We start from the raw sequence: 121,896 nt of genomic DNA on the forward strand, positions 1-121,896 counted from the left end.
CAAACCTCTCCAAACAACACCATGAACCGGAGACTAAATATGTGAGCCTATGGGGGACTTTTTCCACTCAGACCACTACATCAGTCATCTTCTGGTTGCCATCCTCCAGTTGCTCACCTCTGTTGTCTTTGGAATTCCGAGCATCCTTCCCCTCCTTCTTCTAACCCCTTTCCTTAATCATGTCTAACTCATTCCCTTTCTGCTTTGAGAGCAGACTATACCATATACCTGACAAACACAGATTGGAATCGCTACAAAGAACTACTTCTGAACAGGTCCACATCTCCCTTGTCCTCTTTACCATATTTTCTCCCCTACCTTTGGATGGTGGGTTGGAAGGGGAGTCAAAGCATTTGAGAGCCTTTATTAAAAGAAAGTTTAAAAAAAAAAACAAAACTGAGCTCAGTGTTCCAGAGGCTTTAAGGAGCTTAGCGAAACTATCCAAAGGGCTCATTTATACGATATGATTTCAGCTGGACACTGGGTACATGCTTGCAGTCTTAGCATTCAGTAAGCTGGTGCAGAGGATTTGAGTTCAAGCCCAGCCTGGGCTATGTCACCAGACTGTCTCTAAGTAAACAAACAGACTACAGAGTCCTAAACTCACTTTCCTAACGACAGTCCCCTTACTCAGATGTGTCCTATCAAGATTGGAAAGGGGCCAAGGTCTATGGGTTTTGCAATGTGCCCCCACACAGCCCTCCAGATTCTAGCACTGTGCAAGACATACAATAACTATAATTACTGTAAGATGTTGAGACCTTACAAAAAGGGAAAGTTCTTGGCTGCTGTGAGGCCCACCGCTCTGGGTGCATCACCCCTGTGCCTTATATCTCTTCCATTGCAGCTCTGCCAACAGCCAGACCTACCAGCCACTCTCATGCCACCCCTGGGCCTCACTTGTAGATGGATCCCTTTCTCATTAAAACTTTCTTAACCTTCAGTCTTTTTTTTTTCTTATACCTTCAATAATTAAACATAATGAAATATTCTATTTGAAGAGGAGCTAGAAAGGTAAAGTTACTTTTAACAAGAAATTTAAATTTTTTTTTATTAATCATCAGTGCAGACTGCTATTCACATCATGAACTTGAAAGCTGGACTTCCAGATGAAATGTTTGGCAAAAGCCATTTCACACCCAACTGAACAGAGTGTCCTCATCATTAGCTGCTCATAACATTCCCGAGACTCTTTACTCTTTCTCTCTGTTGCTGTCTGACCGAAAACAACTTGAGGAAAGGGTTTTATTTCAACTTACACTTCCTTCACCATTGCGCTGTGACTGTAGGCTGTGCCCCCCCCCCCCCATCAATTAACAACAACAACAAAAATACTCCCAGGCTAATCTAGTGGAGGCCACATCCTAGTCCACGCTCCCTGTTCCCAGGTGTGCCAAATTGACAAGCAACATATTCATCATCTTCTTCCTAGACAAGAAGGAAGGAAGATGCCATAGAGCTGGAGGTGAGGGGGACTGGGTTGATGTTTGGAGCTTTGTGTTCCTTTGCTTAAGTGTGACATTCCTCCAGGATCTCCTGCCTTGGAATAAATATTCTGGGCAGTTCTGAATGTCATTGTCCCCAAGAGTTCGGCCTGGCAACTCATCAGTGACTAAAGCTATGTCCTCTCCAGACTTAGTTAGGGTTGACATGACTAGATACACTTATGAGTGTTGTGAAAGTTAGAGTTTTAGTGGAAATTATTTCTGGAAAAGTAGCAGACTGTGATACTGTTTAACAATCATTTGTAGTGCTTCAGGATTAAAGCATACCGAATTATAATCACAAATAGGATGTGTGTGTGGGGTGGGGGGAAATCAAATGGATTTTGGATATTTCTCTAAAATACATGTTGACCCCTCCCCCACTAAACTACTTTCTATTAAGCAAAATTCATTTTGGGAAATCAATAGCTGTTGGTACCAGAGTGATATTAAAGGAAAAGATAAAGAGCAATCAAAGAGATCAAAGCAAAGGAAAAAAAAACCCACAATTTGGAATTGTATAATCAAATTCTATAATCTCTCTCGGCTTCTGTTTTGTACTCTGAAAAACGGGTAACTGAATCTCCTTGCAAGATTAATTAGATTAGGCATGCTAATCAAAACAATAAGCACGTGGCAGATGGCCATTGTCCATGAGACTGCTTCCTACCTGCGCTCCCCAGCTCCTCAAGAATCTACAAAGCTTTCCTTTCAATTCTGCTCCTCTGCCTGTGCCTCTTGAGTTTGGATTACAAAGCTCTTAGCAACTGCTCCTCTCCTAATGGTGCTGCTCAAAAGTCACTCTCACAGGCGGGTGATGGTGCACGCAGGTGATCTCAGCCTGCAGGAGGTGGAAGCAGGAACGGAGGGAATTCAAGGGCTGCTTCAAGCTACTTAGGGAGCTAAGAGCCAGCCTGTGCTACAGGAGACGTGTGTGTGTGTGTGTGTGTGTGTGTGTGTGTGTGTGTGTGTGTGTGTGTTACTTACTCTTAGGGGAGCACAGAGACGCGTGTTTAAAAGTTAAGAAATGTAACATTTCACTTTCTTTTCTATTTCTTGAGTTGATATTGCCCCACCACCACCACCACCAATTTCCCCTTGTTTATCTAAAAACTAATAATATTTAAGCAAATTTTCTTTTTCTTGGACAGAGAGTTTCTCAGGTATATTGGCTGTGAAAGTGAATTAGTCTCGTACTCTTCAAGCATGTGATGCAGTAACTCCCTTTCTTAGAATGAACAACCTCCAAAAAGAACATATTTTCCAATCAAGGGGCTGCCCAGAACTGGGATGTAGGTCTTTAGGGGCTTCCCAGAACTGGGATGTAGGCGGTCTTTTGGTAGAGAGTTTGTACTTGCCTAGCACACACAGAGCCCTGAGTTTGAGCCCCAGACCCATCCATGTAGGCTGACTCTGTTGGCACGTGGCTGTAACCCTAGGACAGACAGAGATGGGCAATTCAGAAGATGAAGGTAATCCTTAGCTACAGAACCGGCTTGAGACAAAACTGAGTCGCAGGACACCCTGTCTCAAAAAGAACAAAACAAAAGTTCAGGTTTTCCATCTTGTTTTAAGTGTGCCCACGGTTGGAAAGAATATGTTTATTGGCCCGTGGTGCTGAATTTCTCTTCAGAAGCCACACCCATAAAGACACTCAAGCTGTCAGGCCATTGCCGAGTAGCCTCATGATTGTGAAAGACTAAATACTACACACACAGTCAAAATTGTCTGGGGCTATCTTTAAGAAAAGTAGCCTCTTGTTTTCCTGATTGAATACTCATCACTAATTGCCTTCCGCTCTATGCAGAAGCTACAAGTCAGTGTGGAGTCCTTGGTAGGCCTCCAGCTTTGATCAACCCTAAAGCTAAGGCTGTTGGATAGCAGCTAAAATATACAACAGACTTCCTCCTCTTGCTGTTGCCTGCCTGCCTAAAGCTCCTACCAATGTACTTGCTGGATCTATTGATTTATGATTTTCTTTGTTCTGTGGATGGAAGAGTTTATATAACTTCTTTCCTTCCAGAGAATGTCACTGAAGGTAACTTGAATACATGCACCCAGAAGTTAACCACGTAGATTTGGCTCAGAATAAACCATTTGTTGGCTTTAAAGCAGGGTTCTTGTATAAAGATAGGACTTATTGGTTTACACACACACACACACACACACACACACACATTCAAACATAGGTTCCCTATACATTTGTTTGCTGAGTCTGACTTATTTCACTTAACATAATGATTTCCAGTTCCATCCACTTTTCTGAAGATATCACTTCACTTATCTTTATGGCTGCACACAATCCAATTGAGTGTCTGTTGCACAAATTCTTCATTCATTCTTTTGTTGCTGCACCTCTACGGTGATTCCATTCCCTGGCTTTTGTGAATAGTGCAGTAATGAACACATATGTGCAAGTGTCCCTGAACAAGGCTCACTGCTGAAAACCAAGGTCTGAATAAGTAACAGTGTGCTTGTTATCTCAAACCCAACCATCTCTACCCCTCCTCTCTCTCTCTCTCTCTCTGTCTCTGTCTCTGTCTCTCTCTCTCTCACACACACTGGGAAGAGAGAGAGAGAGAGAGAGAGAGAGAGAGAGAGAGAGAGAGGAGAGAGAGAGAGACTACCACCACACCTCTGTAGTTAGCACACAGTATGTATACTGAAGCTGGTGTAACACACTCCTAATTAATGATCAAAACTCCTTGGAGCTGAGGTGCTGCTCTCCCAATAGACAGCTATTTTTAAAATATTTCTCTTTCAAAACAACAGCATGATTAATCCTATTATTCCTATTTAAATTACTTATGTAGAAAGAGCCATGCACTGTGAGCAATTGTTAAAAATGCTTTATTATGTGTAATTTGTACATGCTTCAATTTGTGTGGCTTTAGGGCAATTTATTTTCCGGGTTGTGATGTCATCTACCCAAATTAACTAGATCTAATTCTCATTGTGACACACCACATACAAAAATACAGTTTTAAAACGAAGTTCCTCTTCTTCCCAGAAAGATTCACAAGAATGTGTCAGATGGATAAAACAAGAAAAGAAATCTTTGCACACACACCAACACCATTCGAGGCATTCTCCTTCACACAATGATGTCAAATCTTTTATTTTGAAGCAACAGGGAAAGAGCCCATCCGCTCTCTGAGGGGAACGCAAACTTTATTGTTGCTAAAGCCAGGCTCCAGGGATAATGGAGCGCTCCTTTGGGGGAAAGAGGGAATATGGGAACCGAAGGTGGCGGCTGTCGTCCCTTCACAAGCACTTCAAGAGGAAAGAATTGCAGGAAGTTCCTCGGGGACAGTCACACAGCTTCCCGATCCTGGCCCCTTTCCTCACTGCGCACTGCTCTCCAGCGTCACACTGTCAACAACACAACCGATGGTTACTGGGGTCCCAAGGGAGCTTCCTCATGGTACCATCAGCTCAGGTCGAAGCAGTCAGATCCGAAGCCCAGGGGGCCTCGGGCTTATAATTTCAGAAAGAGGATATTTAAAGGAAGAAATTTAAATGACTGATCCCCTCCTCCTACGTTCTTCTGCCTTTGGGGAGGGACCACAATTTCAGCTTCCTTTTCTCTTTATCTGAAAGGGGCGGGGGGGGGGGGAAATCACCCAGATTCTTGCATCTAAGAAATATACACGCCTTTAATCCCAGCACTCGGGAGGCAGAGGCAGGCGGATTTCTGAGTTCGAGGCCAGCCTGGTCTACAAAGTGAGTTCCAGGACAGCCAGGGCTACACAGAGAAACCCTGTCTCGAAAAACCAACATATATATTTTTTTCTCATAACCTTTGTTTTCTGCTTTCCCACTTCCTTGCTCAAAGAAGGAAAAAGTGTGTGTGTGTGTGTGTGTGTGTGTGTGTGTGTGCGCGCGCGCGTGTGATTTTTACCTAGAGCTGTACAACGAAGGTGACCAGTCCTGAAAACTTTTTATCACAGAATTTAAGAAAGAAAACAACAACGAAATGATACAAATAAAGAAAAAGAAAAAAAATGGTGGTGCTCTAGAAGGAATTAGAGAGAACTGAATAGATTCAAGGGCTCTCCCATTTGAGATGTTTCAGAAAGTACTCCCACTCAGATCATGAGACTGTTTTCTGGCCCTAAGTAGCCTGTTCCCTCTTGTTCTTAGAGACCAAGGAGCAAAGGGGCGAGGGCAGAAGCAAAGAGGACGTTCCAGATAAATTCTTCACCTAGCTGCTCAGCCACCTGCTAGAGTAAAGACCGTGTGTAAGATTCTAGGCAATCTTTTCTCGTGGAAAAGTAGGGAAAAGGGAACCCGGAGCCTTACCATGGGGACTTGGCCGTACTTCTTCTCGTAGATCGGAATGCGTTTACTCTTGAGCTTCTTCAGGACTTCTTGCAACGCTTCGATCTGCAACATAGCGCCGGGAGCCCGAAGTTGCCGCCTTGGCTGCGAGCCCAGCGCAGGTGCTCACTTTCAGCCCAGTTATAAGGAGCCCGGGACACACAACCGCGGGGCAGCAGGACTCGGGGGACAAAGGGGAGTAGATACTGGTGGAAAGGAAGCCAGGCGGGCAAAGTCCCTAGACCTGACCTCACCTTCCAGAGCCTCCAAGGAGCACACTGCCCAGACCGGCCACAACTAGGGATTCGCTCGACAGACAGCCCGCAGCCCGTGAACTCAAATATCTTTGTCTGGTAGAGGGTACCCAGGGTACTTTTTTTTTTTTAATCCAGCGTCAGGGGCTCTGCCTTCTGGGATGGGACTGGGATAGAGGGGGACGCACGCAAAGCAAGGACCCTGTGGTAGTCCAGTGGGGGAACCCGAGGCGAGGGAAATACTGACCAGCTCCTTCTCGTGGGACGCATCATCCACGGCAGAGTAGATGTCCAGGGCTCGGGGCTGCAGCTCGGCGTCCTCCTGGGCACGGGCACCCAGCAAAGGTAGCAGTAGCAGCAGGGCGGCGCCCAGGAGGGGTAGCAGCCGCAGGCGGGAGCTCTCCATGGTTCTGGACCTCCTCGCTGCTCGGGCACTGCGCTCTCCGGCTTCTTATAGCCGGTTGAAATCGGGTGCCGGGAAGAGGGAGGGGGAGAAGAAGGACGGGGGTGTGGAGGAGAGCCCGGGTCAGCCGTCTGTAGGCAGCGCTCCGCTGCCGTTTGACGTCAATGCCCGCCGGGCTCCGGGAGCCCGGGAACGAGGCTCTGCGCACAGATGGGCTAGAGCGCAGAAAACAAGACCCCGTGCCCCGAAACGCTGTCCGCCCCGCAGCCAGGGAAGCTTCCCTAGGGGCCAGAGCTGAAACTGAGGGGCAAAAGGTGAGGGAAATGGAAAATGCCTTCGGGGCAATGAACAAGCAGAAGAGTTGTTTTCCCTATCTTAGCCGTGGTAGATGCACCAGAGTTCTGCTCATAGGCTCTGCTTTGCCTCCCTAATCCCCAAGCCCCGGGTGTAGCAGCAAGAAGGATATGTGGACTCCAGCAGGCTCACTTGCTGAGCACAATTCTAGGAAAGCTAGGGAGTGAGGGAGATGATCAGCATACTAGACGAAGGGAAATTATGTCCTCTGCACCAAGGGCTCTGTAGAGGCTGTGTGATACTAATAACCCGAAGAGGAAAGTAGAGTAACTCAACTGAACGGGAGCGAGAGAACCGGACGTGGTACCAGTCCTGGGCCAATCACTTCCAGAGTCTGTACCTTAGCACAAAGTTAACCTTTCTGATGGGCTGACAGATGGCTCAATGATTAAGAGCACGTGCTGTTTTTACAAGGTCTGAGCTCGAGTTCCCAACACCGCAGGCACCTGCACTCGTGTACACATACTTACACATATATGGATAATTAAAACTAAAGTAATAGCACATTTTTAAAGAACCTCTCCGAACATCTATCTTTGTCTTATAAAACCGAAGTTGGAAGAATGTAACACTGGAAGGATGGAATTGACGGCTCTTGTGTACAACGTTCCTTAGTTACCCTCGCCACAATAAACACTAAGTTACCCTCGCCACAATAAACACTAAGTTACCCTCGCCACAATAAACACTGAGTTACCCTCGCCACAATAAACACTGAGTTACCCTCGCCACAATAAACACTGAGTTACCCTCGCCACAATAAACACTGAGTTACCCTCGCCACAATAAACACTGAGTTACCCTCGCCACAATAAACACTGAGTTACCCTCGCCACAATAAACACTGAGTTACCCTCGCCACAATAAACACTGAGTTACCCTCGCCACAATAAACACTGAGTTACCCTCGCCACAATAAACACTGAGTTACCCTCGCCACAATAAACACTGAGTTACCCTCGCCACAATAAACACTGAGTTACCCTCGCCACAATAAACACTGAGTTACCCTCGCCACAATAAACACTGAGTTACCCTCGCCACAATAAACACTGAGTTACCCTCGCCACAATAAACACTGAGTTACCCTCGCCACAATAAACACTGAGTTACCCTCGCCACAATAAACACTGAGTTACCCTCGCCACAATAAACACTGAGTTACCCTCGCCACAATAAACACTGAGTTACCCTCGCCACAATAAACACTGAGTTACCCTCGCCACAATAAACACTGAGTTACCCTCGCCACAATAAACACTGAGTTACCCTCGCCACAATAAACACTGAGTTACCCTCGCCACAATAAACACTGAGTTACCCTCGCCACAATAAACACTGAGTTACCCTCGCCACAATAAACACTGAGTTACCCTCGCCACAATAAACACTGAGTTACCCTCGCCACAATAAACACTGAGTTACCCTCGCCACAATAAACACTGAGTTACCCTCGCCACAATAAACACTGAGTTACCCTCGCCACAATAAACACTGAGTTACCCTCGCCACAATAAACACTGAGTTACCCTCGCCACAATAAACACTGAGTTACCCTCGCCACAATAAACACTGAGTTACCCTCGCCACAATAAACACTGAGTTACCCTCGCCACAATAAACACTGAGTTACCCTCGCCACAATAAACACTGAGTTACCCTCGCCACAATAAACACTGAGTTACCCTCGCCACAATAAACACTGAGTTACCCTCGCCACAATAAACACTGAGTTACCCTCGCCACAATAAACACTGAGTTACCCTCGCCACAATAAACACTGAGTTACCCTCGCCACAATAAACACTGAGTTACCCTCGCCACAATAAACACTGAGTTACCCTCGCCACAATAAACACTGAGTTACCCTCGCCACAATAAACACTGAGTTACCCTCGCCACAATAAACACTGAGTTACCCTCGCCACAATAAACACTGAGTTACCCTCGCCACAATAAACACTGAGTTGCCCTCGCCACAATAAACACTGAGTTACCCTCGCCACAATAAACACTGAGTTGCCCTCGCCACAATAAACACTGAGTTGCCCTCGCCACAATAAACACTGAGTTGCCCTCGCCACAATAAACACTGAGTTGCCCTCGCCACAATAAACACTGAGTTGCCCTCGCCACAATAAACACTGAGTTGCCCTCGCCACAATAAACACTGAGTTGCCCTCGCCACAATAAACACTGAGTTGCCCTCGCCACAATAAACACTGAGTTGCCCTCGCCACAATAAACACTGAGTTGCCCTCGCCACAATAAACACTGAGTTGCCCTCGCCACAATAAACACTGAGTTGCCCTCGCCACAATAAACAACACTGAGTTGCCCTCGCCACAATAAACACTGAGTTGCCCTCGCCACAATAAACACTAAGTTGCCCTCGCCACAATAAACACTAAGTTGCCCTCGCCACAATAAACACTAAGTTGCCCTCGCCACAATAAACACTAAGTTGCCCTCGCCACAATAAACACTAAGTTACCCTCGCCACAATAAACACTAAGCCTCCTGGTCCCTTCCCCTAGAACTGTGAAGTCGTCCAAAGACTGTGTGTCCCCTGTCTCAACTTTAACTCAGGGCAAATTGAACCACCCACCGCACTCATCCTTCCCACTTTCTCTGGTACTCCAAGAATTCCAGAAATTAAAGGAGTGAAAAACGCAGCTCCCTGATTCTGGAAAGATCTCGAGAGATCAGAAGCCAAGGTGAGCCAAGTCTTCTGGTTCAGGAAGACACACAATAGTGGCTTTGTAAAGTTAAGGGCCTCACCCTATGTGGAACATGGACCCAGAATAGATCCCATCTGTTTGTTGACCTGACTGCTTGCATCGCACCCTCCTCCCCTCGACAGATCCTGAAACACACCCTTTCTGCCCCAGTCCCATCATCACACCAGAATCCTGGCCAACAGCCGCAGTGTGCTGACTGTCTGGTTCTTCATCCCACCCTTTTCCCTCACCTTTCTCTAATCCACAGTCCACCACCAGCCGTATCCTAAAAATGGCTGCTCAGTGGGGAATCTGCATCCCCCACTCTGCATCATCTGCACCGCAGCCCTGGCCACAGACCCTGCCACTGCGCTCTGGCTGGCCTTCTTGATCCTCTCACGAGTCAATCTCTCCCTGCTTGGCCTTTGTATTTACCTTGCCTGGAAATGTCTTCCTATGTCTTTAAGTCTCTCACTGCTTCTTGTGACATAAATCTCGATTTGTAAATTTCCACGGCTACTCAGTCTAAGGCATACTTCAATTTTTTTCTTCTACAACCTTATTGATTTAACACGTGATGTGGATTACTGAAATAGTTAATACAGAATATGTATCTGTTTTCTTCAGTTACCAAGTTTTTAATCACCACTGAAATGTGTATTTGGGTGAAATTCGAGAAGTAGGTTCCCTTCTGATCAATAGTATGCATATAATATTTCTCCTTGGGGTTAAGCCCAACTTGAAACCATGTCTAACACTTCCCCTGTGATGCTTTGTATATGCCTGGCTCAGGGAGTGGCACTATAAGGAGGTGTGGCTTTGTTAGAGTAGGTGTGTCACTGTGGGCATGGGCGTTAAGACCCCTGTGCTAGCTGCCTGGAAGTCAGTCTTCTGATCAATGCCTTCAGATGAAGATGTAGAACTCTCAGCTCCTCTTGCATCATGCCTGCCCACATGCCTTGATGGTAATCGACTAAACCTCTGAGCCTCTGTAAGCAGCCCTAATTAAATGTTGTCCTTGGTCATGGTGTCTGTTCACAGCAGTAAACCCTAACTAAGACATCCCTCAAGTTCTGCTTCTCACAGATGGCCTTTTAATTTGCATGGACTTTCAACTGCAGCTCATTTTACTGTTTAAACCTTACACAGATTCAATGGCACTTGCTGCACAAAGTCCCCAATGATCTTAAAAATGATCTACATTTCAGAAGAAAAATGACTCCAAGTAACTACTTAACCCACCCCTCACAAGGATGTGAACACTCCCAGTGCAAGGTATCTCTCAAATTTTGTCCCCAAGTACAAGTGATATCTTTGCTTTGTGTCATTTATATTAGGAAAGCAACTCAAAAATTCAAGTCCTGATGTTACTTAGTCGATGTCCTCATTCTCACATAAGAAGGATCCTCACATGTAGTCGAATCGTCAGGAAAAGGAGTCTTGAATCGCCAAGGGAAGCAAGGCAGGCATACCTGGGTCATTTCCACACCATGGCATCTTCTACTTCTAGAGCAGTGGTAATCAGCCTTCCTGATGCAGTTTCTCGTGTTGTGGTGACCTCCAACCACAAAGTTATTTTGTTGCTACTTCATTACTGTAATTAATGCTAGCTATGAATTGCAATGTAAATGTCTGCTTCCCATGGTCTTAGGGGACCCCTGTGAAAGGGTCATTTGATCCCCAAGGGGTCATGACTCACTGGCTGAGAACCTTCATCCTAGAGTATATTGAGGAAGCTTTGTACAGTAAAGCTTGGCCAATTTTTGTTGGTTTGACTGAAGAAGGAACAAAGAACGAGGTGTGCTGCGGTTTTTACACCATGCCATCAGGACAGCTTATATATTTTGACTGCTATTTGATGACTTTGGTACCCAGAAGCTATACATTCCAGTAATAACCTCGCTGGTTCCATGCCTCAGCAGGTAAAGGCCCCTTACCAAGAAAGTCTGGCAACATGAGCTCAATCCCTGAAACCTACATAAAAATGGAAGAAGGAAAATGACTCTACAACATTGTCCTCTGACCTGTATATGTGCGTTATGGCGCGTTATGGCGCATGGACCCACACACACATCCGACATATGCAAACACATATAATAACAAATGATTCTCTTGCTTTTTATGATTCCATGGTAAGTATCAGAGTGAATTTATTGGATTTACTAAAAACACATCTTTATATTTAAAAGAGGTAAGTGAAATCATGCAATATCCACTTAGAAACCTTGAAGCAATGAAATCTTCTAAGAATAAAATGCAATTTTCTTACTAAGGCTCATAAGTCTGTTTATGACTTGGCCCCTAGCTTCTTCCTCAGCATCTGCACACAACACCCCTTTCCTCCCTCACCGAATTCAGGCCACACTGGCTCCTATAATAAGCCAATCCCTTTCTCAGCTCAAAGTGATCCAAAGAGGGAAAAGATAGTGTCTAAATTGTGCTGGAGCAAACTAAGATGTGTATGAAATAAATTAACCTCATTCATTCATCACATCATACATTAAAAACTAACTTGAAATAGACTGTGGACCTAAATTTAAGAACTATAACTATAACACTCCTAGAAAAATCATTTCTAGGAGGAAATCTTTGTGGACTAAGGTAAAAAGATTTCTTTCTTTTTTAATTAAAATATATCTAATATACCTTTATCTATATATAAAATAATTGAAATACATCTAAAATATATCATTTCTGCCTTCTCTCCCCCAACCCCCCTTTAGCTCCCTCTTGAAGTAATATCCTCTTTTCTTTTAGTTGTTATAGTTAACAGATGCCTAAATATAAATATATAAGCACAACTTGCTCAGTCCATATAGTGTTACTTGTCGGTATATGACTGTAGAGTCGACCATTTGGTATTGGATAATCAGTTTTAAGGGGCTCATCACTGGGGAAGATTCTTTTTCCCCCACTCTCATCCTTGGTTGCTTGTAGCTCTTTGTCTATTAAATAATTTTGAAGATGATCATTGAAATTAATCACCATTCCTCACCCCAAATATAGAAAAAGAAAGCAGGTCACCTTGCAAAAGAAAAGCATTAAGCCGCATATGTCTATAGAGATCTTCCAGGGGCCTCACTTAACTGCTCCTGAGATAGAGTAGGCTTGTAGGTCTGCTCACTGAAGTCTCAGGTACAAAATTCTCATCAGCAGAGAGCCAGGAACCTAGCACTGTTGAAAGGCTCTTAGGACACACTGCTTTCTGAGGAGAAAATTTCAAATGAGGAGACATTTCTTACACATCTCTATCTCTTACAGTTTTGAACCTTTTAAAATAAAAAATAAATAATAACCCACTGATTGATCTGTGCCTTAGTTTAGGCTATGCACACATCCCTTTTCTAATGTTCTTATGAAAACAGAGACCACCTTGGTTCTAATTTTTTAAAAAAGTGAAAATGTATAGACTAATTGCTATTGGTCTATATTAGTCTAAATAAGGGCCCCACAGTCCCCAGAGGTTGAAAGGTGAAATGAGAAGGTCATAGCAGAACAAAGCATGAGAATTGTGGCTCCCCACATCCCTCAACCTCATGTATTTCTCTTCTTTAAATTTTTAATATTTCCTCTACCCATACAGCTCAAGATAGCACCAATCTGTTAGGTTACCAAACTGTTCAACTGTCAGACCATCTTGTTATCCATTGACCCTCTCTCAACCTATCCTTCCAACCCCATTCATCCAACAGCAAAACTTTATCTCATTAACTTCTTAAATATCTTTAAATAGCAAGCCCCGTCTTCCCTTGAATCAGCTTCACTTCCTCCAAGTTAAGCACCACTTTGTTCCCCTTGTGTAAACTCTCAGGTAGCACCCAGCTCTATTTCTGCACCATCTACTTGGCACTTCCCCTGCTGCCAGAACAGATCCGTGGTCATTGACGTTCATCTTCTATTTACCAACCTTCAATTCATAGCTTTCCAATGGATCTGTTATTTTTCTATGTTCTATGTAAAGATCTGTATTCCTGTCTGGGAGAAAATAATCTGCATGCGAGGAAGACAAGCATATGGAATAGTTTAGTAGCTTAGGACTCCACTTGGTTTGGGCTTCTACTTGGTCTAGGATTCCATTTGGTTTTCTCGATAGTGTTTGTTGACCTGTTCTAGAGCTTTGATTTGAATAAAGTTACCTTGCTGCTTTTGAAAATCTGTATGAGCCCGTATTTCAAACCTTTACATAAGAGGCTAAGAAACTGGAAAAAACCAAACCCAGACAGTGACTACCAGTAGCACAAATAAAAGAATCTTGGAACTTTTGGAGGTATTGAAGATGTGGAGCAAATGTATGTTTTACAGACGTTTGGAAAGGCAAAGTAGGGAAAACTTGAGCTTTAATGCAAATGATTTTAAGCTTTCAATGCAAAGGGTTTCAATTTGAAGACTCTGTATCTGGGTATTTGCATATGAACAAAGGTCTGCTACATATTATAAAGACTGAAAAGATGTTCCAGGCCAACTTTTGCTCTTGAGGATCGCTGAGTCTGGTATATACATAAGTACCTATAATATGCCATCTTAGAGAGGAGGGTTCCTAATTAGGAAAGGGAAGCTCAGGGAAATCAGACTAAGTTATCTCTAGTGTGAAGTTTTTCATTAAAAAAAATTCTATGGACAAGTTTCTGGGTCTCGAAAGGAGAAAAAAAATCAACAAAAGCAGATTTCCCATTCTGGTAACCCGAGGGCAAAAAGGCAGGAAAGAGATGCTGTGGTGGTTTGAACAAGAATGGTCTCCATAGGCTCACATGTTTGAATGCTTGGTCCCCACTTGATGGAACTGTTTGGGAAGGATTAGGAGGTGTGGTCTTTTGGAAGAGGGATGGGCTTGAGGTTTCAAAATATTTGTGGCACTCATACTGTGCTCTCTGTTACTGCATATAGATCAAGATGTGAGCTCTCAGCTACTCTTCCAGTGTCATGTCTGCCTGCCTGCCTGCTGCCATGTTTCTTGTCATGATGGTCATGGACTCCCGTCCCTCTGGAGCTATAAGCCCCCTACTGACCCCTTCCTTCTATAAGTTGGTCACAATGTTTTAACACAGCAATAGAGAAGTAACTACTACAGATGTCATGAAGGCTGGACACATGAGGACACAATGAGTGTCCTAGATTGACACAGTGGGGTACACAAGGCACGTGAGAGACGGAGAAATGTAATGGGAAATAAGGCTTTCAAACAAACAGAACAAAGCAGAAGGTCCAGAGTAGCAAAAAGTCTGAACTAGGAACCAGTGAGCAGGAAGCAGGAGCATAGGCGAGCCACAGAACTCCGTTCGTCCAACAGGAACACTAGAAGCAAGTGATTTCACCTAAAAGTTTTGCCTCAGAAAGTAGGTCCTGTTGGATATAAGGATGGGCCATCAGCCAATTTTGCAATGAATTTGAGAAACAGATTATGTCATTCTGCTAAAAATAAAAATACAACTCAAAAAAAAAGAATATTTAAATCTCAGTGACTTGGAAAAATGAAAATACATTTTCACTTGGATGACTGACGTGTGTCCCGAGAGCTGATGGGCTATTCTCTTCATTGTGGCCGTGTAAGAACTCCCAGTGACAGAAATCCTACCATCTCTAAAATGGCTGGTTTGTTTGAGAGTCTCAGGAAAACTCTGGGCAGTCTTGGGTGGGCTAGAATGGGCTCAGAAGTGATTTCTTCACTTTAAAAATTATATATATATGATAGATAGATAGATAGATAGATAGATAGATAGATAGATAGATAGATAGATAGATAGGTAGGTAGGTAGGTAGGTAGATAGATAGATAGATAGATAGATAGATAGATAGATAGATAGATAGACAGTGTGTGTGTGTGTGTGTGTGTGTGTGTGTGTGTGTGTGTGTGTGTCCCAAAGCGAGCATTTTGGCTGTCAGAAGACAATGAGTAGGTTCTCGCTTTCCACCATGTGGGCCCTCAAATATGGTGGTAAAGGGGTGTTGCTTTCATTTACTGGATCATCTCACTGGCTCTGGGTTTTCATTTTTACCTCCCACTCATGTGCCCAAACTAGTCAGGTGATCTCATCAAAGAAAAGGGGCCTTAGAAGTTCAGTGTTGACATGTGCCCAGAATACAAATATTGTAATACAAATATAGCCACCACGGGTGTCAGCCTTAGTGTACATCCTGCCTGTGTCTCACATGTAACTGCTTTACTTTGAACACTTAAAAAATATATATATATATATATATATATATATATGTCAAGACACATCATTCCTGAGTTCTTCTTTATCTACTGCTCCATTATGCTACTGGGTCTGCCTTGCCAATAAGAGAGATGTCTGAGTATACATGTATTAACACAGTTCATGTATCACTTCATGCAGCTGTATGTATCACTCACTTGCTAGACAAGGAGATCCTTGAAGGCAGAGAGGGCATCTAACTGCTTCTGTATTCCCAGCACTCGTGACGGTGCCTGATAGACAGCAGTGTGAGGTGAAGTTAGCTGCTACGAGATGGAAGGTAGCCTGCAGCCAGGAACGAGACAACAGCTGGGTGAAGTGCACAGCCATCACAGGCAAGCCTCTCGGGCAGCAGTGCACAGCCCATCACAGGCAAGCCTCTCGGGCAGCAGTGCACAGCCGTCACAGGCAAGCCTCTCGGGCAGCAGTGCACAGCCCATCACAGGCAAGCCTCTCGGGCAGCAGTGCACAGCCCGTCACAGGCAAGCCTCTCGGGCAGCAGTGCACAGCCATCACAGGCAAGCCTCTCGGGCAGCAGTGCACAGCCATCACAGGCAAGCCTCTCGGGCAGCAGTGCACAGCCATCACAGGCAAGCCTCTCGGGCAGCAGTGCACAGCCCGTCACAGGCAAGCCTCTCGGGCAGCTCAGAAGCACTGCCAGGTTGCTATTTAGAAACGGCGTTACCGACCTTACATCGGGAAAAAGTGTGTAGAAGGAGAGCTAAAATGGTTTAGCAGCTAGCCAATTTCCAAAGCAAAGTTTCTGGAACACAGATAATGATAGCTTCGCTTAGTGGTTCCTGTGATAACTAAATGCGTTTCAGCTTTAAGACTGAAATATTTCCCCCAAAGGCCCAAATTGCTGTGTCGCTAAGAAGTAATTCCAGCCACATTCCAATCTTCTATTCCATTGCTCCTTCCACATATACTCTTCTTCTGTGGGGCAAGGGGCTTCACAGACACTGGGACTACATCTGAGCCCTGTCCTAGCCCCTCTCACATTCTCCATGGTACAATATGGGAAGAAATCTAGCACAAGATGACCCTGGACCAGCAAACCCCAGACTATTTTGATGGTCCCAACAGAAGCCACCCCTCTGCTGGGCAGGGGTTAGATTTCAGAGGCATCTGAGGTCAGTGTTAAAAGCCACAGTTCTGGGGCTCTCCCGTGCTTCCTTCAAAACTCATCTAAATGAAGTCTATTGCTTTTGACATAAACTATAACCTCAAGAGAAACCAAAAACCATCTGGCAGGATGCAAAGATCGCACAAGGCCTGCGGGCAAAAGTATGTTTTATAGGAAAGGGGGACATCAGCTTTCATTTAAGGGGATCCGTCTTTGACATATGTCTGCTGCGCACCAGCAGTTTAGTGCAACTTGGGTTGCAGCAATGGGTCCATCATGTTGCCTTGGCTTACCTGCTTAAGAAGGGTCCTGATGGCCACTCTGCATGCAAATGTGTAGGCTTCCCTATCTCATCAAGCTAGCCTCTCTGAAGCCAGGCTGATGAATGCTGAATAGCAACCAGTCCTTCAGTTCCGCTCCTGAGTCCTGGATGCCCTCCGGGGTCATGTTTATCCCTCAGGAAGGTGAGATTAGAGTGGACTCTGAGAAGATGGGTGCTGAGATAACTGCAGGCTTGCCCAAGGGCCTTAATATTTCTCTTTTACTAATTTATGGCTGTGTGACAGTTGGAAACCTCTGTCTAACTTTATGAACAGGATTATTCTTTCTATAGAGAAGAAGCTTAAAGGACTTAGGGGAAGCAAACCAATCAAACAGCAAGGGGTAACAGGGGAGGTGCCTTGAAGATGCTGGCTGACAGGAGAATGCAGTTTTCATCCCATTGTAGGGAGGTGACGGTGAATAACATAGAGATGATAAAACTTCTGTTTCTCTTATTGCCTTGGGCCCTCTGAATCTTCGACCCTTTTCTAGGAAAGCTAGCTCTTCGGGCACAGCTCCCCTCTTAGGTTCTGGGCTCTCTACATCTATCCTTATGAAATGAGCTGGTCCTTCTCTTCTCTGTACATCATGATAGTCAGTGACGACCATGCCTCTGACCCAGCGCACAAGTATACAGTACAACCGGCTTGATGTCTGGTAGCTTCCAAGGGGGAGATTAGATTTAAGTGGCCCCATTCAACTCCTCTGTACTAGCTTTGCCCATCAAGACACAGTCATACTGTAATGCCCATCGTATTGATAAACCGTCGCGTATTGTTTGAGCTTACTGGGAAGCTCTGTTCGGGAAGCTGGGTTGTCCCTCACCGCACCATTTTACAGCCAAGTATGTTTGTCTCAAAGTATCCTCTAAGAATCCCTGTCCAGGGATGGGCTGGTCCCCATAACTATCTGACACAGAGCAGGGCATGACCAGAGAAACAGCCGGAAAAGGAACGGCACGTGTCAAAGCTAGAAGGTGAACTGTTTCCAACAGAGGCCGTTGCTTAGCCCATGATGTAAAACTGTCTGCAGGGGGAACTAGAAGATAAACTTCAGCCACAAGACGCTTGCCCGTGGAGAGAAAGCTCAGCGGGAGACTCCGACTGTCGACTGCCCCAGTTTCCCCAGTGGATGTCTGCTGTATGTTTGAAACCTCCTGATTTGACGGTGTTGCTTTTCTTTGTTCTCTCAGTCGGGCTATCCCAAGTCCTTTCTACTGGGTGCTGGGTGCTGTGAGGGCCTGACTTGAGGCTTCTCTCTCTATTTGGTGTTTTTATCTCTGTTATTTACTATTTATTCTTTGTACCTTTGCTTGTCATATACTGTGGATGTACATCATTCACTGGACAGCTCTGAGGGCATGTGGAATGTCCTCCCATGGAGACATCTTCAAAGCTAAAGCATACAATGCTCTGGCCTTTTTCTTTACCTTCCAGGATATATCTGGAATATTCTGTATATAGGAAGCTTTGTCAGTCTTGGTTCTGGAATATGATACAGGAAAAATACTAAGCTGCAACCAATTATTGATGGATGTGTAGTATAAACAAGGGATAAGCTTTTGGGGAAATAAAGCATTGAGATTTGGGGGAGTCATTTGGTACTGCAGAATAATTTAATCTGAGCAACACAAGGAGACATGTGACTGTCAACCCATTTCATAGATAATATTAATTGTCTGTTGTTACAGGACGACTAGCTGCTTTACAACCTCAGTGGCTTAAACATCACACATTTTGTGTCTTTGCATTTCTGCAGACCTGAAATCCTGCCATGGCTTAACCAATCTTCTGCTGTAGGTTCTGTCATGAGGCCACTGTCATGGCACAGTCTAGGGGCACAGACTTCGATCACAAGGCATTGACTGGTTATGTCATGGCTCAGCTGGAGCAAGATCCACCCCTTGTTATCAGACTCTGATGACTTAAGCGTCAGTCACTTGGAGGCTCCTGACCTGGAGCCATTTTTAAGTCCACTCAAGGTAGCTTTCTGCACAGGAGCAGATGTGTAAGAAGAGATTGGAAAGAATACCAGCAAGGCAAACTCACACACTTCCAAATTAATCACACAAGTGACACCTCGTCACTTTCCCCATGTCCTATCCATGGGCCCACCCTATACTCAAGCGTCAGGGATACACAAGAGTGGGAAACAAGTGTCCTGAGGACCCATATAGGAAACTACCTACCTCAATGACTGTCCCCTGAAAACTACAGTAAGTCAATGAGAATCATGTAGAGAACTAAATGGCAAGAAAGTGAAAGGTGCGATTTTCTAAGTGAAGCTTTGAAATCCAAGAAGGTTAAACACTTTGGCTAGGGTGCAGAGTCAGAAATAATCCCCCAGAGCACTGCTATTTCTACTAGACAGAGAAGTGAAAAATTAAACAGCAATGCAAGACAGATTGTATTCATCTGCGGCAGAAGTGAGGGCAAGCGATCATTAATTGAATTAAATATATCATCAAGACAGTGAGTGAATTAAGAGTGCAGAGGAGGCAAGCTCTTCAAGCGGGTGCAATCAAAAAGGCAAGTCATCATTTAACAGGTCAGGTTACAGGACTTGATGGGTGGAATTCTTTGTTTGAGCAGAGGAGAACGGTGTCATTGGCAACACACAGGCCAAGTTGAGGCTTCTTTCTTTAGGGCTATCCCCAGTACCAAAAAGTAATGCTGATGTCACACTCATCTCCAATCTAGAGCTACCAGATGACACTGTCTAGGACTGTGGGTCCCCAGTATACAGTGCATCAAATGTGAGCCCAGGAAAAACAACGCTTAGATTCACCTGCAGAAAATAGCTCCTGGCTTGAAGTAGAAGCATCCGTGTCAACTGGGAATTTTATGGGACAGACTACAGTATGCTTATGCCCAGTCCCAAAGTGTGGGGCTCCAGGATCTCTGTGGAGGAGGGGGAGTCCTGCTTTTGTACAGGTTCAAATGCTGCCCCAAGTGAGTCTGCTATAAGCTGACTGCTGTAACACCCCAGATAAACACCACTGCTCAAGGAGATTGTCTGGTCATTTCATGAGGGGTATCGGGTAAGCACATGTCACCCTTCAAACGTCTTAAAGGCCAAGTTTGTCTGGGATTCTAATACACTTCTCTTGAAAAAGACAAAGACGCCCATGGCCAAGCCAGTGTAAATAGGTCAAGTCAAGTCACCCTTGGCTTGCCAGAAATTCCCATCATCCCCACATGTAAGTAAACGGTCAGGAATGGCTTTTCCAGGAGTGCCTATCATGTAGTGAAGCCATGCCTCCAAATAAAAGTAAGCCAGCAAATTCTGATGACTGGCTGTCTTCTACTTACTTGGAGCTACTCATTCTGTAGATGGTAAAACAGATCCTTTAAGCAACTGGATCCAGGTCTGAAGCAAACACAAAAAAATGGTTGGGTCTAGCTCATCTGAAAACCAAGTTGTTGTCTTTTCTGATTGTGTGTGGGGCAAGAGTATTGCATGTATGGGTATATATGTACTTGCTCGTGTGTGAGTAGGAGCACCTCTCTCTCTCTCTCTCCATATATGTGTGTGTGTGTGTGTGTGTGTGTGTGTGTCTGTGTCTGTGTCTGTGTCTGTGTCTGTGTCTGTCTGTGTCTGTGTCTGTGTCTGTGTCTGTGTCTGTGTCTGTGTCTGTGTCTGTGTCTGTGTCTGTGTCTGTGTCTGTGTCTGTGTCTGTGTCTGTGAGATCCTCAGGAGTCTCTTACTAGGAATTGGAGCTCAACAATCTGGCTAAACTAGTGAACACCACTAACCTTTCCCAGGGACAGGAACCAGGGAGAGGGGAGAAAGGGGGCAAGGAAGAAGGGGAGGGGGGTTTGTTCCAGAGTGAAACAAAGGACTGGCTCTACATAGAGAAGAGACAGACATGGCCCATAAGAAAATGGTGGTTTCTAGAAAGGTACAGGGGGAAACCTGGTGTTAGGATGAGGTGTTTAATCTTAATTGGGCATTAGGCATGTTAATTAGTTGAGCCAAGGGGGGCTTTTGATGGTTGGACTTTAATACTTCAATTGCCAGACCAGGGGAGTCAGCCTCAGGAGGAGGAATTGGCCAAATAAGGGAATAGACTTTGGCTAGCTTGGGAATGTGATCTAATGGTTTTTAGCAAGGTAGAGGGAATGGGCAGGAAAGGCACGGCTTGCCAGAGCCATACTCACCAAGCTCAGGACAGCTAGAGCCCCCTTCAAGTGCTGTAAAACAAAACAAAACAAAACTTCCTGGTGATCAAGAACCGCATTGATCCTTGGAATTCTAAGTTGTTCTCCAGGGTTTGGCAGGTTGCATTTCTCAGTGTGAACATCAACTTTCTGAGCATTCAACAGGTCTGGCTGTTTTAAGTGAAAGGTTTTCAGTTTTGGACTATGATCTGCCTGGTTGCCCATCAGAGATCAAGCTCCTGGATAGGCAGGAGAGCCCTTTCAAGGGCTACAGTTGGAGGAAGAAAAAAGATCACAGCCTGTGTGACATATACCCCGCCATGCCTGACTGAGGAGAGACGCCTGAGGAAACACAGCTGTGGACACCCACAGAGCTTTATGCTCAAATACAAATATCATTTTCTGCCATCTGCACCCTTGGCCATGGTGGCCCTGGTTGAAGGCATTGCTGGTAGACATGGCCTTTACCCGGTGCCCCGTCATGTGGGATAGACTGGTAAGTCTAGCTTTGCCCACGGCAGCCATCAGAGACCCACAATCTCTCCCAGCATGTGCTGATAAAATTTCTTAGCTGAGAATGAAAACAACAAGTAAACAAGGCTTCAAACGAAGCTGTCAAGTCGCTTCATTTCCTATTATGTGTTTTTATTTCTGAAGGAAGAATATGCACAGGACAGTACAGAGCTTCTAAACACCATTACTTGTTTCCTAAAAATTTTTCCAGTTTCTCACAGAAGAATTCTGACACTCTCAACGCATTTCAGAGGAAATCTGTTTTGTCCTCATCTACTCTCTCCCCACCTAGAACTCTGTAAACATACTTCTTAGCTCTGCAGGCCCAGATAGGAAAAGGGAGAAAGATTCATCGACATGTGAACATCAAGAGTGGGCTGGGAGGAAAACAGACAGTAGTGGCTCCTTGCAAAACCTCTGCAGCCCGCTGTCTGGTACCAAGGTCCGAAGCCAGGAGCACTATTTAGGGGGAACCCTAAAGTGGAAGATCCTAATTTGGCTGCAGAGTAAAGCTGCCTGGAACCTTTTTTAAAAAATAGCAATTTGGGCCTCATCCTTACAAATCCTGACCTACTTGGCGCAGGGTGGTAGCCAGGGAAGGGGTGGGGGTGCGGGGGGTAGTTGAAAGTTCCCTGGATGGAAGCTGGGAGGTTTGGATGGAAGCTGGGAGGTTTGTTTGTTTGTCTTGTTTGTGTTTTTGTTTGCTTTCTCGGTGAGCATGATCCTTCTGGGGCCTACCCAGGAAACGCTGGCTGGGCACTTGGGTCAGTTAGCTTCCTTTTAGCTTAGGGGTTACACACAAACTCAGATGCCTCCAAACACCAGCAAGGGCAGTGGAGGTGAGGGGGTCCAGAGCCAACAGAGAGAGCTAAGACTCAGACTATTCAAAAGATGACAGAAATTTGGATTTTCATACGAAGCTTTCCAGTTTTTAGAAGGTTGACATCAGATGTGATACCCTTTGAAAGTGCAGAGCAGAGCCTTGGTTCTCGGCGTTTCCATCACTGGGTCCCCGGGAGACCAAGGAAAACAGGCAAGAGCGAGGAATGAATGAACACATCTGCAAAGCTGGCCGTGGCATCTGGCAAACACTGTGCCCCACCAGCCCCAGAGCCACAGGGGAGGGGCCTTGGGACCAATTCTCAACTTCTCATCTGCATGGATCATTCATTGATCTTCCCCGAACTTTGGTTGCTGGGTGGGTGGAGTCACAGCCCCATGCCTGAGACAGGCAACTCGATTCTAGAAGTTTCACCACAACTACTTAGGGTCCTGGTACAAGGTCCAGAACTTTAGAGAATCCTCCTCCCCTCAAAACAGCAAAAGGAAGGGGATATCTAAACATCCCCCCAAAATGATCCCTGTTGGGCCATTGTGTTAACTTCCTAAACCAGAGCTGGCTGGGTGGCACCGTAAGAGCGAGGGCTCGCTATGCAAACATGAGGACTTGGGTTCAAGGCTCCAGCACCCATGTAAGAAAGCTGTGTATGTCTGCTCATGCCTCTACCCTCAGCATGGAGAACACAGGATGATCCCAGGAACTCTGGCCAACCAGCCTTGCCCAAGCAAGGAGACTCTTGTTCAGCAAGAGACCCTGTCCCAGAGAAATAAGACTGGAGCAATAGCGAAAGACATGACACCCAATTCTTCTTTCTCTGGCTTCTGCATGGGTATACACACACACACACACACACACACACACACACCCTAAACCAGACAGTGTGGGATCCATTATTGATCTCAGCCATTAAAGCCAGGACCTTACCTATTTCATGGTATTGGGTAACCCATCTGGAGCCTCAGATTCCAAATCCATAAAATGGGCTACCATGAGGAATGATGGACATAAGAAAGGTACACAGACTATGCTTCAGAAAACCCAAAGTCATCTTCACTTAAGGCCTCTCAGAATCCTTAAAGTTGGAGGGTTCCTACAAATATCTAATGTAATCACTAATCCCGGGTGCCTGCCTGCAACAGCCGACATACAGCTTCAGGGTATTTGTGACAAAGGTAGCAAATGCTGCCTCCAGTCCGGGCTCTTTCTCTGCCCTGCCTGTCTCTTTAGTGAGGCAAGTTGTGATCCCTGCTGCCCTCTATGTTCTCCCCACCAGTCCACAGACCTCAAGAAACCACCCACCACCACCTGCCACTCCGCACACTATGATGCAGAAACACTGTAACCAGCCTTCTTCCTGCAGCTGCCTGACGTCATTACTCCTAGGGAGGAAACACAATGGGAACAATGGGATCCATTTGACATGTCTCTGGGCACAGAGAACTTTTATGCCCAAATGCATCTCGGTAGACTTATCCTATAAACCTCAGGCCCCTTTCCTTGAAAATGTTGTATTATTTCTCTAATGAGCAACCCGTTATTAAGACACTGTACCTCAGGGCTGCTGATGGAGAATTGCAAACACTTTGCTTTAAGGAATGGATACACTTCTGAGTCACCTAAGGGGACAGGGCAGTGGGAAAAGCATCATAAACAGAACTATTAAAAGGAGCCAGTGAGGTGGCTTGGCAGGAAAAGGCACCCGACGTAAAGCTTGGTGACCTGAGCTTGATCCCTGAGTCCCCACAGCGAAAGGGGAGAACTGACTCCCTCCAGTTGTCTCCTAACCTCCTCATGTCATAACATCTTCATGCCCAACACACACACACACACACACACACACACACACACAATAAAGGTAACTTGATTTGAAAAATATGAAATACACCAAACTCTAGGCTCTCCACATCCCGTTTCCCACTACAGTTTCATATGAATTTGTGTTTGTGTGTGTGTGTGACAGACAGTGCCTTACTATGTAGCGTAGGGTAACCTGGAACTCTCTATGTGGCTCATGCTAGCCTCCCACCCCTGCCCAATCTCAATCTTCTGCCTTAGCCTCCTGTGTGCTGGCATAACAGGCATGTGCCACAACATAAGAGTCTTTTTGGAAACATGCACTGAGTTCTTCAGTGTCTCCTTGAACCTCCCTGGTGCCTCCCTTTGTGCCTGGGATATATTCCCTTAATGGCCTACAGGATCAGGGTGAGCTGGCCCTCACAGGCCCCTCCTCTTCGCTTCACGGATTTCCTGAGCATCTCCCAGGGTCTGTGCCTCTGTTCGTCTTATTCCTCAGCTCTTCTTGGGCTTCTAACCTAATGTCATCTCTAAGAAGCTGTAAGAGAAAGCACCAGCTGCCCTAAACCTTTGCCCTGTGTTAGTCCTTATCCCTTCAGAATTGATTCATTTTTATCATCTGTGCTTTTATTTTTAAACCCATATTTTATTTTCTACATCTTTATTCTTTTAGAATGAATTCATTTACTCACTTTAAATGTTGATATTCCTCCTTAGGCTGTAAACTTAATAAAGGCAAGGATCTGGCCAGACTAGGCTGCTACCAGAGGGCACGCAGAATAAGACGCAGCTCAGCCTTTGGGGAGGCAGACTCAAACCTCCTCCTCCTGTACTAGAGCTATGCTACCTGCAACCAGATGGAACCTGTCGTCACCCCTGCCCCATAAATCCCAGCCCAGTCAGCAGTGTCTCAAGGCTCCTCTGGAGCTGTGTGCCTGGCTCCTCTGCACTCCCAAGAGAAGCTACAAATGTGGTCTTGAGTGGAAGAAGTGGCCAAGTCTCTCCGTCCCTGCATGCATATCCTACCTGCCTGTAAGTGCACCCTTACAGGTCCAGATGCAGTGCCACACGCTTGCCCAAGATCACCTTCTGGGAGGGACAGGTTAGGCTTTATCCTAGTACCTCATTCCCACATTGTTTCCCAAGGGAGCTGATGTTAGGTCTCGTCCTAGGACACCTGCCTAAGCCCACAGCAAGTCAACCCCAATGATGGCATTGCCAGTGTCACCAGGATTCTGAGTGGAACCAGAGCTATGGACAGGGCCAGTGAGTGGCTGTGGATGGCTGGGTGACATCATAAGCACTGGACTTTCAATACATCACTGCAGCTTCATCCTAAGATCCGGGAAGCTCCGGTTTGATGTCCCAGGGTGAACTGGCTGAGACCTCTTTTTCTGGGGATCATCAGATGGAGCTGAACAGCCTTGCTAACATCCACTGATTGCATCTCAAGGACCATTTCCCTGAACTCAGCCCAGATATTGCTGTCAGACAGCTTATTCCTTTAGAGAGGCGTCCACTTGGGAAATCGGAGTTCTAAAATACATGGCATTAAAGAAATGGGAAAAAGCTTTTACGATTGTAGAGTGAAGAGGTGGGAGCCTAACAGCTCATCTCTAGAACAGTTCAGACTCAGTGCTTCTGAGTCACCATAGCATGTGTGCAGCCCTAGGAGCAACACACACACACACACACACACACACACACACACATTCACACTCATAATACACTCACATACACTCACACATGTACACTCACACATGTGTACACATACACACTCACACACCTAGATACACTCACACACATATACAGTTACACACATATACACACACTCACACACATACACATTCACACTCAATACACTCACACATACTCACACATGTGCACACATACACACTCACACACATAGATATACTCATGCACATACACTCACACACATACACAGTTACACACATAGACACACTCATACACATAGACACACACACACATGGACACATACACTCACACATATGCACAATCACATAGAGTCACACATATGCATGCATGTAGATACATATAGACATGCACACACACACATTCACATTCACAATATACTCACACACACACTCACACATGTGCACACATCCACACTCTCACACATAGATACACTCATGCACATACACTCACACACATATACACTCACACACACAGGTACACACATATACACACTCACACACATAGACACACACTCACACACACACTCATGGACACATTCATATACTCACACACATGCACAGTCACATATAGTCACACATATGCATGCATGTACATACATACAGACATGCACACACACACACACACACACACACATATGCAGAACCATGCTGTCCATACCCATAACAGTGAGTAAGTACCACTACAGTATTTACTTTTTGCCTGTGATTTTGTGAGATAGAGTTTTGTTATCTGTTCCAGGCTGATCTTGGATTCGTGGTTCCAATCCAGGTTGGCCTCAAATTTACTGTCCTCCTGCCTTTGCCTTCTATGGCCACCACCAGGCCCAGCTTAAGGCATTTATCAATTAAAGGGATTGTTCACATGTTTTCAGATGAAGAAACTAAGATTCAGAAAGGCAGCACAGTCAGACCACTCATGAATGGCAAGGCCTGAGCCTTTTGCCATGTGGCTCTGTCAGTTTTTCCTATGGCAGGTTATCAAGTAAACCAGGGGAAAGATAACGTCAAATGCTCCTCTCCATCACCTGAGAGCCCCGCCTCATCCAGGTGGCCTTACCACAGCAGCCACCGTGTCTTAAATCAGGACCTGGGAGAGCAGCAAGTTCTAACAGAAGGACGGACAATTAGAGCTCAGACCTTCAGACCACGATTAGAGCTCAGACCTTCAGACCACTCTCTGTACCTCCTCATACAGCACCAAATGCCCCCAGCCAGTGCCCCCGACCAAACGAGACACCTGATGACATGGCTTTGACTCATTCATAATGCTCACTCAGCATTAGTCACCCCATGGTTACCAAGTCCCAAAGAATTGCACTTAAAAAAATTCACTTCCTTTCAAAGCTCCAAAGACAGAATGGAGTCTAATGAATACTTTTAATATAAGCCAACACAGGCTTCTTCCCTGAGAGAATAGTAACAGCATATTTACTTACCAAATATCTAGTAGGTATCAGGCACTGTCCATAGGTACTTCTCCTAGATAGCTGTAACAGGAATATAATGTACAGATTGCCCTGATTTAATTTCTACTGCTGTGATAAACACTGTGGCCAAAAGCAACTTGGGGGTGGGGGCGGGGGTGGTAGTGGGGGTGGGGTGGGGACAAAGGGTTTATTTGGCTTACACATTTGGATCACAGTCCTTCATTGAAGGAAGTCAGGGCAGAAGCAGAGGCAGGAACCACAAAAGAGTGCCGCTTACTGGCTTGTTCCCTAAGCTTCATCAGTTTGCTTTTTATCTCACCCCAGGGTGTCCATCTCACATCAGTCTACATTCAAGAAAGTGCCCCGACAGACTTGCCAAGAGGCTGATCTGGTGGAGGCATCTTCGCCATCGAGGTTTCCTCTCCCCAGATGACTCCAGCTGTGCCAAGCTGACCAAAGACACCTAACCTGCACACACATGTTAACATTTCAATAGCTGCTAGCTTGGCAGTTTATTCTACTATCTTTTTGTGTGCACGTGCTTCTGTATGCGCATGGGAGAGGTGCACATGAACTATGTATGTGCGCACACCCGTCTCCTGCTGAACCCCCACTTCCCAACAAATCCTCCTCTTACTTCCATGTCTTTGTGTGTGCATCAACCAGTGACTTTAGTGCTGTGTGCAGAGTAAGGATCGAAAGCTATTTATTACAGTCTGGGCAACTTAACAGTGGCTACACCACAGAAGAAAACAACAGCCTCCACTGAGCCACCATTAACTGTCCATAGGCACTCATGAGCCCTTTCTATGGTGAAATGTTGACAGGACCACTTGTGTGTGTGTGTGCACGTGCACGTGTGCGTGTTTTGTGTGTGTGTGTGTGTGTGTGTGTGTGTGTGCTTTGAGATATAGTTTCACTATGTAGCCATGGCTAGCTTGGAACTCCTTATATAGATAGACCAACCTAGCCTCAACTCGACAGAGAACCATCTGATTCTACCTCTCGAGTTCTGGGATTAAAGTGTGCACCATCATTTCTGGCGGAGTGGGAAGCTAGAGAGACAGGTAGGTATTGACGGTTCAGACAAGAACTTGATTCTTGTGTTTCAGAACAGTGACCTATATGCCTGATCCCATCTTATTTTTGAGACAGGGTCTCTTACTGAGCCTGGAAGTCATAATTCAGGAACTCCCCATATCCAGCTTTCTAATGTGGGCTCTGGGGACTCTAACTCAGGTCCTCACATTTGTGGAGCAAACACCTTGCCAACAGAGCCTCCTCTCCAGTCTAGAATCATGAGTATCTTAGTAACTATGCATGCAATCATAAAGTATATTATTTATTACATTTAATAGAATATTTCATCCATTTTTTCAGATTGCTGCACGTCACAAGGTTTACAGGTAACAATGTTTTCTGAGGCCAAGTTCATGACATTTTTACTGATGCATCTAGTTCTGTGTGTGTGTGTGTGTGTGTGTGTGTGTGTGTGTGTGTTTGTAGTATGAGAAGACACACTTGTGCTACACTGGAAGACAGAGGATAACTGTGGACTTAGTCTTCTTTCACCTTAGTGTGGGACCTTGGGATTGAACTCAGTCTGCAGATGTGTGGCAAGCGCTTTTACCGCTGCCTGCTCACCAGCTGCACCAGGTTCTTAATGACCCCAGAGCTGAACTCAAGAGAGGAAAGGCAAGTATGTAGCAATTATTTAAATGTCAAACTGCAAAATGAATTTAGCAAATTTAGGCAAGAATCAGACCTTTGACAGTTGGAATTATGTATGATTCATGGAAGCCTTTTTATACAATGCTAAGATTACTAACAAAGTAAGTGTTAATGTCGGGTTAGAAATTCTATTAAGACTAAAGAAAGGCCAAAATACTCACAGTGCTTATGAGTAGCCAAAGATGTGACCATCCACATCCACAGCAACAGCTACAAGTGTGGCTATTGGATGCTCATGAAGTTAATAGGCAATCATTTTTTAACCTATGTAGTAGATAACCAAACAGATCTGTCAATCAGTCTATCTCTGTCTCTCTGTCTTTGTGTCTCTCTGTCTCTGTCTCTCTCTGTGTGAGTGTGTGCGAATGTGTATGTGAGTGCATGCATGTGTGACTGTTTGTATATGTATGTATGTGTGCATTGTGTTTGAGTGTGTGTGTGAGTTTGTATGTGCTCTCACATGTGCATCTGTGTGCATGCATGAGTGTTAATGCATGTGTGACTGTATATGTGAGTGTGAGTGCATGTGTGTGAGAGTGTGTGTATGTGCATCAGTGTGTATATGTGTGTGATATGTGTGTGTATGTGTGAGTACATTTGTGTGTGACTGTATGTGAGAGTGTGTGTGTGCTCACATGTGCAATATGTGTGCATGTATACACATGCATTTGTGTGAGTGTGTGGATGTATGTATGTGTGTGAGTATGTGTGAGTGAGAGTGTGTGTGACTGTGTATATGTGCACATACATTCTATGCTGACTCAGAAGCGCTGAGTCTGAGTTGTTCTAGAGATGAGCTGTTAGGCTCCTGCCTCTTCACTCTACAATCTTGTATTTGAAAGACATGGAGTTTTATAGTCCTCTTTGTCCTGTTTCCATTCATAGCTTACTGCACAGAATATGGAACTAGAACATGGTATTTGGGCAGACCTAACCCTCTGTTCCCAGGGTCACTCAAATATTTCCCCAGAGTAAACCATCTCTTTTACTCCTCATGGTGAGAACTGTGCCTTTCACCCATGACCTGGAATTTGCATTTAGAGTATTTCCAATGAGTCTGTCGCCATCTTGTTTCTTTCTTTCCTTTCTTTCCTAAATGAGGTATTTGAAACTAAAATATACAGCGGTTAAAACGGAAGTTCAATATATAGGAAATATGTCTGCAAATGCAGCAATCAGGTCCCTGCCTGTCGCTAGAAGTGAAACTGTCTCAGTCACAGTGGGGACTGCAAGAGGACTCTGGGTGCAGAATGGGCAAGAAAGTCATGAAAAGCAGAATAAAATCCTTAGACCTCATCATAATCGGGTCACAGAACAAAATGCCCGTCAGCGATGGCTTGCTTAAAATGCTTTATGAAAATTAAAAAGCACAATTCATTTTCCTTTGACTTTAACTGCGCCTTTGAGGCGTGTTTCTTTATCACTCCCGTTTGCTTCAACTGACTGGCTGGCTGGTCCTCAGGTCACTGACGATAACTTCCCAAATGTCACTGCACACACAGGAAAGAGCCTAGTCCTAAGGTTAAGGATCCAGGCGGTTTGGAGCAGCACTGAGCAGCCTGGAGTCAGAGTCTGACAACTTGCGAGTGAGGAATTAGGAATCGCACATCCTACTGTCCCTAGAAACCATACTTCCCAGGAGATGCCCTGGGGCAATGTGCTGTCCCTCTGACTTCCCTACTGTTGGGAATGCCTACGTATCTCTCAAATTAGTTTAAAGACTAGGGACTAAGGTTAAGGTTAGGGTTAAGGGCTGACTGAAGCAGGGTCAGAGGCAGGCCATTTTCCCTCCTCCCTTTGCAATCTGATCGAAATGCTCTTCAGTCCTACCGAGTCAGAATTCACCTCACCTCACTGCTGAGCCCTTCCCCACACCTCTTGCATCTTTTCTCAAAGGCAGAAAAGGGAGCTCAGGCTGGCACTTCAAAACCAGGCAAGCTGTTCCCAGAGCCCACCACCGAGGACACCCACAGGCAGTGGTCCCTCATCCCATGGCTGTGCGTCTGGAAGGATGGGGTGGGTAGAAAGAACGGTCAAGGAGAAGAGGATCTGTTTGCAGCCTCAGCCACAGCCTCAGCAGGTGAAGTAAAAGCACACAGGAGTTCAGATGATTTGGGAGTTGCCCTCTGGGTCCCCAGAGGCTGCCTGCAGAGGAATAGACTAAACCTGCCTTCCAGGTACCTTTCTTCTGACTGCAGAAAGCTGAGAAAGGCCTGGGTGAGGGAGGTGGTGTCCAGACCTGGATTTAGACTCTACATGAGGGAATGGATGGCCGTACTCTTGGGTACCGAGCCTGGATCTCTCGGCCAGGACTGTACCATCCCTACTGCCCCACCCCACCCTACCTCCAGTGAGTTTCCCTTCTTTCACTGACTGTCCCTCTCTTCTACAGTCCTTCTGGTGACTTGACACTTTTAAACACTCCACCATTTTTCTAAAACCCCATCCCACCATCCAATAACTCCTGATGCGCTCCGATACACAGACAATTAAATTGTTTTTGGCTCACTAATGAGACTTACTGTGTCAGATTCGAAAAGAAATAGTGTCTCAATCCATCTTACCCCCACAAATCACCACTCCCTGAGTCTGCCACAAATGTCTGTGATTAAATGTTCATTGAATACATTTTAAAAAATAACTTTAAAAGCCTTTTTCTGATGGAATAAAAATTCGTGTTGACAACATCCCTTTAAATCTTTTTTTTTTCTTTCCTGTTTTTATGTTCATCAAATGTGGCTAAATGTTCAATGTGGATTCATTTACAATGGGAAGAGTGGTTAATGCCTCCTTTACCAAGGGCCCCTCAGAATGACTGTTCTCTCTTGGGGACGGGGCACAGCTGAGGAATTTCTCCATTAGCCATGGATCATCACCCACCTCAGAATTGATTGTTTGTCCCTACAAATGACTCTGTAAGTGGGAGAATGACATAATGCTCTGGCATTCAGCAGGCCGGACTGAGCCTCAGCCCAGCAACTCCACACTCGTCATGTACACAGAGTCAGGAATATGAATGAAGGCCCAAGAATTGTTCTTAGTGAAAAAGTACGAAAGACGGCCTAAATTCCTACCCCTAAGGAAGTGTATATGACAGAATATTATACAAGGGTTAAAGATAGTGACTTCAGTAATGGCAGCAAACTCCACGTGCTCACAGCAAAGTAATTGAACACGTTTCTGTTTTAAAGCTAGGGTTCCAAGTCCAACCCCTAGAAATATACATCACTGATAAGTGTCAGCCTTTGGCACAGAGATGACCAGACTGGGGCATTTAATAACAACACGCAGCAGTTACTGAGTGTCAGATACTACCCTAGATGCTTTGTATACTTTAACACAATAAATCCTCCCATCAAAACAGACATATTACAATCCACCTTTCACGGGTGGAGAAGTCAAGCTATCAGGGTGAAGAGAGGAACTTTTCCCAAGGTCTCACAGCAAAAATGATGAGCAATGCCATGGCTGGGATTCAAACTCTACAGATCAGCCCAGAAGTGACCTCCGTCAACATGGATGGGCATCCTGCATCCGTAAGTACCTGGCTGGCCCTTGGAAATTAACCCTTGACTTGATCAAGGCAGGGCTCCAGTTCCTTCTATGGAAGCAAGAAAGCAAAGCACTTGGTTCTTGGGCCATAGGCAGGTGACAGAATGGGGATCCCTGCTCTAGACAAGAGTTGGAGAGAAGCGGAGCCACTCACAGCAGACTCTGTTGGCAGCAACCATGCCACCCAGTGTGTGAGCCAAGGCAGCAACCACACAAACTTGGCCCCCCAGGGCCTCCTGTCACCCGGCTAACCTTAGTTCCTCTGCATCTCTCAGGCTTGTTCCTCCTGGATCTTGACAATTCTGAGAATCAATCAACCAGCCAGGCTGACTCTCATCATTTGCAGCTAAGAATTTTAATGATATACTGTGTTTGCTGTATCCACTGAGGCTCTGGAAACTTGACTGGGACAACCAGAGAATGAAGGAAGGACAGACACTTGTACAGAAAAGTGGAGATAAGATAGGCTGCACTTGCTCTGCCGGAATGCTAGCAACTATGTAACAAACCTAGCAACTATGTAACAAACCGGAACTGTTCATTACTTACAACACACGAAGGAGTCAGTGGGTCTCAGTGGGCGATCTCCATAAGCAAGCTGGACTTGCCGGAGGGGAAGCAACACACACACTGTTCAGTCTTTTCCTTGGATCAGAGGATTGCCAGTTCCCAAGGGTCTAAGGCATTAGAGCCGTTGACAGGCTGTGCATGTCAACAATACACATCCACACATGACTTCATCTGTACATTCCACATTCACTGGGAACTTCCTCCGCTAGCCACAGGGGTGACCATATAGCTAATAATGACCTGTTGCTATATAGTTGAAAAATGCTAAGAGAGTATATTTAAGGCATTCACCCCACCCAGTTGCAGGCAAAAACTTTAAAGCAGTACTATAAATATAAATAAAAAGAAACTATTAACAACAGAAAAGAAATAAAAACTACTTTTAAAAACTAGCATATTATCAGCCAAAAATGTATATCCAAATGAAAAATTGACTGAGCTTAATTAAAGACCGACACTGGCAAAAAACTCAATGCACTTAAAATACAAGATGGTTTGAACTATTTAAACTCCCCAGCTGAAGCAAGGAAGACATGCTAAAGAGCCAGGCAGACACGTGTGGCCTCAGTGACTGCAGGCGCCATGTAATCTGGACTAGCATACAGACGGTTGGGACCTCAGGAAGCTGGTGTGTGTGTGGGGACTGAAGGATTCAAAGAGGTCCAGGGAGGTGACCCCATGGCTAATGGTGCTTTCCGTTCAAGCCCGGTGTCTATGGGGATCAGAAGAGGGCAGGGGATTCCCTGCAACTGGAATAGATGGTTGTGAGCCACCATGTAGGTGCAGAGAACCAAACTCTGCTCTTCTGCTCCCTCCCCCCAAAAGCCCAACAACAACAACAACAAACCCATTGCTTTTAATCACTGAAACATGCCTCTAGCCCCCAATTTATTCATTTTTAAGATAGGGTCTCTCTATGTAGCTTTGCATAGTATGAAACTCACTCAAAGTCACAGAGATCTGCCAGTTTTTCCATCCTGACTGCTGGGATTAAAGGCATATTCCACCACAGCTGGCTGAGGTGATGTTTATACTCTTAAATTAAGATATGCATAGCTCAATAATGTGAAATATTAGATGGAAAAGACAAACAAGTTATACTTTCTTACAAATGTTGACACAGGCTTATTTTAGAAACTTCAGAAAATTCCAATAAGCAAAAGCCACATCGTTGGCCTGGCATGGCTTCCCACCCCTGCCAGGATGTTCTAGAGGCTATTTTTTCAATATACTTAACTTTTCTAGAGTAATATCATCAATGTTTTGGCACTTAATGTTCAGCAGATGTCTTTACATTTCCTCTTGCATTATCTTCAACACTTGCACATATTTTATTATTCCATGGACACACACATTTACATGTTTCTGCCCTTTCTCCTGCAATAAAGTGAAATAAAGACATTTTCAGGGAAAACGGAAACTGGAAACTTGTTGCCAGCTGACTGACACTACGGAAGAGTGTTCAAGAAAGTTCTTCTGGAGATGGAGATGGCTCAGTCAGTAAGGGCACTTGGCACCAAACCTGACAACCTGACTTCAATCTCTGAGACCGCATTATAGGAGAAAAGCAATTCCCAAAGCTGTCCTCCAACCTCCACAATGCAGCACAGTCCCGTGCTTGTGTGCTTGCACACAAACGTATAAATAAATGTTTAAAAAAAAAAAAGCAAGTTCTTGAGCTGGAGAAGTGGTGTATGGGTTAAAAAGCCCTTGCTGCTCTTGAAGAGGTCCTTAGTGCAGCTCCCAGCAGCCACATTGGGAAGTTCATAACTACCTATGACTCCAGCTCCAGGGGATCTTCTGACCTCCAAGGCAAGGCACACACACATGGGCATAAAACCAAATAAATAAACCATACTAGACAAGTACTTCAGCCGACTCAGCAATGGATAATGAACGAATACATGTGTGTGTGTGCGTGTGCAAGTATATATGCAAGTTCTTCTGGCCAAAGGAAAGCTATTCCAGAGCACAGGTCTTCACAAAGGACTGAAGAACACCAGACTTCTCCAGTACCCGACCTGTTGCCATTCCAGGAATAAAATCATCTTCAAGCACCTTGACTCTGCTTCAGACCCTTGATCTCACCCTTCGTGTTGAAGACATGGAGGCTCCAAGCCCACTGGAAAGGAACTGACATAGGCAAGTAATCTCTTAGAGGCCAGAGAGACCCGGGGGTGTATGAACCCTGCCTCTCACCAGCCCTGGCCTGGGCAGAGCACCACAGATCCTGTGCTCTCATGCTGATTGTCACCTAGATGGTATCACCACTAAGGAGATATCTTTAGATCACTTTTTTATTACAGTGTGATATATTAGAAACCAAAGGAGGTATGCTGGCATTTCAATATTAAGGGATCGATTTGTCAGAGATTCCGTTCCTTTTTACGTCTATATACTACAGAATGAATGAATGAATGAATAAGAAACCACTGTATCTTGGGCTTTAGTGAGTCCTTCAGAGACTCACACTAGTGTGTCAGACATACATCAGAACTTCAGTGGTAGAAACCACATGGATTTTCTGAATCATCTGTCCTGTTGCTTCGATCCAGTCATTAAGCTGAGTCTGTGATGAGTCCCCGTGCTTAGTGAGGTGTAGCCAGCTGTTCCATCTCTGGAAGACAGAGCTCTGCAAACAGTCCCTGAATCTCAAAATGTGTAGCTTGTTCCTCTGGGCTCACTGCACGTCCTCTCAGTGACGCTGAGCAGGCCACCTAACCATCTCAAACTCCTGCACCAGTCTGCTAGTGCTGGTTCTACTGACCATAGGTAACACATAGAATTTATACGTGGCCTGCATGGCTCCAAAGTGATCATACAAAATGCATATCTAAAATATGTAATAATGCATTATACGTACAGATATGCAGACACACATGCACACACACACACACACTTTACAATAGGTGAAAGGGAATTTGAGGAACTCCAAAATGACAACAATAGGAAGAGATAGAGCTCAGAGTCCACATCCAAGACTCCAGCTTTTCACCTGCACACCATTCAGCCTTGGGCAAAGGAGAAACAAGATTTGTTTTAGAGCCACAGTTGTACAGGTCTCAGGTTGTGTTCCCTTGGCTCCACTGTGTCTGGTGGAGATGGAGAAAAGCTGTTACTCATGTCATAGTGAACAGGGGCAGGGAGTAACTCCCACATTATATACCCTGCTAGAACCTAAGGACCAAATGACCTTACCTTCAACTAAGTTCTATCTTCTCCATTTCTATTGAAAGGCCCACAATGTGAGGACTCCCCCACGTTCTGACTCAGGAGAGGCGACACCCCAAGTTACTCATGAGAACCGGTCTTGCTGCAAACTGCAAGAGGACTTTTATTTCAAGAGCGCTCTAGGGCCCACAGTCATACACCACGCAGGGGTAGAGGGCCATGGTGCCCCAAGTAGCTGTGTAAGGCGGTATTTAAAGAAGAAACCACAACTCAAGGAGGTGGGGAGGGCATTGTTGGAAAATACCAAAAATACCAGTTAAGAGTCACAAGGAAGTGGAAAGTCAAGACTGTGTTCTAGGAGCCTCTAACAATAGCACATTTGCATAGTGGGTTTGATCAGGGTGGGTCAGGGTGACTTTCTTTGAAGGAACACTCCCTGAACCCCTGGAAGCAGGTGGGTGGAGGAATGTTGCTATCGGTTGTATGATTAGCATGCCTTGGAGCATTGAGTTACAAAGGTCACATTCTCAAGCCTGGGCCTAAAGAATTTTGTTTTTACATTATACCTTTTCACTATCACCCTCCAACAGTCCAACAAATCATGAATCTATCGATGGATTAACCCACTATTTGTTCAGGGCCTTCATAATGTAATAACTTCCCAAAAGTTCTCTGAACCTCTCTGCTTTGAGGACCAAGCCCTCAATCCTTGGGCCTTTGGGAATTATTTCACATCCAAATCACAATAATGTGCATAGTCAAAACATTATAGCAAAATGCAAAACAACAACAATAACAGAACCCCTATCTTCATGTTCCTGTGACCACATTTGTCACCACGGCATCCTGCCCGTCCACTGTGGCAGATGTCCTCAGGGAACAGCACTTTCCCCAGTGTGTGGTTGGAGACAGGTGGCTGCCTGCAGTCACTCTTGGAGCTCAATCTGTGTACAGATCTGATCTAGGTGCCGACATGCCAACCTAAATCAAATTTCTCGCCCTTAAGGCATGTGCTCATTTGTTCATTTAACAATTGTTGAGTGTGCATCGTGCGTCAATGTATGGAAATTCAGTGATAAACAGATGTGAAGCCAGATTTCAGTCCTTGCTGCCTGCGATTTCAGAAGCCAATGAACAGAGAGAACTAAATCTTAAACCTGCTCTACTCAGAGAGCTACCGATCTGAGAAGTCAGCGGGTCAGCACCCTTAAAACCTGCTTTAAATCTCATCGTGAGCCAGCAGGCTGTGCAGAGAGGAGAAACAAAGGCAGTCAGTCATTCCAAAGTAAAGGCTTGTTCATCTGGTCAGGTGGCCAGTCTATCTCTGAGACTTACAGTGCAGGCAAGAGCAGGGATATATCCCGGAACCCCACTAGGCTTGAGCCTCACACACAACCGTTTCCTAATAAAGTTCCTAGCAACCTGGAACTCCCACCTGTGCCATGCGATCTGTTCATCCCCCTCCAAACAAAGCAATCAATCATCTGACCTACTGCTCCCTCGCAACCAACCCTTAGTAACTCCCCTTTTATGACAAACACATCGTGGACTGATTTTAGATGCATGTGCAGTAAGGCAAACCGTCCTCTCTGTAAATTGGGGGAATCCAGGTTCATCATCTTGTGCATTATGGGAAAGAACATGCACAGTGAACAGAGGTCTTGTGCATTATGGGAAAGAACATGCACAGTGAACAGAGGTTTACAGGTTTACATAACCCAAGCCTGTCAATCAAAACCACACACACTGCACCCCTACTAACCAACTCCTCTTCCTACACCCACAACAGGAAACCCACCCTTCCCCTCTTCCCAGACTAGTCAGACTCTTGTGAGCTGCGCACTTGCTGACTCTTGTGAGCTGCACACTTGCTCAGACCTGCTGCCTCTTGCAGTGTATCTGTGCTGGGCTTTCCCTTTGCTTCTGAGTGGAACCCCCCACCCCCAATGCTTTGCTATTTACTTGTGCTTCTTCAGTTCTTCTCAGCAAGGTGCCAGGAACCTGGAAACACCTGGCCCAGACCCAGACCGTTAGCCATGCTTCTCTGCTTCTATCCCCTTTCTCTTTATAGAGGGCTTTCACACACACCTGGGTCACTGAGCTTTGTGTCCTTCCAGGTTAACTCGGAACAAACAAACCATCAGCCGTGTGTATAGGCTACTCTTACAAATGAAGAGCATGAGCTCTTACACTACAGAATAGAAAGTGTCCCTCTCTGTCCCCTATTAAATAAGAGACCTTGTCTTTGCAGGGCAGTAAGGATGAGGGAGAAGTGCATTCGGAACTTACAATTGCTAACAGCTTGGAGAGAGAAGGAAATTGGGAGAAAACTCGACAGAAGAGCTAATGTTTGAGGCAGATTTTGAATCCTATTCACTACCCATCAATGAAATAACCCCCCAAAAGGTCAAAAAGAATAAATCAATAAAACATGGAGTGTGTGGAGGGAGGTTGTTCACAATGTACAAAATAAATCATCTGGGTAGAAAGCTCTGGGAAGGGTGTGAATGCAGAAAAGGAAGCTGGGTTAGTTACCGTTTTATTGCTATGAAAAAACGCCACAACCAAGACAGCTTTTAGAAGGAAGAGTGTATTTGGATTTTACAGTTCTAGAGGGATAGGAGTTTGTCACCATCATGATAGGGAGCATGGCAGTAGGCAGGCAAGCAGGTAGACATGGCACTGAAACAATAGCTGAGAGCTCTCAGCTTGATCCACAAACAGGAAGCAAAGAGGCCCACGGGGTACATGTCTTTTGAAAACTCAAAGCCTATATCCAGTGATGCATCTTTTTCGACAAGGCCATGCCAACTGGAACCAAACCAAATACTCAAACATAAGAGTTTGAGTTTGGAGTTGCCCAGGTGGCTTGTTTGGGAGGTGTTCCCCAGAAAGCATACACAAGGTATGGGCAAAGAGAGATGGAAGAAAGCAAGCAAAAGCTAGACTATGTTACTATAACAATGACTGGTGTTGTGGACAGCGAGTCTCGAGGGAATGCAGAACTCACCTCTAAATTGTCTCACATGGAGATCAGAAACTTCCATCCTTACCGGGCTAAGTTTTCCTTGAAGACATGAAATTCCCAGGACCCCCAAGCTGCTTGCGTGCTGAACAAGATTTTCTCAACCCAGGAGAAAGCCTCCAAGCAAAGAAGCAGAGCTGGGGACCTGAGGTTGGAAGCACTCCTTAGGCAGGCTGCAGGGATGTGGTGCCATCATGACAGCTTCTGCTTCTCTAGGCAACCTTCTCGGTGACTGGAATGAAAGACGAGCAGCAAGGAGATGCAGGACTGGAAACCACAGACATTCAGTGCACAGGCCAATGCCATTCCACAGTGTAGGATGCCCTGTAGGACAGGCACAAAACCGAGGCGGCCCTCCCCTTCATCTTCCCCATCCCAAACTGAAAGGTTGCAAAGTAAAAGAACATATTAAAATGGGTTGCCTCCAAGAGACAAAAAGGCAACATTTGGTTACCTTTTTAGGAGCTGTCAGGACTTAAGTCTGGAAACTTCACCTAGGCAGTTGGTGAGATGCTGAGATGGTAAAGGCAAGGTGTTGCCAAGCCTGATGACCTATGATCAATCCCTGGGATACACATGATGGAAGGAGATGAGTGATTCTGGGAAATTGTCCTCTGACTTCCACAGGCTGGTTCTGATTGAATGATACACGCCTTCACGCCTGTGTGCATATGAACAGGCATATGTATGTGCGTGTGCATTTGCACTTGAGTGTGCATGCACACACACAACAAACAGACAAATAAATAAAATATAATAAAAATATTGACAAAAAGAAACTTCACTGAGGAGACAGACTCCTTAACTGTCATGGAATTCATCACCTGCCCTTCAGTTCAGAGATTAAGGTATCGGTCAATAACTTGGACTGCAGGGGTAGCTCAGAGGTTAAAAATGCTTACTGTTCTTGTATAGAGCCTAGATTCAATTCCCAATACCCACATGGAGCTCACAACTGTCTGTAACTCTAGTTCCAGGGGATCCAATGCCCCCATAGGACCTCCACAGGCAGTCATGGGTATATATATACATGCAGGTAAAACAGTTGCATCCATAAAATAAAAATAAGGTATTTGCAAGAACTTGCCCATTTCTGCTCATCAGGTGTAATGAGCACATGGGATCCAGTACTCTATTGTAATAGTGAAAGGAATGTCGAAATGCCTAAGGCTTTTCTGAACATAGTAGGACAAGACAGGACAGCTAGCATAATTCTGAAGCAAGACTGAAAACACAATTAGTCCTCACTGATAAAAGAAGGTTGCTTCTCGTGGTGTTTACAGATTGGGAAGGTGAAAAAAAAAAATCACTCTCGAGTTGATAGGCAGACCAGCTTCCAGCAAAATATTGATCTGTTCTAACATACATCCCCCTAGAAGAGTACATCGGAGTGTAGTTTACAGGTGCCCACGATAATTCCCCAAGATTCGTATGCCTTTTGAGAAGGGGAGTTGATGAGGATGTGGTAAGCGCCAGCTTCTTGCATCTTCAACTGTGGTTCCGCAACCACGGCACAGTACCGGCTCTTCCCTCCCATGTCAGGCTTCTAATTTAGTCTCTTTAGTTATACGCATCTAGGGGCAAATGGAAGCTGGGATGTGTCTTGAAGATGCTCCACATCCTCTTATAAGCCAACTGCCCCAAGTGAGACTATTACAGTCTTCACATGTGAGAGAGGGGAAAGCATAGATGGGCAGGCTGCTTCCACCAAGGGAAGCTCATGTGGACCCAGCAATCCGTGATGCTGAGTTTTCCATCTGAGCCTGTCAGGTGGCCCTGTTCTACATCTTTTTATTTTTAAATATTTTTTTAGATTTGTTTAGTTTTATGTGTATATGTGTTTTGTTTACATGTACGTATATGTACCATGTGAGTGCCTAGTGTCCACAAAAGTCAGCAAAGGGCATCAGAACCCCTGGATCTAGAGTTAGGGATATTTGTGATCCACCACATGGATGCTAGGAAGCAAACCTGGGTCCTCTGCAAGAGCAGTAAGTGCTGTTAGCCACTGACCCATCTCTCCAGCCCCATTTCTGTATCTTAACACCCCATTCCTCCTCAACTGATGTCTAAGTTCACATGAGAGGTATAGGCAGGCTGTGAATTCAGGTAGATTTTGTTACTTCTTTGGTAGGGCTGACACTGTGGCTCTGAGAAGGGGCTGTTTTCAAAGCTCTCTAGGTTAAAAGCTCAATGATGCTCTGAACCCATAGCTGAGAACTTAAACATCTAAACCAGTCAGTCATTTATTTTCTTTCTATAAGTGCTCCAAGGTCATCCAGAAGAATTCATCCAGACTTGTGTCCCTGGTGGTCATCATTACTCACACAATTGTTCAATAGCTATTTCCCATGAGCACTTGCTTTTATAATGCTTAACAACCAACCATGTACGACATCATATACAGATTGAGTTTGGCCCCATGTGGGTTTTAGCACTAAACACAGAACAACACACACACACACACACACACACACACACACACACACACACACACCACTCTTCTATTTGATAATTTAAAAATTTAAAGAATAGCTAAAATTATTAATCTGTGATAATACTACTATGTTGGAGATTGGTTCTAATACTTTGATTCAATTGGGAATCTGCATGTCCAAACGCTAAAGGTCCTTGTGACCAATTGGTTTTTGATCAATCAATAAAGATGTCAACAGCTAATGACTGGGCACGGACGGGACCCTTTGAGTTGCACAGGCTAGGACATAGAGAGGAACAGGAGTGAACTGCCATAACTCGGGGTAGAAGGATGAGACACAGGAACAGCAGGATATAAAGGCAACCAGCCATGTGAGACCCTGGGTAAATGGCTACTGGCCACTTCCCTGATTGGGCCTGGGGTAGCAGGGAAAGGTTTAGGAGTGTCCATCTTTTGAGGTAGCCAAGGAACTTTTAAAATAATCTAGTGTGTGTGTGTGTGTGTGTGTGTGTCTTCAATTCACAGATGGAAAGATAGCTCCTGGGTAGGTGCACACATGTGACCCAGCAGGAGCCAAAGTGGTGTAGCAAAAACAATCACCACTACATAACTGTATTGAGGGAAGAGAGGGGAGGAGATAGTGTTAAGTCCACACACTAACAGCTACATTCTATTTGACATATAAAAATAATAATTAAATGGATAATTTCTAAAGTTGAAGAGCAAAGGAATAGTAACATAAGCATTTATATATGGGCACGGAAATTATTGAAGAATAAAATGGTTGACCATGACTGCCTCTCTTTATATGGGACTTGTGGGATGGGTGGGTCGGGAGATGCTCATGACCCTCTTTATTTTCTTATTACTCCCCTCCTTCTGGCATCTCCAAGTGCACATGGCAGCAGCCTTTCAGGTCTTGGGGTCCTAGCCCTCTTTTTCTGAACTAAAGAACCATTTCTCTTTCTTTAGATTTATTTTATTGTATGTGTATACGTCTTTAGTTTGCTTGTTTGGATCTGTACCACATGCACAGTGCCCATGGACGTCAGAAGAGATTGTCAGATCCCCTGGAACTAAATTAAAGGATGGTTATGAACTACCATGTGGGTGCTGGGAACCAAAATGGAGTCTTCTGAAAGGGCAACAAATGCTCTAAAGGCTGAGCCATCTTTCCCTCCCCAAAACGACTTCTCCGACATCTTCTAAGACAATGGTCCTCAACCTTTCACAGGATTCTCCTGAGACCATTGGAAAACACAGATATTTACATTATGATTCATAATGGCAGCAGAATGACAGTTACGAAGTAGCAACAAAAATAATTTTATGGTTGGAGTCATCACAACATGAGGAACTGCATTAAAGGGCTGCAGTGTTAGGAAGGTTGAGAACCACTGCTTTAAGACGTCTTTTCTTTTGCAGATCAGTGGTACGGAAACAAATATGTGCAGACAGGCATTAAAATCACCTGGAAACTCATTATTTCACCAATTTCCTCACCAAATACACAGCATGAGCATTTCTTGTCGGGCATTGAGCTGTCCTCTTGGATGACAAAGTCGTCATGTAGCTGCATTTGAAATTTGTGCTCTTGGCATGTTCCCAAGTACAGCCAGGGTCCAATTATCCTGCCTCTGAATTGCTGCCTTGTTCCAATCACCATGCCTCTGAATTGCTGCCGTGGATGCATGCCCCTCTAGTTAATATCCTTTATAGAATCCAGTGTGGAGATGGAAGACTGTGGTCAGCCATAACAGCAGGGAGTATTATGACTCATGGTCAGGCTTTTAAAATCAGTCTAATGCAGATTGCTCTTAAAGCATAGTGATAACTAAAATTCCTGGAGCTTTGTGTTTTTCTATATTAACTATGACTGCAAAATCAGACTTCCACAATACTACACATCAGCTCTTTATCTTCCTGTATCCACTACTCTTGGTTTCCATGATGCTTTGAACCTTCATTTATCTTTTTGTTTTGTTTTGTTTTGTTTTGTTTTGTTTTTTGTTTTTTTGTTTTTTGAGACAGGGTTTCTCTGTGTAGCCCTGGCTGGCCTGGAACTCACTCTGTAGACCAGGCTGGCCTCGAACTCAGAAATCTGCCTGCCTCTGCCTCCCAAGTGCTAGGATTAAAGGCATGCGCTACCACGCCCGGCTGAACCTTCATTTATCTTATCCAGAATTTTGAACTTCTTTCCAGCCCTGTATTGAGGGGCAATGAGTGGGTCAGGAAAAGCAAGGCTCTGAGTTAGACACACTTGGATAAAATCAGGTTTTCTTCTTCCTTTCTTCTTTTGTTTCTTCCTTCCTTCCTTCATGCTTCCTTTCTTTTTCCTTTCCTTTCCTTTCCTTTCCTTTCCTTTCCTTTCCTTTCCTTTCCTTTCCTTTCCTTTCCTTTCCTTCCTTCTTTCTTCCTTTCTTCTTCTTTTTAAGATAAATGGCTCAAAGGGCTACATGGATGATTTTGTCATCCAAGAACCTGGCTCACTGCCTGAAGTATTTGCTGAATGAATTACTGAATTAATGAGTGGTGGCAGATAATCAAAGAGACTGGCTAGGAGCTTGGATGCTGAATTATCACAGAGGGCAGGTTGTGGTGGGCTCAGTGATAAGGATGGGGATTTGGGGAGCTTGTAGAAAGGCAGGATCAGTAAGATTTACAGGTCGATTGAACATCAGAGTGAGATGAGAAAGGATCACAAAGATACCCACATTTCTGGGCTGAGCACCTAGGAGAAAGCGACAGCTAAAAACAGGAGTTTATATCACCATAGACACGTCTAGCACAGATCATCCCTGGATGACTGACAGCTAAACAAAATGAGCATGGCACGGAAAGATGGATGATCCCACTTCCTGTGGCGCCTGGAATAGGCACCCACAAAGTAAAGTAGTGGTTTCCGCCGGCTGAAGGAACTGCTGCTTAGAGATACCCTTTTACTCAGTTTCCGGGGGGCTGCCTAGAGATGGACGGCTGAGATGGCCACACATCATGGGGCGTTGCAAGCCAAGGAACTGAAGATTATTACAATGGTGAAGATTATGTTATATACGTTTCTCCAGAATAAACAATAATCTCAAATTACCAACCATCTGGATAATGAATCTTCCCTTTTTAAAGTCTACTCAGTCATCTAGAAATGAGGAACTGGCAGGAATCCGTAGAGACCTAAACCCGTTTAACTCACGGACAAGCTGCAACACGGGCACCGGTGCAGAAAGATGACTCAGAACAATCCCGGGGAAGTGACGTTTCTGCTGCTGTTAGGGCCCATTACATAAAACTTTTGTTTTAGCTTGCTTTTGCTCTGTCTTGGTTCTGCCCATCACTTGTGGAGAAAGCTCATAAGACTCTTCCTAGCCCTTGGTACTCCTAACAGAGAGCCAGACGTGGGGAAGAGAGTCAAAATAAGGCAGGCTTTAGTGGGGCTGTGAGCAGCACCAAATTTGTGCATGATCTGAAATTAACAATTTTAAATTCATGGAGGAGTCTTCAATATCTGCCACAGCTTGAAATCTGATGTGGCTGTACTGGGTAAGGTCTCGCAGTGTTGGTGTTGACTGCATATGGGTCCCAACATGAGAAAATGTCCAATTATTCCAAGAAGACTCCAGGATTCTTTTCTTTTCTCTTCTTTGTTTTTAAAAGATTCCCCCCCCCTTTTGTGTATGCATGTGACATGTGTGTGTGTGTGTGTGTGTGTGTGTGTGTGTGTGTGTGTGTGTGTGACTTGAGGCCAGAGGCATGGGCTCTCCTGGAGTTGGAGTTGTAGCAATTTCCAGCCATCATGGGAAGTGAACTCAGGACCTCTGGAAAAAACAAGTGCTCTCAGCTTCTGAGGCATCTCTCTAGCTCTGTAGGGTTTTTGTTTTTTAATAAAAATTCCTCAGTTATTCTCTCATACAGCTCAGGATATGTTTATTCTCTCTCTCTCTCTCTCTCTCTCTCTCTCTCTCTCTCTCTCTCTCTCTCTCCCTTTCCTTTCCTTTCCTTTCCTTTCCTTTCCTTTCCTTTCCTTTCCTTTCCTTTCCTTTCCTTTCCTTTCCTTTCCTTTCCTTCTTTTGTGTGTATATTTAGTGGTATGGGGTGCTGCAGGGCTGGGGTGGGGTTGTCATCAAGCCCATGCTAAGGTTAGAGGACAACTTTGTTCCAGGAATCCAACTTGAGTGTGTTAGGTTTGTGCAGCAGACACCTTCACTTGCTGAGCCATGTCACTGCCACAAATGTCTGCTCTTAATTAACATTTGGTGAGATGTTAAGACAAATTTACCCTGCCCCAAAACTTGAGGAGAGAAATGTACAATTATGTAACAGGAAGTATAAATAAGTGATATTACCAAAGCAAAAACCATCATGGAGTCCTAAAATTAAGTACTACACAAGAGATTAAAGTCATCTGCAGATGCAGGTGCCCAGCTGCCACAGTCTGTTAGGAAGGAACCCTGGAGCTCTCTGCAGACCTAGGATGCAGAAACCTTGGCCTGTTGCCTAGCAACCTGCATGTTAAGAAGCCTTCCCACTGGGCTCAGCCACACAGGCCTGCTATCCCAGTTCACAGGAAGCTGAGGTAGGGTCCAGAGCAGCACCGGTCTGAGCCAGTGTAGGCTACCTAGTGAGCCGCAGTCTAAATAAATAGATACATAGATAACAATGACAGAAAAAGAAACAGAAACAAAGTTAAACAAATGCAAGGTGATTCTGATGTAAACTGAAGTTTGAGATTCATTATTCTAGAGCATTTAGGTGTTAAAAAATATCCCATCACACCACAGCATAGTTTTAAACCTCCATGGCTAATTTTAATGAGACAACAAGATGGGTGACCTCTAAAAACCAAGTGTCACCTTTGCATTAACAGATAAGGAGAGCAGTGAGCTCACCCAGTGGGGCAGCCTGATCATCTAAGTGTTCTATCTCCCCAAGATGAGAGACAGCCACACATCCACAACTGTGGCATGCAGGCATGCTCCCCCTCCCCGTAACTCTCATCACCATCACCATCATCATCATCATCATAACATTTTAAAGAGAAGGGGTGGACCTCCCACAATTAGAGACCCTTCCCTACAAAGGACCCAGATCTGTTACCTTCACACTGAATCTTCTCTCTAGCAAGCTCTTACAATTGTCTACTCAGAGATACTAAATCTGTTCTAGCTCAGATTTAATCTAATTCTTGTTGAAGACTTCATTGTGTCTTTATTTTCAGAGCCTGGTTCCAGGAATCCAGTTTTGTGGTTACTTTTTCTACAGATTGTTTATGGTGGAAACAGGCAGCTTTAAAACCAAGACAGAAAAAAAAAATTAAAGTTAAAATATCAGTAGCTCCAAAATAAAAGCCGAGGTCTCCAAAATACTTCCATTAGCTACACAATGAAAGCAACGCCATGATTTCCAAAGGAGTTGTGGGTAAGAAGGTTACCTATTAGACCTTCACTGTGGCCTTAGAGCTCTTCAGAGATCACTAAAGGCTACCTAACAATTCATTTGATTCTACTCTGCTTCTTTGCAGTCTTTAAATTATCCCCAATGGAAGACAGTCAAAATTTTTAAAGTCTCATTTCCAATTAAACATAACTAAATCCTTGCCCAGTGATGCACTACAGTGAGAAATATTACAACAAATTGAGTTTCCCTGGGGACACTCTGAACCCTCTATCTGCCCTCCCTAGTGATGCTTGAACGCTCTTTTGAATGCTTCATGTGGTGAGGACCGACGCCCACAGTCTGCTCTGTTGTCTGCATCATTTTTCCTTTTTAAACTTAGTTCCAGTGGTTTCTTTCTGAAAAATCTTTTTAAATGTAGACGTCAGAGAGCTGGGCATGGTGGTATGTGTCTCCAGCCCACCCACCTTAGGAATGGAAGGTAAATCAACGTAGGTCAACCAAGAGTGTGAGACCAGGCGTGGGGTGGGGTAGTTAGGAAGACAAATTTTTTTTTCACCAAATTTCAAAACAGATTGACTTGCAGGACATCCTACTGTTTAGGGTTTGTTGCTGCAAGAATTGAAGCTTGATGTGGGTGAATTACACGAGTAGCATTGCAAACACAGAAGGTGCCATTGGCCTAGTAGCCAGGGCTGTGCTTGGGAGCATGGAGCAAACTTTGGGACCACTGGAAGCACCCTAGACCAGTCTTCCATCTTTGTCTTTAGTGCGAATCAAGCTTTTGGAGCGAATTCACCTGACGAAGACTCAACATGTGAGAGCAGGGGCTCAGAACATCCACCAAAGCTGCACAGAGCAAGAGAGAGGTGCTATCAATCGAATGAGGCTCACTCGCCAAAAGGTAAGGGCTACTGAGCAACCTTTAGGAGTTACTAGCTATGTGCTGCAAAAGTGCAGGAGCCATTCCATACTTGTGTTTAACTCCAAAGTCTGGCACATGATCTGCTTTGGGTAAAAGTTTGCTCATCAGAACAAAATAAACTCAAGTGTTTCCTACCAAAATGTGTGTAGGAATCTTCAATGTTCTTTGCACACACAATTTGACCTCCCAACTCAGCCCGCTCAGCCCAGTACCACAGACTAGGGGAGAAAGGAGTAGAGACCTGTGCACCTAAAAAGGAGGAAGGGAAACAGCTTCTTGGCTAGCTCCTTCTGGTCCTCCCTCACCTTCTTCTGCTGTCCATGACTTACCAGTAGTAGCACCAGAGCGGGTTTGTCAGCTGTGTTCTTTCCCTGACCGCAACTGCTCTGGACCATGCTGAGTCTTCTTAACTTGCAGGTATAACATGGTCATTCAGACTCAACTGTTAAGCAATGAAAGCAGACAGGGTCTCACACCAAACAGTTTAATATTACTGGGAGCAAGCATCTGGTTGTCATCACACTGTACATTAAAAATGTACAGAGCAAAATTGAGCGATGTGCCCTGTAAATCTGAGAACCTCAACCCAGCTCCCCACTTCTAGAGATTTATTATATTAAACCAGCAAATGTGTGTGAAGAGACTGCAAAGCTGCTTCATTGAGATATCACAGTAGTGGGAAATCAGAAATACCCCATGCCCAACAGTGGGGAAGAAAGTACACCCATAGGCATCCATACAATGTGATGTTCTGTTGGCATTGTACCAGAAGAAATCAATTACTTGTGAATATATAGTAATATAGTCACAATACATCAATGGAACGCATAGATAACAGAAGATGAAATGCATCATTTTTGCATAAATACAAAAAACCAAAAACAAACCTTACAGGTAGAATAAAACTGACTACAGGAAACCATTAACAGCAGCGATTGTTTCTGGGAAGTTGGGTTAGGAGGCTTTTTTTCTTTCACTTTGTTCATTTCTGTCTTCCTAGGCTTTTGACATTGGTAGATTTCAAATGTTACCAGCAACCTCAGAAAAAAGTCACTTCATTTATTCATTTTGGTTTTGTGTATGTCTGACTATATGCCACATGTGTGCAGGTACCCTCAGAGGCCACAAGAGGGCATCAGATGCCTTGGAGGCTAGACACACGCATGGTTGCCAGCTGATCAATCTGGGTCCTCTGGAAGAGCAGCCAGTGTTCTTAACCACTAACCATCTCTCTAGCCCCTAGAGTTGGTGATTTCCAATTATCCTATAGATAGGGAAATGTAGTTGGCAGAGCTGTGTTTTTAAAGTGTTGAATACTTTCCCAAAGACCCCTCTTACTATTGAGGTCTCAGCACTCCCAAGTGCTACCACCCTTTCTTCTGAGCTTCCTCCTCACCAAATACCCATCTGAACTGTGCTCTGTGCTCTTCCCCAGCTGACTTCTAACAGGTTGATGGGGCATTACTTTCTCTCAGGCAACCTCACTCTGAGACCACGCTACCCCAAGCTCCTCTTCTCCCTCAGAGATATCTCTCTCCCTTAAAGTGAGTAGGAACCCATGGTTTGGGTCTTCTCTGTGAAATACAGACCTCAGAAACTGGACCACTGAGTCTGGAAACTTAACAGTAAGAATGACTTCTACCTGTGCTAAACTCGTCCCCAGGTCTGTCTCCGGAATGGGAATTCGCTTTGGTTTTGTTTGTTTTGATTCTTAAAATTCCTAGTCTACTGAAATCAATATTTGGAAATTACAAAGCAGGTCTTCTGAATACTGGCTTGTGGGAAATCGGAGATGCTAACGCAAAGCCAAAGGAGTTGATCCATGAGGATGCTGCTGAGGGTGACCACACATCTCACACACAGTCCTCCAAATCACACCGGATCCCCAGTGAGATTATCAGTAAGGCCTGCCACCCTCGAAGGTGTGCCAGGTAGTTGATGAATTACATCTCCACCTTTGATTCAGGGCTGCCGTACGGGATGCACATCTACTGAAAAGTAAAAGCTCCAAAGAACAGCTCAGTGCTCGTAATTATGACTCCAGATGCATTAAGTAAAAATGAGGTAGCTGTGTTCTGGGCGGAAAAGGCTTTTATCACAGCAGCGCAAACTCACTTGCCATCACCGTGTATCGCTTGGACCTCATTTGTAACATTTTTAGAGACCTGTTATAAACGACACTGGGCTATGATTAGTTCGCTGTATTTAGACATATCCTAATTAGAAAACATATTTCTTGGAAACCGGGAGGGAAGTGGGGAGGAAAACGTAATGTTGGCTATTTCAATTCTCTAAGTCCTGAGGAGGCAAACGCAGAGGCTAATTAGCGCTACATTTCATAGCGTTCCACACGACTCACACCCTGACCAAAAATTTTTAAGTCACAATGCAAAAATAAAGTATGTATTTTCACAAAAAAATATATAATTTATATCTGAGCGTATGCCATGTCACATATAGGGAGGTCAGAGGATGTCCTCAGGTATCCTCGGGCGCCATCTTCCACCTTGTTTGGGACAAAGTCTATGTTGTTCAGTCCTGCTTATACCAGGCTGCCTGGTTCAGACGATTCTGAAGGTCCCATCTCTGCCTCCTATCCAGCTGCAGGATCAGCAGGGTTGCAAACTCCCAGTACTGTATCTGGCTTTATATTGGGTCCTAGGGAACGAAATTCTGGTCTTCACAGTTGGATGGCCACCTCCCCACTTAGAGAGATTATCATTTAGATATGGTTCTACTGATCCTCAAAGGCAAACACACTCCTAGACATTCAGGAAATCTCTGGCCATTGACAGCTCCTACAGGGGACCAATGCAGAGCCTTAACAGGAAATCCATTTTGCTTGTTTTATTAATTATTAATTAACTTAAAAGATACTGCGTTAGAGTCTGAGAAGGCCTCCCAGGAACAAGACTCTGAAAGGCAGAAATGTCTGGAAAGAAGGCTACAGGGCACAGCAGTTTCTGCCAGCTGGATGTAGGGTCTCTAGCACTATGTCTTCCTAAAGTCTTTGTTGAGAGATGTGCACATGGGATACAACAAAGGATAACCAGCAAGTCCCGAAAGCAAACTTAGCAAAAGCTGAGTCAACTAGGGAAGATATCCTGTGCCCACAGAAACAACTCCTGCTGAATTCCAAGGCAACCTCCCTACTGAGGCCACCCGATTCAGGGTCTTTTTGATGCTGTCCCCTCAAGAACTTAAGGGAAAGCAGATAAAAATAGATCTGGGCTTCTACTTTCAAAACGTGTGTTTCCAGGCCAGTAGGATGGCTCAGCATATAAAGGTGCAAACCGTACAACCAACAACCTAAGCTGGATCCCACAGCAGGAGCTGAGAAGCAGCTCGCCAAGGTTGTCCTCTGACCACACAAGCCTATCAGCGTGCGCATACCTACACAAACACACATTCATACACAAACATGCACACAGGCACACCTTTTCATTTAACATGCTCTTTCTGAAAATGCAAGCTATCTTAGAATTATGATCTTCTGTATCTATGTCTCACTCATCCTAATTGATTTGACTTCCTGAATGCTTCGGAAGTTTATCAGGAAAACACTTGATAATTACAGTTAGTTATATAATTGGTCACTTGATTTAAAAACTACTTGGCCTGATGACATCAAGTACAGGGGAATTTTTTTTTTCATTCACTCAACAAACACTGAGCACTTTTTTTTTTTTTAACCAGGCATTAGAGACACACAGGGTCCTGTTTCTCATGGAGTTCACATGTTAGCAGGTAGACAAAATGAAAGAATGTTTATGGTTGAATGGTGAATTTGTGGGAAAGGAACTAGATTATATTTCATAAGTGCATACAGGGGGATGCCAGTCTAGCCTGGGAAAGTCACAGACATGAAGGAAGAATCAAGAGTTTCTGTTGAATGGTGAAGTGCTGAAGAAGAGAGGGAGAGAGAGAGAGAGAGAGAGAGAGAGAGAGAGAGAGAGAGAGAGAGAGAGAGAGAGAGAGAGAACGGTACAGCCCAATGGAGTCTTGTAGACCTTAGGTAGAGAAGACTAAGTAGGTTCAAAGAACAGGCAGTCTGAAATAGGTATAGCCATTCTCCCATGAAAAGGGGAGTTTGAAAGATGAGGTTAAAGGGGTGAGCAAGACCATGGAGACCACTGGAATATGGGTTCTTCCTCAACCACCACAGAATCTTCCACCTGGCCAGGTCAGGATGGCCATTCTCACTCTACAGTAGACAGGCTGGACTAGGGAGGACCAGATGCAGCAGGCCACTTCTAAGGCAGATGGTGGTGCAAGAGAGAAGTGAGTGGAGAGAGCCAAGAGACAGCAAAGGAGACAACATCCCAGGACTTAGTGATGAATGTGAGGCTCCTCCTGGATACCCAGCAGCCTGCTGGATATATTCAGAATTGAAGCCCAGAGGATAGGTGGGCAAAGAACTGCAGGTGAGTGAGTCCTAGATAGGAACTGAAAGCCAAGAGATGGGCAGGAAGAGGCCAGTAAGGATCATAAAGACACAAGAAACGTATCTATTTAAAAATGAGATGAGCCGAGGCTACGGGGAAAGGGCAACAGAGAGCTACTGTTCACTCAGTGCAGAGTCAGCTGGAGATGAGGAGGCCCAAGAGAGGGAGGACGGTGATGGCTGCATAGTGAAGTGAAGGTATTTAATGTCACAGAACTAGTCACTTAAAAAGAGCTGAAGCGATATACTTTATCTTATAAATAATAATAAAAAGAATAGCTGTGCTATGTTGTTTGTATAGTTTAACATAAGAATGGATTTACTAATGAAAGGCAAGATAAATAATGGGAGCAAGGGAGGATGGATGTCAGGGGGAAACAGTGGATAAGAGGGAATTAATGAAGTTGGTAGAAAACCCAGTGTTGCACCAGGAGAGCTAAGGGCAGCGTTCCAGTGGGTGGTGTTCAACAAAGGATGCTACAGAGTTACATCATCTGGTGAGATCAGAAAGAAGAATCCACTGGCCTCAGCAACACGGAGCTCAATGGTGACCTTGGGGAAGGCTGTAGGCAGCAAAGCCTGAACATGACCAAGTGAAGGGGGAATGAGCTGGAAAAGAGCCCAGCGTGCCAGCAGGAGCAAGCCTGACTATCACAGGAAGAGACAGGATGGTAGCTGCAGGAAAAGTGAGAGATGATTCTTCCAAATAAGGCTGCTGCAGGCTGAGGAAACGGCTTGCTGAGCAATCTGTTTGCTGTACAAGAATGAAGATCCAAGTTTGATCTTTAGAACCCCAAAAGCCAGGCATGGTGGTGCACATCTGTAGCACTGGGGAGGGAGACAGGAGGATTCCAGGGCCTCTGTGGCAAGACAGTCTAGCTGAATCCGTGAGCTTCAGGATCAGTGAGACACCCTGCCTCAAAACCAGGGTGGATGGGTCTGGAAAGACGGCTCTGTGGTGGACAGAACTTGCTGCTCTTCCAGAGAACCTGAGTTTTGGTTCCCCGCACCCATGTGAGCAGGTTCACAACTTCCTGTAATGGCAGCTCCAGGTCGGCCTATGCTGTTGTCCACCCACCCCCCTCTGTCTCTCTCTCTCTCATATACACACATACACCATACACAACACATAAGTAAAAATAAAGTAAACCTTTTTAAAAGGGTGGACAGATCCTGAGGAACAATGAAGTTGGTCTTTGATCTCTACAGGCACATACATGTACACACACGTACACACACACGTACACACACACGTACACACACATGTACACACACACATACACACACATGTACAACACACGAACACACACGTGTACACACATGTACATACACATGTACACATACATGCACACACATATGCACACACACATGTACACACACATGCACACACATGCACACATATAAGTGTGCTGAAATATCAAATATAACCAAGAAAATAATCACTTTGGGGGCAACGTAATTTTAAATTAACCATCTCAACAACCCTAGAATGTACAGATTAAAGAGATTTATTTTTCATACTGTTTGTGGTACTCAAAGGATAATTGCAAAATCGCTCTCTTCATTTTATGGGTGGTAAAAATGAGCCGTGAAAAATGTCTGTAAGAAAAAAATTTTTTTTTAAAAAAAAAGTCAAAGCTCATCAGGCAGACTAGTCACTGATTTTCACAGTTTTAACAAATCATACTGTTAAGAAAAGAATTCCTGTGACAGCTACATGTCCAGTAAATCTCAAGTTTCAAGGCTAGTTACACGCGCTAATTCTTGTTACGGGTGTGGCAGCATGTTCCATATCTGGGTTACATCCTGAAGATGCCAAAGTCAGTCCTCTGGATGGGCGCATTGAGGGCTGCACTGAGGCTGAGCCCCAGGACCAGCCTGGTGTCCACCGGGTCAATAATCCCATCGTCCCACAGCCTGTGAAAAGATGAAACGACCACTGTGAATGTGCCATCAAGCCACCATCCCTCCATGCCATGCCCAGAATCACCAAGAGGACCAACCACAGTACAGAGAGCTCTGGACTAGTTCCTGTGTACGGGAGTGGCCAATAGAAGCCATGCTTGAGAGAGTGGAACAAAGAAAGGAACAGCAGTGCTCCTACCCAAAGAAAAGACCGGCAGTGCTCCCCCAGGCTGCCATGTGGAGCCATGTGGAGCTTCAGGCTTTAGGAAAGACTTCATGTTTCTTTGCTCCTCATAGAAATGTAGCAATCTGCTCTGTCATTAGCAGTCCCATAAACCCAGGTAAAATCCAGTACTCTAAAGGCACACTCCCTGAAACTCTTAGCAAGCCGGCAATCACCGTGCAAGCCTCACCACATCCTATTAGTAAAATAAGCAACTTAAAATACCAGTCTTTATTTTTTGCTACAGTAGTGAAAAAAAATAACCTTAAACTGATTTGAAGAGAAACTCTTAAGAGATTTTAGCTTGTTCTCATCGACATCCTCAAATTTATATATATATATATATTTTAAAAAGGAGTGAGAAATAACACTGGTCTTTAGTTGCTTGTTCAGTTTTTTAAAAGATAGATCTCACTCTACAGGCCAACTCTGCCTGGAACCTGTGGTGATCCTCCTGCCTCAGCCTTCTGCAGATGTGAACCACTTTGCCAAACGAGGAATGTCTGCTCTTCTCGGGTTAATTGTTAGTAAATGGCAGTTTTGCCGTCTTTACTCCAAGTGCTTCTAGCATCTGGATGTCACATCACTTATTAAACGGTTTTTCACATTGGCAGATAGGAATCACATCTTTGCTCATAAAACATTCATCAGAGGGACCCTGAAGTACCAGTGGCCAATCAGCAGGAGGTTGTCCTTGGAACTGTGAGCAGGTAGACTGATTATCCCTCGGGAGCAAGGCTGGACTGTCTTGTCAGTGACAGCCATTAAAGGCCGTCCAAGGAAGAGGGTCAATCCAATGCCTGGGTGCAGCACATGAGCAGATGTCCGTGTGTGCCACAAAGGATTTAGGGAACAGGAACCGGGGCTGGGAACTAAAGCACTGGGTTAGTAGGTGTGAGATTTGAGCCCCAGATCAAGAGGCAATGAAACAGAGGTTCCCGTAACAGGAGATACTGCAGAAAGCTGGCATCGACCATGTTCAAGTCTAAGCAAACCAGGGAATGATTGCTAAGATGGGATTTACCAAACCCAAAACCAAGACCCCCAAGCCAGCTTGCAAATCTTTTCTTTTTTAGGAAAAGGTTGCTGTCTCCAGGGCAACAACTGTTTCAACAGCACGATTAAGCACACACAGATTAATAGAGAAACCTTCCTGTCTTTTAACATTGATTTGTAAAGACCCATCTATCCAGCCACACTCACTGAGGTCTTGAATGGAACCCATTAACAAACATTAACAGGCTTAGGAGATGGCTCAGCGGTTAAGAGCACTGACTGTTCTTCCTTCCAGAGGTCCTGAGTTCAATTCCCAGCAACCACATGGTGGCTCACAACCATCTGTAATGGGATCCTGTACCCTCTTCTGGTGTGTGTGAAGAAAGTGACAGTGTACTCACATACATAAAATAAATAAATCTTAAAAAAAAACAAGCATTAACATTAGTATAGCAATAATAAAGGATTCGATCTTTCCCAAGAAATGACTCATCTTAGGCATAAAAAAGCCTAAATTCACAGCTCATCTAAAATTTTCCATTTCCAAAGTTGAATATTTCAACTGTTCCTGCTTTGTATTTATTTGAAATCTCTCGCATGGGTCTCTGTAAATCTCTGCCTCTACTGGCTGCTATTACTGAATGTCTGTTTGCATTATGGCAAAGTGAGGTACAATTTTGTTGCTCAAACCAAAGATTACAAAGTAATTGGTTGTTAATTAAATGACCCAATGACCCACCACGATATAATTGTAAATCTTTTTAGGGGGTGGGGAACACAATTAGCACCAAGACAAATAGGAGTTTTGAAAATTCACAAGTGTGTTCGGAAAGTGTGCTCAGATAGGGGAAGGCTGATCTACTCTGCTGGGTTCGACCCCACCCAGCACTGTCTACTGTGGTGATGACACAGAGGCCTGTATCCTGAGACTCCAGAGGGAGGGGGATCAGGAATCCAAGATCATCTTTAAACTTAGGCAGTCCTAGCCGATCTGAGCTATAACGAGACCCCGCTGCCAAACAACAAACATCTCAAATGTTATTATCTGAACTCAAACTGACGATCAACACGCTTTGGTCTTTGCATTCTACTGCCAGAGCAACGCTGGCTACAGGGGAGGAATTCCAAGCCCTGAAATGGATTCTAACTTTCTTATTTTCTTCTGCCCTTCTCTCCAGTTCGCCCTTGTCCATAAAGGGCAGGAGCCTAGGCATAACCTAATTTTAGAAGACACTAGTATTTATTCTTTTCTCTGTCTGCCCAAGGGAAGAAAGAAGGCATGGTTTAGATTTGTCTTCATTTACTGAACAGTACAGCTATTGGAAAAACCATTTGAAAGCACACACCAAGCAGTCTCCAGCTAGGACAGGCAGGGAGAATTTATTACCTCATTATGATTATGCTTCACAGAAAACAAACTGTCAGCAGTGGCCCTGGCTGTGACTAATCACCTTCCGAGTATTCAAGCACACTTGTGAACCAATGTCAATAAGTGATCGACCAATCAATCTCACGCTTAAAAGAGGGGCGCAACCAAACAATCAGAAATCTGTGTGCTTAGGCAAAGATCAAGATCAACTCCTGAATAAGTAACACCCAGCATTAGAACTCTTATCCTCCACAGCAGACATGGCTCCCCTCTGGCTACAGGGCCACACCACATTATGGATACCCTAAGTGGGGTGGGACGTAGGAGCAATGGCGGAGGTGCTACAGTGTGGGGAAGCCTGGGAGGAGAGCGGCACCTTAGCATAAACAAATGGTCGGATAGATATAACTTTTTGTCTAGGCAGTAACAAGGTCTTTCTATGTAGCTCAGGCTGCCCTCAATCCTCAATCCTTCTGCCACAGATATACAAATGGCAGGAAAGCAGGCTTATGCTATCATACCTAGCCAGACACTACATTTGTCTCCTATGAAGGTCAACCATCCAGAGAGCTCAGGTGTCTGTGGAGCTGAGACTGAGGGGCTGAGAGAAGCCCTGTACCCACCTTGCACTAGAGTAGTAAGGGTTCCCTTCCTCTTCGAACCTCTTAATGATGGGTTCTTTCAAAGCTGCCTCCTCTGCACTGGAGAACTGAAAGAAAAGAGACGGTAAGTCAGCCTCCCTGGGACTGATTCCTTTAGCTAATCTCGTAAAGACATGCCCTGGCAACAAGTACAGAGCAACTAACATTTGCACAGTGACAGATCGCAAAGGATGTTTTATCATACACGGCCTTGCCTGGGACACAGGTCATCAAAGACAACACGCTGAGGCCATGAAGCGCAAAGAAAGCCAAAAACAAGGGCGTGCGTCACATATCACTGTGTCCTGTCTGGCAGGGTACAATAGGAGATGTGAGTCCCGCCATAGAACTAAAAAGCATTCGACAATCTCCAGTGAAAAAGGTGGAGAAGGCCATGCACAGTGGCCCTCACCCTTAATCCTAGCTCTATAAAGGAGAATTTTCAACTCTGAAGTATCCCAGAGCTGTGGATACAGGGATGCACTTGCCTAGCCTTTGGGAGACCTTGGCTTCAACCCCCAACGCCAAAATAAATAAGTAAATAATCAGGTACACTAGAAACAAATGACTTACTTCAAGTCAACCTTACCCTCTCTCATGCTCATACTGCAGTCAGTAGGCACTGGAGGGAGAACCCAAGACACGACATGTGCTTATATGAAAAGGGATGAGTTAAATATATATCAAATGAACCAAAGGAAAAAAAATGGTTACCTAACAAGGGGCTACTTTTGTTTGATAAAGTTCAAACATACCTTCAAAACATCAGGTAAACAGACTCTACCACCTATGCTGCCGACAGCATCCCCCTCAGCCCTCCTCCACCTAGACACACACACAAAGAGCAAAGCTATTTTGCTTCAGTACTGGCTGGCACTGAAGTGAATCTAAAACATCAACCTAACTGTACAGAGTGCCCTGCTGCCAGGTAGAGACAAAGAGGCAGGCTGGGGAGACAGTCAGTGGGTAAAAGCTCTTGCATTGAAACCATGGAGACCTGAGTTCAGATTCCTAGGATCCATGTAACAGCTTGACATGTTCCACAAGCTGTAATCCCAGCGCCCGCTTGGGGAGATGGGAGAGCCCCTGGAAGTTCACCAGAGAGCTAACCTAGTGTACACAACAGAGAAACAACAAAGAGACCTCGCCTCAGATCAGGCAGAAGGCAAGGTCCAGTACTAGAGGTTGTCCTCTGACCTCCACATCACCATGCAGTGGCATTCTCACATGTGAGTGTGCACACACAGACTCAAGTGACTCTGCAGACCCCGCGGTTGACCACGTGATCTCTGCTGGCAAAGCAAAGCAATGTCACACCGAGGAGGTATCCACACTATCTTGCCTATGACAAGACAACGGTGCACATAAGCTACAGCAGAAGCACACAGCTGACATTTCAGGACCTGGTGCTTAAACAGAGCCCTTAAAGGCCATAACTAAACATTCATACAGAATTTCCACAGAGTCTCATACAGAATTTCTGCAGAGACACAAACAAAGAATCCATTTAAGAGCAGTCACCCTGGTTTGTCCTTCAGCAGCACATTTATACTCTGTCCATTTTTCCATAGTTATACTCTCAAAGAATACTAATTTACATACTAATACTTAGTCACATCTCAGTAGGTGACTGAATCTCTCTCAAGTGACCCTTAACAACTGTGTAAAACAAAAACAGGAACGGAGATCTGCTGCTTTGGGCCAAAAAGGAGTAAATTGGATTTCCTTAGATCTCACTAACAGCAAAAGAGTAAGAACCCAGCACATCTGCCTGGAGCTTGGGAATTTCTGGGGCTGCAGGAACAGGTCAGCAGTACAGTGCTTGCCTGGCATGCTTAAGGCTCAGGAGTGGAGCCTCACAACCCTTCCCACGGACACACAGGTAGCTTGGGTGCTCTGCTTCCGAGCTGCAGGGGTTTGCAGGGGACAGTCAAACCCACATGAAGCAAAGAAGTCGCTTACCTGCTTCCCCTCGCGTGCTTTCTGGTCTCTAGCCACTGTGGCTAACACCGTGGCTGCCTGCTCTCCTCCCATCACAGAGATGCGGGCATTTGGCCACATGTAGAGAAACCTTGGACTGGAAGGAAAAAAAAGAAACCATCAGATTCATGCAGTACAATCCGGCATGGTGGCAAAACTCTGTAAGCAGATTAAAATATAACCGAGCATGTGTGCCGAATGTCATTTTACACCCCAAACCTGGGATAAAGTGATAACTTATTTGTGTTTTGTTTGTAGACATGACCCTCTGGAGTAGCCTGAGCTTGCCTCACATTTGCTGTGTTGCAAGGCTGGCTTTGAACTCCCTATTCTCCTGCCTCTTCCTGCTAAGAGCGAAGATTACAGGCCTGCGCCACCACTGCTGGAATTTACATGACCATCTGTAACTTCACTTGAAATGCATTTCTTTCTTCCAAAAGAAAGCTGAGGCCACTGCCCACCTGTATGCTCTGCCACACATTCCGTAGTTTCCAGCCCCGTACGATCCCCCAATTATGACAGTTATCTTAGGCACTTTGGCACAGGCTACTGCAGCTACCATTTTGGCACCATCCTTGGCAATCCCTTCAGCTTCATAGTCTCTGCCAACCATGAATCCTAGGAGAAAGAACAGAAACACAGCCTTGAGCGGCGGATGCACATACAGAAGTCAATCCCACCAAGGTACTGTCAAACCCTGGCTCAAACTAACTTCACCATAAATTTTCTCATTCTAATAAAATAGTCCCACAGGAAGTGCATACGCCAATGTGTGCTTCAAAGGACCACAATAAAACCTTTCTTCATATGCTGGAAAGATGGCTCAGAGGTTAAGAGCATTGGTTGCTCTTCCAGAGGTCCTGAGTTCAATTCCCAGCAACTACATGGTGGCTCATGACCATCTGTAATGAGATCTAGTGCCCTCTTCTGGCCTGCAGGTATACATGCAAGCAGAACACTGTATATATAATACATCTTAAAAAAAAAAAAAAAGAAACAAAAAAGTCTCTCCATGTTTGTTTGTTTGTTTTTCTTCCTCTATGTGAACTCATTCTATAGACCAGGCTAGCCTCAAAATCACAGAAATCCACCTGCCTCAGCCTCCTGAATGCTGGGATTAAAGGCGTGTGTGTGCCACCACCATCACCAGCTCTTTCCATTTTAGATGTCCTTAAAACACTTTGTTTCAACACGTACAGATCTTTGAGCCACAGAAGGAAACACTCTGTCTTCCAGAGAGTATCACAAGGCAAAGGCTTGATGGGGAGAGACTGTGACATTGCCACAGGAAAGGTACCGCCCGGCAAGGCAAGCCAGTCTGGAAGCTTTCCACATCCACTGACCTGGTTTAAAATAGGACTCCTCCCTTTGCAGCACTGCTTAAAACTTTGATGAAATAAAGATTAATGTTTCATGGGGATGGTGAGTCCCTGCCAGGGGCTCAACAGCAAGATTTAAAAAAAAAAAAAGGTTTTCTTTGTAATTACAGGATTTCTCTGTTTCTTCAAGCCTCAACTCTGAGGAAATCACTCTTCTGCTGTAACATGCCTTCTATGACAGGGGCGTACCCTTTTCTTATTTGAGAACCATGAAGTCAAGTTTCAGTTCTCCATTCCCACCTGAAGCTCTGGGGGAGGCATTTTCCCCCCTGCATATGTAAACTAGCTTGTCTGACTCTCTGCTCTTGGTTGGCAAATCCCCAGTATTGTGTCATCCACTTAGTCCAGCAATCCTGTGGAGGAGCTGGACATGCAGGGACACCAAGGAACCACAACAGAGGGAGGCCCTTGCCTGTGCTGGTGAGGTCTGACACTCCAGCCACCTTTATAAGCCAGCCTTCAGAGCAGCTCAAAACTGCTTCACCCAATGTATCTGACTCTGCAAAATATTCTATCATAGCTGGCCCCAAGGAACAGCTCTTCTCAAGCCCTCACCTGACCAACTCTACAGATGATCTGCATCCAAAAGAAAAGAAGCCACTTCATCTGGTTTTCTCAAATCCTCCTTCCTAACATGCACGAGTGCATGCGCACGCACACACACACACACACACACACACACACACACAGAGAGAGAGAGAGAGAGAGAGAGAGAGAGAGAGAGAGAGCAAACAAGCATACAAACACATAAAAATCCTGTAGTCTTGCTTCCTCTTTTCCTATACTCTTAACTCTGTAGGACAAAAAAATCAAAACCAAAACGGAGCGATAGTACTCTTCCCTGAGAATTCTTTCCACTCTTGAGAGTTCTTAGTTTCCCTTAAAAAAAAATCTGGGGGCTGACAAGATGGCTCAGTGGGTAAGGTCTTGAGTTCAAATCCCAGCATCCACATGGTGCTTCACAACCATCCGTAAGGAGATCTGACACCTTCTTCTGGTACGTCTGAGGTCAGCTACTGTGTACTTATGTATAATTATAAATAAATCTTTTTTAAAAAAATCTGTTTGCACTACAAAAAATGAAGAGAGGCAGGGGAAGAGAGCAGGTGGCTTGAAGACTATCCTGAGCCTTCTCTTCTCCTAAGGTATTCTTCTCTATTCCCACAGCTTCAACTATTTTCTCCTCATTCTGATGAAATGCATATTTTTATCCCCAGCTAAGATATCTCTCCCAGCCCAAGATTTACTCAGTGGCATACCATATGCCCACACACCAGTGCCTCACAGGTCCCTCATATGCAATGTTGTAAAGCAAAACTCAGCCTCTACCCTCAAAACAGTGTAAACGAAGTGAAACAAGACAAAAATGGGAAAATTATCTAAGCAAATGTTTAACTTTATAATGGTGAGCCACAGTTAGAAACACGATCCTAGCATCGGTAAACATCAGAGACTTTTCCATTTGTTCTTACACAGGCTACCATGTATGAACCTCTCAGGTCACTATCTGGAACTAATTCCTCTCAAAATTCATTAAGGGTTGACAGTGTGGTTATCAAGAGAGCATTTATTTAGTGTGCTTAAGGCCCTGGGCTCTACCCCCAACACTGGAAAAACAAAACAACAATAACCATACATACACACACACACACACACACACACACACACACACACACACACATAGAATGAAGGTGCTTCATTACTATATAAAGTCCTGTCCAAGATTGAGAGGCCTGGCAGGTCTACATAGTGAGTTTCCTCTCAGAGAAACTTCCCTGAGCTCAACAACTACTTAAAAGCCTCTGTTACTCACAGTCATCTATTGGATGGAACACAGGGCCCCTAATGAAGGAGCTAGAGAAAGTACCCAAGGAGCTAAAGGGGTCTGCAACCCTATAGAAGGATCAACAATATGAACTAATCAGTACCCCCCAGAACTGTGTCTCTAGCTGCATATGTAGCAGAAGATGGCTTAGTCGGCCATCAATGGGAGGAGAGGCCCTTGGGCTTGAGAAGATTGTATGCCCCAGTACAGGAGAATGCCAGGGCCAGAAAGCGGGAGTGAGTGGGTTGGGGAGCAGGGTCGGGGGAGGGTATAGGGGATTTTCGGGATTTGAAATGTAAATGAAGAAAATATCTAATTTAAAAAAAAAAGCCTCTGCTGGTAGATGGGGGTGGTGCATGTCTTTAATCCTAGAACACAGAAGACAGAGGAGGAAGGCAGATTTTTGAGAGTTCAGAGCTAGCCTAGTCTACTTAGTGTGTTCAAGGCCAACTAAGGCTACACGATGAAACCCAATTTTTAAAAAGGTCTATCTTCCAAGGAATGGAAGTTTATTGGTAGCCTGAGTTATATGTATCTACATCAACACAATGCAGCACACAAAACGGGAAAGGAGAAAACGTCTAAACACTACAGCTGGAGGTCTTCAAAATCAACCTACGCCTGCTTAGGATTGTCTATGGCCTGTGAAGTTCAGAGGCAAAAAAGTTCACACTAGCCATTCTATGGGGCTAAAATGCAAATCCCCAGGGTTCAGTGCAAACAGACATTACTTCAAGATTGGGCACCTGGCTTAATCAGTAAAGCGCTTACCTGACATCCAGGGTCCTGGCCTTGAACTCATGCACGATCCTGCCCCAGCTTCCCAAGCTACTGGGACTACAGGCCTACACCACCACACCCTGCCTAGTAAAGCACTTACCAAGAACCATGAGGGCCTGGTTTTCACCCCTAGCACCCACATGGTGCACATTTGCACTCCCAGTGCTGGGAAGACAGAGACAGAAAGACCTTTAGGGACCACTGGCTAGCCAGTCTAGTCTAACAGATGAGCTCTACCCAGTAAGAGACCTTGTCTCAAAAACAGTGAACAGCTGAAGGAATGACATTTGAAGTTGGCCACTGGTCTCTAGTACACACACACACACACACACACACACACAGAGGCATTATTTCAGAGAATTTACTGTACAGTGAAAGTAAAGAGATGCCCATAGCATGTGCTTGGAGTGATTAGGATGCTGAGACAGTGAGTCAGATACCCTCTCTGGTAGCGGTAAGATGGGACATCCCGCTGCTCCTGGGTGAATGGTAGAGGTGAGCAAGAGTCAAGAGAAGCCATGTGAAAGTTTGTAATACACAAAATTCACAGGCTGCTTCACGTAGAACACCTAAGGTAATCTGAGACTCCTTGGTACTCATGAAGGAAACCCGCTCTCTGCATTCACACATGAGCTGCAGGGCAGTGTGGCGAGAACGATGGCCTCACCGGTGATATTCTGAAGAAACAGCAGAGGGATATTTCTCTGGCAGCACAGCTGGACGAAGTGAGCACCCTGTAAACACAACATACAAACACCTGATCCTTAACAAAACAAATGAACTTCTCCCCAACCCACACTTCCAGGCAGAATTAAGAAAGAGCATAGCCCTTGTCTGGCTAGTCTGACCTCCCAGGTACTAGGACAACACTTCAGTAGCTGCCCTGTCACCAGGACATAAGTGACTGTGGGTCTGCAAGGCCTTTCTATTACCTCTGTATTCACACTTGCCCAAGCGAGTGGTAGGAGTCTGCCCTCATTTTCCAGGTCTCCACTTTAGGATAGGCAAAACGCAAGCCCTCTGTGGTATCAAGGCTGACGTTTACATCTGGGTGACCATTTGAAATTCCTTCAGATCTAATACTATGTTAAAAGAGACATCTTTCTCACTGACACAATCCAAATAAAATTTGTAGATTAGGTCAGTGTTAGAGACTTCTGGCCTTGAGGCTCAGGAATTGTTTAGTGATCCCAACTTGTATTCTTTTCCTATCTTGTTTACCATTCCTGTGTGCTTTCTTCTGTTTTTGCAAATCCCTTTTGCCTCTTCTAGAAAGGTCCTGGCAGATACACTATAGCAAGATAATTGCTCATCCTCTGTATAACTATGTTTATAGAAATGAGGAAACCACAGAGACCTTTGGGGCTTATTTCAATAAAGGAAATGTCAGACTGGTGCCAAATATAACTTCTCTAGGGCTTACCTGTGCCAAGACGGCAGACAAACCAGATTGTTTGTCTAGCTCTGGCCTGGCCTGATATTTACTCTATGGGAATAAACACACTACATACTCGGTGTGTGTGTGCACGCATGTGTGTATTTTAAGACAGGATATTTTTATGTAGTCCTGGCTATACCGGAATTCTCTTTGTAGACCAGGCTGGCCTCAAATTCACAAACATTCTCCTGCCTCTGCTTCTCAAGTAGTAAAATTAGAAGCATGTGCCACCACACCTAGCTTTATATATACAGACATATGCATGTACATGTGTGTATGTATGTGTGTATTCTTTAAGCTGCTATTTAGGAATTTTTAATATCTTTTAAAACACTATAAAACTATTAAATGAAAACTGATAAAACTATATATGGCAAAAATCATTTTTTAAAAAGAAAACAGTATACTTTTAAGAGTATTAAAGGTCCTTTGTAATATGATTATAGGTGTAGCTCAGGCTAGCCTGAACTATCCTCCTATCTCAGCCTCCCAAGTGCTAGGCCTACAGGAGTAAACTACATGTCCAACTGCTGTCTATTTTCTTTGAGTTTGTTTTCATTTTATAATTAAGTTGGGAGAACTAAACATGTATAGCAGGATATAAAAATTAGTTTTATTGCTAAAACATTTCTTTAAGGACAAATTTATCCTCGATTAGCCTAAGAGCTTAACAGCCTGTTCCTCTCAGTAAGGGCACTGCTTTGTTGACTGAAAAGGAAAAACTGAGGGGTTTTTGTTGTTGTTGTTGTTGTTACAATATTTTACCAAAGTGCATGTGTTACATTTCCACAAGCTTAGGTGAATCTGAGACAAAGATGTGAAATCAAGTCCTGAGGTCAGAGCACGAGGGACTCCCGCATTCACGGCTGCAACTGCAGTAACAATGACCTACGATCTGCACGTCACCAAAAAAGTAAAAGTAACATGGAAAAGATGGCTGGAGAGGTCACAACTCAGAACCACAGACAAACGGTATCAGAACCTCCCTAGCATGGCGGGGCCTATAGAATGAGGCAAGAATTCCCTGCCTTCTCAGGGGGATCTTCCTAAGTCACCCAGTAGGCTTTAATAGTGCTACACCCAGCTCCTCACACCATGTAAAGCACCATAGAAGCCAGTTCAACACCAGCACTGTGCACAAGTACACACATGGGGTTCTACTTCCAACACCAGCACTGTGCACATGCATAAACAGAGTGCTCTGCTTGCTAAGAGGTCCAGGTAATACTATAAAGCTCTTATACAATACATTTTAATCTACTACATGACCTTCAAAATTAATTATGGTAAATCAGAAAATCTTAATGCATGTAACAGTACTTGCCTTCTTAGCAGATTCAGAAAACAAAACTCCATTGTTTCCAATGATGCCAACGGGGTACCCAAATATTCGAGCAAATCCTCAAGAGAAAATTAAAAAAAAAAGAGTTATGTTTTTCAGGGGGCCATTCTTTTGCAACAGAAGCATACTGCACATCCTTTAATTTGAGATCAAAGGCTAAAATGTAAATAGAAGTGGTCTTAGGAAAAAAAAAATTCCTGTGTTTTTTTTTTATTCCTAAAGGTACTAGGTTTCTTGTTCGTTCTGTTTGTGCGTCTCAAAGTCCATGTTCCATGTAAAGTTATCCATACTTACATAGTTTGATTAAGTGACTCATTTAGAATATGTACATATCACACATGTGAGTGCCCCCTACCCCCCAGGGTACCAGAGACCAGGGTGTCTTGAAATATTTATTAAAGTTTAAAATACCTCAAACTTGGGCTAGAGAGATGGCTCAGTGGTTAAGAGTAGTGTCTGTTCTTCCAGAGGTCCTGAGTTCAATTCCCAGCAACTACATAGTGGCTCACAGGCATCTGTAATGGGATCTGATGCCCTTTTCTGGCACGCAAGTATACATGTACATAGAGTGCATATATATATATACATATATATATATATATATAATAAATTAATAATCTTTAAAAATAATAAAAATTCAAACTTTAAAGAAATTCTTTAAAAAGAATATTCTGCTCTTCACACACACACACACACACACACACACACACACACCATCCTTGTCTACACCACACACACACATACTCACACCCCATCCTTGTGTATACCACACACACACACACACACACACACACACACACACACACGAAAGGAAAAAATCACGGCCTGTCATTTTGAGAGGCAGAGGCTTAAGGTGATTTGCAAACCAGAAGAACTTGATTAAAGAAAAATTCTTTCCTCTTCCAACAAGCCTGGGTCCTACTAGAAGCAGGTGCCAAGTGCTCGGAGCCCAAGAACAGGTCCTCCAAGAGTCACACAGGAAAATGAATAAAAAGTGTGGCAACATATAGACTGAGTCACAATGCTGAATTCTGAATAACCATTGCCGCTTTGGCTCTTTACTTCTAGCCTTGTCTGGATTTTATTATTTTTTTGCCATCATTTTTTATATGTGATAGAACCTGCTCTGAGGGCCACATAGGATTCTCTGTGTTTCTAAGGCCTAATGTCCCAGCCAGAGGCCTATGTATGATGAACATTCTAAGTGTATTGACCCTTTAGAAGCTGCAGAAGAGGAAAAGGCCCAAGATGTCCTTAGTTCTGCCTTACCCACGAAGGGATGGAAATCTGTCACATGATGCTACTCAATTTTTAGCCATTTACAACTCAGCCCTCCCAATGTCCTGCGGGGGTAGGAGTGAGCGGGCGGGGCAGGAGTGGGCGTCGAGGCACAGACAGACAGGCTGAGTTGGGCACATGCTTTCAATATGCCAGCCTCTCAATCAAGAAAGGACCTTTACGAATGACCTGACCCAAACAGAAAATCAGAGTATGTCACAGAAATCTCCTAGGCTTAGAAGAAACCTTAAGGAGCTTGCAGAAATACCCAAGGCTCTGCCATCTAGCTCTACTCTCTCCTTTCAGGTCTCCTACTCATCTCTCTCTCCCCTGACCCCAGCCTTATACATGAATTCCAGTGCAATAGAGAAAAGATGGGGAAACCAGCTTTGTCCTTGACACAAGGACACAAGAGTGCCATGGTCTTTTGGCAGGTACCAGGCAAAGCACTTAGAAGGAGACAACAGAGACAGCCCATCCATCTTAGAGGAAGCACATCTCCCTGGATTGTTTTAAACCATGACACAATGAGGGCTACATCCTGCACTGCTGCCAGGCAAATCCAGCCTATATATCAAACAAAAAGCTCTTAATCACTTAAACACCTAAAGAGAAAACCATAAATTCCTCTTCCAGCATGAACCATCCTCTCGCTCATAAATCGAGCTAGGAGGAATTGCCAAGGTCCAGCCCTAAGCCTCTATAGACAGCTGCAATTTGGATTTTTGTAGCTTCTTTTTTCCCTGGTCTACTAAGTTTTATTCAGAAGAAATACTGTATTTTCAGGCTTTTTACAGGCTAATAAAATTCACAAAATTTGTTCTGCCATTATCCACTGGTGGGTTACTATGAGTCTAGCGTCTGTTTGAAATGGTTTCTTTCAGAAGCTGACAGTGCCAACCAACACTTTAGACCAAAGAACTAACTTGTATACCCACTGTTTTCCCTGACATGGCACACTGACCTGAATTTTCAACTTGGCGTTTGAATGTATCCCTTAAGAGGGGCTTGGCGAGATGCCTCTGAGGTCAAGAACACTTGCTGCGATTGCAGAAGACATGGGTTTAATCCCAAGCACCCACATTCCGTGGCTCAGAATTGCCCGGAACTCCAGTTCCAGGGTACCCAATGCCCTAGTGTAGCCTCCAAGGTCACCAGAAATATATGTGGTATGCATAAACATATGCAGGCATACGCTCACACACATAAAAAATAAATTAACCTTAGGAAACAAAAATATCTGTAACTTCTGTGTGACTCTGGATGACCTGGAGCTGAACAAGGAGACACGGCTGAAGTTCTGAAAAGAATTGCTACCCAGCGAACAAAAAGTGTTGCAAATACTCTCAGTCCCTGCCACGTCAAGGCCACAAGGTCACAGGTTAAGAGTCTACGCCATAGCATCAGGCCATCGTCATTTTAAGCTCTTTGGATCCAGGAAGTCATTCGGATACAAACCATCTTCACAAAGCAGTGACACCCGACAGCTGACTCACTCACTTATGCCTCTCCGGATAGCAAAGCTCCTGGTGTGAGCTTTGTGGCAAGTGATGACTTGTTTCCAAAGCAATCGAAAAAAACGTTTGGTGTTTTCAACTCTTCGCTTTTGTACCTGTAACTAGGGTGTCTCCATATAAGGCCTTGAACTCATTGAATCTGCTTCCATCCACGATTCTAGCAATGACCTAAGAGGAAAAATAACAATGCCCCTGAGAAATTACATCACACAAGCATGTCTGCAGTGCCTGAAGTTATTTAAAGGGAAGGCAATTCACAGCGATGTCATGTTCAATCTCGCGCTACACAGGAAAGCTCTTCAGAATTTCCCTTGACATGTGCACTGTCAGGGCCCACGCTGTGAGGTTTATGGTATGCATAAGCATATGTAGGCAAATACTCATACACATAAAAAAACAAATAAGCCTTAGGAAACAACAATTATCTACAGGGAGGCTGTGGGAAGACTGAACTCACTGAACAGCCTTCTGTGAAATTATACACTCCATAGAATTCTCGATGAACTGGAGCCAAACAAGGAGGCAAGGCTAAAGTCTTGAAATTAGCTGCATACAGGAACCGCAGCAGAGAATCTGGGGCTGGTGGCTAAGCCCAGTGCTCCAGGGGCCTGATCAGTGCCTTGGTAGGGCTTCAAAGAATCAATGAAAACCCAAAGCCCAGCTGAGGGTCTGGAGTGAGGAACACTGGATGGCTCTGCTTGTCACCCCATGTGCCAAGGTAAGTCACTTCTTAGAAAGCATTGTCATTTACTCCATGACAGTGGGAAGGTGAAGAAAGGGTTCTGACAGCTGGGGACAGGAGCCTGCCTGTAAATGATGCTGAGCTGAACAATGGCTCCAACTGCAGCTCTGCCACAGGGAAACTTATCACAAGATCCTTAAAGCCCTGGGGAGGCAGCTTGGTGGCAGAGTACTTGGTGAGCATGTGCGAAGCCCCGGGTTCCATCCCCAGCACTGCCTTCCTCCCCCAAACAGTCCATAAAGTTTTCTATGCCTATTGGTGACCTCACCCTCAATCGAGGATCACATTTATAATGTATTAACTAAGGCTGGAGAGATGGCTCAGTGGTTAAGAGCACCGACTGCTCTTCCAAAGGTCCTGAGTTCAAATCCCAGCAACCACATGGTGGCTCACAACCATCTGTAATGAGATCTGATGCCCTCTTCTGGTGTGTCTGAAGACAGCTACAGTGTACTTAGATATAATAATAATAATGAATAAATATTTTAAAAAAAATAAATAAAATGTATTAACTAAAGCACGTGGTCTCTGACTAAAAAGCGGCTATTATTACTGTTAAGCCTCAATAAATGTTCATTAAGTCCCAGTATGAGCCAGCTGAGAGACTGGCTACAAATATTGTTAACCTAAAAGGAGCAGAGATTTCTAGAGAGTTAAGCCTTGACTTTCTGTCACAGAAGTCTTTCAGTAGAGCGCCTGCTCAGCCCACTCAGCGCCTGACTCCAATCCTAGTACCAAGAGAGAAGCCTGTTACACAGGAAACCTGTCCCGTGTTGCTCTTGAACTCCTCTGAGATGGTGCATATGACTCCATGACGCTCGTGCTCCCTTAGCTGAGAAGTGAGAGACCTCAGAAAGTAAAAACTTACTTTAAATTGCTTTTTTAGTTATTTTCCTAAGTATGGGAGCAAACCAATTTTTTGGTCCTGTGGACCTCGTAAAGTGAACCTTTTGACAATCAACACATCCCAGAGTCATTTTTCCACGTGAAGGTGAAGCGCCCCAGGTCTGAGAAATCCGTATGAAACCATCTTGAACTGGCTTTCTAATCAGTACCATCCTTATACAGAAAGTATATCAATTACCTTCAGAAGAATGCAAACGTTGGGAACAGACAATAAAATAACATTTGAGCAGCAGAAGCCATTTGCTTGGAAAGGCTGGGTCACTACTGCCCCTGACTGAGAGGATCCGCCCCAGAGGCCAGGTTTTCCATTATCACAGCAGCTGCCCATGCTACAGAGGCCTCTCTGTAAGGCTTATTTATTGCAGAGAAGATGGAAACACCATAATAAATGACCAGCAAGAAGCAGCAAAGGCTAGATTTCGGTGAAAGCACAGTCAGAAGCATGCGGAGGCGGGGATGGGTGTCCGCTGGTTCTCGACCTCTGAAGCTCACAATCTGCACTCGGTAAATGCTGTCGGGAAAGTAAGTGAAGCTCTTCTAGGAGAGGATTCTCAGCCATCTCAGAAGATGATGAGCACCATGTTTTCCTGTCTGTGCTAACCTAAAAGTCAGGCTAAGAAATAATTCTAAACTTTGTAGCTGAGCCACGTGGCTAAAGTGGAATTTCTATAAACTCCAAGATTTCACAGTAGTAACAAAGTGTTGCTTAAATATCTGGAGACATCTCTCCAGGGTGACACCACTTAACCAATTCATACAAAAACAAAAAACAGAAAACAAACAGAAAAAACACGAAAAAGTCTGCCTACCATGTTGCCAGACACTATTTTGGGAACTGAGAGTTAGCCATAGAGAAATGGTTACTGAAGAGAATTTTAAGGATAAGAACTAATATATGTAATTTATACCAGAAAAAGTAGAATTTTAAAAAATTTATATACATGGGGGAAGGGGATTAAACATATGTGTATATATATGTGTGTGTGTGTGTATATATATACTTATACCAAAAATACATTATTATATATTAGAAATACATTAGTGTGTGTGTGTACAGCCATCCCTCATCCATGAGGACTTGTTCTATGTCCATATCCAAATCTCTAGATGCTGAAGTCACTTGCACAGAATGCATTAATACTTGCATATTATTTATATACATATTCCTTTAAATTTCTTTTTTTTTTTTTTTTGGTTTTTCGAGACATGGTTTCTCTGTGTAGCCCTGGCTGTCCTGGCACTCACTCTGTAGACCAAGCTGGCCTCGAACTCAGAAATCCGCCTGCCTCTGCCTCCCGAGTACAGGGATTAAAGGCATGTGCCACCACGCCCGGCTTTCCTTTAAATTTTGAATTATCTCTAGATTACTTACAAGTAACATAAGTGTTCCATATGAGCAGCTGCTATACTATGCTGTTTAGGGAATAATGACAAGGAAAAAAATCTGTCCATGGTCATTACAGAAAAATACTCTTTTCAAGGATTTCTGAGCTGAGGTTGGTGGAATCCATGTACACAGAATCCTCAGATATGGAGAGATAACTGTATATACAGATTAAGCCAAAAATATCAAAATATTAGCTGTTCTTTCTGAATGAGAGAACAAGCCATTTTATTTTATTTTCTGTGTTCTCTACCCACCGCACCCCCCCATAGCCAATACAAAATAGTCTTATAGTCAAGAGGAAAAGTAACTTAAGATACTAAAGCCTCCAGCAAAAAATCTCATTAAGATGATTTCCTAATTTAAAATGTATTCTGCCAGCTATAGAGAACTGAAGAAAATCAAAGCCTACACACTCTAAGCAAACACTGGAAACCGTCACTCTAGCTTCCAGAAGGCTATGTCACAATCTGTAACCATAGCAACACCTCCAGCTATAATTGTCTACTCTTTGCTAATGTCATAGTGATCTAAAAAGGTATGCTTTTCTCTTCTAACAACTTACTGACATTCTGTCTATTTGGCGAAATAAGAACACCGAGAGAAAGTAGTTGAAAATGGTGTGACTGCCCTCGGTCATTCTTGCTGCCCACAATAGCACGAGTTGCACCCGTGAACAAACCAAGCTGCCTCGTGGTACACTGAAAACTTCCCAATCGCTGAGAGCCTTTCCTCATTCGCTGCTTACTGTAGACCAGCAACACCAGGTGCACCAGTCAGGACAGCTCTCCTGGATGTCACCACTCCTTACTAAGACCCACAGTTGTCCCTTTGCCTGAACAGAAACTTGAGGGGTGGCAGCTCGACTCATGGCTTGGGTCCCACCTCCCACATACCTCTCGGACATCAAAGCTCCTCTTCAGGTTTGCACCAACTATTCCATAGAGCTCATCTGCAGGGAACAAGGGCTCCTCAGAAGGCTCAATGGTAACCTATGGGAATTTAGGACAAATGCACTACGTTTAAGGTCAGGATTCAGGACGGGACACAGTGTCCACAGGAAAAGGAAAGACAAAGGTTCCTACTCACATCCATTTTCTTCTGATAATTGAGACTCCTCACAACCTTCCTTGTTAAGTGGAGGGCGTGGTGGTCGTCCAAAGCATAGTGGTCAGTGACCCCAGACTTTCTGCAGAGTAAAACACACTCTAATCAGAACGTGGAAAAGGAGGGTAATTAAATATCACAAGTCCCAGATACTCTCCCTGACCCGAGAATGATGACACCTTTGCTTCCTTAATAGATGCCATCTTACTTTATTTTCATAATGTCCCTGGCAAAAGAGCATCATCCTTACAAAGAGCATCATCCTTACAAAGAGCATCATCCTTACAAACCCTCATCTTATAAAGAGAGGAACGCCAGAGGCACAGAGACTAGGACCAGCAGCTGTTGCATCAGAGCTCACGTTTTGGATTTCTCACCCTGACCTGAAGGCTACAGGGCTTGCTCATAGGACTTCTATCAAGGCTCATCCTGTATACCTTAAACAGAATTATGTGTGATGCCCAACCACACCCAGCATGTGTTCACAGAGTAGTTACACGACACAGCAGCAGCTGAGGCTTTGGTGCAGACACCGACAGTGCTCCCTCCTCCCTTAGACTGATGAGCTCATCAGTCTTCCTACCAGGTCATAAGTGAGGGTCATTCTCACTTGTAAACAAAAAGGCTCCAATACACTGACCCTTAGACAACAGATAAAAATGGGAACAGAAGCCGGGCGGTGGTGGCGCACGCCTTTAATCCCAGCACTTGGGAGGCAGAGGCAAGCGGATTTCTGAGTTCCAGGACAGCCTGGTCAACAGAGTGAGTTCCAGGACAGCCAGGACTATACAGAGAAACCCTGTTTTGAAAAACCAAAAAAAAAAAAAAAAAAAAAAAAAGGGGGGGGGGGCAGATGCCGTGGCTCTGTGGTGAAAGCCCTGGGAGCTCTCAGTCATTCAAATGTAGTACATGAGGTGTAAGCTCGCTCTGGGGGTCAGTCTGGCCCAAGCAGTGGCTTGCTATCTCTGATACAAGTTTACAAGGGCTTGCTCGCTCTCAGCTGATTCTCCAGCACCATGTCTGCCTGTGCATTCCCCACCATGACAATAATGGATTAAACCTTCAAAACTGTAAGGCAGCCCCAATGAAATGTCTTCCTTTATGAGTTGCTGTGGCCATGTCTCTTCACTGCAACAAAACTCAAACTAAGACAGTATGGGTAAAGGGTTACAAACAGGTTTGATATCTTGTCTAGGGAATCTGTCCAACATTTGAAAGTCGTTCTAGTGTTCTAAACAAGAGCAGAGACCACATTTACTCCTCCCGAGCACACACGGCAGCCCCTCCAGCTCCTAAAAAGAATTGACAGCTCAAATTAGCTCTAAATGCTTCACACATAACGGCAGCTGTAGCCGCGGACTCCTAGTTGCACTGTGATTCAGTAGAAATGGAAGCAGAAAGAAGATTCTAATTTAACACTGAATTCAATGCTTTCTTACGAAAACTGCCTAAAACTTGCCATAACAGGAAAGAAAAATTTTGGATGAGACACTATGTAAATCTTTGTTTAAAATTAACTCTTAATGATGACTAAGCAGGTATAAACATATATTAAAAAGACAGAGAACCCAACGAATTTCTGACTCATTTTGTGTTTCTGTTTCAACTGAAACAGGCAATCTTCCTTACCTGAGTGCAGGGACTATGGCTGTACCCAGCTGTAACATTGTGTGTTCGGTTTTGTGGATTTTACTTATTATTATTATTATTATTATTATTATTATTATTATTATTTGTGTGTGTGTGTGTATGTGTAGTGTGTTTGTATGTGTATGGTGTTTGTGTGATGTGTGTTTGTGTAGTATATGTGTGTGTGTATGGTATATGTGTATGTGGTGTGTGTGTGTGTGTGTGTGTGTTGTGTGTGTGGTATAATGTGTTTGTGTGTGTGTTATGGTGTGTATACAACAACACGTGTGTGTGTGTTATGGTGTGCATACAACAACACGTGTGTGTGTGTTATGGTGTGCATACAACAACACTCATACCAAGGCCCATAAGCCCAGGTCAGAGAAGAACTTCCAAGAGTTAGCTCTCTCTCTTCCAGGCTCCAGGTCTAGAACTGTGTTTGTCCAGCTTTCCAGACAAGCTCTTCAACCCTATTTTTTCAAAAAGCTGTCACCACCTTCCCATTTCCTCATGACGGTCAACAGATCATCACGGACTACAGGAAGTAATGCTAACAGAGTATTTGATGAGCACTAACGAGGAGGCTTCTATTCCAATCTTCGCCTTACAGAGCAGCAAATGGGCCTCAAAGAAGTTAATCACCTCCGCTAAGTCACAAGGGCAATCAGGGTGACAAATGGAAGCTAAATTCCAGAGTCCCTACGCTGATTAAGACAGACAGACTACTTACAGCATCACCCTTTTAAAACTGCTAAGATGTAAGATAATAATAATAATGTTCCCCAAATACTACCTTCCTCTTTTTCTCCTGATTGAATCAGTCAGCTGGCTGGTGGTGGCGCACGCCTTTGATCGCAGCACTCAGGAAGGAGAGGCAGGTGGATTTCTGAGCTCAAGGCCAGCCTGGTTGACAGAAAAAAAAAGAGAGAGAAGAGAAGAGAAGAGAAGAGAAGAGGGAGGAGAGGGGAGGAGAAGGGAGGAGAGGGGAGGAGAGGGGAGGAGAGAAGAGAAGAGAAGGAAGAGAAAAGAAAAGAAAAGCAGAAACCCAAAACAGCAAAATGTAAGTCCACTACAACAAACAACCCAACACGTGCTGAATGAGAGGAGTGAGGAAAAGGCCGAGATGGAGGTCCCTTAAGCTAGTCAAAAGTCATGGCCCTTGTAGGGAAGAATCCATCCCTTCTCCGTCCATAGTCACAGGGCTCCTTGGGGTTCTGATGACACAGAACAGAGGACTTCTCGTACCTGACGTATAGCCAGGCCTACCTGCCCTTTAGGACACCATGCTGAGTCCTGTACGCTTTCAGGGTAAGGTGAACTGTCCAGTCTGAATTAAGTGCCACCTCTTAACTAGGCAGAGGTTTCCTAACAAGATCAATGTCTGCCCAATGTCTGCAAAGCAATCTCTCCAACACCCCTAACTTCACAGGGCCACAGAAATGTCTGACCCCTGCTCCAGCTCCACATCTGCTCCCCGCCCCACACCATCGTCTCCAATGGGGTGGGGGTGGGGTGTGAAGTCATTTCCTGCCATTTTCTTTATCATCTTCTCCTGTATCCTTCCTCTATCAAGTCCCTCAAATCCACCTGGATGACAAGATCATGGCTGATAGATACCAAGCATTCGAGTGAGAATGAGAAGAGAATAAGTCAGTGAGAAGCTGCCCCTCAGGCCTCAGGGAAAGCTGAGGTGCTGTGCTTGCCTTGACAACATGTGCACTACAATCGGAAGGCTATAGAGAGGATTAGCTCAGCCCCTGTGCTGACACTGGCTCAGAGGATAAGGGCGCTTTCTCAGTTCCCAGACCCCACATGGTGGCGGTGGTGGTGGGGACTTGACTTTTACATGCTATGCTCTGACCTCCACATGTCATCACAGCATATGCACACTCACATACGTGAGTGCATTCACGTTTGCCTGTTCACAAACACACACTAAGGGTTGTTCATTTGTTTGTTCTTTTTTTTGGTTTTTCAAGACAGGGTTTCTCTGTATAGCCCTGACTATCCTGGAACTCACTTTGTAGACCAGGCTGGCTTCGAACTCAGAAATCCGCCTGCCTCTGCCTCCAGAGTGCAGGGATTAAAGATGTGCGCCACCACGCCCTTGCTCTTAAGCAGCTAACACTCTCACTTGAGACAAAGTTCCACAATCCAAAGAACTGAACCCAGAGCAACCTTCTGGAAACAAACTATGGTGTGACCTGGCAAGATAAGCAGAGGGGAAACAATGGAAAACTTCCTTTAAACAAACACAATGGCCATGGATTCTAAAAGGAAGCAGTGTTCCTGCTTTACCTGCAATGCAGGTCGGCACCTCCGAGATCCTCAGCGGACACCTCTTCACCTGTAGCTGCCTTCACCTACAAGGATAAAAGCCACGGTGAGCCTGGCTCTCGGATAACACTAACAAGCACATTGCTTAAGCTGACCACACCTACATTCTTCCTTCCACAAAGCTGAAGTTCACTGTGCTTTCCCATGCCGCCTCCAGGCAAAGCGAGAGATTATTATCCCCAGTTTACAGAAGGGAAACCTAAACCCAGACTCACTGAGAGCTGCCCACAACTCCTGTACAAATGATGGAGTCTTGGGACTCACCCTTCTCTTCATGATGCTGCCCAGGACACCTTAAACTCTTTGTGTACCGCCATCTCTTACTGTCTGGGATCCCTTTTTTCTTTCACCTACCTGGAGAGCTCCCTCTTGGCCTGCAGGAGTCCTCATGGTGGTGACACCCTATGGTATTAACCATGTAATGCTGGGCAAACTGAGGGTCCGAGAAGAGAATCTAATCTCACTTACACATCTGCATGCTATCTTCTGGTCTGTGTTTCAGTACTCTATGTATTTCTCTCATCAGCTCTACACTGTGGGGTCCTCAGGAGATTCATTCATCTTCAAATACTCAATAACCAGGGCTATAAAATCCAGTTATTTTATCTTTTAAAGTGGGAAAAAAAGATTACCTACATAAGTTACCCAAATCTAAGATCTGACAGGATGGAGCCAAGAAAAGGAAGAAAATCAAGCAATAAATCAAGAATGACTTAAGAAACTAAGAACTATAAGAAACCACAACATGAAAATGAAAGGAGAAGTCATTTAGAGCCAAATGCCAACTTCATCTTGTAGAAGCTGTTTGTTGATTCCTACTTATTGGGCTGACTAATCTGTTTCTTGAGATAAAAATAAAAAGATTTTATTAAAATAACAAGAATTAACCTAAGCTACAGCCCAGGGAAGCTATTCTTCACTGTATCAAAGGCTCTCTTTTTAAATAAAATATCTTTCCACAGAGAGAGGCAATTAAATTTTTCACCTCCAATTATCCCACCCTCAGAAGTTAATTACTGGTTCTCTTTCCCAAAAAAAAAAAAAAAAAAATCAGTGCAAAATGGCTTTCAGTCCAGATAATAACTAATTATAAGAGGTGTCTGAATATTTAAAGTCATAAAAAGAAATAAACAACAGATATACTATATTTATTCTCAGGAATCTGACTAATTTCCAGTGGGGAAAAATAGGCTTGTCATCAGTTCGTATTTGTTAAACGCCCACCACACGCTTGGTGCTGTGAAAGGTTCAGTGACACAAGTCAGGAACAATAAGAGGGTTCATTCTAGTAACAGCGAGTTGGGAAGGTAAAGGGGCCAGGAGAACAGAGTTCTTCCTCACCCTCTTCTTCTTAGTCATCTGCTTCAACCACACTAAGCTGCTTCAACTAACAGGACCTGAACTCCACCCTTCAAAGCCGCTCCCCAGATGCCTACAAACAAGGGTCAGGATACGGAATTCTCAGTGCCTGGCCCTTCAGATTCTTCCTCCCCTAAACATTCGTTTCTCCTGGACCACTGACAGAAGTTCCGATCGAGCGATCGATCGGGAGAACTCCAGGCCACTAAGTGACGGTGAATCTGAATCCGTGGGTAGAGCTCAGTGAACCCTTCTGAAACCCTGGATGCTGCAGCACCAGCACTGCAGGCCATAATTCCTCCCAACAGAAGTTTTCAAACATTGACGCACCTTTCCTGGTAAAGATGTGTGCCCTTCCTAATGCAAAGGTAACCGTGTGAGTACACTTTCCTCTCATGAGCTATTACAAACAGCATGGGGATATGATAACAGATAAGAAAGTTAACATTCAAAATAACATTGGAGTTATTACTACAGTTAAAGTAGCAGCTCCTTCTGGTCTACCTTATCTTCTTAGGAGAATCACTTGGGAGAACACTTACTTTGCATGAAAATGGGTTTCTACAAGTAACCAGCATGCCTTGGGGCCCACCATTGTAAAGCATACATTTCAAAGGCTTTTTTTTTTTTTTTTATAATAATGAGATTGTGCAGTCATCACTACTACCTAATTCCAGAACATTCCATGACTCTCAGAAGAAACTCCATTCAGCATTGGCTATTCCCCCTTCCTCCCTCCCCCTAGACCCTGGTAACCACTATTCTACTTTCTATTCCATGAATTTGGCACCCTTAAATATTTATGAAAGTGACATCACAGTTTTGTGTGTGTCTCACATATTTCCCATCCATGCAGTGAAGACCTATGTCTGAATAATGTTTTAGCACATGTATGTTATGGTTGTATAATTCCTTGGACTTTCTAGTAACTATTAGATTTGGGGGGGGGGGTTTCTGTACACGAGATATTCTGTAGCAAGGCACATGATTTCCTGCTTTGAGATCCAGGACCATAGGATGACCTTAGCATGTAAACAAGTGCATTGCTGAGAACCTTTACTATGGAGTCAGCCAAAGGGAAGTGAAGACCAGTGAGCTATGCATAGCCCTGTACTTAGGACTACAGTTTAACTCTATGTGGCTACCCTACTGAAATATCTGTGTATGTATGTGTGTGTGTGTGTGTGTGTGTGTGTGTGTGTGTGTGTGTGTGATGAATACTGACACATGCTCAGTACATGCTCTAACACCAAGCTATACCCCAGCTTGATCTGAATTGCTAGCTGTTTTTGTCAATATTTTGGCACCTATCCATTGCACAGCAATAGTATTTGTTAGTGTATAGCATTAGCAAGTTAGTGATAGTATTCGCAAGCGTGTCCTATTCTTTAATCCTATTTACTCCTCACTACCCTCTCCTGACTCTTTCCTTCTTCCTGTTAATTCTCTTCCTCTTCTCAAATACCCTATTGTCTGCCTCCTAGCTTTCATGTCATATATGATGCGGGTGCTCGGGAACTGAGTTCAGGTTTCCAGGCTTACAAAGCAAGCTCTTTATCCACTGGGCCATCTCCCCCGCCCTGCTGAATAAAACTCTACGACTACGACTACTTCTACTTCTACTACTACTACTACAACAACAACAACAACAACTACTACTACTACTACTACTACTACTACTACTACTACTACTACTACACACACACACACACACACACACACACTCACTCACTCACATTTTCTTTACCCATTTTTCTGTAGATGGACATCTAGGCTGATTCCATAACTTATCTATTGTGAATACTGCTGTAACAGACATGCTCTCTCAGTAGGTATTCCGTAGCATGCTTATTTAGATTCCTCTAACTACATTCTTAGCAGCAGTACAGTTGGATCACTCTGAGTTAGGGTCTATCGAGTCCATATAGACCTCAGACTCAACACCCTCGTCTTCTGCCTCCCCAGTGTTAGAACTGCTAGAGCATTATCACCATACCTGGCTGAATTCCTAATCTCTGAAATGTTCTATCTTTGAATATAAGCTTTTAAAATGATATCTAAGGAAACCATGGAACACATCCTTAGTGCTTTGGCACCTCGGTCATTTCCTGGTCTGTCTCCTACAGCCTCCTAGTCTTCCCCAACGTGTGTATGACCCAGCTTTTTCCTAGTACCTCCTACTAGCCCTACCTAGCAACTCTTATTACACACTGCTAGCACAGGGAGGGTTTCCAGGCAGGGTGGAACAAAGAAAGGCTGGCCCCGTCTTGGGGTGGCATTGTGAGGCATGCACCCCAGCTGAGGATACAGAAGCAGGGGCTGGAAACTAGCCTTCTGTCCTTCCAGATCTGGGTGCCAAGCACACCCTGGCATTAGAAGACATGTGCGTCGGAATTCTATGTTTGCTATGGGGCCATTGCATCTGGCTTGGTTTTACTTCTTGTTTGTTTGTTTGTTTGTTTTGTTTTTATTTAAAAAAACAAACTTTTAAAGAGGGGGATATTGAGACCAGGTCTCATGTAGCCCAGGCTGGCCTTGCTCTGTAGCTGAGAATGACCCTGACCTTCTGCCCCTCCTACCTCTTCTTTCTAAATACTAGGAGTAAAGTTGTGTGTCATGACATCCAGCTTAAAACACCTTCTAGAATGAGCCAGGCATGCACTAGTTTCAAACAAACGAAAATATTTCTCACACCACATTTCTTCCACTCTATATTATCTTCGCCAGAATTTCATTATGTATGTGAAGGCACACAAATGTGTATTTCTGAACATTTTACCCAAAAGTTGTTCACTATATATAACCCAGAGTAGTCAAATCCTTAAGAGTCAAAAAAGAGAATGGCGAGACCAGATATGGCACATGTTAAACCAAGCAGAAACAGACTGATCTCTGTGAGTTCAAGGCCCACCTGGTCTACAAAGTGGTTCTAGGCTAGCCAGGGTTACACATTGTGTTCCTATCTCAAAGAGAAAGGGGGAGGAACATTAGGGAACATTTAATGGATTTGTGTTGCAGAAAAAAAACACCTTCTAGAGCTAGATATGGCAACAGCTGCATGATAATGCAGATATGCTTAACTCGACTGAAGCAAATAATTACGATTTACTACACAGTAAATTTATGTGATGCACTATACTTACCATATTTCTAAAGCATAGAATAGTTTACGTGTTGTATGTTTAACTTCAATAAATCAATAATCAGTCAACCAAGAGTCTTACATTCTTACCAAGGGTGGTCCAGCCAAGAAGATGGTACCCTGCTTCTGTACAATGATGTTTTCATCAGCCATTGCAGGCACATACGCACCTCCTGCCGTACAGGAGCCCATGACCACAGCTATCTACAAGGGAGACACAGACAAGCCATGAGATGAGACTCTAACAGTATAGCGTGGCATTGGCACAACATCCCTATAGACACTGCAGTGTCTAGGTGCTACTAATAGCTGATCCCTGGACTTCATTTTAGAAGTGGAGCCCTGAGATGGTTCTTATTATAGCCTAGGTTAACCTGGAACTCACAGTCCTCTCCTCTTCTGAACACTGAGACTCCAGGCACACATCACTCACCCCAACCCCCAACTACGATAATATCTTTTTTGCTGTGGCTTTAATTTATGTGTGTATGTGTGTCTGTCTCGTGTGTGTGTCTGTCTCTGTGTGTGTCTCTGTGGATGTGTGTGTGTGTGTGTATGTATGTATGTATGTACGTGTATATGTATGTGTGTATCCAAAGTATGAGTGCAGGTACCAGTAGAGACCAGATGAGGGCATCTGATTTCATCTCCTGGAGCAGGAGTTACAAGTTTGTAAGCACCCTGGTGTGGGTACTAGGAACTGAACTGGGTCCTCTGGAAGAGCAGTAAGAACTATTATTAACTACTGAGCTTTCTCTCCAGCTTCCCAGAATAGTATCTAGACCTCATGTACAAACTCATCTTAAGAGCTTATGTCACACTCTTACAAAACTTACACACGACAAGCCTATCTGGCAGAGAACACTGGCCTGATAAACTACTAGTCTGAGCAGCTAATGGAGAAAAGAAAACGATCACACATCCGTGTCAATAAAACTGCCTCAGAGGGGAACTAAGAACAGTGTACCTAAATAATCACTGAGCTCATGGGAACGTTGAATAATGTTTTGAATGAATATTATTCCTATTTTGTGTTAGCACAAATATGGTATTTTTAAAATATAAAATTAATATTAACATTTATATTTTAAAAGTCCACTCAAATGGCTTGAGGAGATAGCTCGGTTGGCAAAGTGACTCCAATATCCATGTAAATAAGTTAGGCATGGTATCCCAGAATCCCAGTGCAGGGGAGGCAGAGAAGTTGAATCTCTGTCCTTCACTGTTCTGATGGCCAAGTCAAATCGGTGAATTCAGGGAAAGTGAAAGACCGTGCCTCAAATAAATGAATGAATGAATGAATGAATGAATGATTTTAAAAAAAGGATTAGGGAGATGGTCCCCTGCATGAAAGTGTTTTCTGCTCAACCTGAGCAGGAATTGTCCAAATTCCCAGCACCCGTGGAAAAAGCCAGGCATAGCTATGGATGCCCATAAGCCCAGCACAGAAGAGTGGGTCTCAAAAACATGCTGGGCAGATAGCCTAGCTGAAGTGGTGAGTTTGTGAACTTCCCACAATCTCAGTAAGAGATTCTGTCTTGAGGCAGTAAGTAAAGGAAGTAGCAGAAAATGACCTCATGTCCTGTCCTACCCTCTTCATGTGCAAGCCTGAACTCCGACAGACACACATACGTCTCCCACAAGTCAATAAGTAAGTAAATTAGGTGGAGCATGACTCAGTATTGACCTCAGGCCTCCACACACACAAGCACACATGTGCACCTGAGTGAGCACACCCCCACATATAACACATAAGCATGTGTGCAGACACAAACACACAGCTACTCAGAAGACAATGTTGGGCTGGCAAGATGGCTCAATGGGTAAAGGCACTTGCCACCAAGCCTGAGGACCCGAGTTCAATTCCTAGAACCCATGGTGGAAGGGGAGAACCAACTCCCAAATGTTGCCTACGGGGTCTGGGTCAGTGGTTAGAAACACTTGCTGTTCTTGCAGAGGACCAGATTTGGTTCCCAGAACCCACAAGGCAACTCACGACTGTCTAAGTCCAGTTCCCGGGGAACCAACAACCTCTTCTGACCTCCATGGACTCTAGGCATGCAAATGCTACACACACCTACATGCAGGTCAAACACTCACACACATACAATTCTAAAATATATTTTGTCATCTTCCACATGCATAACAGTGGCATGCATATGTGTGAGCCCTTGCGCACGCGCGCGCGCACACACATACACACACACACACGCACAAATAAGATACACTAATAATAAATACAGTTTTTTAAGGAATTAAAGAAGAAAATGAATCGTTGAAGCAGGATGATGCATTCAAGGAGTTAACAATAATGTTTATTCTCAGTGTTCAAAAGCTTTCCATTTTAGAAAAAGCTTAAGAAAGATCCTTGCTCAGAGATTAGTATGACACAAAGAATAATACATAAGGGTTTGGCTAAATACCCCTCAACAGGAATAAAAATATCACCAAAGAAAAATAAGTATAGAATGGATTTTTTTAAAAAAGCATCACTTGAAAACAGTTTTTGTTTCTAATCCCAATATTCTTTCTATCAACTTGCCTTAAATTCACGTAAGAATCTGCTTTGATAAACAGCACGCCACACGAATATTAGCTCAAAAGAAGTGTACTGTGAGTTAGTAAATTTCCAACTACACAGCCATTACACAAAGACTCTTTCCTTAACTACACGTTTTGGGTTTGCTATTAAACTGTCAACATTTAGTTGTTAACATCATACAGCAGTGGCTTTCTCTTATCAAAAACCCAGAACTGTGCTTTCAAGACACCGACAGCTATAAAAATTCCTCCCATGCATCCAAGGCAGCAACACTCGTAGCCAAGTTTACAGTAGCAGACAGACATCAGCAGCCCACCATGTCTTAGGAATCAGCGAATTGTGGATGAATTGTTTATATCTAAATATGTTCCTTTAAAGTGAGGCAAAATAACAAAATAGAATGCCAACGCGATAAATCTGTGTGGTGTGCCTGAGTGTTTTAACTACCTCTGCACTTTATGAATATCTGAAGTATTCTGAGCCTTTTGCAACCCTCTAAGGTAGTGATTCTCAACCTGTGGGTTGCAATCCCTTCAGGGTGGAATGACCCTTTCTCAGGGGTCTCAGGGGTCACCCAAGACTATCAGAAAACACAGATATTTACATTAGCAAAATTACAGTAATGAAGTAGCAACAGAAATATGGTTGGAGGTCACCATAACAGGAGAAACTGTATTAAAGAGTCACACGCAGTGTTTCAGAAAGCTGAGAGTCACCAGGCTAAGGGGACAAAGGGCAGTTTTACCTCTGTACCCTGGACCTCCACAATACTGGGCTCAGCTCAAACTATCTCAGTGATCCAGAAGGAAAAGGCTCAAGGGACTTAGAGTAGAGGCACAGTGATGTAAGATTCTAAAAGAGAACAGTTTTCAAAAATGAGACCTAAAAAAAATCCGACAGGCAGAGCAGAGTTCCAGGAAAACTGTTAGAGAGCAAAGAAGAGGAAAGAATAGCAGCTGTCAGCGAGTACCAGAGAGAGGATGAGGGTGGGGAAGGAGGTGGGGAAGGGAGGGTTGGACGAGGCAGTGGGGGAGTGGCAGGGGGGGAAGGTGGATAGGGGTGGGGAGGAGAAAGGAGGGGGGAGACAGGAGGGAGGAATGGGGGGAGATAAGGGGGAGGGAGAGGGCAGGGGGAGACAGGAGGGAGAGAAGGCGGGGTGGGGGGAGGAGAAAGAGGTAGGGGGAGACAAGAGGTGGGGATGGGGGAGTGGGTCGATGGGGTGGGGGCAAGGGGAGACAGGAGGGGGAAAATAGGAGGGGGGGGCTGGTGGAGATGGGAGGTGGGGGGGAGGGGAGTAGACAGGAGGGATTACTCTGAATGCCATCATACATAACATCTCCTATAGAATGAGTGTTTGTGTCCCTTCCCAACTTCACATTAAACCTCTAATCCCTGGTATAATTTGGAGGTAAACCCTCAGGGAGGCAACTGAGGTTAGATGGTCACAAGGGTGGAGCCATGACATCATCAAGGTCCTTGTGAATAGAGACACAAAAGTCTCTGTCCCTCCAGAGGACAAAACCAGAGGGAGGCCCTTTCCCAAGTCCTGAACCAAGACACACTGGTACTCCAGAGCTGTGAGGAAGACATGTTCACACTACCTGACCTACACTAATACTAATGACAGCACCTTTGTGGAAGAGGAGATGAGAGGGACTGAACTGAAGAGATGAACTGCCAAGACAGCAGGCGTCTGTCTCACAGTTAAAGGACCAAGTATCAGCTTCTGACTTTAGGGACTTCTGTCATGTTGCTAGGGGCAGACATCTCAGATGCATGTTCTCCACAGTTCCTCTGCAACCAAGCAAACTAACAACGCACACTTCTGACACCAAAGGGCAGGTGAGTGGGGCAAACTTCAGGATTGGTCCCCAGTATACCTTGCTCTGAGTGTTCCCATCAGTGTGGTCCCTGTGAATACAGCAGACTGAAACCACTCCTTGTTACCCTTCTCTTGCAGCCTCTCTCTTCCCTTCTCCCTTTCTTGCTTTGATGACACCAAGCAGAAAGCTGTGAAGTATTCTGGGAATGACAAGAGACCAAGGACAGCCCTCCAGCCAATAGCCAAGATGAACTGAGGGAGGCCTGGGAAGAATCAATTCAGTCAACAACCACGTGAGTGAGCTAGGAACTGAGCCCTTCCATCATACGCTCCAGTGACTGTATCTTGTGAGACCCCGAGCTAGGCTTAAACTCCCATCCACAGGAACTAGATAATGAACATGCATTGTTCTATAGTGCCAAGGTTAGAATAGTGCGTCCTAGAGCAGCAATAGATAAACAATTTACCTTGGTCAAGGCATGCGGCTCTGAGGGAGAGTGACTTGTCTACTATGAAAGAGGCCCTAGTTTCAAATCCCCAACACTGAAAAAAAAAAAAAAAAAAAAAAACCCTGTCTCAAGCTAATATAATGGAGGCAGAACCAACTATACTAGTGTAGGTGAGTGTTGACTAACAGCATGGATAAGTTCTGAGAAATGCAAAGCCAGGCATTTTCATCACAGGGCAAACATCAAGGAATAGAATTCCGAACAGACAGCGAAGCCTGTAGGTGATATAACCTCAGGACCACCTTCATCTGTGAAGCCCACCATTGATCAAAACATCAGGATGGAGCGAATGACCAGATCTTTCTATTTTCACTCTTTCATAGACTCTTATCTGTAAACTCTTCATCTTCAGTAGGCATGAAAGACTGGGGCCAAGTAGAATTCTGTACCATCCCACAGAGTGGTACAGCCATCATATTAAATGAAGGAGTGCAGATACAACGTTACACAAAATGTTCACAACAGAAAAACCCATAGAGGCAAAGAAACACTGTGGCTGGAGGACTGGGCAGAAACAGAATCAGGGCCAATGGGAAGATAAAAATATAATAAGCTCGATTCAACTCAGCAATACCCAAAATATAACTAGATTTTCACAGTTAATAGATGAGTTGCATGGCACTCTCTCAACACTCACATAATTTTAAAAGCACGGGCGTGGGAGGGATGTCAGACACCTGCTTCTGGCCTCCAAGAGCAATAGGCACTCACGTGGTACACAGACGTACTCAGGCAAGCTACTCATATACATAAAATAAATAATTAAGTAAATATATAAAATCTTTAAAGGCATAAAAACATTTTTTAATAAGCACAAAAAATGTCCACAAGAGCTATAGTTACTGTACCCCGAGGAACAAAAATTCTCAAATGTTTCAACAATAACAAAGAAAGCCTTTCTAGTCATAAGTATTTTTAATTTATTTTTAAAAGATGTTTATTTATTGAGATACAATCTTACTATGTAGCTTTGGCCGGATTCCAATTCAATACCTCTTAATCAAAACTTATTTTTAATTATGTTGTATATGCGTGCCTGTGGGAGTTTTGTGTGCACCCTATACTTGCAAAAGCATATGGAGACCAGAAAGGGAGATTAGGTCTCCTAGAACAGGAGTTATGGGTGGTTATCTACTGATGGCTTACCCATCTTCCCAACCCCTTAATCACAAGTATTAAAATAAGTACAATTTTAATGCTATGCAAGCAGATGCTGATAATGGCATAAAAGGAACACAGCACAGATAAGTCACCAACTAAACCAGTAGGCATCCCGCAGTCTCATCTCATCGCTTGATTCTAAGTTGCTCATCACTCACAACAGGGGACAAGAGGACGGGTACAGAAGCATCCTGCCACTCCATCTTCTGCTCACAGGATGCAGGGATCTCAGAGTCCAGCAGCACCACTCACAGCCCAAAGTATGTCCCTGTGCATGTCCTATGCAAGGCCACTCTGGGGTCCAAAGTATCTGGAACTGCCGAGAAAAATCTGCTCCACTCTCCACTAAGAACTAAAATGTCATAAAACGCATGGCTGCACTATGACGTGTGGACTCAGCTTGGTTTGGAGGCACAACATCAGTATCGTGCTAAAGGGATAGCAGGGGGACTCTCATCAAGACAAAGATGAACTCCCAGAACTCAGAGAGGCGACAATCCCTCATCACCAGAGAGAGTGCCTGCTACACAACAAAGATATAAGAGAGAAAGAAGCCCAGCATGACTCTATGACTTAAACTATCAGCAAGGAAGTAAAAGGCAGACATGGATGCCACTAACCCACAGAAATAATTCTTGTTGTCACTTCCACAAGTATGGTGCCTGAGAAACAGAAATAAGTTGCTGCAAGCCACAGGCAATCACACAAGACAAATCCAAGACCCTCCACGTTTTCCATTAGCAAACAAACAGAGACTGGGTCTCATTGTAACAAAACGAACGACACAATGTAGTAGCCCAGCAGGCAGCTCAGTGAAAAGGATTTGCCAGGGAGTCAACCCGGAGGCTTGCCAGGGAGGTCTTACCCGTGCCTCATTCTGAAAAGCCTTGTCAAGTCTGAATCTCCTGCATGCTCCCACTGCAAAGCTGAAGACCATTTTCTACTTTCATGACCAAGATAAATGCACCAGCAAGGGGAAGAGACCCAGCGCTGGATGGAAAAGCTACTCAGGCCTCCCATCTTGCTGCCTTTGCATTCAAAGTAATTGTGAAAAGCAAATTCTGTCTGTATCACATTGTTTGCATTGTAGAGATGGTTCTACCAGAGGTCCTGAGTTCAATTCCCAGGACCCACATGATGACTCATGACCATCTATAAAGGGATCTGATGCCCTCTTCTGGCCTGCAGATAAAAGACACAAGGTGCACATCCCAGATGAATAGCTGGCTAGAAGTTCAGATCATTGTCACCTGCATTGACAAAGCAACACTCTGCTAACTCTGAGGTACTCATGCTCACCTGTGCCAACAGGTATGAAATGTACACAGAATGCAGAAGCCCATCTTACCCACAATGCCTCTTCCTCAATCTTGTTATCACAGCCTCAGTTTAGAGAGCCTCGATGTAACCAAATACACTGCTTTCATCCCCCACCCCCAGGCTTTATGAGTCTTTAAGGAACGCATTTTCTAAATAACAGGATCTGCCTGTTTAAGCCCCCTCAGGATGATCATAGATGCTTGAAACAAAGGCAGTTGTTGAAGTAACCTTCAAAACTAATGAGCTAAAGTAAGGAGAAGGGAGGGGAGAGGTAACGCATGAGGGTAGTCATCTAAAATCTCCAAAATTTAGAGCAAAATAGGGAAACACAAAGGAAAACAATGCACTTTCACACTGCTCGATAAACGAAGCTGATTTCAATAGAAAAGTCTAATCAAAGCACTAAACCCCGGGCGTAGGGGGAAAGCAGGGTGTTTTCTACACCAAAGGTCAAGCTAGAGTGAGTAGACTACTGTCGGCAGTTAAAATTAACAGGAGAGTGAGACTTCTGCTAAAGATTAGTTCACACTAAGTACTACATAAGAAGCTGGCATACATAAGATGCCAGCAACTTGAAAACATCAGACTGCAAGGACCAACAGGAGTTAGCCTGTGTGTGCACAGGCTGCGGAGCAGCTTTAGGACAGGAGCGCAGAAAGGTTAGACCTCCAACCTCTGAGGTACCTAAACTCCAGTAGGTGAGGAGAATGCACAGCCCACCATTTGGTAAGAAAAGGATGCTATGAAGGCTAGTACCTACTGTAGTCTGTTAATGTGTTGGCATTCGCTTTAACAGTTAGAGGAGATCATCTTTTAACAATATTAACATGTCTCATCTCAGGGAAATATGTGAAATATTCATCTGATATTCCTCTAGTCACACGGAACCAACAATAAAGAATGAGAAATCAGCCAGGACCTATCTAGAAAGAAGAGTTAAAAATAGCTTCTGGAGACTCAATGAGCAAAAAAGATAAATATTCTGACCTAAAAAAGTCTCTTTTCTTATGAAGTAAAAGTCAAATGTTAAACCTGGAAGGTCTGGTTATCTGTCAACATTATTTTTATATCTGAGACTGTACAGGAAATGGCGTAGATAAGAATGTAAGAGATATATTCTTAGAGATAAGTAGATAAGCAGATCTACAATGGATGAGGTTAATAATGTTAAATAAAAAACAATCTTAGGGTAGAAAATAGAACTGGAGAGAGGCACCCACTGATGGCTGTCAAATGCATAAATAGTAGAGCCAGAGTTATATCTTAGTCTGTTCTGTGTTGTTATAATACAATACCTGAGACTGGATATTTTACACAGAAAAGAAAATGGTTTATTTGATTCAATGTTTTGAAAGGTTATCGACCAGGCAACCTCTGGTGAGGACTCTCTAACTATATCACAGTATGTCAGGTGGCATCATGGCAGAAATATGTGACAGGAAAAAAGGTCACATGACAAGATTGGACGTGAGAGACCATAGAGACCACTTTCATACTTTAATAATATAAAATCCATTCTCGAGGAATCAACCCACTCCTGCACTACTCCATTTTGGGGGCAGTGCTCCATGTCCCACCCACCTTGCAGTAGGCCCTCCCCTTCAAGACCTCCCACCATAACACTGTCTCTTTGAGGACTAGGCCTTATCCAAAGCATAACATCACAGATGGTTGATGTATATGATGAGTTATTAAAGATTTGTTTTAAATACTCTAAGCCACAGTTTTAAGCAATAAAATATAAGAAAAGGGCTGGGGTTTGGCTTAGTGGTATAACATGAGGACTTGGGAAGAGTGGAATGGAAAGAGATGGGAAGAGGGTGGGAGGGAGAAAGAGAGAGAAAGAAACCAGTCAGTGTGTCGGCATTTGCTTTAACAATTACAAGAGATCGTCTTTTAATAAATATTAGCATGTACCATCTCAGGAAAATTTGTGAAGATATAAAAGTCATCTGATATTGCTCTGATGACAAAGATGCAATAATAAAGACTGAGAAATCAGCCAGAACCAATCTAGAGGGAAGACTTACGAATAGCAGCTAGAGATGCAAAGAACAAAAAAAGATAAATATTTTGACCTAAAAAAAAGTGAGGGGGGAAAAGCAAAGACTCAAGGTTTCTTGTTTCTTGACATCAAAACCTCAACCCTAGGACAGGAAAGGGAGACTGGAACTTGAACGATGACTCTGAGGATAAGAGCTCACGCTACTCCTGAGGAGAACCTGTGTTCAGGTCCTAGCACTCATGTGTCAGCTCATAACGGCCCGTAACTCCAGTTCCAAGGGATCTGTCACCCATCCCTAGCCTCCACCGGCACCAGGCGTGCAGGTGGTCCACATAGATACATACATGTGTCACACATGCACACAAAAGAATCAGAAGACAGCACCAAGCAGACGAGCAGGGGGTGGTGATGTGCTCAGGTCTGGTTGAGCCAAGAGAGCCTAGAAAACTTTCTCCTGCTCTCTCCTGTAATCACTGAACACTTCTGCCATTCGATGAGGAAGGGAGTTCTTACCACACCAAGCAATCAGTTCTCCCCTGGACACCAGCTGGGGGGTGGGGTGGGGGGGCGCCCTTACCCAGTTCACACTATGTGGAGATGGCACTCGGTTCTGCCAGACCGTTCTCACTTTAAATGCCAGTCGGGCAGAGGCATCAGCTCCTGGCTACCTAAGGATAGACCGGAGCTCCCACTCCTCCCTCTCCTTGCACTTAATGTGCTAGAATGGCCTACAGAACGCAAGCAAATGCTGTACTTCTGCATGCTGGTTAATTAATAAAGGCCACAGAAAACAGCTGGATGGTGACACATGGGCTGGGCCTAAAGGAGTTCTGAGCACCTCTGTCTCTATGGAGCTAGGGTTGCCATCCTCCCAGCACTCAGAGGTGTCTAACAAGTGGGAAGATCTTGAAAGCCTCATAGGGGTTTTCAGGAGGGGGCTATATGGTGGCTTCATCATGCAGGCATGAGGGATCATCTCCTCCAGAAGAATGGGGTGGGGGGGTGAGGGGAGGGCCTGAGAGATTTAGGAGCTTTGCACCAGGTATCCAAGACCAAACATTAAAACAAAAGATGTTCCTGGCACCCTTATCTACAAGAGTCCTAGGAGTTCTGTCTTAGGAACAGGAGGGAGACCATACATGGGAACCCAGGCTTTTCCTAACCAGGAACCAGGGGCAGAAACTGCATACACATTTCTGTATTACGCCAAGACATTAGCAGAAAACCTACAGAGACAGCAACATCCCAGAGGTTTAGAGGCAGAGATGTGGAGGGCCAAGGGCCTACACAATGACCTGAAATTGTATTCAAGTTCTTGGTGGGGTTGGGGGGCATAATTTTAAAATCATAGGGAGAATAAGGGAACTCGGTGTGAAGCCGAAGGCTTTGGAAAAGAACAAAGGGTGACATAAAGAAGCTACAGAGATAGAGATAGAGAGTGAGAGAGAGAGAGAGAGAGAGAGAGAGAGAGAGAGAGAGAGAGAGAGAGAGACTGACCGACCTCTGGGGCAGGAAGGTTTAAAGTGAGGAGAGTGAGAGTCAGGAATGAAACACTGGTCTCTGGCCACCCTTGAGAAGGCTGTAATCCAAAACAGACTGTGTGTGCATACCAAAGTCAGAGGACAGCGTGTGGAGTCCGTTGGCTGCCTTCTCGGGATGCCTGTGTCTACTCTGTCTCAATAGGACACTTACCATCAGCTGTAAGCCCCACCTAGGGGATCCAGAACCATCTCGTTTCTTCTCACAGTCCTTCACGGGATTACACATAGCAAGACCCTTCATAAAGAGTTTACGTTCATACACTCTGAGACTTTCAATTAAATAAAATTTTAGACACAACCTAAGTCCCCTCATTCCTCTTGAATGACCTCCATTTTCTCCTTCCCTCCTGAGCACCCACACTGTTCACAACTGTGTGTGACATTCTCCAATGCACAAGCACAACACAGTGAGGTTTTATGCACCCAATTATCACATGCATGGGTACTGGCTCAAATTTACCTACTACTGCTTTTTCTCAAGACAGCTTTGACATTTATTCATGCTGATGCATGCATTTTAGTACTTTCGCTTTAACAGCTAAACACCGTTATGAATCTTCCATTGATGCCCAAGAGTTAAGTATCTTTTGCTCTAATAATCAATGTTCATATGGACTTATCTCTGTGTATCTCTTTGTCAGTACTCTAATGTTTCTCTGTACTAATAGATCAGTCCTAAAACAATGACTTCCTTTTCAAACCTCTTTTCCTTGGGTAATTAACATTCATTATAATTCAGGAACGTGCCTGAAGTTAGGAGAAATTTGAATTGAAGACAACCTTACAAAACTTTCTTACATTATATAATAACTTCTGGTTTTTTGAAATTTTTTATTACATTTCTTTATTATTTTGTGTGCAGCCAGGGCTATGGTTCCATGGCCACATGTGAAGGTCAGGCAAACTCTCAAGAGCGAGTCTCTCCTTCCTTCCATGCTTCCCAGAGCTTGGACTCATGTTGTTGGGCTTGGTGTTAAGACTCTACTTCCCAGCCAGGCAGTGGTGGCGCACACCTTTAATCCCAGCACTTGGGAGCCAGAGGCAGGCGGATCTCTGAGTTCGAGGCCAGCCTAGTCTACAGAGTGAGTCCCAGGACAGCCAGGGCTACACAGAGAAACCCTGTCTTGAAAAACAAAAACACAAAACAAACAAAAAGAAAAGACTCTACTTCTCTGAGCCATCTCACCTAAGGAAATTCTGTTCATTTGTTTTTTTTTTTTTTTTTAAATACATCTTGATTGTGTGGTAGCAATGACAGTTGAAGTTTTAAACAAACAAACAAAACTATATTACTATATTTCACCAATGAGAAATTACCTGTGTGATGTTTTTAGAAGACATAATTGCCTGATTATAGAATATGCGGCCAAAGTGGTCCCGGTCTGGAAAGGTGTCTGCTTGCCGAGGTAAGTTGGCCCCTCCTGAGTCAACTGAATAAGGAAAATGAGAGAAGTGAGCACAGAAGACGACAAACAGCCACAGTGCTCCTCACCAATGCCTGCCCCCTATCTTCAATGTATGCTAGAATCTCGGGTCCCCCAACACAACCAAAAAGTTTCCTCTCAGACAGTTTCCTTTCTAGCCTTTTTTCACAGCTTCATACGAACAGCTCAGGAAACTTTGTCCCTTAAAAGAGCAGCAAAAGACCTACAAATGCATGAATTTGCCAGTAGAACTGAAAACACATCTTCCTAGATCGATACGAAAACCGTTAAAGGACTTATGGATAATTTGTATGTTCCTTTCTTTCAGTGTTTCTGTTGTTGTTTGGGCTTTGAGTTTGTTTGTTTGTTTGTCTGAGTGGTTTAGCTATATGATCCTTCTGCACCAGCTTCCTAAGTATTCAGAGTAGTTTTCCTACAGATCGCAGTGAGGTCCAACAGCAAGGCTGTGTGGTTGTGAGATCAAAGGTGTGCTTACAGGACATCCTGTGCACCTCCAACTTCTTCAGCCATGAGGTAAACAACAGTAGCCATTTCATAGAGCTTTCAGGAGGACGTGAAATCACGTATGTAAAAAGCTTTGAGTCCAGCATCTACTCTATGAGTGTACAGAACAAATGTTAAAAGGAAAACTTAGAGCAGGGTGTGGTGGTGTCTTTAATCCTAGCACTCGGAAGGCAGAGGCCTGTGGATCTCGGTCAGTTCCAAGCTAGCCAAGGCTACCTAGACCATGTGTCAAAAAGAGGAGAAAGAGAGAAAGAGAGAGAGAGAGAGAGAGAGAGAGAGAATGAATGAATGAATGAAATAGAAGTTAACTAGCCCTATACCTATTATTATTCTTGCCTATAATCATTTTCTTTTATTATTTAATATTTTGCATCTGTCTTCCATTAAATATGACTTCCTTGAAGACAGAAACAATGTTAATGCTCTTCAGTATGCACGCCCGGCGCCTGCAAGCAGTTTCATTTTCTACTTTCTATGTGCTCAAAGAAATTCACCTTATATGTCAACCAGGTAAATTTACTTTCCCAGAAAAAAGAAAAAAACAATCTACATTATGACCTATTCAAATATTTACACATTTGTACATGAGTAGCATGTGCAAGAGTTTTGGCAAACTAAGCCAGTACCCAGAACGTGCCAGTTCTAAAGTGCTCTGCTTTTAGATTCTGTTCAAAACAGCCTTTAATGCAAATGTACTTAACTTTCAAATGAAGACTGACTCTCTCTGGAAATTCACTGTACCTTAAATTACAAATATTCAAACTATGTAACACTCAAGTATTTAACATAATGTTTGACTCTCAAGAGATCCACAGATATTGGCTATTTTTAATGGCTTGAATTAATTAAAGTAAACAGAAAAATAAAATATCCAGAGGAATGTACCACTGTGTACACTGTGGTACAATGGACAGTTCTTAGCAACCCTTCACAGCAGCTCTTAGTAAACACTATATTGCTTTCTAACTGCAGGAGGAACGAACCAGCAGTATTTTCAAACACCCAGTAACAATGGCACAGACTTCCACTCAGCCTTCCATTTTACCAGCTAAAACAGTTCACGGCGCACTTGTGACTTGCCCAGATAGATGCATGGGAGTCGGTTCTGCAGCGCAATCTCTTGTGCCCGCACGTGCTTTTTCACAGTCACTGGGTAGTAGGTGCCTCCTTTGACGGTGGCATCGTTAGCCACAATCATGCATTCTACCCTGAAAGGCAGAAAGTCCATTGAAAGAGACGGAGACTTCTGCAAAATGGAAGGGGATTAAGCTTTTTATAAGACTTTTTATAAGACATGGGCTACAGCCATTAAAACCTCTAGCATGCCGGAATCTGATCAGACTATACTGTGGACTCCTACGTCAAGGTTTGCTGATTCTGTGGGTTTTCTGATGGTGTTCTTGATCCCTCTGGCTCCTACAATCCTTCCTCCCCGTCTTCTGCAGTACTCACTGAGCTCTGCCTAATGTCTGGCTGTGTGGCTCGCATCAGTTTCCTTCAGTTGCTGGATGGAGCCTCTCTGATGGCGATTATGCCAGGCTCCTGTCTATGAGGATAGCAGAATATCATTAGGAATCATTTCTTTACTTTTCTGTTTTCTTTTTTCCAGGCATGTTTGGTTTGATCCTAGCTCTCTAGGACATCTGCCTCGGCCAGCCTTAATGTGAGGGGAGGTGCCTGGTCTTATTGCAACTTGATATGCCACATTTGGTTGATATTCCTGAGAGGAAGAAAGGATGGGGAGGGGGAGAGACTAGGATGATAGGAGGGAGGGGCATGCAGTCAGGATGTAATATATTTTAAAATCCCACATCTGGGGGAAGTGGGAAAATTCTGAGTTGGATCAGAAACTCTGGCTGAATTTCACTTTTCGTCCTTCAGTTTGTGGTCTCTACAGCTCCACAGACGCACCACAGAACACACATGTGGGACACTCACGTCTCAAAGGGCACAAAGCTTCCACGCCACATGCAGAGTGAGGCAGGCACCCCATTCTAGCGACTCTTCCTGCCCCCTCACACCTGAGCACAGGTGGGACACTCACCCCGACACTCGCCCAATGCCCGTGATGATGCCACCGGCGGGGACTTCCTCGTCGCCATATAACTGGTAACCTGCAAACTGGGAGAATTCCAGAAAGGGAGACCTAAGAGGAAAAAAGGATGTTTTCTAAGTTAAATATCTGTATTTAAAATGTTACACACATCAGTGGATTTTTTTTTAAACAGGGCAATATATCAAAAATGCATGTTACATATAAAAATCTACAAAAAGATTTCTAAAATAAGACTAGACAAGAGCTTCATAGGAATTTATATGGTGTAGCCATGTAACGGGCTACCATAAAATACTGGAGACTTATTATCAAAATGCTATGCATATATGTATATTACCATAGAAAGGGACCAACAGGTAACATCTACCATGTACCTGTCTCTCTTCTAAGAGGTTCTTAAGCACTAACTCATTCACTAAAGAGGGAATCAAAACTCAGCCACTAACCTAAGGCCCCACAGGTCGTAAACGGCAGAACTGGGATGTCCAGAAGTAATCTGTTCTGAGGCCCCATACTCACACCCGGCACTGTATTGCCCACCTTTCATTTACACGTGTGTTCAAGATACCACGGAGAAAAAGGAGTTCTAGAATGCTAGATTTGGTATGGTTGCTTTTTTGTTTTGTTTCTCTAATGCAGGCGCCTGATATATATCTGTATAACTGAGTGTGTGCTGGAGGCTATAAGAGGGCTCAGCAGGTAGGTAGAAGCATTTGCATACAGCTCTGACAACCTGCGTTTGATCCCTGGGTCATGTAAGATAGCAGAGGACAAGTGACTCCTGAAAGCCATCCTCTGACTGCCACATGTGCCATGACACACCTGCCCTTGGGCTTACACATGCACACTCCCATCCAAACATGGATGCCATAAGAAAAAACTATTTGGTAGGATAAAGATATAGCCCAGTTGGTAGAGTTCTCACCTGCCATGCACACAGCCCTGGGTTCAATGCCCAGCACCATGGAAACCGGATATGGTGGTACACACCTGTAATCCCATCTCCAGGGAGGTAGAGGAGGGAGGATCAGCAGTTCAAGGCTGGGCTGGGGTGTATGTCAGTGAGAGTTATTGCTTAGCTTGGATGAAGTCCTAGGTTTAATCCCTAACACTTCCAAAATGGGGTCGGGGATTCAAGGCCATCCTCAGCTATTCAGTGACTCTGATGTCAGCTATGTGAGACCCTATCTTCAAACATAACCCCGTACATACACCCACCTTTTCCCTGTTTGCCAGGACATCTACCAGGTCTCTGCTCTCGGTACCACCCTCACCCCGCCACCCTTTGACCCTACTGCACAGTCCACTCCCAGCACCGCAGCCAGAAGAGCAGAATCTTTAAATAAAAACAGTCATGTGTCACACTTCATGACAGGACCCAGAGAGTAGAAGCTATGGGCAACTCTGTCACTCACAAAAATATCAAACTATAGGAACACAAACTAAGAGAGCGACCAGGCATATTAGTCTAGGGGCCTATAAATGTCACCACAAATGTAATCCCGGGACATGTGTTAGGAACTCAACAAGTCCTGTTTAATTCAGACTGCAGTTCCCTTGTTTGTTTGTTTCTTTGTTTGTTTTCGGAAAAGCCAGAGCCAATAGCCTTATGGACACCCCCAGAATCAGACCCCACCCCCTACCATTCTCCCCACCACTGTTGCCTCAACTACTCTAGCTTCCTGGCACTGCTCAAACACATCCAGAGCTCCCCTACTGCAGAGCTTCTGATTGGTTGTTTCTCTCTCCCACAATACTTGCTCAATTCTCGTCTATTTTACAATTCCAGTGTTTACTGCTTACTTTCTACCGCCCGCTGACCTAACAGAACTCAGTAGAGCAGAGATGTCTGTCCATCTCATTCCCCAAAACTGCCATTTCATTGCCTATAAATGTCTGACACACGATAAATGGATGGTGGTCTTTGAACCCTATATGTCATGATTTGAATATACTTGGCCCAGGGCATGGCAGTATTAGGAGGTGTAGCCTTGTTGGAGTCGGTGTGTCACTGTGGATGTGGGCTTTAAGACCCTCATCCTAGCTGCCTGGAAGTCAGTATTCTGCTAGCAGCCTTCAGATGAAGATGTAGAACCTCAGCTCCTCCTGCATCATGCATGCTGGATGCTGCCATGCTCCCGCCTTGATGATAATGGACTGAACCTCTGAACCTGTAAGCCAGCCCTAAGTAAATGTTGTCCTTGTAAGAGTTGCCTTGGTCATGGGGTCTGTTCGCAGCAGTAAAACCCTAAGACACTATAGGAACCCAAATTTAGAAGCATTTGTTGATGGGACTGTCCAGGGGTACAGAAGACACGCTGAGGTACAAAGCGCTAGACCCACCCTGGGTCTATGAGATTGTCGATTCTGTCTCTGGGGAGCAGTTTTCCTCTGGATGTGTGCCGCGCCCGGGCCTTCTCACTCCCTCCTACAATAAAAGCATAGTTAGATTAGAGCACACGGGCACTAACTAACTAACTAACTATCTCACCAAATGCTAGGAACACACACAATGCTCCACGCCAAACACGGCACTTTACAAAGTGGTCAGTGGGCCACGTGCTGGAGGTGCAAGCCTTTAATCCCAGCCCCGGGTGGCAGAAGCAAGCAGATCTCTCAGTTTGGAGCCAGCCTGCTCTACAGAGCAAGTTCCAGGACAGCCAGGGATACACAGCAAAGTCCTATCTCAAAAAGCAAGCAAATAAATAAATGAACAAATGAATGAATGAAAAATAAAAAGGTTCAGTGTACCCTGTAAGGAAAAGCTAATTATTTTGTAATCCCTAGATATACCGATACCAGTTTTCTGCAGTAAATAAATTGATTTTTTTCAATGGCATATACACATACACACATCAATCTATCCCTGATCCTAGAGGATATATTATACATGTTCTGAATTCACTGTCTAAAGAAATGGCATGCTATTTTTATTAGAAGTCACACACTGCCTCACTGGCCCTGCATATACCAAATACTACCACAAACACATACACTACACGGTACCTGGGAACATTCCTATTTTTCATTGGGACCAGATGCCTCCCACAGGGGTGCCAGGAGCACCCGCATGCCACTCAGGGGAGGCAGAACACAGTCAGTAATGGGGGTCGGCCGGGTGGGAAACAGCGGAATCTGGGACCCCAGTTCTCGGAGTTAAAAAAAGGGAGTCCCAGGTCCACACTTCCCCTCAGGGCATCCATGAGCCATGCAGGAAGGGGAAGGCAGAGTCTGGATAGAGCCCAGTGTGGTTCTGAGTGAGCGCAGAGAGAGAGGCTGGAAGGTGGCGGGAGATTTAGGTGTGGCTCTTTAGGAAGAAGGCCTCCCCCCACGGCGATCCTTGCTTGTCCAATCTGCTTATTTGATGTCTAATGTAAATGCATACACCTTACTCAGGGTGAACCAAGGAATTAAATACCTTTTGCAGTTTTGTGGGAAGGAATACCCAGGAAGGGAAGCTCATTGGATAAACACTTTTGGGGGGGGGGGAGAGCATAGAGAGGAGGCATCTAGATCCCTCAGTAGCATAAAGAACTCCAGTTTATTATGCTATGTGTACTGGCTAGTTTTGTGTCAACTTGACACAGCTGGAGTTATCACAGTTGGAGCTTCAGTTGAGGAAATGCCTCCATGAGATCCAACTGTAAGGCATTTTCTCAATTAGTGATCAAGGGGGAAAGGCCCTTTGTGGGTTCTCTGGGCTGGTAGTCTTGGGTTCTATAAAAGAGCAGGCTGAGCAAGCCAGTAAGGAACATCCCTCCATGGCTTCTGCATCAGCTCCTGCTTCCTGACCTGCTTGAGTTCCAGTCCTGACTTCCTTTAGTGATGGACAGCAGTGTGGAAGTGTAAGCTGAATAAATCCTTTCCTCCCCGACTTGCTTCTTGGTCATGATGTTTGTGCAGGAATAGAAACCCTGACTAAGACACTATGTGACTGACTGTCATGGTCCTCTCTGTGGGGTGTCATGGTTATATGTCCAGAGCAGGTAGTTTGTTGGGGAGTTGGCCCAATGCCTACTGGACGCAATTCTGAGTTTCCCGGGTTAGGGCTCACTCAGCCTTACCAGTTCTTCTGTTGGTGGCAAGGTCTACTCGCCCCTTTCTTCTGTGGTTTCCAATACTTCCCAAATTTTGACAAAATTACACCAAAGAGCAGTGCAGAAGTCAATGAGGCTTCTTGACACCAAAGAAGCCCAAGCCTTACCACGCAGCCTGCAGGCTAAGACATCTGTGACTTGAATGTCTTCTTTCTTTCTTTCTTTCTTTCTTTCTTTCTTTCTTTCTTTCTTTCTTTCTTTCTTTTTTTTTTTTTGGTTTTTCGAGATAGGGTTTCACTATAGCTCTGGCTTTCCTGGAACTCACTCTGTAGACCAGGCTGGCCTCGAACTCAGAAATCCACCTGCCTCTGCCTTCCGAGTGCTGGGATTAAAGTCGTGCGCCACCACGCCCGGCCTGTGACTTGAATGTTATGTGTTTCTTCTCCTCTCCCACTCGCTCTAAGCAAGCCACAGCTACAGAGTGGGAGAAGGATCAAACTGCCAGAAAGTTCTTTTTTACTATTGCCCCAAGTTAATTAATTAATTAATTAATTAATTAATTAATATATTTATTTTGTTTTTTTGAGGCAGGGTTTCTCTGTGTAACAGCCTTGGAACTAACTATGTAGACCAGGCTGGCTTTGAACTCACAGAGATCTACCTGCCTCTCCCTACCAAGGGCTGGGATTAAAGATGTGCACTACCATGCCTGGCTCCTAAATTTATCTTAGCACAGCTGCCTTTGTCTAGTAAAGTAGTCAACAATTTTGAAACTGCCATTTTTTTTATTGATTTAGATAAGAATTTATGTTCATGCCTATGTCAAACATACTTTGAAATATGGTCTCATTTTTCAAATTGGGGGCAAGAGGAATTTTTTTCTTCTTCTTTTGAAGAGGTTTACTAAAAATTCTAAAGTGTAATTCTACTTTAGTGTTACCAAAAACATTATATCACAAATTCTTCTTTCAAAATAAGTTAGTTGCAAGATAGTATGATTAAAATTGCTTTTTCTCTTCTCCCAACTGCTGGCCAAGTCCCTAACGAGGTGTGTTTAGGGGCAGCAGGAGAGAGAGGAAGGAGTTCCACCGGGGAGTAGAAATTCTAGGGGATGATATCTCGATTCTGGTGTTGGTCCATGGGTCAAAATGCTTCTAGCCACATACTTCAGTGCAGCTTATCATACACTCATTTACTTCAATATTTAAAAACAAACAAGAGAACTGCCAATGTGATTTCTAAATAAAGTAAAGCCAAGTAAGGCTTGGGCAAAGGCCTTTGGAGAGTCGGGCGACAGGGTGCTCACAAGGGGGCCATTGGTGGAGGAGCCAACAGCAGGAGCTGGATGACAAAGAGGGGGTGATGGGAAGGATGCTAAGAGAGCATCACTCCTTCTCAGCGCACTCTGTCTCTCTGTCTCTCTCTGTCTCTCATCTGACTTAGTCTCTTATAGCAGCTGGTAATAACCTGGTCTCATAAAGAGCCAAAAGGTGAGTTATCCCTGATGCAGACTCTATGAGCACAGAATGAAGTACGCACATGCGTGTATATGTATATGTATGTGTATGTGTGTGTGTGTGTGTGTGTGTGTGTGTGTGTGTGTGTTCATTGTAGTTTTTGAGACAGGGTCTCACGTAGCTTGGCAGGCCTCCAATTTGCTACAGAGCCATGGCTACCCATGGATTCTGCATCCTCCTGCTTCTACTTCCTGTGTTAGTGTCCCAGACATCTCCCTCCAGGTCTGGCTCCTCTATAGTAAACTGACCATATGACAGCACAATAGAGCATCTTAGTCTTCCAAAGGCGGTTCTTACATTTGTATGTTAGCTAGAGGAGGTGACTCATGAACCTGAAATCCCAGTACTTCAGAAGCTGACGTAGGAGGATTGATCCAGAAACAGCCTGGGCTATAGAGTAAGATTCCATTCTAATATAAATTAACAAACAAATGAAAACCCATTCTCACAGACTTTGTGCTGAAAAAACTCATTTCCCTTATGGCCACTTTTATTGTGCTCTTATGTGCAATTCATCAAGTCACATTGACTCTAAGATTTGCATTATGGCCACACGTTAGCAGCCCTGAAATCAGGAAACATTTTACAGCAGGATTTCAGCTTTTTTCAACGGCTGTCTACCAGGAGTCAGACAGGACCCGATGCCTGCTTCTGCACGCACTGACTAGTGTCTCAGTGTTGTTGCTTCCCATGGGACACTCACTGCAAGACAACATGAGTAGAATTTGCCTTCCAATTTAAAATGTCTTAAAAAGAAAAAAAAACATACAAGAGCCCCCTGCCTCAACCACCCAAACCATTTGTAGATGTTTACCTCCATAATGATATTCCTCAGGATTAAAAATATAAAGCTAAAACAGGATAAAAACAAAGCACTTCTAAATCTATCAAAACACTTACAGCCCTTCCATGAGAGTGGCTTAATCAGAACACTTGGTTCTGGGTATTATGGAAGCACCATGGGGGTCATCCCTGCTCTGCCTACGGAATGCCTGAGTCACTGCCACCCTCCGCGTTCAACAGGTTAAAAATCAGGAGGCTCAAACACAGTGGTGAGAAAATGGGAGAGAGGCCAGGAGTCACCTAAAACCCAACTTCCCCTTTGTCCTGTTCTTGCTGGCGGAAAAACGTCAGGGAGTACCTAAGAAACATCCCCAAACATCTGCCCCTCCTCCTGTCTGAAAACGACACCAGAAATTGCATTCATTTCAAAGCCAGAAGTCAGGCTGGAGAGATGGCTCAGTGGTTAAGAGCACTGGCTGCTCTTCTGAAGGATCTGGGTCCAATCAATTCCCAGCACCCACATGGCAACTCAAAACTTTCCTGCAATTCCAGTTCCAGGGGACATGACATCCTCATACAGACACAAGAGCCCCTGCCTTGGCAAAATGCCAATTAATGCTCTAAAAGCAAATAAATTATTGGGCTGGGGGAATGGTTCAGAAGAGCACTGGCTGCTCTTCCTGAGGTGCTGAGTTCAATTCCCAGCAACCACATGGTGGCTCATAGCCCTGTATAATAAGATCTAGTGCCCTCTTCTGGCCCGCAGGCATACATGCAGGCAGAATGCTGTATATATAGTAAATAAAAGAAATCTTTAAAAAGAATATTTTAATATGATTTAATAATTAACACACGTTAATACGTGCTGATATAATGTCCACTATAATTTTCATGGCAAAACTGTGAAGGCCAAAGTCACCCTTGCTCCCAGTCCCACCTCTCCTCCATGGCAGGCCTGCTTGGTCCTCTCCTGCTGGAGACCAGCCTTCCCCTGCAGCTTACAAGAACCCACCACCCTCTGCAAGTCCCTATCACAGGACTTTGGATCCCTCTTGATTCAAAGCCATCTGTCCTAAGGACCTAGGAAACCCAAAGTGAGGATGGGTGTAACCACAGGGTTATCTCTTCTAACAACATAGGTTTTTAATTTGGCAAGTATATGGGTTCTTCTTCTAGAGACAGTGTATTCATCTGCATATTCGTTTAGTTTTTTGGGGGGTAGAGAGGTGGCTAGGCTAAAGCAACATACCATTACTGAGCTACAAACCCAGCCTTTTAAAAGGGCTGGCCAACCTTTGGACATTGTAACATGAAACTATCATCTACAAAGTTATTCAGGAATATGGAAATTGAGCCAGGTGTGGTGGCGCACGCCTTTAATCCCAGCACTCGGGAGACAGAGGCAGGCGGATTTCTGAGTTCAAGGCCAGCCTGGTCTACAAAGTGAGTTCCAGGACAGCCAGTACTACACAGAGAAAACCTGTCTCGGAAAAAAAAAAAAAAAAAAAAAAAAAGAATATGGAAATTGTGTTATCAAAAAAACACCCTCATTTTTAAAGTAAGTTTATGATTTTGTCATGGGTTACATTTGTAGCTGTCCTTGGCCCCAGAGGGTTGTGTTTCTTTCTGAAAAAGACTTCACTCGTTTAGACTATCCTGCCATAGTCAGATGGCAAAGCAGTATCGCATAAAGCCCTCTATTGCATTTGCTTCTACTTTCAGTTCCCTTTTACTAGCTCTGTATAACCATTAATTTAAAAGAAAATGCAAATGTGTGTTTAAGTTACTTATAATTCACACTCATTCCTAAGCTTAAGTATAAAACTACAAAGTGAAAGTTTATTAGAAGAATAAAATGATCTGAAGAGTGCAGCTGTTAGCAGAGTGCTGACCCCGTTCCCAGTAACATGTAAGCCAGGTGTCTGTGCACGGCTATAATCTCAGCACCTGGGAGGTGAGAGCAAGGGACTCAGGGGCCCAAGGTCATCACTGACTTTGCAGAGAGAAGTCCAGTCTAGGCACCCAGTCACACCAGGCAGTGACGACAGAAGGCAGAGACAAGAGGATCTCCGAGTTTGAGGCCAGCCAGGTGAGTCCCAGGACAGCCCCGGCTACACAGAGAAACTCTGTTTCAAAAAAAAACCAGAAGACGCTCAATTTCAAAAATAAACAATTTAACCAAAGTGCTTAGTAACAGAACATTGGCAACATCTCTCAAAACCTTTTCCTGGGTCAACATTCTGTTCTTCCTTCTCTAACACAGTAGGCAACGGTAGGGGGCCTCTCTGTTATCTTTCCTGAATAAACTCCGTAAAGAAACAAATGCAGATGACATTTCTTTCTATTTTTACTTCTCTAATTACTTCAACAGATAAAAGCTGTCTTCCAGACATAGTAATATCTAAGATGGCAACAATATTCTCAGAGCACAGGTTATGGATGAAACAGAGCCTACCTGTGAGGATATTGGGGAGAGTATTTTTAACGAGGGCTAACATTCACATTGCTCCTTCTAAAGTAGGTAACTGTAAGATACTGAGAATCTTACTTTGTAGCTGCGAGTTTCACAGTGTTTGGGAGAGTGAGGCAAAGAGGATCATGGGTTCAAGGCCAGCCTGGGGTTCATCATATCAAGCTGACAGACAGACAGACAGACAGACAGACAGGCAGGCAGGCAGGCAGCACTTACCTAGTCTCACATACTGGGCTCGCTCATGAAGTTGACTCACTAAAGCTTTCATCTGCTCATAGTTCTCCTGAAACAGAAGCACAGAGGGAGGTGCACGCTATACGTCATTATCCTTTAACCAAAGTTAAGAGTCAGTAAACACATTGAGGGGACAGGAAAGACGGTCAGCTGTTTAGAGCGCCTATGTGTTCAGTTCTCAGCACCCACGGGGCAGCTCACAACAACCTGTAACTCCGGACTCCCACTTATGGTCTCAGTGGGCTCCTAGGAGCACAGAGCACATAAATGTATTCAGGCACAAACACATACACATAAAAATAGTGTGTAAATATTAAAAAAAAAAATCAAAGGCTGAGAGTGTGGCCAGAGATGAAGCCTACCACAGGGGAAGCCCTGGGTGCAACCTCATGCTGCAAAAAGGGAAAGAAAAATAGTAACCTATGCCATCTCTGTGTGACCTCCACTCAAGGCCATTATCACTCCCACCTACATGCCCACTCCAAATTGGCACACTCCATCCTGTAGAAAGATTAACTCCTGCCCATGTGTTCAGCTTTCTTTTAGGAGCACCAGCCCCTCTGACCCACTTCTTCAAGGCTGAGCCCTGTTTCTAAGTCTTAACCATGTTTCTTTCATTATAGTGCTTATCCTGGCCACTCCTTTCTCATTTAGATACCTACTACATTTAACTGATATATGCTTGCTCCCACCATCATACACACACACACACACACACACACACACACACACACAATTTTTTTTTGTTTTTGTTTTTGAAACAATGCTTCTTAGTGTATCCCTGGCTAGCCTGGAACTTGCTATGTACAACAGGCTAGCCTGGAACTCAGAGATCAACCTGCCTGTCTAACAAGTGCAGTGATTAAAGGCATGTGCCACCAGGGAGGGTGTTTTGTTGTTGTAGCTGTTATTGTTTGGGTGGGGAGAGAAGCATCTCACTTAGCCCAGGCTAGCCTAAACTCATTATGTAACTTGAGAATTACCTTGAATTTTGGACCCTGAGGCATCTACCTACCAACCAACTGTAAGAATTATGGGTGTGTACCACCACAGCCTCTGTTTTGACAACACACTTTTTAAAGGATCAGAGGTTGCCTGGCTGTCTTCTTAACCATCTATGTTGTCCCAAACGATCATCAGTCACTACCCTGAGATTCTAACCAATGCAGGACATTCCACTGTTGATAAGGATGCTTAAACTAATCAACTTATCCCTGGGGAGGGAGGGATGAGTGGGTGAGAGGAAGGAGAAACTGGGCAGAGGCAGATTAAACAGGAGAATATACAGTTTAAGGTCATCCTCAGCCGGGCGTGGTGGCGCACACCTTTAATCCCAGCACTTGGGAGGCAAAGGCAGGCGGATCTCTGAGTTCAAGGCCAGCCTGGTCTACAGAGTGAGTTCCAGGACAGCCAGGGCTACACATAGAATCCCTGTCTTGAAAAACCAAAAAAAAAAAAAAAGTCATTCTCAACTACACAGTCAGTTTGAAGCCAACCTGAGTATATGAGAGTCCATGTCAAAAAAAAAAAAAAAAAAAGTAACGATAAGAGCAAAACGATATGCTTGCACAGCTTAGATATCTTCTGGGTGTCCCTCTGCAGCCTAAGAGCCTGCTGGGAACTTAGCTCAGGAAGCTGTCTGGAACACTGCCACCCCACTGGACTCCTACCAGAAGCTCTGCCATTATTAAACCCTGGAGGCAAGGTGGAGCTGCTGCCTGAATGGAGATCCAGAGCGTGTCTGTTCCGCCAGTGGCCAGGAGGTGGCAGGAGAGCTGTGTGACCTGAAATGTGTGATGTCACACACACCTGCCTTTCAGAAGCTTTGAGGAACCATCTAAAAACAAGGGCTGTGTCTGCAACTGTCCAGAACTGTCCTGGACGGCTTTGTCATCTGAGAGAGCCCTGGCACAGAGGCAGGAAAAGCCTGGTGTGCATAAACCAGACAGTGGCAGACAGGGGCTGCAGGAGGTGCAGCCAAAGCCAAAGGCAAGCTCCTTATCTGTCACTGAAACTCACTTCTCTCCTCAAAGATCTCATCATAAGTTCAGGCTGCCCCCTCCACGGTGCAGTTCAGGCACAGATGCAGCAGCCCGACCTCAGTCCCCGGGGAAGCCGACAGTGGGACAGTTCACTCCTCAACGTGCCGATAGGTGGAAAGAGTTGATTTCACTGCAGAGAGGTACACACATACTTTGCTTTAGTTGTGTACCTAAGTTGTATGCTTTAGTTATTTTCATTTGTTTCATTTATTTATTCCCTCTTTCTCTCCCCCTCACTCTCTTTCCATTGTCAGTTTATCACTTTGATGGTAAGTACCTTTATACACTGAAGCACCTTTCTGTAATCTGTGGACCATTCTTATTATTTTATGCTCACCAAAGGGTTAAAACCACCTAATTCATGCTTAAATATTAAAAAAAAAAAACAAAAAAAACAACAACAACAACAAAAAACCCTTAATCCTAAGGTTTCTTTCTCAAGAGGAGAGAGGAACGGTGAAAGGTATGTCAACAGCCATTTATAATTAGATGAGAGAAATAGTTCCGAGTTCTGTAGCACAGTGGAGTGATGACAGATTAAAAACACTGTATTGCATATTTCAAAAAGTGCTAGAATATGGAATTTAATATCTTTCACCACAAAGAAATTATAAATATTAGGATGGATATATGATGGTGCATGCCTATAATCCCAGCATTCTAGAGCCGAAGACAGCCAGTGCTACATAGTAACACTTTGTCCCAAACAAGCAAACTGAAACAATATAAATGCTAGAGATAAGCTACTCTGACAGAACATTTTGTAATAGGTACAGGGATTGAAACATGGTACCCTATGAATAGTGATTTCTGTATCAATTTCAAAAGTTAACTGATGAGAAGGCGGCTTCCTATAAGTGGTAAAAGGCTGTCACTGAGGCAGGTGGCAAGCCTTCTTCAATAACCCAGTGGCTGATAGCCCACTTTCCCTCTCTGCCAACATCAAGAGCACTCTCTGCAGTCCACCCACTCAGAGTTTAAAGAAGCTCTAGAAAGTCTGGAAGCTTCACTCAAACTGTCAACCCTTGTGCCTTCTTAACTTCGGTCAGTGTTAAAAGACACTCTGAAAACATCCACTGCTGGAAAAGATGGACCTTGGGTGTTTCCAAGTTTAAGGTTGAATTCGTCTCCATGTTCAACAAAAGGAACATCACTGCTGATAAAACCCACACACTGAGTATCTTGGTAAGGTGCACGCACACCAGAGAAGAATTCTCTGTTTGCAACTGAAGAGCTGGGCCGGCGAGATGGCTCAGAGGGTAAAGTACTCGCTGACAACCCAAATTCAATCTCCAGTACTACATAGAGGAGAGAAGAAAGAGTCGGCTCCACAAGATTGTCCTCTGCCATACACTTGCCATGGCGCACGTGTGCACGCACACACACACACACACACACACACCAAACATACAGAACACGAGTAAATAAAAATAAATATATATTAAACTTAATAAAGACAAAGGAAAAAAAGGTTTTTTCCAGCCACCACCATATGTATAACATTATTTCTCTAGTAAGCATCCACAGCAGTGGCCCCTCGCCCTCAGAGGCTACGTCCAGAGCCATCCCACAGATACCTAAGACTACAGGCAATTTGTAGGGTAATGTGCCCCTGCAAACGGACGTTAAGACAATCAGAGCAATAAAGTGGAAAATAAATAAATTTTTAAACTTTTTAAATTTAGCATTTCATTTATTCTCTGAGAATATCATATATTATATATGAGGATATCATAAATTATATTATCATATATTATATAATGTACTTTGATCATGTTCATCCCACCTCCATCTACTTCTCCCAGAACCTGCACATGTCTGTCTCCCAACTTACTGTCCTCTTTTTATTTCTAGATAACCCACCCAGTCTAACTGGGGCTCCCTGTATGCGTAGGGGTGGAGGGGCTGTGAAGGCACTTCTTGGTTGTCAACTTGACTACCTTTGCACATACAGTTGCTTAGGCTTGGGAGTTGCTTCTTCTTGGAATCTTTGACTCAATGGTTTTGGGCTGCAGAAGACTACGGGTGGTAAAACTGCAGGAGCATCATGGGGCCGCGGGAAATGATGGGACTCACTTACTCCTGTCTAGTCCCACGTAGTCAACGGTACCACAGGAGCAAAAGAAGATGTGCATCTGCGCAGATCGCACAGTCAGGGTCTCAAGGGCGGTTTCGGCACCCCTATACCTTGTCCGACTGCCGCTACCTTTGATGGAGGTCCTTAGATACAACAGAAAAGACTAGAACACTGCCAAAGCTGCTTCCTTCTTGTTTAATTTGTATTTTTGGTTTCAAATTCTGTAGTTGATTTAACCTGAGGAAAAACTACCACAAGTAGCAATCTCTGTACTGGCTTCCGGGAGACCAAACAGCTCATCTTTAACATCGATAACTACACTCCAAAATGAAGTCACCAGACAGCATTATAAAGAATTTACAAAACAATATATCCCCTTCCTTTTTTTTTTTTTTTTACTGTTTTTTTTTTTTTTGTTGTTGTTGTTTTTGGTTTGGGGATTTTTGTTTGTTTGGTTTTTGCTTTTTTTGTTTGCTTGTTTGTTTTCCGAGACAGAGTTCCTCCGTATAGCCCCGGCTGTCCTGGAACTCACTCTGTAGACCAGGCTGGCCTCGAACTCAGAAATCTGCCTGCCTCTGTCTCCCGAGTGCTGGGATTAAAGGCGTGCACCACCACGCCTGGCACTATTCCCTTCCTTTTTAAAGAAAGTTTGGAAACATTATCTTGCTCCTCAGCCCAGGCTAGCCTCATGATCCCCCTGCCTCTGCTTCCAGACTGCTGGAATTACAGGCGAGCATTACACCTTGGCATTCTCAGTTACTTTGCAGGAAATCCTAGACCTGGTCATTCACAGGTAATTTCCACAGGCCAGACCCAAAGAGAAGAACCATCACCACACACTCCTCTGTGAATGTCACCAAATATCCCATTACTGTGGCTTTCCCAGCTGTCAGACTTGGTTCTACAGTTTTGTCAGTTTCAGTAGAATTTCACACAGTGGCCCCAGTCAATGTGTTTCTTTAATCTCTTGCTACCATCATCGCAAATGCCCTGCTTTGTTGATCTTTCCACTAAAGTATCCTTACCGGTCCTTCCACTTGCTCTTCTTCCTGTAGACATCTGGAAGCCAGTGAGATAGATTCTCATGTACCTTTGGGGTTAGTGGGGCTTTGCCCCATCAAATAGAAATTGAGCTGACCACCCCACTCTACACACACAACATATACCTGTACTGTGACTAATTCCTGTTCTCTCCCCCCCCCCCCTCTCTCTCTCTCCACAGACAAAAAAGTGCAGAGCGGATGAGAACAGCTTGCACAGATACAGGGAAACCAAGTGCCCTCTGCCACAGTATCCCAGACTCAAGGTACGATCTCTGCAGCAACTTGGTGCCCAATCTAGAGCAGAGTCCGTCCAAACCAGAGCTAGCTAGCCTCCAGACCAGTGGCTCTCAACCTGGGGGTCACCACCCCTTTGGGGATTGATTGATCTTTTCACAGGGATCACCGAAGACCATTGGAAAACATAGACATTTATGTTACAATTCACAACAGTAGCAAAACTACAGTTATGAAATAGCAATGAAAATAGTTTTATGGTTGACGTTCACCAGAACATGAGGAACTTGTATTAAAAGGTCTCAGCGTTAGGAAAGTTGAGAACCAAGGCTCGCGGTCTTTACCCTAGTTAAGCCAGTCTCTCGCTGAGAAATAGGGAAAAGGGTCAAACAGAGTGGCGTGTGGCCAGTATGGGACGCTGAGGTAAGCAAGGCCAGCCTGGGCTACATTGTGAAAGCTTGCCTGAGGGGGGAAAAAAATCAAAACAACCTACATTTAAAAAATGATGAAAAACCTTTCTTTGCCAGGATCTTCAAAGCACCCTGTGGTGGTGGTAGAAGACATGAATCCAGGAAGAACACACAGCTGCTCTGTGTGAGGAAAACGGGGCAGAGAGCAGACGGAGGCTGTGGCACAGAAGAATTACGCAATCTTTGTACACCATCTCTTACCCTTGTTGGGCTACTATTGTCTCCCTTTGTGGGGAGTGTTTGTAGCAGAGTTGCTGCTTACAAGCCGAGGTCCCAAGAGATCAGACATTTGTTATCGTTTTGTTGCTACATTCATTTATTTTAGGTTTATCTGTTTGTTTATTTTGTGTAAGATGCATGTTTGCACACACATCATATGAATGCCTGGTGCCCTCGGAGGTCAGCAGGTGTCAGACCTCCTAGAACTGGAGTTCTGGCTGGCTGTGAACCACCACGTTGGTACTGGAAACTAGATCTGGGTCCTCTGCAAGGCCAGCAAGTGCTCTTACTCACTGAGCATCTTCCAGCCTTTTGCTGTTGGGAGGCAGGATCTTAGAGATTCCAGACTGTCCTGAACCCATCATGTAGTCGATGCAAGTCAGGGATCCGGATCCTCTTGCCCCAACTTTCCTAAGTGGTGGGGTTAGAAGTGCTCACCACCATACACAGCTTAAGATTTCTATTTATTTATTTTGTGTTAGCAAATATATATATATTTTTTATTTCTTATTACTCGGAGTAGGGCATGGCAGACATATGGAGCCAGACTCAGTTCTCCCTTCCATCTTTATGTGAGTTCTGGGGCTCAAATGTAAGTCTCAGGCTTGTACAGCAAGACAGCAAGTGCCTTTACTCACTGAGCTAGCTTGCTGGCCCCCAAATATTAAGTGCACATACTAAGGGGTTTTGTTGCATTTTTATAAACATACACAATGTATTGCATACACATACACAATGTATTACATACACATACACAATGTATTTCATATATGTACACAATGTATTTCACACACATACACAATGTATTTCATATATGTAAACAATGTATTTCACACACATACACAATGTATTTCATACACACACACAATATGTTTCCATACACATACACAATGTATTTTGAACCTGTTCCCTCCCATCTTATCCACTTGCTGGTCTCTCCCCTGCTCCCACTAATGGATGCCCTTCCTCTTCCCTACCTAGCCCTCTGACCTCAAATAGTCCAGGGCCTTATTGCTTGTTATTTTGTAGCCCACGGGGCCTCATCAGAGTTTTTATAGTCGCACAGGTTAAGGATTTGCTGACTGAGCATGGGCACTTTGCCAAGGCTATGCCACTGAGGAAAATCTCTCCTTCTGGCTTTTATATACGTCATTTGGACTGACCTTCTCTCCCACCTCTCCCTCCTTTCCGCCCCCTCTCTTATCATATGTGCTCTATCTACTGCCTCACCTTAAAGAATCCTCCCACCCCCATGGGTCCCTTTCTAGTTTGGGTTCCTGTATCTACACATACTCAGTCCACATTAATGCACATATGTAAAAACAGAAACTAGGGGCTGAATAAATGAGAGAAATAAACTGTCTTCAGAGCCGAGTCTTCTTACTTAATACAGTATTTTCCAGTTCAATCCAACTTCCTACAAATCTCATAATTTCATTTTTGCTTATAGCTGGATAAAGCTCCATGGTGAACGAGAACCATATTTGCATTTTCCACTCATCATCTGATGGAGACCTAGGCTGATTCCATTTCCTTGCACTGTGACTAGAACAGCAATGGACACGGACGGATGTGCAGATATCTCTGTGGTAGGTTATAGATGCCTTTGGGGCTAGGGGCACGTGTGGGAGTTTCTCAAGGAGGCTCACAGAGGGTAGAAGACTGCTGGAAACGTGGCCTTCACCACTTACAAGCAGCCCCTGGACTAAATAAAAGGAAGACAGAGAACCAAGCAGCCGACACTACCTCTGCTTCCTGACAGCAGATCCCACGTGACCAGCTGCCAAGCTAATGCCACCAGGCCATCCCCCAGAAACTGAGCCAAAAAAATCAACATTTTCTTCCCCATGTTACTTGTTATAGTAACTAACAGCACCAGATGGTCTTTGAAACCATCAGGGGATGTGTGCAAAGTCACCATGTCATTTCCAAGCAGAGGCTTTAAAGGGATCGAATGTTCCAGACTGTCCCATGCCCTCCCACCCTCCATACGAGCAGGACACACAGAATCCCCCCTGTAGCCAATGCCCCTTCACCCTGGCTCCTGGAGTACGACACAAACCCCCAGATCTAGGAGCCAAAGCAAATATTTGTTCATTTGGCCTTGAGGTCTGGGATCACCTGAAACATGTTACCTGTTGAATACATAGGCAACCTTGAGGAGAGAAGGAACGACTAGGTTTTTCTGAGGTAGACATTCTATTTATGAACAGGGAGGGCCTGAAGGCTTATTTCTTCTTAGTCATGTCCAGTCAAACCAGCGGCCAGTGGGCTTTGTGTGCTGCCCTCAAACAGGAAGACCCCTGGAGGAGCTCAGCTCTCTCCAGGCCTGACCCTCCTTCAGCTGCTGCAGTCATTCAGACTTTGTTGTCTGACCACTGGTCGGAGCCTGTGCAAACCGGTCTATCCTTTATGTCCTCTGTGCCAGCACCACTCTGGAGTCTTAGGCTGGTGGGAATGCTCAAAGCAACAATCATAGGTTCTGTGTCATTCTCGGTGAGGCCAAAGCATGCTTTCCTCCATAGTACTAGGATGCATGCCCAAAAGAAGTGGTGGCGAAGGCCAAAGGCTGGGGTTTCCAGCCTCTTCTTATTAGTATGGAGTACCTGAAAGTGTTGCGAGTTCTCAGGGACCACTGCTGTGATCCGCATGGTCGTGGCACTGGCAGTGGTGCACAGGGCTCTGGCAGAAGTGGAGCCAATGGTTCTTGAGGGCAAAAAATATCTCAGACACTGTCCCAATAGTCATGCTGCACTGCCTCTTCCCGCCACTGTCAGGGCGGTCACTAATATTTTAGCATCTTCCCTCCAGTGCTCCCCGTGGCAGTATGCTGTGCCAGCATAAGCACATATGGCACACCAGGCTCCAGTTTTGCCTCCACCCCCCAGCGACTTCCCTGCTCTATTAGTAACTGGCACACACACACACACACACACACACACACACAAGCCACTAGACTAGGGCTTAACAAATAAACCTTAGGGATCACTCTAACTTCTATCTGTTTAACAACCGCCATCAAAAACAGCAGTTCAGGCCTGGTGGTAGGGCCCAATGGGTAAAGGTGCCTGCTATGTAAGCTTGGTGGCCTGAGTTCCCTCCCAGGAACCCAGCTAAAGGTAGATGGAGAGAACTAACTCCACAAGCCAAGCCATCCTCTGACCTGCACACACCTCTCTCTCTCTCTCTCTCTCTCTCTCTCTCTCTCTCTCTCTGTCACACACACACCAATAATAATAATAATAATAATAATAATAATAATAATATAATAATTTAAAATAAATTAGCAGTTTGAACCTGATGTCAACAGGACAGTAGGGGGTGCAGGGCACAATGGCAGAATGTCTATAATCCCAGCACACAGGTCTGAGGAAGGAGAACAGTAGGCCTGAAAGACACAGAATCAAGAAAAGGCCACTCAGTCAATAGGAAGCCTCTGCTCACTCTTATCCTGACCCACATATAGCACAGTGTGGAGCATCCTCTCAGCTCTCACTTCCTGACCCCAAACTGGAGGAAAAGCAGACCTTCTGAGCTGGAGAGGTGGCTCAGGAGCTAAGAGCACAGGCTGCTCTTCCAGAAGATCTGAGTTCAATTGCCGGTACCCACACCATAGACCACAATGGCCTGTAATTCCAGTTCCAGGGAATTCAATGCCCTCTTCTGGCCTCCTCTGATACCAGGCATGCAGGTGTTACAGACATAAAATAAAAATTAGATAGATAGATAGATAGATAGATTAAAATGAAGTAGTTATGTTAAAAAAAAGACTTTATTTATAATGTCTTAGGCTACATGAATGAAGCCAGGAACTCTTCAAGAAAGCGACAAGGGGAGACTAGGCTGCATATCAAAGGTAGAAAGTCACCCCTGGGATTGAGGAGGGGGGAGTGGGAAGAAGAAAGGTAAAGGGCTGGGAGGAGAAGGAGACCAAGACTGAAAGTGCCAGGGAGAATTCTTTGGGATATGAAGACATTCGAGGAAGGCTGCGCATGCAGAGGGGCTGGAAAGCCACATACAACACCAGGTAAGATGCATACTGAGAAGAGACCTGAGGGAATCATTCCAAAACACAAAGCAGACCAAAGACTAGGGAGTCAGGGAAAAGTACAAAGAGATGGAAGCGGATAGCTATGCTTCCAAATGTGCAATTGTCAACACCAAAACCCACAAAGAGCCCAAAGGAACCAGAAGGCAGCCCACACAGGAAATAATGGGGCAGAAAGTGTGCCTGAGGAAATACAACCATCAGACAACTTAACAGACAAACACTTGAAAAGAACTATCCGTAAAATGTCTCAAGAGCCAAAGAAAATCAGGAAGACAAAAGTGAAGAGAATTAGGAATGTACAGACAGTATGTACCAACTACAGAGATAAACGTTACAAAAAGACAAGCTGGCAGGGTGGGTGGGAAGAGTGTAAGGGTCAGAGGATCAGGACATGTGCTGCAAAGACACTGCACCAAAAAAAAGAGAGGCTGTGCCCATGAAATCGCAACAATATAGTCCCCTAAACAAGATCTACACAATGCCAACAGCAGCCGACATGCCAACACAGACAGGCAAAATCCCACACGTGAAGAGCCATAGACAATTAATGGCACAAAGACAGGGAGAATCAGCCTTCTCTAGAGACAAACCCGGAGAGGATCTCTCCGATCCTAAGTAGTCAGCCCAACACATACAACAACACCAACACTAAATGGACTTGGCAGGCTGTGTGTGTGTGTGTGTGTGTGTGTGTGTGTGTGTGTGTGTGTGTGTGTGAGAGAGAGAGAGAGAGAGAGAGAGAGAGACAACAATTTTAAAAGAAGTCATACAGTTGAGAGGGAGTTGGAGGTAGGCACATGGGAAGAATTGGAAGGAAGGTCTAATAAATCTTTCAGAGAATTCTATACTCAGGAACATAGTTCTTCAGAAATGAGGGCAAGGCTGGGGGGCTGGCTCAACAGTTAAGAGCATAGGTTGCTCTTCCAGAGGGTCCAGGTCCAATTCCCAATACCAGATGCTGGATCACAACAGTCTGTAACTCCAGTTCCAGGACATCCAGCAACACACACATACACACACACACACACACTCACACACACACACACACACACACACACACACACACACACACTCACACTCACACACACTCACACACACACACACACACACACTCACACTCACACACACACACTCACACACACACACTCACACACACACACTCACACACACACACACACACTCACACACACACACACTCACACACACACACTCACACACACACACACACACTCACACACACACGATTAAAAGTAAAACAAATTTTAATAGGAAGAAGGAAAGCATTAGAGTTGCTTTATGCAGATGAGTTGAATTTGTAGCAATTCAAAATGCATTGTTATACAAGGTGTGATGGGGGATGCCAGTAGTTCCAGCTCACAGGAGGAACTGAGGCAGGAGGATTGCTTGAGCCTCCGAGTTCAGACTCAGTCTGGGGAGCAGTACATCGAGATCCTGCCTCTCACAAAAATGAGCTACACAACAAAATAAATACAAATGTAAATATATGACTCAGAGCTGGGAGTGAGGCCATAGGTCTGGAACCTTGGAACTCAGGTGGCTGAGGTGGGAGAAAGGAACCGAGTTTGGTCATATTATGAGAGTCTACATTAAAAAAACAACAACAACTCTTTTTTAAAGTAAGGAAGGAGTGAGATGACTCAGTAGTCAAGAGCACTTGCTGCTCTCTCAGAGGACACTGATTCAATCCTTGGAAGCCACACAGAGGCTCACAACTATAATTCCAGTTCCAGAGACTCTAAAGCCCTCTTCTGGTGTCCACAGACACCAAGCATATACACACAGTGCATATAAATGTGCAAACACTCGTACATATAAAATAAAAATAAAATGCTAAAGTATCTCAATGTACACTGTCTATGACTTGTTTTATATCTAAGGACACACACACAAGCATTAAAAGTAAAAAAGAAGAAAAGCCGGGCGGTGGTGGTGCACTTGGGAGGCAGAGGCAGGCGAATTTCTGAGTTTGAGGCCAGCCTGGTCTACAAAGTGAGTTCCAGGACAGCCAGGACTACACAGAGAAACCCTGTCCTGGGGGGAAAAAAAAGAAGAAAAAATAGTCTATGTAAAGGTAGCCAAAAAAAAAAAAAAAAAAAAAAAAAAAAAAGAAATGGTCTCTTCTTCAAGAGTCACAAGTAAATAAAGTCAATTAAGATATTTAGACTAAACTGCCATCATTTTGCCCTTTGATAACCCATAATAGCTGACCCAAAGTCACCAACAGATGAGGGGAGAAAGAAGTCAGTATCTGCTGCTGTGACTGACTGATGTTTGCCACCAAGCGCATCATAACAGACGATTCAAACAAACCCAACATGACATACCATCTCTCCCAACTACCAAACTCAGTCTCAGTCTATATCAAGAGCTCTACCGTTTACCTCACTATACTTTTTGGAGTGAGAAACTCCAATATCCTGCATGACTCATTTCTCTCCTTCCACTCCAACATCAATTCCTAACTCCCACCAAACTCTGACCCAGTCTCCTCCCACCATCTGAGTCCCAGATATGAAACTCAGATCAACAGGCTCAGTGGCAAGTGCCTTTAACCACTGAGCCATCTCTCTAACCTTGGCACTTAATTTTGAAACAAAGTCTCATTATGTTGCCTTGTCTGACCTCAAACTCCTACTCAACAGGTACTCCCATCTCAACTGCCCGACTGCTAGAACTGTATGTACAACCATGCCTAGTTTACACTTTAATAGCCTAAGTTTAATGTATCTATATTTAATACTTTGCTTGCATGATCTAGAAAAATCCAGTTGGAGCTGACACAGTGGCTAGTTTTCATGGTACCAGAAGTGTTGTGCAGGTCACTTAAGAAATCAATGGTCTTACTCAGTGCTGGGCCCTGCATGTTGCAATACCAACCTCCTAGGTAAGCTATGCCCACTGGTGCAGTGGTGCAATGGCTGTTAGGTGACAACCACCATGTTCAGGTTGGAGTTTGAGGTCTAGTCCACAAACTGGAATTCATGCCTGGTACTGTAAGCCCGATCAAAGCCCTTGGCTTGGGAGGTCAAGGGCTCTAGGGGAGAATGTTCTGATGAATGGACCTGTCAAACTATCTGAAAATGTATGTTTATACATGTATATTAGTGCTGCTCTAAACCTCTGTCCGCGAAGCTTCTCTATGGAGTGGATAGCAGCTAATGGAGAGATTGATAACTATCTAAGTGCCGAGGATAAGCAACTGTGAGGTGCTCAGTCTTAAAATGAGATAGTTACACCACACACACACACACACACACACACACACACACACACACACACGCACGCTTAGGGAACATCATGTAAGAGGGAGTGGAAATACTGGAAGAGCCAAAGGCTGGGGAGGAGAGCTGTCCTCTGGATGTGACATAGCTATTGTGCTCATGAATTCACTGCAGTTGTGGCTACCTAAACAAGACCCGCACAAGACCAAGCCAACGATCAGTCAACATTGTAGCAATTAGCAACAATAGGACTCAGCTAGTTTTTAAGGTGGTATTAAAAGGTATTAGAAGGATATGGGAAGGTAGGTGGGAGGGAGGGACACATTGGGAAGTGTCTAGGGAGACTGGGAAGGGGAACTGGGAACAGATAACATCGAGATACACCAGCTGGGCGTGGTAGCACACGCCTTAAACCACAGAAGCAGAGGCAGGTGATGACCATGCTCAGCTTGGTCTACAGAGCTGATCTACAAAGCCAGGACAGCCAGGGCTACTCAGGAAAATAAAAATCCCTGCCTCAAAACAGACAAAAAGATACACTGTATTTCTGTATGAAACTGTCAAAACTAAACAAGATAGTCCTAAAAATAATAAAATAGCTATGTTCAAGGAAATGGTTGGAACTAGAGATCATCACAGTAGGGAGGCAGGGAAACAAATACCACATTTTCTCTCACATGCAGAATCTAGGTTAGATGTACAATTTAGGGACATGAAAGTATAAGGACTACTTGGAAAGAGAAAAGGAGACAGCAAAAGAGTGGAGAGGAGATAAGAGAGTCATGTATGTACATATAGTGAAGTGTATTTATTACTTTGTACAATTAGTATATAGTAGTTGTATTTTGTTGTAGTGGTGGTGGTAGTTTTTTTGAGAAGTTATTTTGTAACTTTGGCTGTCCAGGAACTGGCTTTGTTGATCAAGGTGGACCGAACCTCACAAAGATCCACCTGCTTCTGCTCTGTGTGCTCTAGGTGCCTTCAGCCCTTCAGGGCTAGGACACCTCTTACCACACAGCCGCACAGCTATCTGATTTCTAGTTAACGTTTCCCAGCCCCAAATGACTTTCATTCCTACACATCCAGGCCAAATACTTAAAATACCGCACAAACAACTTAGTGCTTAACTAAGTTAACTTCTTCCCTGGCAAATAACTGCTGGTTCTATGAATAATTCAGACGTTATCTGTAGAGGCCATGAAACAGATTTAAATGTTCCAGCTTTGATACTTCACAAATTATGAGTTGCTTCTTTGGCCAGGGGAAGCCACTCAGTCCCAAGAAAAGCTATGTAAAGACATTGTGAGCTGTGTATTGTTAATATAACTATTAAGCGGAAGAGTGTAAACTATCGTGCTATGGTAGTTCCTAAAGGTGGCTGCCACAAGACCGCTAAAGAATATACCCAGCCATGCAAACACGAGGACCACAACTTCGTGATTACAAAGTTGCCAAACCGGTCTCGGGCATTTGTAAGTTGTCCAAGCGACAATGCTTTGTGGGGTTTTGAGAACCACTGATTTGAGTGACACAAAATGCCAGTACCAGTCCTAAAAGTGAACTAAAATCTCACTGGAACGACTTCCTTCTGCAAACTTCACAGGACCCTACTGAGTCCCAGAATGACGCCTGAAGCTGCAAAGGAAAGAACAGCAGAGATCCAAGCATGCCCACCCTCTGGCCTCCGATGACTCCGGGGCAGGAAGGCGAACAGGCCTCCAGGACGCTCGCTCAACCTACCTGGTAGGTGGAGGAGGCCGAGTCAGGCTGGGTGCCCAGTCGGGCCACTGAGTCCCCGTGATAGGCACGCTGCGGGGGTACAGCAGCCCGACAGCACGGTCGCAGAGCTGACCTCAGCGCGCCCCACATGGCGATGGCAAACACCCAAAAGAGAAAGAGAGCGGCCCTGCAGCTCGGTTCTGCAGCTCCTGGGGGCTGCTCCTCCAGAGTCCTTGCAGCACCAGCCCTGGTCCATCAGCTCCCAGGCCAGCCCCGCACACGTGCCATCGCAGACCACCTCCAATTGGTCGGCGCTGCGCGCCACGCCTCTCTACTCCGCCAATGAGGCGCAGAAGAGCAGCTGCGCGAGTCCAGGTTCCATCGCGAGCCCAGGAACACTGGGCCGAGTAGAGCGAACAGATAAGTGGCTGCTGTCCTGCCGAAGCGTTTGTCACAAGCATGCACCCGCCTCTAGCCCATGTACTGCAGAGCTTCAGCACACCTGATCATTTTTAGAATGTGACAGATTGTAGACATCAGTACTGGGATCTTCACACCAATAAGGATTAAAAACACTCTGCGAAGTGCCTTAGTGTTGTTTTGTTTTGTTTTGACTCGCACACTTTATTGAATGCTTACGTGTTACTACAGCATGAGCAAAGTAAAAGCGCCAGGAGCATCAGAAAGATGAACAGGCTAAGG

At 44.5% G+C, this 121,896-nt stretch overlaps 2 protein-coding genes and 1 long non-coding RNA gene across 5 annotated transcripts; all 3 read right to left on the reverse strand.

Annotated features, from left to right (window-relative positions):
• Nucleotides 1-4,312: 4,312 nt before the first annotated feature.
• Cartpt (CART prepropeptide) lies at nt 4,313-16,009 on the reverse strand. Of its 3 annotated transcripts, XM_030247291.1 has the most exons (4): nt 15,888-16,009; nt 6,306-6,508; nt 5,787-5,870; nt 4,319-4,856 (listed from the first exon to the last, which is right to left on the reverse strand). In XM_030247291.1, the coding sequence occupies exons 2-4, from the start codon at nt 6,462-6,464 to the stop codon at nt 4,749-4,751; spliced, it is 351 nt and encodes a 116-aa protein (XP_030103151.1). In that variant the 5' UTR covers nt 6,465-6,508; nt 15,888-16,009; the 3' UTR covers nt 4,319-4,748. The 3 variants fall into 3 exon arrangements, with proteins under 3 accessions (NP_001074962.1, NP_038760.3, XP_030103151.1); NM_001081493.2 differs by lacking the exon at nt 15,888-16,009 and having other exon boundaries at nt 4,313-4,856; nt 6,306-6,513; NM_013732.7 differs by lacking the exon at nt 15,888-16,009 and having other exon boundaries at nt 4,313-4,856; nt 5,787-5,909; nt 6,306-6,513.
• A 23,215-nt stretch (nt 16,010-39,224) lies between these two features.
• Gm41039 lies at nt 39,225-40,406 on the reverse strand. The gene is made up of 2 exons (XR_873867.1): nt 40,130-40,406; nt 39,225-39,999 (listed from the first exon to the last, which is right to left on the reverse strand). It is a non-coding gene; the product is annotated as a predicted gene, 41039 (long non-coding RNA).
• A 13,955-nt stretch (nt 40,407-54,361) lies between these two features.
• On the reverse strand, nt 54,362-121,469 carry Mccc2 (methylcrotonoyl-Coenzyme A carboxylase 2 (beta)). Its single transcript, NM_030026.2, has 17 exons — nt 121,216-121,469; nt 106,080-106,146; nt 99,397-99,481; nt 97,042-97,143; nt 96,078-96,205; nt 94,366-94,478; nt 82,239-82,352; nt 77,609-77,673; nt 73,664-73,763; nt 73,471-73,566; nt 69,638-69,710; nt 66,730-66,806; nt 64,635-64,701; nt 60,445-60,601; nt 59,966-60,080; nt 57,986-58,071; nt 54,362-54,786 (listed from the first exon to the last, which is right to left on the reverse strand). The coding sequence occupies exons 1-17, from the start codon at nt 121,342-121,344 to the stop codon at nt 54,669-54,671; spliced, it is 1,692 nt and encodes a 563-aa protein (NP_084302.1). The 5' UTR covers nt 121,345-121,469; the 3' UTR covers nt 54,362-54,668.
• Nucleotides 121,470-121,896: the final 427 nt, after the last annotated feature.

The sequence above is a fragment of the Mus musculus genome, chromosome 13, assembly GCF_000001635.26.
Source record: "Mus musculus strain C57BL/6J chromosome 13, GRCm38.p6 C57BL/6J".
NCBI classification, from domain to species: domain Eukaryota; kingdom Metazoa; phylum Chordata; class Mammalia; order Rodentia; family Muridae; genus Mus; species Mus musculus.

What these genes read in the sequence shown, in the direction of transcription:
- Cartpt (NM_013732.7), bottom strand. Translation starts at nt 6,464, where the DNA reads ATGGAGAGCTCCCGCCTGCGGCTGCTACCCCTCCTGGGCGCCGCCCTG. An exon ending in CGTCCCACGAGAAGGAGCTG is followed by an intron (nt 5,910 to 6,305) that starts GTCAGTATTTCC and finishes CTGGGCTCGCAG; the next exon opens with CCAAGGCGGCAACTTCGGGC. An exon ending in AGTACGGCCAAGTCCCCATG is followed by an intron (nt 4,857 to 5,786) that starts GTAAGGCTCCGG and finishes TGTTGTTGACAG; the next exon opens with TGTGACGCTGGAGAGCAGTG.
- Mccc2 (NM_030026.2), bottom strand. Translation starts at nt 121,344, where the DNA reads ATGTGGGGCGCGCTGAGGTCAGCTCTGCGACCGTGCTGTCGGGCTGCT. An exon ending in GGCATTGGGCGAGTGTCGGG is followed by an intron (nt 96,206 to 97,041) that starts GTGAGTGTCCCA and finishes TCTGCCTTTCAG; the next exon opens with GGTAGAATGCATGATTGTGG. An exon ending in TTTCTGAATCTGCTAAGAAG is followed by an intron (nt 64,702 to 66,729) that starts GCAAGTACTGTT and finishes TTGTGTTTACAG; the next exon opens with GGTGCTCACTTCGTCCAGCT.